At 38.1% G+C, this 119,211-nt stretch overlaps 1 protein-coding gene across 1 annotated transcript; it reads right to left on the bottom strand.

Moving 5' to 3' along the window:
* Nucleotides 1-20,970: 20,970 nt before the first annotated feature.
* On the bottom strand, nt 20,971-55,310 carry LOC125099118 (guanylate-binding protein 6-like). The gene is given in 12 exon segments (XM_047728490.1): nt 20,971-21,220; nt 22,286-22,479; nt 22,787-22,889; nt 25,060-25,272; nt 25,962-26,242; nt 27,339-27,353; nt 27,356-27,583; nt 28,976-29,172; nt 29,374-29,483; nt 32,057-32,186; nt 40,091-40,305; nt 55,282-55,310. Coding segments are annotated over 11 exon segments (1,887 nt in total). The 5' UTR covers nt 40,279-40,305; nt 55,282-55,310; the 3' UTR covers nt 20,971-20,992.
* Between the last annotated feature and the right edge of the window lie 63,901 nt (nt 55,311-119,211).

Raw genomic sequence — 119,211 nt, 5'->3', positions numbered from 1 at the left:
TTTTGCATATAATTTTTCATCATATTCTGTCACAGTTGTTTGTGTTTCTGTAGTTTCAGTTGTTGTTTGTCCTCTTATTTCAGATTCTGTTTATCTGAGTCCTTTGTTTAATGAGTCTGGCTAAAGGTTTATTAATTTTGTTGATCTTTTCAAAGAACCAGCTCCTAGTTTCATTGATCTAGTCTGTTGATTTTTTTAGTCTTTATTTTGTTTATTTTTGCTCTAATCTTTGTTTCCTTCCTTCTACTTGTTTTGGGTTTGTCTGTTGCTTTTTTTTTTTTTTTTTAATCTCCTTTAGGTGTAAGATTAGGTGGTTTGAGATTTCTCTTGCTTCTTGAGAAAGGCCTGTATTACTATAAATGTGTCCCTTAAAGCCACTTTTATTGCATCCCAAAAATTTTGAAGCATTGTGTTTTCATTTTCATTTGTCTCCATGTGTTTTTTATTTCCCCTTTGATTTCTTGATTTAGTAGGATGTTATTTAACCTCTATATATTTGTATTCTCTCCAGATTTTTTCTTATGATTTAAATTTCTTAATTAATTTAATTAATTTAATTTCTTAGTGTTGTGTCAGAAAAGATGCATGGTCTGACTTCGATCTTTTTGAGTCTGTTGAGATTTATTTTATGGCCTATTATGTGATCTATTTTGGAGAATTTCTGTGTGCATTTGAAAAGAATGCATATTCTGCTATTTTAGGATGGAATATTCTAAATATACCTGTTAAATCCATCTGATCAAAAATGTCATTCAAACTTACTGTTTCCTTGTTGATTTTCTGTCTGGATGATCTGTCCATTGACATAAGTGTGGTGGTAAAGTCCCCTACTCATATTATATTCCTATTAATTAATTTCTTTGTTTCTTATTAACTGCTTTACATATTTAGATGCTCTCATGTTGGGTAGATAAATACTTAAAGTTGTTACATCACCTTGTTGGACTGTCCCTTTTATGATTGTATAGTGTCCTTCTTTGTCTCTTGTTATAGTCTTTGTTTTCAAGGCTATTTTTTTCTGATACAAGTATTGCTACCTCAGCTTTCTTTTCATTTCCATTTGCATAATAAGCATTTCCCCATCCCCTCACTTTCGATCTGTATAGGTCTTTAGGTCTGAAAAGTGTTTCTTGGTAGCTTTAGGTTGGTCTTGGGTTTTTTTGGTTTTGTATTGTTTTGTTTTTTATATACATCCCATCACCCTATGTCTTTTGACTGGAGACTTTAGTTGGTCTACATTCAAAGTAACTTTTAAAAAAGTTTCAGAATTCATTGTTTATGTACCATACCCAGTACTCCATGCAGTACATGCCCTCCATAATACCTACCACCAGGCTCACCCAACCTCCCACTCCCCGCCCCTCCAAAACCCTCAGATTGTTTTTCAGAGTCCGTAGTCTCTCATGGTTCATCTCCCCCTCCAATTTCCCCCAACTCCCCCTTTTCCTCTCCACCTCCCCAAGTCCTCTGTGTTATTTCTTATGGTCCACAAATAAGTGAAACCATATGATAATTGACTCTCTCTGCATGACTTATTTCACTCAGCATAATCTCTTCCAGTCCCATCCATGTTGCTACAAAAGTTGAGTATTCATCTTTTCTGATGGAGGCATAATACTTCTTAGTGTATATGGACCACATCTTCCTTATCCATTCGTCCGTTGAAGGACATCTTGGTTTTTTACATAGTTTGGCAACTGTGGCCATTGTTGCTATGAATGTTGAGGGTACAGATGGCCCTTCTTTTCACTACATCTGCATCTTTGGGGTAAATACTCAGTAGTGCAATTGCAGGGTAATAGGGAAACTCTATTTTTAATTTCTTAAGGAATCTCCGCACGTTTTCCAAAGTGGCTGTATCAATTTGCATTACCACCAACAGTGTAAGAGGGTTCCCCTTTCTTCACATCCTCTCCAACACACATTGTTTACTGTCTTGTTAATTTTGGCCATTCTAACTGGTGTAAGGTGGGATCTCAACAAAGAGAAGTAAAAGGTATTCAAATTGGCAACGAAGAAGTCAAACTCCCCCTCTTTGAAGATGACATGATACTTTGTATGGAAAACCCAAAAGACTCCACCCCCAAACTACTAGAACTCATTCAGCAACTCAGTAAGGTGGCAGGATACAAAATCAATATACAGAAATCAGTTACTTTCTCAACACTATCAATGAAAATACAGAAAGGGAAATTAGAAAATTGATTAGATTTACTATAGCACCAAGAACCATAAGATACCTGGGAATAAACCTTACCAAAGAGGTAAAGGATTTGTACTCAAGGAACTACAGAACACCCATGAAAGAAATTGAAGGCACAAAAAGATGGAAGAGCATTCCATGCTCATGGATCAGAAGAATAAATATTGTTAAAATGTCTATACTGTCTAGAGCAATCTATACTTTCAATGACATTCCGATCAAAATTCTACCAGCATTTTTCAAAGTGCTGGAGCAAACAATCCTAAAATTTGTGTGGAATCAGAAGAGACCCCGAATTGCTAAGGAAATGTTGAAAAAGAAAAATTAAACTGAGGGCATCACGTTGCCTGATTTCAAGCTTTACTATAAAGATGTGATCACCCAGACAGCATGGTACTGGCATAAAAACAAACACATAGACCAGTGGAACCGATTAGAGACCCCAGATATGGACTCTCAACTCTATGGTCAAATAATCTTCGACAAAGCAGGAAAAAATATATAGTGGAAGAAAGACAGTCTCTTCAATAAGTGGTGCTAGGAAAATTGGACAGCTATGTGTAGAAGAATGAAACTTGACCATTCTGTTACACCATACACAAAGATAAACTTGAAATGGATAAAAGATCTCACCGTGAGGCAGGAATCCATCAGAATCCTAGAGGAGAACATAGACAGTAACCTCTTTGACATCGACCACAACAACTTCTTTCAAGATATGTCTCCAAAGGCAAAGGAAAGAAAAGCAAAAATGAATTTTTGGGACTTCATCAAGATCAAAAGCTTTTGCACAGCAAAGGAAACAGTCAACAAAACAAAGAGGCAACCCACAGAATGGGAGAAGATATTTGCAAGTGACATACAGACAAAGGGCTGATATCCAGGATCTATAAATAACTCCTCAAAGTCAACACACACAAAACAGATAATCATGTCAAAAAATGGTCAGAAGACATGAACAGACACTTCTCCAATCAAGACATACAAATGGCTAACAGACACATGAAAAAATGTTCATCATCACTAGCCATCAGGGGGATTCAAAGTAATTTTTGATAGGTATGAATTATTGCCATTTTGTTACTTGTCTTATGGTTATTTTTATAGTTCTTTATTCCTTTTATCCCTTGTTCTCTTCTTTCATGATAAGGTGACTTTCTTTAATGAGATACTTGGATTCCTTTCTCTTTATTTTTTGCATATCTTTTTTATTTTTTATTTTATTTTTTTTAAAAGATTTTATTTATTTATTTGACAGAGAGAAATCACAAGTAGGCAGAGAGGCAGGCAGAGAGAGAGGAGGAAGCAGGCTCCCTGCTGAGCAGAAAGCCCGATGTGGGGATCGAACCCAGGACCTGGGATCATGACCTGAGCCGAAGGCAGCGGCTTAACCCACTGAGCCACCCAGGCGCCCCTGCATATCTTTTTTAATCTGGTTTTTCATTTTGGTTATTATTAGGTTTATATATAACATCTTCTGCATATAGAAGTCTATGTTAATTTGATGGTTGCTTAAGTTTGAACTGATTCGTTACTCCTCACCCTTCCCCACTTATGTTTTAGGTTTATGGTGTCATAATTTATATTCTTTTATTTTATAAGTCATTTGACTGATTTTTACAGATATACTTTTTTTTTTTAAATGAACAGGTGAACTTTTTTTTTTTTTTAGATTTTATTTATTTATTTGACAGAGAGAGATCACAAGTCAGCAGAGAGGCAGGCAGAGAGAGAGGAGGAAGCAGGCTCCCTGCTGAGCAGAGAGCCCAATGTGGGGCTTGATCCCAGGACCCTGGGATCATGACCTGAGCCGAAGGCAGAGGCTTTAACCCACTGAGCCACCCAGGTGCCCCCAGATATACTTATTTTTATTGCTTTTGTGCTTCCTACTTCCTACTTTTCTAATTCTTACTTATGATCTTTCCTTCCTCAAAGAGTCCCCTTTAATATCTTGTAGGGCTGATTAGTGGTCATGAATTCCTTTAACTTTTGTCTGGGAAACTATTTCTTCTTCTATTCTGAATGATACCCTGCTAGGTAGAGTATTCTTGCCTTTTCAGAACTTTGAATGTCTCATGCCACCCACTTTTGACATCACAGCTTCTATTGAAAAATCTACTGATAGCCTTATGGGATCCCTTTATGTAACAATTTCCTTTTCTCTTGCCACTTTCAAAATTCTTTCTTTATTACTACTTTTGCCATTTTAATTACTATGTATCTTGGTGTGGACTTCATTGGGCTGATTTTGTTTGGGGTATCTATATACCTCTTGGATCTGTTTTCTGTTTCCTTTCTCAGATTTGGGAATTTTTCAGATTTTTTTTCTTTAATAAAGAGTCTGTCCCTTTTTCTGTGTCTTCTGCTTCTGGGATCCCTATAATATGAATGTTACTACATTTGATGGAGTCACTGAGTTCCCTAAGTCTATTCTTATTTTGCATAATTTTTTTCTCCTACCTACTCAGCTTGATTACTTTCCATTACTCTATCTTCCCGTTGATTGGTTCTTCTGCTTTCTCTAGTCTACTATTTATTCCATCTAGTGTATTTTTAATTTCATTTATCATCTTCATCCCTGATTTGTTCCTTTTTATCTATTGCTAACAGTCTCACTGATGTCCTCTGTTCTTTTATCAAGTCTAGTGAGTATTTTTATGATCATTACTTTAAATTCTCTATCATGAATATTGCTTATCTCTGTTTTGCTTAGCTCTCTTGCTGTCATTCTATCCTGTTCTTTCATTTGGGACATATTCCTCTGTCTCCTCATTTTGTTTAACTCTCTGTGTCTGTTTCCTTGTGTTAGGAAATTCAGCTACATCTCCCTATTCTGAAAAGTAGTGACCTTATGAAAAAAATTCCTATAGTGCCCTGCAGTGCAATGTTCCCTGTTATCAGAACTTGACACTTCATGGGTGCCTCATTCTGCCATTGTGGCTGAGTCATCTTCATTATATCTCTTTGCCTGTAATGGGCAGTGTTTGGTCCCTGTGGTGTTAGTAGGACAGTCTAAGGATGCCAGGGGCTTGAGGCAAGTCAGACCAGGCATTTGCCAGAGATGCAATTGCACCAAAATGCAAGGCACTTTCCCTATGTCATACCCTGAGAAATTTTCACTCGTGAGCTGTTCCTGCAATCAGACCAGCTGTCTCCCGCAGCCCACTGTCAGGGCCTCAGTAGGACTGGTATGTGTGGCTATCTTTCCCTCTCCCCAGGGCAGGAGTCACTTTGGAGTTGTGGTGGCTCCTGTTGGGGCAGCTTGCACAGTGAGAGGTTTATGGCCCTGGTTTGGATGGGCTTTGGCCAAGGGCATGCTAGAGGAGGTAGATCCACAAAGCACTCAGGGGCAGGGCATGCAGTTTTAACAAGATTTGGGTAGGTAGATGCAGTGTTGTCAAGATTTGCACCAGTATTATGGGGAGAGGACCTGCAGCACTGAGACTGAGGTAGAGCTATCTCTGGAAGGAGCAGATTCACCCAAACTCGGGGCAGCAGGCAGAGGGGTGGAGACCTAGGTGTATGGTTATCAGGTAGGAGTATGGGCACTGCTTTGATTCCCATAGGTGGCCATGTGTTTATGCTGGGGTTAGGGGAGGAAGATGGTTCCTACCTACTCCTTAGTTCCTAGAGGAGTCTCTTAGGGATGTCCCTCCAGGATGTGCTCTGAGATTAGTAAACATCCCACCCTCCTGTATGATACAGGTGTTTTTCAAACTGGTATTTCTATGCTGTGCCTTAGAAGGGTTGTTTGTTCTGCTGTCTCTTTAAAGGCAAGGACTCAGTTTCCTCTAGCCCTCCTGGGTCTCCCAGAGCTGAGCCTGCTGATTTTTAAAAGTCTCATTGGTTGTAAGAACTCAGGAAATTCAGCTCCTCTGGGGCGCCTGGTGGCTCAGCGGGTTAAGCTGCTGCCTTCGGCTCAAGTCATGATCTCAGGGTCCTGGGATCGAGCCCCGCATCGGGCTCTCTGCTCAGCGGAGAACCTGCTTCCTCCTCTCTCTCTGCCTGCCTCTCTGCCTGCTTGTGATCTCTCTCTCTGTCAAATAAATAAATAAAAAATCTTTGGAAAAAAAAAAAGAAATTCAGCTCCTCTGGTTTTCAAAGCCAAGTGTTATGGGGATTTATCTTCCCCACATGGGCTCCCTAATATGATAGTCTTGTTTCTATCCACTTCCATGGATAGACCTGGGGTCCTTAAGCTCCTGACGGTTTTTCCATCTTCCCTACCCTCTTTGATGTGGCCTCTTTTGTACATTTAGTTGTGGAGTTTGTTCTGCCAGTCTTCAGTTGGTTTTCAGGGTTATTTACACTAATGTGGCTGTTATCTAGTTGTATCCATGGGCCAAGGTGAGCTTGGAGTCCTTCTCTGCTATCTTCCCAGCAATCTCTAGAATTTATTTTGAAAAGGAGGAAAGGGTACCTGGGTGGCTCAGTCAGTTAAGTGTCTGCCTTCAGCTCAGGTCATGGTCCCAGGGTCCTGAGATCAAACACCGTTTTGGGCTTCCTGCTCAGCAGGAAGTCTGATTCTTCCTCTCATTCTGCCCTGCCCCCAGCCCTACATCCTCTCTGTGTGTGTGTGTGTGTGTCTCTCTCTCTGTCTCTCAACTAAATAAATTAAAAATCTTAAAAAAAAAGTTTCATTCCAGCCCAGTTAGGACAGCTGCCTGGGATACACAATCTTCATAAATAACAGTGTGCTGGCAAAGGAACATTAAGTGCAGGGTTGTCTACAGTTTTTACATAAAAGTTCCAAATTATTAGACAAAAAATAATTCAGAAAGTTGTAGACCTTAAGTTTCTAGTATATGCTTGGCTGTATGACTTAAATCTAATGAGAACTAGGAAAGTTTTTTTTTTTCTTCTTTGTTCAGAAAGTTCCTTTTTGATTATTTTCTGTAATGAAGCACATGTACAATGTGTGCTTGGGGCAGAAATAGAGCCCATGCTTTGAGGTTTTGACAAGTCATTTTGACCTTGGCAAGTGTTAAGTACAGTTTCCCTGGGAGCCAAGACACAGGGCTTACAAATATTAAAGCTGAAAATTACTTTATCAATAGATAAGGAAAGAAATGGAACAAGTGTTTAACAGGAAATGAGAGGCAGTGGGGAAATTCCTGTGAAAGTCAGGCTGTGTGAGTTCAGGGGAGCTCTTAGCCTTCCTCCTCCATTTGCCTCCTCGTCTATGGAGACTTTCTCATAAGGAGTCAGCTGGTAAATATTTTAGAATTTGCCAGCCATTGGGTTTTCATCACAACTATTCAGTGAGAGCACCCATAGAGAGTAGGTAAACAATGGGTGTGGCTATATCCCACAAAGACATTTTTTACCTATGGCCCATGGTGTGCTCACCCTTGGTTTAGGTAAATGTGGTGTTTTTGAGCACCACATGGGGTTATCATGGAGTGGTCACCCCATGTACCATTGTCTTATAAACAAGCTGCAGTTCCAGAATCCCAATTTGAGTGTCTCCTTCTATGGACATTTGGGTCAAATGGTATATAAAAACTTTTATTGTTTTGGAGGACAGATACAGAAAAGGAGCATATTTACTCCATTTGTCTCAGCATCATCCAAGTGAGCTTGGCTGGGTGCCTAGGCCATGCATCCACATGTCTGCACAACTAGTTATCTAACTCCCAAAAATAGCACTGTCAGTAGTTCCTAGATAGGTCAAACAGGAAAAAAAAAGAAGTGGTGATGGAATATATCACTGGTAATAAAGAAGAGGCTGATTTTGTTGGGTAGGTGGGGGAGATGAGTCCAGCTCTACAGGCCCCTGTGAATGAGTGAGGTAGCCTAACATTTGGATATGTAGCAAGGCTATTTCAGCTAGCCCAAGGGAGCTGGGCATTGGTGAAGATTATAAAGACATTTCAGGGGTTTTCTGCCCACATTTGCTAGGTATAGCATGCTCATCCCCGGCATGGATTAAGAAATACAGTTCCTTTGGATGCAGCACAAGGTCATTCCTAAGATAAAAAACTTGCAGACACTGCCATCACGTGGTTACTCAAAATCAGAGATTATCCAGAGATGCCTCTCTTTGGTACAAGAAAGCTAAATGAAAGATCTTGAAAGACCTTAGAGATTTCAAACTACTGAGAGAGTAAAAAATTTAAGGAAAAACTACTTGAAGCCATTCTGAGTTTTATGCTATTAAAAATGATTTGTCATGTATTCAAAATTGTAAACAATAAAGGATGAAATTGTGGCAAATTATCATCACCCATTAGAAACTACTTTGAAAAAGCACTCAGGACTTGAACTTAATTATCAAACAACCTTGACTCTACCACAGGCTCTCAGAATGATCTAAGACTTGTGCTTCATAACATTACAAAAAAAAAAAAAAAAAAAAAGAAATTCTCCTGATAAAATAGTGAGATATCTGAAGTTCAGACATTAGTCCAGCACTGTAAGAATATTATTTTCAGAAAGTAGAAAATATGCACTCCAAACTCATGGCTTTACAGTTAGAACAATTAGAAGAACTTAAAGACAGGACCCAAAAATATAGGCCTCTGTTGACCAGAATGTTTGCTGGTATTATAAAGAAAAAGGCCATTGTGTTCAGTAATAAGGAAGAGATGACTTGGTTGGGCAGGTGGGGTGATCTGCCTGGATCTACAGGCCTCTGTGAGTGAATGAGGAAGCCTATAACATTTGGGTATCTATCAAGGTGATTTCAGCTAGCCCAAGGGAGCTGGGCATTGGTGAAGGCTACCCTTAAAAGGAGGGAAAAGACCCACATTCCTTCTTCACAGGAGGAATACTATCTTAGCTCTGAGGAAGCAGACCTTCCATGTCCTTAACTGTCACTGAATTTACAAGTTATATTACCCTCATGAGTTTAAGGGCATCTACCACACTTCTCATTAATATTGGGGTGACATGTCAGACCCTTAGTACTGCCTCATTTCCTTCCCTCTTCCTCAAAGTCTCCAAATACTGCCAGCTTTAACAGTTTGCCTCCCAGTCCCTCAGCATCTCTATAGGATCTCTTAAAGCTCAACACAATTTCCTTCTTAGCCTCACTATCCCAATAGCTTTTTGAAATGGAGCATTGGATTCATTGTGACCTTGAAGGGTTCCCTTTAAAAGTTCCCCTATTCATCTCCCTTATGCCTGTGTCCCCTAATGGCTTTGTCTGATTCCTCTAGTAACCCATCTTATTGAGGATTTAAACCAATTAGTGGATAGGATTTCTCCATTTTGTCGGTAAGTAATTCTACTGATATCAGGCATCCACGGGGTATGGAACCCCTTGATAGAACACTGTCATAAGTAGAGGTAGAGCCATTCATGCTGCTTCCCAAGATTGCTCAATATAATTTATAACAGAGGGGCTTAAGGGACTAAGCCAATAATTAAGGGATTGCTAAATAAGGGACCTCTGGTTTCTACTTTTAGACCAGTCTGCTTTGACTGTTAGAAGACCTGAAATCTATTACTATGCCACCCTTCAAAATTCCTACCTACTCCATCCTTCAATCCACCCTTGTTAAACTTTCCCTTCCCATTCCAGCCCCTCAACACTCTATAGTCACTTAACCTTTAGGCCCCTTCCCTCCACTGGGGGCTCTTGAGGGACCCCCAAAAGCAACTATTTGAGGCTGAGAAGACTAATTACGAACAGTGGATATTTTACCCAATTAGATGAATTTTAGAAACACCCAGTTGCTTAGTGTCTCCTTAGTTCCAGTCCCAAAATTTAGTTCACAGTCTTTGTAAGATCGTATATCAAGGAAAATCTTACAAGTCTCCTTCAACAACTTGCACTGCACAGGATTTCACAAATTTTGATTAGTCCTATTTTTATTTTCATTTTTTAAAGTATTTATTTTAATCATCCAGTGATCATCACAAGTGCACTCCTTAATCCCCATCACCTATTTAACCCAACTCCACCACAGACATCTCCCCTCTGAAAACCCTCAATTTGTTCTCTATAGTCAAGAGTCTGTTTCTTGGTTTCTCTCTCTTCACATTTGCTCATTTTTTTGTTTCATGAATTCTGCAGATGACTAGAATAATGGAATGTATATATGCCACTTCTTTATTCATTCTTCAATTGATGGACACATGAGCTGCTCCCTTATCTTGGCTATTGTGAATAATGCTCCTATGGTACAATTTACATAGGGGATCATTTATTCTTTTGAATTAGTGTTTTTGTATTCTTTGGGTAAATAGCCAGTAGAGTGAATGCTGGATCATAGGCTAGTTCCTTTTTTGCCTTTTTTTAGAAACCTCCATACTGTTTTCCACAGTGGCTACACCAGTTTGCATTCCCACCAACAGAGAACGAGGGTTCCTTCTCCTCCACATCCTCACCAACACCTGTTGTTCCTTGTGTGGTTGATTTTTAGCCATTCTGACAGGAGTAAAGTTATATCTCCTTGTAGTTTTGATTTGCATTTCCTTGATGACAAATGATAATGAGCACTTTTCATATGTCTGTTGGCCATCTGTATGTCTTCTTTGGAGAAATATTTGCACATATCTTCTGCCCATTTTTGTAGCTGGATTGTTTTTTGGGTGTTGAGTTTGATAAGTTCTTTATATATTTTAGATACTAACCCTTTATCAAATATGTCATTTGCAGATATCTACTCCCATTCCATAAGCTGCCTTTCAGTTTTGTTGATTGTTTCCTTTGCTGTACAAAACCTTGTTATTTTGATGTAGTCAAAATAGTTCATTGTTGCTTTTGTTTCCCTTTTTGCTATGGCCCATGTCAGAGACAATACTGAACTATGCTCTTTTCTAGGATTTGTTATGGTTTTATGTCTCACATTTAGGTCTTTAATCCACTTTGAATTTATTTTTGTGTATGCTGTAAGAAAGTGGCCCAGTTCCTTTCTTTTTAAAGATTTTATTTATTTATTTGATAGAGATCACAAGTAGGCAGAGAGGCAGGCAGAGAGAGAGGGGGAAGCAGGCTCCCCACTGAGCAGAGAGCCCAATGTGGGGCTCGATCCCAGGACCCTGGGATCATGACCCGAGCCAAAGACAGAGGCTTTAACCCACTGAGCCACCTAGGCGCCCCCCCCCAGTTCCTTTCTTTTGCATGTTGCTGTCCAGTTTTCCCAGTACCATTTGTTGAAGAGCCTGTCTTTATCCCATTGGATATTCTTTCCTGCTTTGTCAAAGGTTAGTTGACCATAGAGTTGTAGGTTTATTTCTGGGTTTTCTATTCTGTTCTATTGATATATGTGTCTGTTTTGTGCCAGTATCATACAACTTTGATTACTGTAGCTTTTGTAATATAACTTGAAGTCCAGAATTTTAATGCTTCCACCTGTGCTTTTCTTTTTCAAGATTGATTTGGCTATTCAGGGTCTTTTGTGGTTCCATACAAATTTTAGGATTGTTTGTTCTAGTTTTGTGAAAAATACCATTGGTATTTTGATAGGGATTGCATTAAATGTGTAGATTGCTTTGAGTGGTATAGACATTTTAACAATATTTGTTCTTCCAATCCATGAGCATGGAATGTCTTTCCATTTCTTTGCATCATCTTGAGTTTCTTTCATCAGTGTTTTATAGTTTCCAGAGTGTAGATCTTTCACCTCTTTGGTTAATTCCTAGGTATCATATTATTTTTGATGCAATTATAAATGGCATTATTTCTTAATATCCTTTTCTGCTGCTGCATTATTGGTATACAGATATACAACCGATTTCTGTAGATTTATTTTGTATCCTGCAACATTACTGAATTCATTGATCAGTTCTAACAGTTTTTTTGGTGGAGTCTTTCAGGTTTTCAATGTATAGTATCATGTCATTGGTAAAAAATGGAAGTTTTACTTCTTCCTTACCAATCTGGATGCCTTTTATGTGCTTTTTTGTCTGAGAGCTATGGCTAGGATTTCTACTACTATGTTGAATGAAAGTGGTGAAATTAGTCCACATCCTTGTCTTGTTCCTGATCTTAGGGAGAAGGCTCTCAGTTTTGCACCATTGAGTATGTTAGCTGTGGGTTTTTCATACAGGTGTGTTCCCTCTAAACCTACTTTGTTGAGGGTTTTTGTCATGTTGTAGTTTGTTAAATGCTTTTTCTCTGCATCTATTGAAATTATCATATGGTTCTTATCCTTTCTCTTATGGATTTGATGTGTCACATTGATTGATTTGTGAATATTGAACCTCCCTTGCAACCAAGAAATAAATCCTACCTTATCGTGAATGTTTTAAAGGTATAGTTGGATTTGGTTTGGTAGTATTTTTTGAGGATTTTTGTATCTATGTTCATCAGAGATATTGACCTGTAGTTCTCTTTTTTTGTTGTGTCTTTCTCTGGTTTTGAGATCAGGGTAATGCTGGCCTCATAAAATGAATTTGGAAGTTTTCCTTCTTTTCTAGTTTTTAGAATAGTTTGAGAAGAATAGGCATTAACTCATTTTTAAATGTTCGTTAGAATTTGCCCATGATGCCATCTGGTCCTGGACTTGTGTTTGTTGGGAGTTTTTTGATTAATGATTCTATTTAATTGCTGGTAATTCATCTTTTTAAATTTTTTATTTCTTCCTGCTTCAGTTTTAATAGTTTATATGTTTCTAGGAATTTATCCATTTCTTCTAGGTTGTCCAATTTGTTGACATACAGTTTTTCATAATATTCTTTTATAATTGTTTGTATTTCTGTGGTGTTGGCTATTAGTTCTCCTGTCTCATTTCTGAATTTATTTCTTTGGGTCCTTTCTGTTTTATCCTAAGTCTGGCTAGAGATTTATCAATTTTATTGATTTTTTTTAAACTAGCTCCTGTTTTCCTTGATCTGTCCTATTGTTTTTTTAGTTTCTATTTCACTTATTTCTGCTCTAATCTTTATGCATTTCTTCCTTCTGCTGGTCTTAGGTTTTCTTTGTCATTCTGTTTCTGCCTCCTTTAGGCATAGGTTAGGTTGTTTATTTGAGATGTATCTTGCTTCTTGAGTTAGGCCTGTATTGCTTTAAATTTACCTCTCAGAACCACTTTTACTGTATCCTAAAGGTTTTGAACCTCAGTGTTTTCGTTTTCATTTCTGTCCATGTACATTTTTATTTCTTCTTTTATTTCATGGTTGATCCATTCACTGTTTGGTAGCATGCTATTTAACTTCCATGTACTTGTGCTCTTTCCAGATTTTTTCTTGAGGTTGACTCCTAGTTTCATAGTGTTGTGGTCAAAAAAGATGCACGGCATGGGGGCACCTGGGTGGCTCAGTCGGTTAAGCTTCTGCCTTTGGGTCAGTTCATGATCCCAGGGTCCTTGGATAGAGCTCCACCTCAGGCTCTCTGCTCAGTGGGGAGTCTGCTTCTGTTTCTCCCTCTCCCTTTGCCTGCCACTCCCCCTGCTTGTGCTCTCCCTTTTTGTCAAATAAATAAATAAAATCTTAAAAAAAAAAAGATACACAGCATGACTTTGATCTTCTTGAATTTTTTGATACTTGTTTTGTGGCTCAATATGTGATCCTAGAGAGTATTATGCTACACAAAATAAATCAGTCTGATCCTTTCTTGTCTTTATCTCTTTCATGGTTTGCTGATTTTCTTTAGTGATATATTTGGATTTCTTTCTCTTTTCTCTTTGCATATTTGTTAGTAGTTTCTGATTTTACCATTGTTAGTAGTTTTTTATTTTACCATTAGGTTTGTATTTAAGACCTTCTGAATATAGAAGTCTGTATTAGTTAATGGTTGTTAGAGTTTCAACCCATTCTTTACTCTTCTCCTCCACATATTAGATATATGAATATGTCATATTTTACACTTTACATTCTATTATTTTGTGACTTTCTTGACTGATTTTTTTTACAGAAGTATTCATTTTTACTGTTTTTGGTTTGCTACTTTCACACTGTCACTTTTGGTCTTTCCTTTCCACCCAAACAGTCCCTTTTAATAGTTCTGGTTTAGTGGTCATGAACTCATTTAGTTTTTGTTTTTCTGAGAAACTGATTCTCTCTCTTTCTATTCTGAATAATAGCCTTGCAGGATAGAGTATTCTTGGGAGCATTCAGCACTTTGAATATTTCATGCCATTCCTTTCTGACTCAGAATGTTTCTGCTGAAAAATCCACTGAAAAAACACCTGTGAGGGATTCCTTTGTATGTAACTGTCTTCTTTTGTCTTGCTGTTTTTAATATATTTTCTTAACCCTATATTTGCCATTTTAATTATAATATCTTTTTGTATGATTTTGTTGATTTTATTGGGGGTTATCTTTGTCTCTGGGATCTGGATATGTTTCCTTCTCCAGATTAGGGAAGTTTTCAGTTATTATTTCTTCAAATACATTTTCTGCCCCCTTTTCTCCCTCTTCTGGGACTCCTGTAATACAATTGTTATTACATTTGATGGAGTCAGAGTTCCCTAACCCTATTCCTATTTTGCATAAGTCTCTATTCTCTCTTTTGCTGAGCTTGATTACTTTTCATTATACTGTCTTCTAGGTCATTAATTTCTTCCTTCACTTCTTGCAGCCTGCTCTTCATTCTATGAAGTTTATTTCTCATTTTGCTTATTGAGCCCTTTCTCTCTGCTATGTTATTCCTTATCTCTTTTTTAATGGTCTCACTGATGTCCTCCACTCTTTTCTCAAATCCAGTGAGTATCCTTATGATCATTGCTTTAAATTCTCCATCAGGCATGTTACTTATATCTGTTGTGCCTCGATCTCTGGTTGTGGCCTTGTTCTGTCCTTTCATTTGGGATAAATCCCTCTGCCTATGTCTCTGTGCTCATTTCTTCGTACTAGTAAAGTCAACTATGTCTCCTATTCTCGAAGGTAATGGCTTTATGAAGAAGAGGTCCTGTAGCGCCCTGCAGTGTCATGTCTCTGGTTCCCTAGGGACTGGCAGTTCTGGGAGTGTCTCCACTATGTTCTACAAGCACTCTGCTGTTGTATTATGACTGCTTTATCCTTCAGACCAGTCATCTGCAGAGGCTCTCTTTGCCTGTTGTGGGCAGTGTTTGGTCCCTGGACTGACTGAATGTGGCACATTTTAACTAGGTGTGCTCTGGTCTGCTTGTGAAATCAGACTTGGTGCCACCACTGAAACTGAGTGGTGTTGGCAGGAGTTTGGGCCAGTCTTCTGAGGGAGGGAGCTTGCCACACTGGGACTCAAGCAAGCATGACTGGGAAGGGAAGTTCTTCTGGAGCATGAGGGGTCAGGACTTGGTGTAAGCAAGTTAAGTAAGAGCATTGGCACTGTGGTGGTTCGTGCAGGTAGCTCTGTGTTTATGCTGAGGGCAGGGGAAGGAAATGGTACTTGACAGTTCTTTTGTTCCTGGAGGGGTCTCTCAGTGAATGATGTTTCTCTGGGACACCCCCTGAGATGAGCAAATAACTTCCCCACTGTGTGCTTCAGCCATCTTCAGATCACTGTTTTCACACTATATATTTGTGGACTGTTTACCCTGCTTTTTCTCTAAGAATAGCCCCAGCACTCTCCAAGGTTTCCCAGAATCAAATCCTGACCTTTAAAACTCCAGACTTTAGGCCTGACTCATTACAACAATTTATGAAATTTGGGCCCTCTTATTTTCCAAGCCAATTGCTGTGCAGATTCATTTTCTCATGTACTTTTTCTCTGTCTCTTGACCTTCTCCAAGACAGTCACTCCCTGCCCACTGTGGTCAGGATCTAATTCTCTCCCAGGCTGCATCTCTGCACTTACTACCTTCTTCAGTGTGGCCTCTTCTCTACCTTTACTTTTGGAGTTTGTTCTGCCAGTCTTGAATTGATTTCAGGTTATTTAGGATGATGTGATGGTTATCTAGTTCTATTCATGGGACAAGGTAAGCCCTGGGTCCTCCCACTCTACCACCTTCTTTCCCTCACTCTCTTTATTATTATTTTGTTTAAAAGATTTTTAAATTCCTGCTGAGACTTGTTTGACCTATGTATGATATAGATATGTGTTGTTCAATATCCAGGTATTTTAGGATTTTTCAGCAGTCTTTATGTTACTGATTTCCAGTCTAATTCCACTGTGGTCTGAGACATACATAGTAATGTTTCTAGTCTTTTAAATGTGTTAGTGTGTTTTATGGCCATTTATGTGGTCTTCCTTGATGAACATTGCATGCAACCTTGAGAAAAATGTATGCTCTGCTGTTTTGGGTGAAAAATTCTGTAAATGTAGATTATATCCTATTGGTTCAAAATTTTTAAAAATCAACATAATATATGCCTTTAGCAGAATGAAGGAAAAAAATGCTTGTCCAATTGATGCACCAAAAGCCTTTGGCAATATTTAATACCCTATCTAAAAGGCCCACTTAAATTAGGAATAAAAGAAAAATTCCTCAACATAATAAAAACCATGTGTGAAAAACCCACAGCTACATCAGAGTTAATGGTGAAGTTAATGGTGAAGCTTTTCCCCTAAAATTAGGAACAAGAAACAAACTGAGGGTTTTGGAGGGGAGAGGGGGGTTGGGTGAGCCTGGTGGTGGGTATTAAGGTGGGCACATATTGCATGGAGCATTGGGTGTGTTGCATAAACAATGAATCTTAGAACACTGAAAAAATAAAATAAATTTTTAAAAAAGGAAGGAATTCTTTTTTCTCTTTCTTTCTTTCTTTTTTTGGTGAGCGAGAGAGGAAGTGCACACACATGCATGCTTGGATGGGACAGGAAGGGTCGGGGGGGAGGAAAAGAGAGAGAGAATCTTAAGCAGTCTCCATGCCCAGCACGGAGTCCAGTGTGGAACTCAGTCTCATAACCTGAGATCATGACCTGAGCTGAAATCAAGAATCAGATGCTCAAACAACTGAACCACGCACACCCCAAAAGGAAGGAATTTCTGGCACATGCTACAAACACAGATAAACCTGAGGACATTGCTAAATGAAATAAGCCATTCACAAAAGGACAAATACTATATGATACCAAATATAAGAGGTATTTAGAGTAGTTAAATTCAAAGAAACAGAAAGTTAACCAGTGATTACCAGAAGACTGTGGAGAGGGAAATGTGGACTTATTGTTTAATGGATACAGTTTCAGAGTTTCAGTTTGGGATGATAAAAATTGCTAGAGATGAATTGTGGTGATGGTTGTACAACAGGGTGGATATGCTGAATTCTACTGGTTTGCACACTTAAAAATTAATATTTTATGTTACATATATTTCACCACAATAAAAACTTTAAGTATTCAGATGGAAGGAAAAATAGAAACTGATAGTTTCTGCATTTCATGTATTTAATGGATAGTCAATATGGACAAAGAGGTATTGGGGCCTCTCTTAGACTATTTCAAGGAATGGTTTATTCATTCATGCTTGATCAGGGACTTCCCCTGACTGATCAGCTGGGTTAAGAGTGGGCATATATTCTGTCCATCATGGGACAGGTGGACACAAAAAATATCAGGGAATAAAATCATATTGTCTAAAGTGAGAAAGATTCCACTCAAATAACAATGTTGGGTAGGGAAGACACACTTCCAAGAAAATACTAGGAAGAACATTCCAAAGCTGATATATCAGTTATGAAATAGTCATGAAAACAGAAACTACTTTAGTTTTTTGTTTGTTTGTTTGTTTGTTTGGTTTTGTTTTTTTAAGCATAATCCATTTGTTGAGTTGATAGAGGAACTGAGACTAAAAGTAGTGGCTCATGAAGCAGCTGAGAGCTGAGTTACTGTATGTAGAAGCAACAATTTAAGGCTGAAGAGACAAGTGACAAGATGGTGTTGGGAGCCCAGAGGCCTGGGCCTCATTGCAGAAGATAATACCACACAGGGCCTGTCATGCAAGAGTTGGAACAATGGAGGGGATGAGCAAGCTTCCAGATACCACTTGAAGCATACAAGAAGTGGGGAAACCCCACATTGTCCTTTCTTCCCCACTCACAATTTTCATCTAGTGCTTCCTACACCCACTGAACCCAGCGGGAAGCCAGCAGAAAGTAGAAATGGGATATGATGGACAGGTGCCATTTCCACTGCAGTAGAGGGCAGCAGGAAAGGGACAGGACAAATCTCAGAGCAAACAGGAGAAGACCAGCTTTGATGTACACCCCAGATATTAGTATTAGAGAGAAAAAAAGTATCTATAAGAAAAAGGGCTGAAAAAAAACTCAAGAGCTCATTTTTAACAAATATATTTTACTTCTGATAATCACTTAGATCTAAGATGGAAAGCCACTTTGAGTATTTACTGAAGGTTAGAAACCTTTGGTCCTAGCTTACTCTGGGATTCTGCCTTTCGAGCTAGCTATACAGCTGAAGGCCTGCTCTTTGAGAGAGCTTTTTTCTTTCTTTTTCTTTCTTTCTTCTTTTTTTTAAATTTTATATGTTTATTTGACAGACAGAGATCACAAGTAGGCAGAGAGGCAGGAGGCAGGCGGAGAGAGAGAGAGAGAGGTGGAAGCAGGTTCCCTGCTGAGCAGAGAGCCAGATCCCAGGACCCTGAGACCATGACCTGAGCCAAAGGCAGAGGCTTAACCCACTGAGCCACCCAGGTGCCCCTGTGAAAGAGCTTTTATATTTGCCTCCCACCATCCAGTTATCAAGAGCCTTGCATCAGGGACACCTGGGTATCTCAGTTAATTAAGCGTCTGCCTTTGGCTCCAGTCATGATGCCAGGGTCCTGGGATCAAGTTCCACATCAGGTTCCTTGCTCAGCAGGGAGCCTGCTTCTCCCTCTCTTTCTGCCTCTTCCCTCTGCTTATTCTCTCTCTCTCTCAAATAAATAAATAAATAAATAAAATCTTTACAAAAAGAGAGAGAGAGCTTTGCTTCAGGCTATTAATGTAATTCTGATATTTGGGAACCTGTCTGTGGTTTGGTTCCATCAGATCCAAGAACACAACATTTTCAAAGTAAAGTGTTTACATTTTTCATTAAGAGCAATAGGAGAGATATTTATTACCTTTTGAAATGATAAACAAGTGGTACCCTTATTCATTCATACAGCCATTCATCTATTTATTCATTCTTTCAATCAACATGCACCCTGAGTTTTACTATGCTTTAATGTGATGGCAAATAGTCCTTAGGACTCAAAGATATTTCCTGAAGGAACAAGCAATTATATTTTCAGGGAATATGAATTAGATTGAAGCTAAACTTACAGGCAGAATATTGGTTTGTACTCTGAGTCTTAATCACTGTCCAGAAAAAAACATAAATATGTATATATATTCACAGCCTCTATTACCAACTAAATAACATTGTTTAAGGTCCCTCTAGAGTGTAAGCTGCATGAGGACAAAACATTTACTTTCCTATCTTCACAGAATCCAAAACAATGGCCAGGAGTGAATAGGTGTTTAGTAAACAGTCAAAATTATTAAAACTGAGAGTTCTTTAATAAGTATTAGAATAAATGTGTGAATAAATTGTTAACTACTTTTGAAAACATTTTTCTTTATTTTTAGGTGATCAACACATGGTAAATGTTTATTGAAAAGACATGAAAACAATATTTTGAAGAGATGAATGCATTCCCATATTAATCACAACCTTCACAATAGCCAAGATATGGAAACAACCTAAATGAACTTCAGTGGATAAATAGGTAAAAAAGATTTGGTACGTATACACAATGGAATATTATTCAGTCCTGATAAAAGAGGGTATCCTGCTGAATGGATGAACCTTGAACACATTATGTTAGTGAGAAAAGTCAGACAGAGAAAGACAAAGAGTGTATGATCTAACTTACATGGCGAATCTAAAAAAGCAAGTTTTTTTTTCTTTTTGTCCTTCAGTTTAGGGTGTCTCTACACCCAGGTTGTCAAACATCTATTTGATTCAAGCTCTCAATGAGAACAGACATTTCTATAGAAAAGCTTGCTTTTTCAGTAAATCACACCATTTATTGGCCACATATTCATCATTACATGTTTCTTTCATAAAAATGCAAAGCCCTTTTTCCTTCTCAATGTTTGAATCCACAGCAGATGGGTCAGTTTAAAATCTGCAGTGGAGATGTGTTGACATCATTGCAGAGACACAGGGGTTGTATACAAAAGGTCACAGAGTAGGAGATGTCACCAGAAAAGTGTGTCTTGTTTTCCTAGCCTTTAAATCATCTTGGAGACCTTCATCTGGTGTCTAAAATCCAAACTATCTATTAACTCAGACCTTTGGAGTGTTTGTAGAATTCTGGCAATTGAAAAACAATCATGGAGGTATCAACATTTTGTTTTTCCAGGAAATGCATATATACTACATTCTGGGCCTAAACATACTTTGAAGAGATGTACAGAAAAACAGGTAATGGTTCTTGTTCTCAGATGAACTTTACTCTTATTTGAAAACCAATACTAGACCCCATTTAGTTGCTCCTAGTCCAGGACTGCATTTTTTTTACTGGATCCTATGTGCCCTGTTTTAATAAGAAGACTGTGCATCTTTCTGGTATCTGGGTGTCACTGCTGACTTGGATCCTGATTGCAAGAGTCCACAAATGTCTGGGCATTCCCATTTCCCCAGGACGCTGGCTACATAGTACTCCCATGCATGCACATGTTCAATTTATACTACCAATTTATGTAGATAGATACTTAAATAATTGAATTAAGCAATCTTTTGTCATTTAAAGTGATGCCTCAGTGGATTTTATATATATTTACAATTTTGCACATGTATACTTCCTAAAAGTTAACACGCTATATCGAAGTATACATGCATTTATTCTATCTGATGTGAGTCAGTCACTGATATTCTCTTATAGGCAATTTTTATATTTAAAACTTTGCTGAATAAAAGTGAAAACCATGAGCACCAAAAATAGGCCAGAGGATATAGCCACAGGAGTATATAGCTCTCCGTTAAAAGGAGTGCTAATTCCCTTTAAATAGTGAGAACACACCTGTCACCATGCGATCAACAAATCTAACAGGGGCAGTAACTATTTTAAGAACGTCAAGGCCTAATCCCGTCACAGCTTGTGTGAACCAGGAAGTAGTGTCACTTTCAGTAGCATCAAGCCCAGATTTCAACTTCTTTATCTCTGCATCCATCCTCTCAGATTTCTCTCTAAATCCTTCATTGAATAGATCTTGTTGGACCTAAACAAAAAGTAAGAAAATAAAATTGTTAAAATTATCATTCTTTTCAAAAATTGCACTTCATATCCAGGAACATGGTCAAACTATCTATGCTTTTCTCCTAAAATTGCTCTTTTTTACTCAATCCTGAAAGGAGAATTTGGCATTGAGGATTATCTCCAGTCTTGCATCTAAACATTGAGAGGAAGCATAATTTAAAGCCTTCCTAATATTCACACAACATTAAGATTTTGCTAGGATGCTCAGCTTGATATGAGGACAAATGTTACACATTTCAGTCAAAAAACGCCAGTTAAAGGTAGCCTTGGTCTGATTGCACTAACTCTTAATCCCACTTGGGTTGGTATGGTCACCCAAATAATAGAAATGATGGGAACTTATAAACTCTTCTAGAAATCTATTATAAACATGTCCTGATGGACAATGAGAGAATTCCTCTCAATGCCATCTGATAACTTGGGTAAACTACCCACACCTGGAGACAATATAGCAAGTTTAGAAGCTATCATTTCCCTGTGTTTTTAAGTCTGTACATTTCTGATAGTTTTATGTCAACATAGATCTATCTCAAGGACTTCGGGCAGCAGTAGAGTTTCTGATAATTGTCAGTGATCTTGGTAAAGCAAACCAGTTGCTGCTCATATTAAATATGTATGGTTCGAATATCTATCTAATCAAGCCTCATGAGATCATTTTAAAATCCCCCAAATAGCAACTCAAATGCTATTTGTATTCTCCAAGGGCTTGGAGGGACCATACTCTTCTTGAACCCTCCAGAGTCAATGTACAGAGTGGAATCCAAAGGCTTCTTTAGAAAAGAAGGAGGAAGAAGAGGGGAAGGAAGAAGAAGAGAAGGAGGAAGAGGGGCTACAGGAGGGAAAAGAGAAAGGAAAGGAGAAGCAGAGGAAGAGGGAGAAGAGAAGAATTAAAAGAATTCAGGGTTTTAATAACTCACAAACGGTTAGTGACAACGGTGCTTCCTGCCATGAGCTCACTGTAGCCTTCTTTTCCCGGGGTACCAGAAGAAGGACCACCAAGCATTACCAAGACCATGGCTAGACTTACCTTCAAGTTATGCTCCAATATTGTCTTCTGTTCTTTTATTAGGTTTTCTCTCTCGTTCTCCAGTTTCTCTTTCAGTTGGTCTATGTTTTCCCAGAGAGTCTTTTCTTGAGCCTCCATATGCTGTTGCTGCTCCAGTAGTTTCTGTTTTAGCATCTTCTGTTCCCTCTCAGCTGCCTCCTTGCTGAGCCGCTCCTCTGCCCCAAGGAAAGTTTAGAGAGGGAAGAAAATTAAGCAAGGATTGATATCTATCTTTCTAAGTTCAGAGACAAAACCAAATTGGAAGAGAAGGTGGAAAATCTCTGAATTCTTCATGTCCTCACCATCGGAACCACATTTCAGAATATTTCGGGAAAGTCCCTGTCTGGCTGACATACCACCACAACTTTCCTTGTTTTTAGACTTAGCAGAGTTGTTCCAAGAAGAGGGAGCTCCTTGTTTTGCCCTCACAGACCTGCCTGAGGGCTGTACCCAACCTATTGTGAGCCAAGCCCTGCCCCATACCTGCTATGGCCTTCTCCCCATCAGTGAGGGCTTTATCTGCCTGCCAGATGGATTCCTCTATTGAAGCCTGTGACTGCAGAAAGCTCTGGAGGACCTCATTCGCCTGAGGAACCAAGAAGAAGCAAAGACCTTAGAGTTCCACTATGGAGATTAGTGCTGCAAAAACAAGTATGTCCATATAGTTTTTGCTTCATGCTTAAAATTCTACAGTTGCTCCCTACAAGGTGTCCAAGCTCCTTAGTGTGACCAGAGACTCTCCATAGCTCCTGCTTCCTGTCTCCCTCCAGGCTCTCCCCCAGTGCTACCTACTTTCTTCTATCCAGGAAGTTACTACTAATAACCTTTTTTTTTTTCTCTTCAGCATAACAGAATTCATTGTTTATGCACCCCACCCAGTGCTCCATGCAATACGTGCCCTCCATAATACCCACCACCTGGCTCCCCCAACCTCCTACCCCCTACTCCTTCAAAACCCTCAGATTGTTTTTCAGAGTCCATAGTCTCTCATGGTTCACCTCCCCTTCCAATTTCCCTCAACTCCCTTCTCCTCTCCATCTCCCTATGTCCTCCATGTTATTGTTATGCTCCACAAATAAGTGACAGAAATGCTCCACAAATAAGTGAAACCATGTTATTTATTATGCTCCACAAATAAGTGACAGATATGCTCCACAAATAAGTGAAACCATATGATAATTGACTGTCTCTGCTTGACTTATTTCACTCAGCATAATCTCTTCCAGTCCTGTCCATGTTGCTACAAAAGTTGGGTATTCATCCTTTCTGATTGAGGCATAATACTCCATAGTGTATATGAACCACATCTTCCTTATCCATTCGTCCATTGAAGGGCATCTTGGTTCTTTCCACAGTTTGGTAACCGTGGCCATTGCTGCTATAAACATTGGGGTACAGATGGCCCTTCTTTTCACTACATCTGTATCTTTGTGGTAAATACCCAACTACTAATAACTTCTAGTAACTAGTAACTTCTAATAACCTACTTCAGGGTTCCAGCCAGTCAGAACTGTGTTCAGTTCTATAAATCTGCAATCTCTAGTACTTTGATATATTTGCTTCTCACTGGGAAACATTGCCTCTAATTTGTGCCATTGCTCTCCTCTGTTATTTGCTGGCTTTAACTTTAAGCAAGTTATTTTAACCTGCCTGTGCCTCTCAGTTCAGATCTATAAAATGTTGACAATAAATGTAGACGTTTCTTAATGTTGTTTGAAGGATTAAGCTAAAAAATCCAGTGAAACAGCTTTATGTTATGCCTATAGGAAATGAGTCCAATATATATTAGTTGCATTTATTATTATCATTATTTTAAAATTATTATTATGTTTGTTACCACAAACTATGCAGCCCATTCTCTTTATTTAGTTATATTACTTTTTAAATCCAAGTATAGTTGACACACAATATTACATTAGTTTCAGATGTACAACAGAGTGTTTTGACAAGTTTATCTATTATCCTATGTTCACCACAAGTACAGCCAGCATCTGTCTCATTACATTGCTATTAGAATATCATTGACTGTATTCCTTATGCTGTGTCTTTTATTCTCATGACTTATTCAGCTTCATAACTGGAAGCCTGTATCTCTCACCACCCTTCACCCATTTTGTCCATTCTACCAACCCCTTCCCCTTGGCAACCACCTGTTTGTTCTCTGTGTTTATTGGTCTGATTCTTTTTGTTTGCTTATTCATTTGTGTGTGTATGTTTTAATATTCCACTTATGAGTGAAATCATATGGTATTTCTCTTTCTCAGTCTGACTTATTTCACTTAGCATAATATCCTTTAGGTCCATCTATGTTGTCTCAGATGGCACGATCACATCCTTTCTATGGCTGCATAACAGTGCACCATATGGAGACCATCATCACAGGTTGATATGTGTTATAATTTTGTATGCAGTTGTTTGTGTATTTGACTTCCTCTCTTACTTTTGATCATACTTAAGTACAATGACTCTAACTTGTAAATTGTCAGCACTTGGCATAGTCAATGCTGTGTTGTTGGATGAAGAAATGAGTAATTTCTGTTCCGTCTCTTGTGGATTTCAGAAATCCATGCTCTTTTTGGGGGGAATAGGCATTTCCACTCTTCTCAGGAGTAAATAGCAAATAGTGGACCTCAGAAGCTAAAACTGTCATGATATCCCCATGCTGTTGTCACCCACAACAGGGGCTGTGCTCTCAGATTATTTGGAGACCCCTTAGACTCTATTATGTAGGCTCCCCATGCTCCCCTATTCCTCACCTTCACTCCTTTCCTGGGCACTTGTGAATATTTCCGTTCAATACTTTCTTTTGCTTCCCTGTAGAGCTTGTATCCCCCAGGAACAGAGAAAGTTCCTGCTGAAATACTTTCCATTAGGACCTGTGACATCTCATCAAGCTTGGACTGGCAGTATTTAAGGGATGCCTCTTCATTCTGCTGCAAGAAATGCTCTTTCTTATCCTTTATGAGTTCCTACAAGGGGAAAGTAGAGAGATGTCACCTGAAGAAAGGAACAGAAACAATACCATTCCAAAGAATCTGGTAGAAGGATTGGTCTAACTGTGGTCCTCATGAGAAAAGTGTTCTTCTGGAGAAGGACATGGAATAAAACAGGAATCACAAGACTTGATTTACTCACAACCTTGAATGCTCTCTGCAAGACTCTGGGCAAGTTTCTTAAACTTCCTGGTTCTTCTGAAATGTTGGAGTTGTATTGCCTAATCTCTGGGGCTCCTTGCCACTGGAGCATTCAGTGATTTCATCGTCAATGATACAGTGATATAACAAGGAGCAATCTAAGTTGAAAATGACCTGGAATGAGCATCTGATAAGAGAAAATTTGCTTCGTGACAATGGGAGTACATCCCAGAAAGCAACCATGCTTAGGAGTGACTTTTGGGTGTTGTGGGCAGGCTTGGAATCCACAGAAGTATTCAGATCAGGAAGGTATCTATTGATTTTACTTCAGAGGTAAGAGAGACAAAGTGCTCCAGTTTTAGGAGGAAAGGAAAAAGAAAGAAATGTAGTCCTTTGAAACTCTCATGAGAATCTAGATTTCTTTATCTTTGAGTAAGACATGAGCCACCAGGTCAATAAAGGTAATTCTAGTGTTCATTCTTTAAAGGGAAGGGTCCTGAAGAATAATTACTAAGACACATTACCACAAGAGACTTCTGGAACTCCCGCTTGTCATCCTTGAAGGAATGCTTCATGAACACTGCAATGGCTTCCTTCTCACAGTCTTCATGCACATCCAGCAGCTCCTGAAGAGTGTCTGTGGGGAGTGTCACTCTCTGGGACATCTGCTCACTGTAGAGGTTGGCTGCCTTCTGCACGGCCTCAGAGTTCTCAAGCTGGGCTAGTGTTGTCATTGCGTTCTCCAGACAAGGCACTGCTCCAGTATTGATGGCATCCACATAGGTCACCACCAGAGTCTTCAGCCCTGAATGAGCCAGGATATTGAAAGGATAAATATAGAGTACTAGACTGAAGTCACAGGTGTGCACACATGCTCACACCCCACTCCCACCATAAGCACACAGCCCTGTGTCCTATCTTCACCTTTGTTTTCCTATTGACTCTTAATTTTTATGGTTCTCCAAGGCACATGGCTAAAATAATTTTTTTTTAAAGATTTTATTTATTTATTTTGACAGAGAGAGATCACAAGCAGGCAGAGAGGCAGGCAGAGAGAGAGGAGGAAGCAGGCTCCCTGCTGAGCAGAGAGTCCGATTCGGGGCTCAATCCCAGGACCCTGAGATCATGACCTGAGCCGAAGGCAGCGGCTTAACCCACTGAGCCACCCAGGCGCCCCTAAAATAATTTTTTGAAACTCTTTCCTCAACATACTAAGTGGTATCTGGAGAACATAATTTCCCATTAAAAAAATAAAAAACAAAATAGATTATACAGGTAGACAGAAGAGACAGGATAAATCGGATTATATTTATTCCTAATTCTGAAGCTTCCAATGGATTTTTACTGATTCCTGAGCTAATATTTATTTTTAGACTGCTCTAAATTCCTCAAATATTTTTTATATTCTTTTTGCAAATAACACTTATCAGGTAGGACTTCCCCGTGGAGGGGGGAATACAAATATTCCATTCTTATACCCAGTTAGTGATTTATTTTTGTCAGTGGAGGATTTTTTAAAAAAAGATTTTATTTATTTATTTGAAAAAGAGAGCAGGAGAGGGGGTAGGGTCAGAGGGAGAAGCAGACTCCCCGCTGAGCAGGGAGTCTGATGCAGGACTCAATCCTGGAACTCCAAGATCATGACCTGAGCCAAAGGGAGTCATTTAACCAGCTGAGTCACCCAGGCACCCAGTGGAGGATTTTTTTAGATAAGTAGATGCCATAGGTATCAGTGACAAAGTGTGTCATTTGGGAGAGGGATTTGTAAACCCCTAAAAGTGAGATAATTATAAAATATACACATCTCTTCATGGAGTAAGAATGTGTGTATACCTAGAATTCCATATAGAATCAAACAAAAATGCTATTAGGCCCCACAGAAATGGGAAAAGGAAACTCACGATTTCCAGTGACTGGACTCCCTCTCTGAGAGTCTTGGCCCTTGCCTGGGTGAGGATGTAAGAACAAAAATTGTTTGCTTGTGTCAGGAATTTAGGATCCAGTTGATGTTCAGGTATATTCTCAGTATCAGCTAGGAGTTTTGTGTCATTTACTGGCCGATCAAAGACAAAACACTTCCGTTTTGGAAAGAAATGCCTGATGCACTCTCTGAGTAGATTGGATGCTTGGATTTTGGAGTTGTTGCCTGAGGGATAGGAACAACAGATTACCTTGGGAACAGTCTTCAGGCAAGGGGGCTAATAGTTTGTATGACTAGGATTTTTATTCTTTGCGGTCTCCTTTGCTTGAAACACTTTTAACACAGACATTCAATACTTCCTTGAACAGCAAACTCATACCAATGGTAGCATTTTGGAAAGAAATTAGGGGAGACATATGATCCAGGTAAACGAAAGCTGTGGCTCATAACTCCAGACCTAAAAATGGTGGTAGAGTTGTCCATTAGATGTTTACTGAACGAATGGCAAAAAAAAAAAAAAAAAAAAGAAAGAAAGAAAGAAAAAAAAAAGTCAAGAGTCAAATGGAACTTTTTGGTCTAATGTAGAAACTGAGCTTGGGACCAAGAGCCACAGTAAAGGGATAACGGAGCAGTGTTAGGAACAATAGTATTATATATATTCGAACACTCTGATTATTGAAGGAAAATTTCTTTGATGCTAGAAATAATTTGCATAATGTTAGCTATTTTATTTCACAAAAACCGCAGAAGGGTAAATGTAACTAAAATGTAATTCTAGGATGTCACCGCTACTCTACAAACTCCTTGAGATAAAGAACTAGATATGACTTAACAGCGTTGCTTTTCTGCCTATCCAGTTTCTCATTAAATGTTTTCAGAAACTTTTAGTAGAAAACTAAAAGCAAGAATGAGTAAATCAGAATTGATCTTTCTCTCAAGGTTTAATGAGATCTATACCACTGTAAATGTAACCCATTAAAATAATTTATTATTTCAAAATTATAACATGATAAAAACATGGGAATTAAGAGAAAACTATGATATATACAATAAAATGCATATTCTGATAGTTATCAGAAATATTGAAAAGGTATAGATTGAAAAGGCATACTTCTTCAGGTTTATTTAAAACACATAGTCATTTTTGTATGTGATATATCTATATAGGCATTAGAAAATTATATCCTTCTTTAAAAAGATTAATATCTAACTAATATATTTTTATTGAAATATATTGTATATATAGTAAATGTTGATTTTCCTTATAATTTCATGCCTAATATGTTTTGGTTAGTTTCCTTCAATACGCAAGGACAGAAGCCAAAGTAAGGAACGGGTATCTGGTCTTGGGAAAGTTAAAGCACCCTTTGAAATCTGGTAGCTACATTAGCCATTGTTTAAAGAACAGATCAGTTTTGAATAATTTCATTCTAGCCTAGGCTCTGCTTTTCTTGAGTGAACTGATACTCCAGTTCTTAGAGCTTTTCAGCCCAACCTCAAGTAACCATTTCTACAAACTTCAATCTAGTCTTGAATATAAATACAAATGCCATCCCGAAGATAACTGACTGTGTTCAGCAGCTCCCACCACCCACTGCCCAGGCCATGTTCTAATACCTGGAATCAGCTTCAAGGCATTCTCCAGGTAATCATCTTCTGTGATAGGATGATCATTTAACTTCAGCTCCAGGGTAAAATCCCGTACAGCCCAGATAAAGTCTGGAAAGAAACTCACAAACACAGTGGAATCTTGTATTCCATCCTTTTCTGGGGAGGACTTTGCCCTGATTAGTTCTGTGAGCTCTGTCACATAACTAGGACTCAAGTTAAGGAAAAGCAAGTTCCCACTCATCATTCCCACTTTTCTCTAACAAAAAATTATTATAAACTCTCTCCTTGGCCCTGGGTCCCCTCTGCTCCACCAAAGGCAGCTAAGTGACAGGGAAGGAGAAACTAACTAGAACTCTATTCCCATCAACATAATGAGATGAGTGGTTTGGTCCCTGGAAGGATACTGCAGCTGCTCCAGGGCCTGGTGGTTGATGGTGCCCAGGCTGTTGTAGACAAAGGTGCTGCACAGAAGCACAGCCAGTGCAAAGATCCACGAGTCATTCTTAGGGTCACCCTAGAAAGCACATTGAGCAAGAGTTTTAGGAGTTTAGTCTTTAGAAATTCATTCAGACACTTCTTCTATCAGTCTTTTATTACTTTAGCTAACATACTTGCCATGCAAAGAAATAAGTTTGAAGACAGACATATATACAGATATCAACTTTGACAATTAGAAAGACATTTTTTTGTGATTGTGAGTCTTCCATATATAAAGAGATTTCAATATTGCAGAGGTTTCTTTTTCCTCAATTGGATGAAATAAAGTAACATATATAGAAAAACTAGTACAGTACCTGTGGTGCAATGGTGAGTGTTAGCATTTATTCATTCTATGTAGAGCTATATAAAATATACCAAAGTTGCTATAACTGGGGATTCAAATTATATTCAACTAAATTCAATATTTACAAATATTTACAAATATTTATAGGAAGCTACTGAATGTATCCCACTGCTTTTTTATTTAAGAAGCAAACTTGAAAATGGCAATAGTTACTTTCAGGGTGACTGTTTTAAAGTGGTGGTGACAAATATCCATAACAATGACTGTAATAAAGATGACAATACCTATAAAGATATTAGTAATCTTATATTTTAGTAATGTCCATAAGCAGTGGAACCTATAGCTGTAATAGAAATGATGATTTAGAATTTTATCAAGGAAGGCCGGAACTGTGGAACTTGGAGAAAGAGTATATATTTTGAAGGCTTACAGGAAGTCTTGAGCTGAGTGTTCAACTGGTCAAATACAGACATGAAGAAACACAGACTTCATTCTCAGCATGTCTCATGTGCATGTTGTTTCTTAATACATTTGTGTGTGTGTGTTTGTGGGTCTTAGATTCCACATATGAGTGAAGTCATGAGGTATTTGTCTTTCTCAGTCTTTCTCAGCTATTTGTCTTTCTCAGAAATAAGTCTTTTGACTTATTTCACTTAGCATAATACTCTCTAGGGCCATCCATGTTGTTGGAAATGGCATGATCTCATCCTTTTTTATATCATTGTAATATTATGTTGTGTATTTATACCACATCTTCCTTATCCATTTGTCTATTAATGGACTCTGAGGTTGCTTCCTTATCTTGGCTATTGTAAATAATGCTGCAGTAAACATAGATATGCATATATCTTTTTGGATTAGTCTTTTTATCTTCTTTGGGTAAACACCCACTAGTGGAATTACTGGAACATATGCTATTTCTATTTTTAACTTTTTTTAAAAATTTCTTTTCCGGGTTCCAGAATTCATTTTTTTCTATTTTTAACTTCTTGAAAAATTGCCATACTGATTTCTACAAATAAAAAAATTAATAAAAATATAAATAAGCACAGAATTTCTAACTTCTCTTTGGGCTGAAATAGAGAGCTACAGAAATTTAAATACCATTTCCAAGTAAGTCTAAAAGTAAGGCACAAAAGAAGAAATCATTCATGTCACCTATTAGTAGAAAATTAAAATACCAAAAATCCATCTGAAAATATTTTCTATAGAGCAAACATATGCTTTTGTAGAACCAGCACATTCAGAGGTATCTCAAACCCTTCCAGAATGCCCTTTGGATAGCTGGTGAACTTTACCAAAGGAAATGTAAACCCGAATATTAGCTCCAAACCTCAAATACACATGGCCATCTGGAAGATACATCAGACATACTTCTTCTTCTAGGAAAGAGTTGATATTTCTCCTCTTTCCCACCAAGGCACCCTTATGCTTCACATATGTGGTGCCACTGTGGTGTGCTGCCCAGATCAGCTTATAAAATTAAAGGACTGATTCCCCCAGCTAGTGGGAGTGCTGATGGAAGACAGCTCAAATGTGCCATTCCCTTTAATTAGAAAGGCTTCCAGAGCAGCCTTTCCATGATTTATCAACACTCTTGTCCCAACTCAGGATAACTCAAAAGAGCTCCCAGCCACAGAACACCCATGGAATTGACAGAATTCAGCAGTTGCCTTACAGTGCAACTTCTTCCCCTGTCCCAACTTTCTTCTTTCCAATCATATTTTATTAAATCTGACTGCATATATGTGGTCTTCTCAACTGGACTAGTTGCTTTGAGGGCAGGAGTTTTACTGCAGTGACTTGCATCCAGAGTACTAAGCCAGAAGACTACAACTCAGCTATTCATTAATTATTTCTCAAATTTATTTTTAAAAAGATTTTATTTACTTATTTGACAGAGAGAGAGAAAGAGATCACAAGTAGGCAGAGCAGCAGGCAGAGATAGAGGGGGAAGCAGGCTCCCTGCTGAGCAGAGACCCTGATGTAGGGCTCGATCCCAGGACCCTGAGACCATGACCTGAACTGAAGGCAGAGGTTTAACCCACTGAGCCACCCAGGCACCCCAATTATTTCTTAAATTTATTCAAATAACTCACCCAGTGCCAAGAAATAAAATTTTATCTAATGTACCATGATATCTTACCTAGAAGTGAGATTCAAACAAACCAGCATGCCTTATTTACTATAGTTGGAGTTCAGATTTTGTAAATAGATCACAGCAGTTAAATCACAAAATAATCATGAAGAGGTAAGGAGCAAATCCAGAATAAAAAGGATTTATCTGTAACTGTCTGCCTTACCTTTTCCACATCACCCAGGCCTTCAGTATCCAGAAGGACCAGAGTGTGGTTTAGCTTGCAGGGGTGAGGCACACACCACATCCAGATGCCCTTGGTTTTAGACTGCACTGTAGAGCCCAGAGGGAAACCTGCAAACAGACAGGAGAAGGCAACATTCAGTGACAGGAGATTCACCCAAGCAGCCAAAAGGTACGAAGTCACACTTTGGGAAATGTAAGTACCCCAGTATATAAAATGGTTCTTTCTTGATTTCATCAAGAGTGTCCTACTTTGTGTCATCTCTTTCAAGGAGGAGGAGATGTTAAACATGAGAATGATGCCAGGCAATGGCTCAAGATGGAGACAAAGGCATTCATGAATCAGGAAAAATAACCATCCATGAGCATTTTGAAAGAATAGTGAGGCACAAAGTCAAAGAGCAGTGTATTAAAGATAGACATGGGAAAAGGAATAGTGGGAAAAGGAAATTGACATCATATGTTTTGCCAAAGTGATAAAAAAAAAAAAAAAAAGAGGGGAAGAGGGTTGGTAGCTACAATGATATGTGAAATCCAGGAAAAACTTTTTTTTTTTTAATTTTTTTATTTTTTTCAGCATAACAGTATTCATTATTTTTGCACCACACCCAGTGCTCCATGCAATCCGTGCCCTCTACAATACCCACCACCTGGTGCCCCCAACCTCCCACCCCCCACCCCTTCAAAATTCTCAGATCGATTTTCAGAGTCCATAGTCTCTCATGGTTCACCTCCCCTTCCAATTTCCCTCAACTCCCTTCTCCTCTCCATCTCCCCTTGTCCTCCATGCTATTTGTTATGCTCCACAAATAAGTGAAACCATATGATAATTGACTCTCTCTGCTTGACTTATTTCACTCAGCATAATCTCTTCCAGTCCTGTCCATGTTGCTACAAAACTTGGGGATTCATCCTTTCTTTCTTTCTTTTTTTTTTTTTTTTTACAGCTTTATAAACATATATTTTTATCCCCAGGGGTACAGGTCTGCGAATCGCCAGGTTTACACACTTCACAACACTCACCATAGCACATACCCTCCCCGATATCCATAACCCCACCCCCTCTCCCAACCCCCTCCCCCCATCAACCCTCAGTTTGTTTTGTGAGATTAAGAGTCACTTATGGTTTGTCTCCCTCCCAATCCCATCTTGTTTCATTTACTCTTCTCCTACCCCCTCGACCCCCCATGTTGCATCTCCTCTCCCTCATATCAGGGAGATCATATGATAGTTGTCTTTCTCCGATTGACTTATTTCGCTAAGCATGATACCCTCTAGTTCCATCCACGTCGTCGCAAATGGCAAGATTTCATTTCTTTTGATGGCTGCATAGTATTCCATTGTGTATATATACCACATCTTCTTTATCCATTCGTCTGTAGATGGACATCTAGGTTCTTTCCATAGTTTGGCTATTGTAGACATTGCTGCTATAAACATTCGGGTGCACGTGCCCCTTCGGATCACTATGTTTGTATCTTTAGGGTAAATACCCAGCAGTGCAATTGCTGGGTCATAGGGTAGTTCTATTTTCAACATTTTGAGGAACCTCCATGCTGTTTTCCAGAGTGGTTGCACCAGCTTGCATTCCCACCAACAGTGTAGGAGGGTTCCCCTTTCTCCGCATCCTGGCCAGCATCTGTCATTTCCTGACTTGTGAATTTTAGCCATTCTGACTGGTGTGAGGTGATATCTCATGGTGGTTTTGATTTGTATTTCCCTGATGCCGAGTGATATGGAGCACTTTTTCATGTGTCTGTTGGCCATCTGGATGTCTTCTTTGCAGAAATGTCTGTTCATGTCCTCTGCCCATTTCTTGATTGGATTATTTGTTCTTTGGGTGTTGAGTTTGCTAAGTTCTTTATAGATTTTGGACACTAGCCCTTTATCTGATATGTCATTTGCAAATATCTTCTCCCATTCTGTCAGTTGTCTTTTGGTTTTGTTAACTGTTTCCTTTGCTGTGCAAAAGCTTTTGATCTTGATAAAATCCCAAAAGTTCATTTTTGCCCTTGCTTCCCTTGCCTTTGGTGATGTTCCTAGGAAGATGTTGCTGCGGCTGACGTCGAAGAGGTTGCTGCCTGTGTTTTCCTCGAGGATTTTGATGGATTCCTTTCTCACATTGAGATCCTTCATCCATTTTGAGTCTATTTTCATGTGTGGTGTAAGGAAATGATCCAATTTCATTTTTCTTCATGTGGCTGTCCAATTTTCCCAACACCATTTATTGAAGAGGCTGTCTTTGTTCCATTGGACATTCTTTCCTGCTTTGTCGAAGATGAGTTGACCATAGAGTTGAGGGTCCATTTCTGGGCTCTCTATTCTGTTCCATTGATCTATGTGTCTGTTTTTGTGCCAGTACCATGCTGTCTTGATGATGACAGCTTTGTAATAGAGCTTGAAGTCCGGAATTGTGATGCCACCAACTTTGGCTTTCTTTTTCAATATTCCTTTGGCTATTCGAGGTCTTTTCTGGTTCCATATAAATTTGAGGATTATTTGTTCCATTTCTTTGAAAAAAATGGATGGTATTTTGATAGGAATTGCATTAAATGTGTAGATTGCTTTAGGTAGCATAGACATTTTCACAATATTTATTCTTCCAATCCAGGAGCATGGAACATTTTTCCATTTCTTTGTGTCTTCCTCAATTTCTTTCATGAGTACTTTATAGTTTTCTGAGTATAGATTCTTAGTCTCTTTGGTTAGGTTTATTCCTAGGTATCTTATAGTTTTGGGTGCAATTGTAAATGGGATGGACTCCTTAATTTCTCTTTCTTCTGTCTTGTTGTTGGTGTAGAGAAATGCAACTGATTTCTGTGCATTGATTTTATATCCTGACACTTTACTGAATTCCTGTACAAGTTCTAGCAGTTTTGGAGTGGAGTCTTTTGGGTTTTCCACATAGAGTATCATATCATCTGCGAAGAGTGATAGTTTGACTTCTTCTTTGCCGATTTGGATGCCTTTAATTTCCTATTGTTGTCTGATTGCTGAGGCTAGGACTTCTAGTACTATGTTGAATAGCAGTGGTGATAACGGACATCCCTGCCGTGTTCCTGACCTTAGCGGAAAAGCTTTCAGTTTTTCTCCATTGAGAATGATATTTGCAGTGGGTTTTTCATAGATGGCTTTGATAATATTGAGGTATGTGCCGTCTATCCCTACACTTTGAAAAGTTTTGATCAGGAAGGGATGCTGTACTTTGTCAAATGCTTTTTCAGCATCTATGGAGAGTATCATATGGTTCTTGTTCTTTCTTTTATTAATGTGTTGTATCACATTGATTGATTTGCGGATGTTGAACCAGCCTTGCAGCCCTGGAATAAATCCCACTTGGTCGTGGTGAATAATCCTTTTAACGTACTGTTGAATCCTATTGGCTAGTATTTTGGCGAGAATTTTTGCATCTGTGTTCATCAAGGATATTGGTCTGTAGTTCTCTTTTTTGTTGGGATCCTTGTCTGGTTTTGGGATCAAGGTGATGCTGGCCTCATAAAATGAGTTTGGAAGTTTTCCTTCTATTGCTATTTTTTGGAACAGTTTCAGGAGAATAGGAATTAGTTCTTCTTTAAATGTTTGGTAGAATTCCCCCGGGAAGCCGTCTGGCCCTGGGCTTTTGTTTGTTTGGAGATTTTTGATGACTGTTTCAATCTCCTTACTGGTTATGGGTCTGTTCAGGCTTTCTATTTCTTCCTGGTTCAGTTGTGGTAGTTTATATGTCTCTAGGAATGCATCCATTTCTTCCAGATTGTCAAATTTGTTGGCGTAGAGTTGCTCATAGTATGTTCTTATAATTGTCTGTATTTCTTTGGTGTTCGTTGTGATCTCTCCTCTTTCATTCATGATTTTATTTATTTGGGTCCTCTCTCTTTTCTTTTTGATAAGTCTGGCCAGGGGTTTATCAATCTTATTAATTCTTTCAAAGAACCAGCTCCTAGTTTCGTTGATTTGTTCTATTGTTTTTTTGGTTTCTATTTCATTGATTTCTGCTCTGATCTTTATGATTTCTCTTCTCCTGCTGGGTTTAGGGTTTCTTTCTTGTTCTTTCTCCAGCTCCTTTAGGTGTAGGGTTAGGTTGTGTACCTGAGACCTTTCTTGTTTCTTGAGAAAGGCTTGTACCGCTATATATTTTCCTCTCAGGACTGCCTTTGTTGTGTCCCACAGATTCTGAACTGTTGTGTTTTCATTTTCATTTGTTTCCATAATTTTTTTCAATTCTTCTTTGATTTCCTGGTTGACCCATTCATTCTTTAGAAGGATGCTGTTTAGTCTCCATGTATTTGGGTTCTTTCCAAATTTCCTCTTGTTATTGAGTTCTAGCTTTAGAGCATTGTGGTCTGAAAATATGCAGGGAATGATCCCAATCTTTTGATACCGGTTGAGACTTGATTTAGGACCAAGAATGTGATCTATTCTGGAGAACGTTCCATGTGCACTAGAGAAGAATGTGTATTCTGTTGCTTTGGGATGAAATGTTCTGAATATATCTGTGATGTCCATCTGGTCCAGTGTGTCATTTAAGGCCTTGATTTCCTTGTTGATCTTTTGCTTGGATGATCTGTCCATTTCAGTGGAGTGTTAAAATCCCCTACTATGATTGTATTCTTGTTGATGTGTTTCTTTGATTTTGTTATTAATTGGTTTATATAGTTGGCTGCTCCCACGTTAGGGGCATAGATATTTAAAATTGTTAGATCTTCTTGTTGGACAGTTCCTTTGAGTATGATATAGTGTCCTTCCTCATCTCTTATTATAATCTTTGGCTTAAAATCTAATTGATCTGATATAAGGATTGCCACTCCTGCTTTCTTCTGATGTCCATTAGCATGGTAAATTCTTTTCCACCCCCTCACTTTAAACCTGGAGGTGTCTTCGGGTGTAAGATGAGTTTCTTGTAGGCAACATATAGATGGTTTTTGTTTTTTTATCCATTCTGATACCCTGTGTCTTTTGATTGGGGCATTTAGCCCATTAACATTCAGGGTAAGTATTGAGAGATATGAATTTAGTGCTATTGTATTGCCTGTAAGGTGACTGTTATTGTATATTGTCTCTGTTTCTTTCTGATCTACTACTTTGAGGGTCTCTCTTTGCTTAGAGGACCCCTTTCAATATTTCCTGTAGAGCTGGTTTGGTATTTGCAAATTCTTTCAGTTTTTGTTTGTCCTGGAAGCTTTTAATCTCTCCGTCTATTTTCAATGATAGCCTAGCTGGATATAGTATTCTTGGCTGCATGTTTTTCTCATTTAGTACTCTGAATATATCATGCCAGCTCTTTCTGGCCTGCCAGGTCTCTGTGGATAAGTCTGCTGCCAATCTAATATTTTTACCATTGTATATTACAGACTTCTTTTCCCGGGCTGCTTTCAGGATCTTTTCTTTGTCACTAAGACTTGTCAATTTTACTATTAGGTGACAGGGTGTAGACCTATTCTTATTGATTTTGAGGGGGGTTCTCTGAACCTCCTGGATTTTGATGCTTGTTCCCTTTGCCATATTGGGGAAATTCTCTCCAATAATTCTCTCCAATATACCTTCTGCTCCCCTCTCTGTTTCCTCTTCTTTTGGAATCCCAATTATTCTAATGTTGTTTCGTCTTATGGTGTCACTTATCTCTCGAATTCTCCCCTCATGGTCCAGTAGCTGTTTGTCCCTCTTTTGCTCAGCTTCTTTATTCTCTGTCATTTGGTCTTCTATATCGCTAATTCTTTCTTCTGCCTCATTTATCCTAGCAGTGAGAGCCTCCATTTTTGATTGCACCTCATTAATAGCTTTTTTGATTTCAACTTGGTTAGATTTTAGTTCTTTTATTTCTCCAGAAAGGGCTTTTATATCTCCCGAGAGGGTTGCTTTAATATCTTCCATGCCTTTTTCAAGTCCGGCTAGAACCTTAATATCATCATTCTGAACTCTATATCTGACATATTACCAATGTCTGTATTGATTAGGTCCCTAGCCTTTGGTATTGCCTCTTGTTCTTTTTTTTGTTGTGAATTTTTCCGCCTTGTCATTTTGTCCAGATAAGAGTTTATGAAGGAGCAAGTAAAATACTAAAAGGGTGGCAACAACCCCAGGAAAATATGCTTTAGCCAAATCAGAAGAGATCCTGAATTGTGAGGGGGGAGAAAGGGGATAAAAAGGGGTTCAGAAAGAAAGAAAAAAAAAAACTATTAAAAAAAAGAAAGCCGATAAAGAAAAAAATATAAAAAGAGGAAAAAATATATATATATTAGATAAACTATTTAAAAAACGTTAAAAAAAAGAAAATGGTAAAAGTTAAAAAAAATTTAGCAGAAGAAGAGAAAAAGAAAAAAAAAATTGAAAAAGAAAAAAAAATTAAATTAACTGCAAGGCTAAAAATATCATGGGGAGAAAGCCATGAGTTCCATGCTTTGCTTTCTTCTCCTCTGGAATTCCGCCGTTCTCCTTGGTAGGTGAACTTGGTCCTGGCTGGGTTTCCCGTAGATCTTCTGGGGGAGGGGCCCGTTGTAGTGATTCTCAAGCGTCTTTGCCCCAGGCGGAGTTGCACCGCCCTTACCCGGGGCCGCGCTGAGTCATCCGCTCGGGTTCGCTTTCGGGAGCTTTTGTTCCCTGAGCGCTTTCCGTAGAGTCCGGAGGACGGGAATAAAGATGGCGGCCTCCCGGTCTCCGGCCCGGAGGAGCCGAGAGCCCGGGGCCCCACTCCTCAGTGCGCCCTCAGAGAACAGTGCCAAATGACTCTCGTCACCCTGGCCTCCGGCCGCGCTCCGAGCCGACCGAGCCTGCGACCGGTTCAAGGCAACCCTGAGCTGAGAGTCACTCCTCGGCTCTGTCTCTGCAGCCGGCTTCCCCGTTCTAATACCGGTAAGCTCTGCGACACTGAGACACCCCCGATCCTTCTGCGACCCTGCGGGACCTGAGGCCGCGCTTACCCCGCCTGGGCTTCACCCCAGTTAAGCCTCTGGAGCGATGTCCCTCAGCAGAACAGACTTTTAAAAGTCCTGATTTTGCTCCGTTGCTCCGCCGCTCGCCGGGAGCCGGCCCCTCCCCCCGCGGTCTATCTTCCCGTCGCTTTGGATTCACTTCTCCGCCAGTCCTACCTTGCAGAAAGTGGTTGATTTTCTGTTTCTGGAATTGCTGTTCTTCTTCTCTTCAATCTCCCGTTGGATTTGTAGGTGTTTGCAATCTTTAGATAAGCTATTTAGCTGATCTCCCGCTACCCGAAGTAGTCTCAGCCTGCTACTTCTCCGCCATCTTGACTCCTCCCCCAGGAAAAACTTTTAAGATGATATTTGTTGTGGGATAATTGAGCACAAAGATCAAGAAAGAATTTTTGAGATGTTTCAAGGTGTGCAACTTAGTAAGTTTATTCAGGTAGCATGGGGACAGGACCTGTGGGCAGAAAGAGCTGTAGTTTTGCTGTATGAAACTGGTGGTTATATGCTTATGACTCAAGAGGAAGGGGATGTGCAGGGAATATTAGATCATAAATATTTCTTTGAATTTCTACTTGTAAAACTATTCTCACAAGGATTCTCTGATGCTTATCATTCAGTTCAATATCAACTATTGGTGAGAGGCACAGGAAGCCAGGAGACCCATTCAGCACATATTTGATTTTTAACGGAACTATGCAAGCTATAGGTCAGCCTTCTGGGCTTAAGGTGAACATTTTTCTGCTTCTATCCCTCCTCAATAGATATTCAAACATCTTTATATGTTGATGGGAATATCCCATAAAAAAGCAAATGTATTTCAAGAGAGAGGAGATACAATTATAAGAGCCCAGTACTCGATCAGGTTAAGAAGGCAGGATCCTGAGCATTAGTAGGGGAGATTTTCCTTAACAGTAGTAAAACAGCATGGTAACAGATTACAATAAGAGTAATTTAATGGTGAGAATTAGAATCAGAAGGTTGGTTGATAGTGAGGAGTTTGGTTCTCCTTTCTTGTGACCAGGGAAAAAAAAACTAAAGGCATAAGAGATACAGCTAGAGGTAACCAGTTGGCCCCAGGCTGAGTACAATACTCATCTTGGTTCTGTCCCGCAAGACGGTTCATCAAGTAGGACTTGCCAGTACGATACAGTCCTACAATGGCCACCACCACTACTGGTTGAGAAATACCTTCAAGAATCTGTATAGCTGTCTGGTTCACTGACAGCTGCATATTGTTGTTTTTCACCAGACAAATGGGGGCCGTCATATGGGGTCCAGATGCCATGGCAACCTGCCAACCTAAAAAAGCCTCCTAGTAGAAATAAGATTACAAAGTCATTCTCTGACTTGGAGTTATCCAAAGCACTCATCAGTTTAGGACTAGGTGAAACTTCTGTACTTTCTATGAGACAAAATATAACCTAGAGTTACCAGACTGCAGAGAGCTTCCTCTATTACTCGCCCAAATCCTTGATATTAGTGAAGAAACATGGAGTATTGTTATTCTCCAAAGTTTTGCTTCAATAGTAATAATAAAATTCATGCAATTGTTACTGTCACTGAGGGCCTCCAATATACTAGGCCCTGTGATACATACCTTAATACCCAGCCTCACTGATACTTACAAGAACCTACAAGTTAGAAATTATTATACCCACTTTGCAAGAAAATTAAATGAGTCTAACAAAAGCTGAGTAAGACATGGAGCCAGGATTAAAACTATACAACTGAGCAAAATGGCAAGCTAGGAAACTCTAAGCTCCAAGAAGATACCAAAAATAACCAAAACATTGGCTAGAATAATCTTATAGTGATTCTGTAAAGAGTGTCAAATATCTAAAGCAACCAAGGAAGCATCCAATTAAGAAACACACACACACACACATTAGAATGGTAGGAAATTCTGTGGTGTTTTTGCTTGTCTTTGGCCCACACACTCCCTGGTGTGATATTAGTCTTGGTCTGGAGTAGGTGGCAACCCAGTTCTCACTTTTCTCCTTTGACCCAGAGGTAACAGAGCAGACCTTGTTCACAGTGTTCTGATCTGTCTGGGGTTTACCTCCTCAAGTCTCTATTTCATGTCACATAGATCTCAGCGAGAAGCAGGGGCCAGGAATGTGGTAGTATAACTTGGATTTCATGTGGAAAGAAGCAATGGCTTTGGTTTCAGGGGATTGCTCATGAAAACTGAAGAGAAATGGATCTACAGATTCCTGACACAAGAGATTACCAGAGAAGACAAAACAGACCATCTTGGGCTGTAGTTCAGTTCCCACTTTCCTCCTTTAGACTGGATGGAGCAGAGCAGACTATGTTTATAATGTTCTAATCTCTTCTGAGCTGCCTGAAGGACTAGTCTTTGTTTCACCTAAATCAAATCTCAGACAGGAAGAAGCAATGGGCATTGTTTGGAAAGCTGAAAGGAGACTGACCTGGCAAGATATTATGAGTGTGTGATATTGTGATTTATAATAAGAAGTATATATTTGGTTTTTGTCCCTGCTCCTGACACACAGCTTCCAAAACACATTTAATTTCACAAGCAATGAAAGTAATGGAAGTAACTTTTGTTATAATATTTGGTCTTTTGTCCCTGGTTCCTAAGATAGGTCCAGAGCGAAGAAGGTGAAAGAAGTGTCTTCTGTTAATACATAGTAAGAACCTTTCAACTATACCCATGTTTACATCAATAGGATGATTTTGAAGAGCCCCTGGATGACCACCAAATGAAGGCTAGTTGCTAGGGGAACTGACCATGTGATTAGAGAGTTGGAACTTTCAGCCTCATTTCCCAGCCTCTGGGGAAGGGAGAAGGGCTGAAGGTTGAGTTAATCACTAGTGGCCAATGATTTACTCCACAATGCCTATTTAAGGAAGACTCCATTAAAAAACAAACAAACAGGGGCGCCTGGGTGGCTCAGTGGGTTAAAGCCTCTGCCTTCGGCTCAGGTCATGATCCCAGGGTCCTGGGATCGAGCCCCGCATTGGGCTCTCTGCTCGGCAGGGAGCCTGCTTCCTCCTCTCTCTCTGCCTGCCTCTCTGCCTACTTGTGATCTCTGTCTGTCAAATAAATAAATAAAATATTAAAACAAACAAACAAAAAAACCCTAACTGAAGGGGTTTAAAGAACTTTCAGGTTGGTGAATATGTGCAGGTACTCAGAGGGTAGTGTGCCCAGAAAGAGCATGGAAGCTCCTCACACTTTTCTTGGTACCTTGCCCTATGCATTTCTTTCACTTTACTCTTCTGGGGTTGGTTTCTTTCTTTCTTTCTTTCTTTCTTTCTTTCTTTCTTTCTTTCTTTCTTATAAATCAGCAATCTAGTGAGTAAACTGTTTTTCATGAGTTCTGGAAGCTGTTCTAGCAAAGTACTGAATGTGGAGTACAGATGGAGAACATAGCCAGTCAGAAGCACAGGTGAAAGCTGGAATTGAGATTGGCACCTGAAGTGGGGCAGTCTTGTGGGACTGTGCCCTTACCTTGTAGGGCATGCACTAACTTCAGACTGTTTGTGTCAGAATTACTTACTGCGGAAAATTGCCCATATATGTGGTGACCAGAAGTGAGGTATGGAGAACAGTGTTGCGAGAAATAGAATTTTTTCCCTTTTCAGGGTAGAGACAAACAATAGACCATCAAAGGCCCCAAGGAGATTTTCAGAGGGTAATTAAGACATTTAAAAGCAGCAAGTATATGGGGAGATTGAAAAAGCCACACATAAGCTCAGGTAGGATGCATGCTCAGAAAAGCCCTAAAAAGACTTTTAAGGTTTCTCCTTAGGTTAAGCCTAAGGCTCAAGACCAAGACCCAGCTAATGAGCAAAGACTTCCTTAGTACAAAAGCTGTATACAAAGAATGGAAAAGGTTGCTGTTTCTATAAATGACCAGTTTTCAACAGAAACAGCAAAAATCACAAGGCATGCAGAGAAATAAGAAAATGCAGCCCATTCAAAGGAAGTAAACAAATGTGGCAGGAAACATCCCTGAAGAAACACAAGCATCGCATGTTCTAGGCAAAGACTAAAGTAATTTTCTTAACTATGCTCAAAAAGCTAAAGGGAAACACAACTAAAGTAAATCGGGAAAATGATATGTAAACAAAATTAGTCCAGTCATAGTGTGGTACTGGCATAAAGATAGGCATATTGACTAATGGAATAGAACAGAGAGACCGGAAATAAACCCTCCCATATATGGCCAAATGATTTTTGACAAGCCGCTGAGATCATTCAGTGGGGAAAGCACAGTGTTTTCAAGAAGCGGTACTGGGGAAATTTGATATTCACATGCAACAGGATGAAGTTGGACCACTATTTTAACACCATATATAAAAATTATCTCAAAACATATCAAAGATTTAAGCAGAAGAGATGAAACTACAAAAACTCATAGAAGCAATCACAGGAGAAAACCTTCGTGGTACTGGATTTGACAATGATATTTTTGGATAGGACACCAAAGTCGTGATCAAAATATGAATAATTGGTAAATAGGACTTCATCAACATTAATAATTTTTGTGCATCAAAGAGCACCCTCAACAGAGTAACAAGGAAACCCACAGAATAAAAGAAGAAACCTGCATATCATGAATTTGGCAAGGGATTAATACCCAGAATCTATAAGAACTCTTCCAACTCAGTAATAACAACAAAAACAATGCAATTCAAAAATGGGCAAAGGACTCAGACAAGAAGATATACATTTATGCAATAGATACATGAAAAGATGTTCAACATCACTAATCATTATGAGAATACAAATCAAAACCACAGTGAGGTACAACTTCACACCCATTAGGATGGCTATTATTAAACAAGTGAAAACAAAGCAAACAAACAGCAAACAACTAGCACTGACCATGTTGTAGAGAAATTGGAACCCTTGTTCATTGCTGGAAGGCATATAAAATGTTACAACCACTGTGGAAAAAACTATGCTGGTTACCCCCAATACTGATCATAGAAATACCATTTGATCTAGCAATTCCACATCAGGGCACATGTACAAAAACATTAAAAGCAGGGACTCCAAACTCAACACCCAAAAAACAGATAATCCTGTCAAAAGATCCACAGATGACATGAACAGACACTTCTCCAAAGAAGACACACAAATGGCTAGCAGATACATGAAAAAAATGTTCATCATCATTAGCCATCAGGGAAATTCAAATCAAAACCATATTGAGATACCACCTTGTACCAGTTAGAATGGCAAAGATTAACAAGACAGGAAACAACAAATGTTGGAGAGGATGTGGAGAAAGGGGAACACTCTTACACTGTTGGTGTAACCCTCTTACACTGTTGGAATGCAAGTTGTGCAGCTACTTTGGAAAACCATGTGGGGATTCCTCAAAAAATTAAAAATAGAGCTACCCTATGACTCTGCCATTGCAGTACTAAGTATTTACTCCAAAGATACAGATGTAGTGAAAAGAAGGGCCATATGTACCCCAATGTTCACAGCAGCAATGTTCACAATCACCAAACTTTGGAAAGAGCCAAGATGCCCTTCATCAGATGAATGGATAAAGATGTGGTCCATATATACAATGGATTATTAGGATTATTGCTCAGTCATCAGAAAGGATGAATATCCAACTTTTGTATCAACATGGACAAGACTGGAGGAGATTATGCTGAGTGAAATAAAATAAGTAAAGAAAGTCGATTATCGTATGTTTTCATTTACTTGTGGAACATAAGGAATAATGTGGAGGACATAGAAGGAAAGGGAAAGTGGATGGGGGGAATTGGGAGGGGGAAATGAACCATGAGAGACTATGGACTCTGAGAAACAAACAGAGGGTTTTAGAGGAGAGGGATGGGGGGATGGGTGGGTCTGGTGGTGGATATTAAGGACGCATGATTTGCACAGAGCACTGGGTGTAGTACATAAACAATGAATCTTGGAACACTGAAAAAATAAAATTAAATTAAAAAAAAATTAAAAATAAAAGGAGGGACTCAAACAGATTTTGTACACCAGTGTTCATAGCAGCAGTATTCACAGTAGCCAAGAGGTGAAAACATCCATCAGGGGATGGTTGATCAACCAAATGTGTCATAGTCATACAATGGAATATTTTTCAGCTGTAAAAAAAAATGAAATTCTGATACATGCTACAGCATTGATGAACCTTGAAGATATTATTCTAAAGTGAAATAAGCCAGACACGGAGGACAAATATTGCATGATTCCACTTATAAGAAGTACCTAAAATAGTCAAATGCATAGAGACAAGAAGTAGAGTAGTGTTTACCATGGGCAGAAGGCAGGGGAATAGGGAGTTATTGTTCAAAGGGTACTGAGTTTCCCTTTGAGATGAAAAAAATCTCTGGAGACAAATAGTGTTAATAGTTGCATAACAATGAGAATGTATTAGTGTCACTGAACTGTACTCTTAAAATGGTTAAAATCGTACATTTTATTATATATATATATATACATATATATATATATATATATATATAAAATCTTAATTTTTAAAATGTTTTTTAAAAACACAACTGGATAATCCATTTCTCTGTCACATGTTACTACAGCCACTTACTGGGCAGAATAGTCTTCCTCAAAGACATTGATCATCCTGTCAGTTCCTTTATCAGTAGATTAACCTATATAGCTTTCTTGTCATGATCACATATCACAATGTGCTCTCTAATGCTTTCGTGTGAACTCTGTGCTCATCTTCATCTGCAGGTTGACAAGTGCCGGGAATGGGAGTGGTAAGTGGAATGATCAGTCTAAAGAATGTAGCATCCCTTTCAACCAGGGAAGGCAGGATAATATCCTGAATCTTAAGAGATACAGGCTGAAGTTCTTAGCAGAGGGTCAGGTTCTTTACAAATTACTCCTATAAATGAGAACAAAAATAAAAATTCAGATACCATTTTACATTCTATGGGGACATAGGTACATATATGTATATGAAAGATAAAGCAAATGTAGCAAAATGTCACCAGTGGATAAATCTAGGTAAAAGGGGGATGCCTGGGTGGCTCAGTGGATTAAGCCTCTGCCTTCAGCTCAGGTCATGATCTCAGGGTCCTGGGATCGAGTCCCGCATCGGGCTCTCTGCTTGGCAGGGAGCCTGCTTCCTCCTCTCTGTCTCTCTGCCTGCCTCTCTGCCTGCTTGTGATCTCTGTCTGTCAAATAAATAAATAAAATCTTAAAAAAAAAATCTAGGTAAAAGGTATATGGGATTCTCTTGTAATTGTTTTTCAAGGTAAAGTTTAATATAAAAAATTAAATATCAAAAGGACAATTTTGCAGGGGAGGAGTTAAGATGGTGGAGGAGGAGGGGACTCTAAGTTTCTCTAGTTCTTGAATACAGCTAGATAGTTATCAAAGCATACTGAACAGCTGTGAAATCAGTCAGAACAATGAGAAAAGAAATGCCGCAGTTCTATAAATCGAAAAGGTATCACTTTTTGGAAGGTAGGAGGTGCAAAGACTTGAATACAGGGTGATATGTGGGAGGATATCACAGAAGGGAGGGAACCTGCTTAAAGAGGCTGACAAAGTATAAGCAGTGGAGTGCAAAATTGGAACTTTAGAAGTCTGCTGCATGCAGTGGGGTATATCCCTGGCTTAAAGGTGCTCAGGTGGTGAAGTGGGTCTGAATCTCAGGTAGTCAGTGTGGTCTCAGGATCCCCAGGATCACAAGAAGGGCAGGAGTTCCTGAGTGCAGCAAACCGCCCAGGCATAGGAGCAGGTTAATCAGCTAAGAACAGCAAGTCTAGGTGTCTTTCTGCTTGGTGTTGCCATAGACTGTGAACCACTGCAGTGTTGTCCAAATGCCTTCCTGGCAGGCACCCAGCATAAGACACAAGCCCAGAGAGACCCCCTCTCTCCCCTGGGGAGGAACAGTGCAGGTCCTCAGGAGTCCATAAAATTTTGAGTTTTGAAACTCTAACACTGAGATAAAAATGCTTAGTCACAGGCAAGGTGAACACAGAGTTTGGACAGAAACTGGGGAGATAAGAGTGATTGGATGCTTTTCTGTGAGGGCAGACTGAAGAGTGGGGGATAGAAACTTTCAGCTCAGGGCCTAGAAGTCCCAGACCACCATTTTCATCATCAGTCTCAGTGGGGAAAGCCTTCACAAACAGCACCACCTAGTGCAAGCCAGAGCCACTTACACTGAGCGAGGCCCCCTGGCAAGGGAGGTGCATTTATACAAGGGCAAGCACACCTGAGAATTAGGGCAACTGACCCCTCCTCCAGAAGACTGGCAGAAACAACTGGCCCACACCAATTATACTGATCATAGAGAGTTGCAAAGCTTCAACCCTTGAGGGAAACAGCATGTTGAATCCATGGGATATATTTTTTTTATTCTTAAGACTTTCAGTATTATTTTTTCAGCCATTTTCTTATTTTTTCTATTCTTTTTTATCCTTTTTTAATTTTTACTTATATATATATATATTAGATTTTTTAATTTTTTGTTTCTTTTCACTGTATTTAAAAGAAAATTTGTATACATATAACCTTTTTTTCTTATTTTGGGATCTGGTTTCTTTTAACAAGCTGCCCAAACCACACCCAGGATCTAGTTTTTTTGTTTTGTTCTGCTTTGTTTCTTTTCTGTTTTTTTCTTGTTTTGTATTGCCTTTTTTTTTCTGGTTTGTTTTGTTCTTATTTGTTGTCATTTTGGTTATTGCCATATTTTCTCTTTCTCTCTTATTCTTTTCTGGACAAAGTGATGAGATGGAGAAATTCACCCCAAAAGAAAGAACAGGAGGTAGTACCTACTGCCAGAGATTTAATCAATACAGATATAAGTAAGATGTCTGAACTAGAATTTTTTAAAACTATTATAAAAATAATACCTGGACTTGAAAACAAACAAACAAACAAACAGAGAATCCCTTACTGAAGAAATAAAAGAACTAAAAATCTAGTTGGGCTAAGATTAAAAATGCTATTACCAAGATGCTGTCCCAAATGGAGCCTCTACAAGCAGAAGAGCAAATCAGTGATATAGAAGATAAAAGGATAGAAAATAAGAAAGGTGAAAATAAGAGAGAAAGGTTAAAGTAAAACAATTATATCATAAAGGGAGACTTATAAAACTCTGTGATTCCATAAAGCAAAATAATATCCAGATAATAGGTGTTCCAGAAGATGAAGGCAGGGAGAAAGGGAGAGAAGGTTTATTTGAACAAATTATAATTGAGAACTTCCCTAATCTGGGCATTCAAGTCCAGGAGGCTGCCATGGTCAAAATCAATAAAAATAGGTTAACACCTCTACATATAATAGTGAAGCTTGAAAATTTCAAAGGTAAAGAGAAAATCCTGAAAGCCGCTTGGGGCAGGAGGTCCATAACCTACTAGGGTAGAAACATAAGGCTAGAGTAGAACCATCCACAGAAATCTGCCATGCCAGAAAGTACTAGGATGATATACTCACCATGCTAAATGGGAAAAATATGCAGCCAAGAACACTTTATTCAGCAAGGCTCTCATTCAGACTAGAAAGGAAGATAAAGACTTCAGGACAAACAAAAACTAAAGGAATTTCTGAACACTACACCAGCTCTTCAAGAAATATTAAAGGGGACCTTTGGGGCAGAGAGAGGGCCCAACAAAGACCAGAGAGAAAAAGAGACAATTTACAAGAACAGTGACTTACAGGTAATACAATGGCACCAAATTCATATCTTTCAATAGTTACTCTGAATGTAAATGGATTAAATGCTCCAAACAAAAGACAGAAGGTATCAGAATGGATTAAAAAACAAAACAAACCAACAAAAACCACAATCCATTGATATGCTGTTTATAAGAGACCATTTTAGACCTGAAGACACTTCCAGATTGAAAATGAGTGTGAGGAGAACCATTTATCATGCCAATGGACATTAGACGAAAGCTAGAGTAGCAAACCTTATATCAGACAAGCTAAATTTTCAACCAAAGTCTGTAATAAGAGATGAAGAAGGACACTATATCATAATAAAATGGTCTATCGTCAAAAAGATCTAACAGTTATAAATATTTATGCCCCCATATTGGGAGCACCCATATATATATAAACCAATTAATAACAGAACTAAACAAATTCATTGATAATAATACAATAGCAGTAGGGGACTTTAACACCCTGCTCACAGCAATGGACTCATCATCTAAGCATATCAGCAAGGAAACAAGGGCTTTGCATGACACACTGGACCAGATGGACTTAACCAATATTCAGAGCAATTCATACTAAAGTAGCAGAATACTCACTCTTCTCAAGTACACGTGGAACATTCTCCAGCATAGATCACATACTGGGTCACAAATCATGTCTCAACTGGTACAAAAAGATTGAGATTATATACATATTTTTTACTACAATGCTATGACACTTGAAGTCAACTACAAGAAAAAATTTGGAATGACCAAAAATAAATGGAGGTTAAAGGACATTCTACTAAAGAATGAATGGGTCAATCGGGAAATTGAAGAATTAAGAAAATACATGGAAACAAAAGAAAATGAAAACACAAAGGTTCAGAACCTTTGGGATGAAACAAAGGCAGTCTTTAGAGGGTAGTATATTGTAGTTCAGGTCGACCTCAAGAAGCAAGAAAAGTCTCAAATACACTACCTAACCTTACACCTAAAAGAGCTGAAAAAGAACAACTAACAAAGTTTAAACCCAGCAGGAGAAGAGAAATAATAAAGATCAGAGCAGAAATGAATCATATAGAAATCAAAAAGCTAATAGAACTGATCAATGAAACTAGGACTGAGTCTTAGAAAGAATGAATAAGATTGCTAAGCCCTAGTCAAACTTACCAAAAAGACAGAGAATCCAAATAAATAAAACCATTAATGAAAGTGGAGCAATCACAACTAACACCAAAGAAATACAATTAAAAGATAATATTATGAGCAATTATATGCCAATATATTAGGCAAGTTGGAAGAAATGTATGCATTTCTAAAAACATATAAACTACCAAAACTGAAATAAGAAGAAATAGAAAACCTGAACAGACCCCTAACCAGCAAAGAAATTGAATCACTAATATATGATCTCCCACAAAGGAGAGTCCGGGATGAGACAACCTCCCAGGAGAATTCTACCAAACATTTAAAGAATTATATTACCTCTTCTTCTGAAACTGTTTCAAAAAATTGAAATGGAAGGAAGACTTCCAAACTCCTTCTATGAGGCTAGTATTACCCTGACCCCAAAACTAGACAAGACCACACCAAAATGGATAGTTACAGACCAATATCCCTGATAAATATGGATGCTGAAATTCTCACCAAGATACTAATTAGTAGGATCCAACAGTACATTAAAAGGATTTTTTGCATCAACCAAGTCGGGTTTATTCCTCATCTGTAAGGATGGTTTGACATCGGCAAATCAATCAATGTGATATATTACATTAATAGAAGAAAGAAAAAGAACGTAGGATCCTCTCAATAGATACAGAAAAAGCATTTGACAAAATAGAGCATCCTTTCTTGATAAAAACCCTCTGCTGTTTTTTAGATAGAGGGAACATACCTCAATATCATAAAAGCCATTTATGAACAACCCACAGCAAATATCATGCTCAGAGGGTAAAAACTCTGTTTTTGCCCCAAGGTCAGGAATATGGCAGTAATGTCCACTTTTACCATTGTTGTTTAACATAGTACGGGAAGTCCTAGCCCCAGCAATCAGACAACAAAGAGAAATAAAAGGCATCCAAACTGGCAAAGAAGAAGTCAAACTTTCAGTCTTTGCAGATGACATGATACTCTCTATTTAAAACCCGAAAGACTCCACAGAAAATTGATCAAACTGATACAGCAATTCACCAAAGTCACCGGATATCAAATCAATGCACAGAAGTCAGTTGCATTTCTATACACTAACAATGAAACAGAAGAAAGAGAAATCAAGGAATTGATTCCATTTCCAATAGCAACAAAAACCATAAGATACCTAGTAATAAACCTAACCAAAGACTAAAGGATCTGTACTCTAGAAACTACAGAACATTTATGAAAGAAATGGAGGAAGACACAAAGAGATGGAAAAATATTTCACACTCATGGATTGGAAGAAAACTATTGTTAAAATGTCTATGCTACCTAAAGCAATCTACACATTCAGTGCAATCCCTATCAAAACATCATCAACATTTTTCACAGAGCTGGGACAAATAATCCTAAAATTTCTATGGAACCAAAAATGACCCTGAATAGCCAAAGGAATATTGAAAAAGAAAACCAAAGCTGGAGGCATCACAGTTCTGGACTTCAAACTGTATTACAAAGCTGTAATCATAAAGACAGTATGGTACTGACATAAAAACAAACACATAGGGGCACCTGGGTGGCTCAGTGGTTAAAGCCTCTGCCTTCGGCTCAGGTCATGATCTCAGGGTCCTGGGATCGAGCCCCACATCGGGCTCTCTGCTCACAGCGGGGGGCCTGCCTCCTCCTCCTCTCTCTCTCTGCCTGCCTCTCTGCCTACTCATGATCTGTCGGTCAAATTAAAAAAAAAAAAAAAAAAACATAGATCAATGGAACAGAAAGAGAACCCAGAAAGGGACCCTCAGTGCTATGGCCAACTAACCTTTGACAAAGCAAGAAAGAATACCCAATGGAAAAAAGGCAGTATCTTCAACAAATAGTGTTGGGGAAATTGGACCACCACAAGTGGAAGAATGAAACTGGACCACTTTCTCTCACTATACACAAAAATTAACTCAAAGTGGATGAAAGACCTAAATGTGAGACAGGAATCCATCAAAATCCTACAGAAGAACACAGGCAACAACCTCTGTGATCTTGGCCTCAGAACCTTCTTGCCAGATTCATCTCTAAAGGCAAAAGAGACAAAAGCAAAAATGAACTATTGGGACTTCATCAGGAGAAAAAGATCTTGCATAGCAAAGGAAACAGTCAACAAAACTAAAAGTCAACTTATGCAATGGGAAAAGTTATTTACAGATGTCTTGTCAGATAAAGGGTTAGTATCCAAAATCTATGAAGAACTTATCAAACTCAACAACCCCCCCCCAAAAAAAAACTAATCCAGAAAGTGGGCAGAAGATGAACAGACATTTCTCCAAAAAAGTCATACAGATGGCCAGCAGACACATGAAAAAATGCTCCACATCACTAGCCATCAGGGAAATACAAATCAAAACCACAATGAGATACCACCTCACACTGTTCAGAATGGCTAAAATTAATAAGTCAGGAAATGACAGATGTTGGTGAGGATACAGAGAAAGGGGAACCCTCCTGCACTGTTGGTGGGAATGCAAGCTGGTGCAGCCACTCTGGAAAACCGTCTGGAGGTTCCTCAAAAAGTTAAAAAGAGAGCTACCCTGCAGCCCAGCAATTGCACTATTAGGTGTTTATCCAAAGGATACAAATGTATTGATCCGAAGGGGCACCTGCACCCCAGTGTTTGTGCAGCAATGTCCACAATAGCCAAACTAGGGAAAGAGCTTGGATGTGCATTAGCAGTTGAATGGATAAAGAAGATGTGGTGTATATATAAAATGGAATATTATTCAACCCTCAAAATAATGAAATTTTGCCATTTGCAATGATGTGGAATGAGAGGGTATTATGCTAAGCAAAATAAGTTAGTGAGAGAAAGACAAATACCATGTGATCTCACTCATATATGGAATTTAAGAAACAAACATGAACATAGGGAAGGAAAGGGAAAATAAAATTAGATGAAAATAGAGGAGGCAAACCATAAGAGATGCTGAATTCTAGGAAACAGACAGGATTGTTAGAGGGGAGTTAGGTGAGAGGAAGGGGTAACTGAATGATGGGCATTAAGGAGGGCACATGACATATGAGCACCGGATGTTATATGCAACTGATGAATCACTAAATTCTACTCCTGAAACTAATAATACAATATGTATTAACTAAATTGATTTTAAAAAGAATTGTTTTAAAAGTACAGTTTTGGTATCTTGGCATATTTTTTATTATATTGTATTCAGATAGTTTTCTATAATATTGAGGAGTTATATAAAATTTTTGGATATAAAAGACTCCATTTTGAAGCTCCATTTTCTTCTCCAAATAGTGAACTTCTTAAGTGGTTTAGACTGCCAACAGTTTTCAAGAAATTGAAAAATTTCTCATAAAATTTCAGCAGAGCAACTGACGTTGGATCATAAGAGGACAGTAAAGTTAATGTATACTAGGGACAGCTTCATTCAAAAGCACCAGTAACATCATCAATTAAGATGGTAATCAGAAGCAGCTCAACAAAGGAGCGCCAAATTAGTGTTTTTCCTCTTCTCTTATCTAAATCATCTAATTGTCCCTTCCTTCTTTCTCATAAAATCCCAGTGCTTTTCCTACATAAGCAGGACACTTTCTCATCACTTTAGAATCTGGCTCCCCAAATTACAATTCTGAGACCCCAGTAAAGGCCTTTGTTCTTTTTCTGTTTTAACTCCTTTTCTCGGTTGACAATATGTATTTTTCATAATCAGAATATGTAAACATGCTATTATATTCAAATGTCTCCAGTATTCCGTTTTATATTTATATGTCACATATTCAAAAGGCATCTAACACCAGCTCTATCTTTGCTGCTTATGGCCTCTTAAACAAGGAACCTTACCTAGCTAAACCTAAGATTTTAAAGATAATTATAGGGGTAATGTGGATAAAATTATAGGTCCAACCTGGAGGATATTTTGATAACTATATTAGATACCATAAGCTTTTATCTTAGCATAGCATGCAGCACAAAATAGGATTTCAGTGTATGTTTGTTGAATAAATGGAGATTTATCTACCAACAATTGCATTGAGCAATTTGGTCCATTGGGCTCTGCATTTCAACCCACTCCACAAACTATAGATTTCTAAGAAACAAGGTCTACAAATAAATTCTTTGTCAGATCAGAACAGTGAGCAAGTTCCGACACACTGCTCCTGTCCCACCTCCTTCTGTCTGATTCTTCAGTGTGGAGAGCAATGAACGTGCAGGTAAAACAGAAGCCTTGAACAGCTACGTTGTAATGCCTGAAAGTGCACAGTCCCCTCCTTACAGAGAAGATTAGAGGAAGCTGAGGGAGATGTGGCAGGAACAACTGAACAACTTTATGAAAACAGGTCTGCAGTTTCCTAGCTGTGAATGAGCCACAGAGCTTTTTACTTCAAATGAGCAAAGTGCAACCGTTCGATCCTGTTCAGGACTGGCTTTCAACATTTGAACTGCCTAAGAATCATCCAAAGAAATTGTTAAACCCAGATTCTATACATTTAACAATTGGTACAAGTGCCTCTGATGTTCTTATGAAAAACAAACCAACAAACACCAGAGGGGGATAAGGAGACAGAGACAGACAGACTGACAAAATAGTTATTTTTAACTGATAAAGATCAGCAATGTGGGAACTAAATTTATTTCTACATGGAGATTTACAGAGCTCTCAATCTGAAGCTTTCTTAAGTTTGACTAATAGAAAGATCAGAAAGAAACTATCTCTTTAGATTATCATTGCCTGTAAGCTCCTTGATGGACACTGTCTTGTTCTATGAATTCTAATGCCTGCTACAGAGCCTGGTAAGAGTAAATTAGGGAGGCTCCCATGGGGACTCCTTCTACTCTACTTTCTGCTTTCCTGAGCTGACATTGTTCCTGAAGCAGCATATCCAGGGAGACATGATGCGCTTGGCTGTCCCTCTTGTAGCTGCTACTGTTTCAAATGGCAGAGCTGAGCTTCCCTAAAACTAAAGCCAGCCAAGACTCTCATGGGCCAGACAAAAGGCAACCTGCATTTCCTGCCCATTCCCTAATTGCTGCTTTGAGTCAGAGGTCAAGTATTGAGGGGTGCTTGGGTGGCTCAGTTGGTTAAGTTTTTGACCTCAGCTCAGGTCATGATCTTGGAGGTCCTGGGATCAAAACCTCCATCCAGCTCCACATTCAGTGGGAAGTCAGCTTGTCCCCTGTCTCTCCCCCAACTTGTGCTCTCTCTCTCTCTGAAACAGATATATAAAATCAGAAGGAAGGAAGGAAATAAAGAGAAGGGAAGGAAAGAAAGAGAAGGAATGGAAAGAAGGAGGGAGGGAGGGAAGGAAGGAAAGAAGAAAGGAAGAAAGGAAGGAAGGAAGGAAGGAAGGAAGGAAGGAAGGAAAAGAAAGAGAAAAAGAGAGAGAGGAAGAAAGGAAGGAAGAAAAGAAAGAGAAAGAAAAAAGAAAAGGAAAGGAAAGAAAAAAGAAAAAAGGAAATCAAGATATCAAGTCTTGAATTCAAGACAATGTTGCTGGTAAAAGGAGATGTATGTACCTTCCCTAGAGCACCAAGGGTCCAAGAATGGTTCTCAGCCTCTCACTGCTTGCTCACTTGCTTCGTCCACTCTTCTGCCCCTCCTTTATAAAATCCTTAAAAAACTGAGTAAGTTAGAAATTTCTACCATCTAAATCTTAAAACTGAAATTATGTGGGCACTTGGGTGGCCCTGTTGTTGAACAGCCAACTCTGATCTCAGCTCAGGTATGGATATCAGGGTTGTGAGTCCAGACCTTGTGTTGGACTCCACTCTGGGCATGGAGCCTATTTAAAAAAGAAAGCAAACAAATTTTAAAAAAACACCCTGAAATTGAAAGTAAAAATAGGTCAGGCACCCTGAATCACCAGACTAAAGCATGAATATGGATATTTAGTATAAGATAAGATGAGGTTAGAGAAACCCCACAGTTACTCAACAGACTTTAGTAAACACACTCCATCAGCTTTCTTTTGTCTTCCCCACCTTGGAGGGCTTTCCTGGCTTCCTTTCTTCATGAGTCTTTCTCAGTTGGCTGGAGTTTCCTTAGCGCACAAGAAAAATAGAAAATTCTCGGTGCAAAAGTAAGTAAAGCTGTATAAAGCAAGAATATTTAAACTATTTTTCTCTTAGTAGAAATTCCTGGATACTTTTCTTAGTGGAAAGCTTTTAACATTTTTTTAAAGACTTTATTTTATGTATTTATTTAGAGAGTGTACACGTGCAAGTAGGGGAAGGGGTAGAGGGAGAGGGAGAAAGAGAATCTCAAGCGGACTCAACACTGAGCACAGAGCTTGATTGAGCCAGGGTCTGCTCTCATAACCCTGAAATCATGGGCCAAAATCAAGAGTTGGACCCTGGGGCACCTGGGTGGCTCACTCGATTTAGCATCCACCTTCAGCTCAGGTCATGATCCCAGGGGTCCTGGGATCCAGCCCTGAGTCAGACCCCCTGCTCTGCAGGGAGTCTGCTTCTCCTCCTTCTGCCCCTTCCCCCACTCATACTCTCTGGCTTGCTCTCTCTCTTTCTCAAATAAATAAATAAAATCTTTAAAAGAAAAAAAAAAAAGGAGGGACACCTGGCTGGCTTAGATGGTTACACATCTGCCTTCACCTCAGGTCATGGTCTCCAGGTCCTAGGATCAAGCCCCACATTGGGCTCTCTGTGCAGCTGGGAATCTGCTTCTCCCTCTCCCTCTTTCTCTGCTTGTCCCCCTGCTCATGCTCTTTCTCCCTCTCTGTATCTGTCTTAATAAATAAAATATTTTTTAAAAAGGGAGAAAAAGAGAGGCTTAACCAATTAAGCAACATAGTTGCCCCAAATTTTTAAAAAGATTTAATTTATTTTATTTCTTTAGAGAGTGTGTGTGTGTGTGAGCTGGGGAAAGGGCAGAGGGAGAAGGAGAGAGAATCTTAGACTCCCAGCTGAGTACAGAGCCTGAGGCGGGCCTCAGTCCCACAACCATAGATCACGACCTGAGCTGGAATCAATAGTCAGTCGCTTAACTGACTGAACCACCCAGCAGGTGCCCAACTTTTAACATTTTAAACATGTTCACTAATATATAGTGTTGATGCAAAATGAACAAACTTTTTAGCATTTCTTTTTTTTTTACTTATATTTTTAATTTTAATTCCAGTGTAGTAAACATACAGTGTTGTGTTAGTGTCAGGTGTACAATACAGTGATTCAACAATTCCATATATTACTTAGTGCTCATCAAGATAAGGGTACTCTTAACCTCCTTCACCTATTTCACCCAATCCCTATCCACCACCCCTCTGCTAACCATTAGTTTGTTCTGTATAATTAATCATCTGATTTTTGGTTTATCTCTTTTTTTTTCTTTGCTCATTTGTTTTGTTTCTTAAATTCCATATATGAGTGAAATTATATGGTATTTGTCATTCTCTGGCTTATTTCACTTAGTATTATACTCTCTAGATGCATACATATTGTTGCAAATACCAAGATTTCATTCTTTTTATGACTGAATAATATTCCATCATATATATATATATATATATATATATATATATATTCCATCTATATGTAAAATAGTCCATCATATTCTTTGTCCATTCATCTATTGATGGACACTTGGTCTGCTTCCATAATTTGGCTATGTAAATAATGCTGCAGTAAACAAGGGGTGCATATATCCCATCAAATTAGTGTTTTTGTGTTCTTCGGGTAAATACCCAGTAGTGTAATTACTGGATCCATAATTCTATTTTTAACTTTTCAAGGAACATCCATACTGTCTTACACAGTAAGCTGCACCAGTCTGCATTCCCACCAACAATGCACAAGGGTTGCTATTTCTTCGCCAACATTAAGAAACATTTATGTTTTTTATTTTAACCATTCTGACAGACGGGAGGTAAAATTTCCTTGTAGTTTTGATTTGCATTCCCCTGATGATGAGTGATGATGAGCATCTTTTCATATGTCTGTTGGACATCTTTATCTCTTCTTTGGAGAAATGTCTATTCATGTATTCTGCCCATTTTTTAATTGGATTGTTTGTTTTTGGGGGTGTTGAGTTATATCTGTTCTTTACATATTTTGGATGCCAACCCTTTATTGGATATGTCATTTGCAAATATTTTCTCCCTTGCAGTAGGTTGCCTGTTAGTTCTGTTGGTTGTTTCCTTTGCTGTGCCGAAGCTTTTTATTTTGATGTAGTCTTTTTGCTTTGTTTCTCTTGCATTAGGAGAGACATTTAGAAAGATGCTATAACCAATGTCAGAGAAATTACTGTCTGTGGTCTCTCCTAGGATTTTTATGGTTTAAGGTCTCACATTTGGGTCCTTAATCCATTTTTGTGTAAGGTGTAGGAAAGTGGTCCAGTTGTTGTTTTTTTTTTTAATTTTGTATGTTGCTGTTCAGATTTCCCAGCACCATTTGTTGAAGAGACTGTCTTTTTCCCATTATATTTTCTTACTTCTTCTGTTGAAGATTGATTGACCATATAATATTGCATTTATTTCTGGGCTCTCTATTCTGTTCTATTGATGTAAGTGTCAGTTTTTGTGCCAGTACCATACTGTTTTGATTACTCCAGCTTTGTAATATAATTTGAAATCCAGGATTGTGAGGTCTCCAGCTTTGTTCTTCTTTTTCAAGATTACTTTGGCTTTTTAGGGTCTTTTGTGGTTCCATACAAATTTTAGGATTGTTTCTTCTAGTTCTGCAAAAAAATGCTATTGCATTAAATATATAGATTGCTTTGGGTTGAATGGAAATTTAAAAAAAAATTTTTTATTAATTTATTTGGCTGAGAGAGAGAGATCACAAGTAGGCAGAGAGGCAAGCAGATAACAAGGGGAAGCAGGCTCCTTGCTGAGCGGAGAGCCTGACGCAGGGTTCGATCCCAGGACCCTGAAATCATGACCCAAGCTGGAGGTAGAGGCTTAACTCACTAAGCCACCCAGGTGCCCCTTGAATGGACATTTAACAATATTTCTTATTCCAATCCATGATCATGAAATGTCTTTCCATTTCTTTGTATTATCTGTAATTTCTTTCATCAGTGCTTTATAGTTTTCAGATTACAGGTCTTTTACCACTTCAGTTAAATTTATTCCTAGGGGGGCGCCTGGGTGGCTCAGTGGATTGAGCTGCTGCCTTCGGCTCAGGTCATGATCTCAGGGTCCTGGGATCAAGTCCCGCATCAGGCTCTCTGCTCAGCAGGGTGCCTGCTTCCCTCTCTCTCTCTCTCTCTCTCTCTCTCTCTGCCTGCCTCTCCGTCTGCTTGTGATCTCTCTCTGTCAGATAAATAAATAAAATCTTAAAAAAATAATAAAAAAAATTATTCCTAGGTATTGTATTCTTTTTAGTGCAATTATAAATGGGATTGTTTATTTCTCTTTTTGCTGCTTCATTATAAGTGTATAGAAATGCAACAGAGTTCTGTAGATTGATTTTGTATCCTAAACATTACTGAATTCATTTATCAGTTCTAGTAGTTTTTTAGTGGAGTCTTTCAGGTTTTCTATCGATAGTATCATGTCATCAGTAAAAAGCAGAAGTTTTACTTCTTCCTTACAAATTTGGGTGGCTTTTATTCCTTCCTCTTGCCCGATTACTGTGGCTGAGACTTTCAGTACTGTGTTGAATAGAAGCAGCAAGAGTGGACATCCTGACCTTAGGGGGAAAGCCCCCCCCAGTTTGTCACGGTTGAGGATGATGTTAGCTGTGAGTTTTTCACACAAGACCTTTATTATGTTGAGTTGTGTTCCCTCTAAACCTACTTTATTGAGGGTTTTATCATGAATGGATGCTGTACTTTGTCAGATGCTTTTACTGCTTCTATTGAAATGATCTTAAGGTTCTTACTTTTTCTCTTGTTATTGTGATGTATCATCCTGCTTGATTTGTGAATGTTGAAGCACACTTGCAACCCAGGAATAAATCCCATTTGATCATGGTGAATGGTTTTTTTAAGATATTACATTCAGTTTGCTAGTATTATGTTGAGGATTTTTGCATCTGTGTGCATCATGGATATTGTCATGTAACTCTCTTTTTGTGTGTTGTCTTTATATAGATTTGGTATCTGGGTAATGCTGGCCTCATAAAATGAATTTAGAAGTTTTCCTTCCTCTTCTATTTTTTGGGATAGTTTGGGAAGAATTGTTATTAACTATTCCTTACACATTTGGTAGAATTCACCTGTGAAGTCATCTGGTCCTGGACTTTTGTTTGTTGGGAGTTTTTAAATTACTGATTCAAGGGTGCCTGGGTGGCTCAGTGGGTTAAGCTGCTGCCTTCGGCTCAGGTCATGATCTCAGGGTCCTGGGATCGAGCCCCGCATCGGGCTCTCTGCTCAGCAGGGAGCCTGCTTCCTCCTCTCTCTCTGCCTGCCTCTCTGCCTGCTTGTGATCTCTCTCTGTCAAATAAATAAATAAAATCTTTAAAAAAAAATTACTGATTCAATCTCATTGCTGGTAATTCATCTGTTTAAATTTTCTATTTCTTCCTGCTTCAGTTGTAGGAGGATATACATTTCTAGTAATTTAACCATTTCTTCAAGATTGTCCAAGTTTTTAGCATATAATGTTTCATAATATTCTGATATAATTCTTTGTATTTCTGTGGTCTTGGTTGTTGTTTGTCCTCTTATTTCAGATTCTATTCACTTGAGTCCTTTTTTCCCCACCTTTGGATGAGTCTAGCTAGAGGTTTATCAGTTTTGTTGATCTTTTCAAAGAACCAGATCCCAGTTTCATTGATCTATTCTACTGTTTTTTAAGTCTCTATTTTGTTTATTGCTGCTCTACTCTTTGTTATTTCCTTCCTTCCACTGGTTTGGGGTTTTGTTTGTTGTTCTTTTTCTATCTCCTTTAGGGATAAGGTTTGGTTTTTTGTTTGCTATTTTTCTTGCTTCTTGAGGTAGGCATGCATTGTTATGAATTTCCCTCTTAGAACCACTTTTGCTGTATCCCAAAGATTTTGGTCTATTATGTTTTCATTTTTATTTATCTCTATGTGTTTTTTTATTTCCTCTTTGATTTCTTGGTTTAGTAGCATGTTATTTAATCTCTATGAATTTGTACTCTCTTTGGGTCGTGTGTGTGTGTGTGTGTGTGTGTGTGTGTGTGGTTGATTTCTAATTTCATAGTGTTGTGGTCAGAAAAGGTGCATGGTCTGACTTTGACTTTTTTTTTTTTTTTTTTTTAGTTTGTTGAGATTTGTTTTGTGGCCTATTAAGTGATCTATTCTGGAGAATGTTCTGTGTGCATTTGAAAAGAATGCGTATTCTGGTGTTTTAGGATGGAATGTTCTGAATATATTTGTTAAATCCTTCTGGTCCAAGTTGTTATTCAAAGTAACTATTTCTTTGTTGATTTTCCATTTGGATGACCTGTCCATTGATGTAAGTGGAATGTTGAAGTGCCCTACTATTATTTATTAGTTACTTGATGTTTGTTATTAAATGCTTCATGTATTTGGGTGCTCTCATGTTGGGTGCATAAATACTTATCATTGTTATATCTAATTGTTGGATTGTCCCTTTTATGATTATATAGTGTCCTTCTTTCTCTCTTGTTACAATCTCTGTTTTAAAGTCTGTTTTGTCCAATATAGGTATTGCTTTCTCAGCTTTCTTTTCATATCCATTTTCATGATAAGTGTTTCCCCACACCCTCACTTTTGATCTGTTATGTGTCTTTAGATCTGAAAAGAGCCTTGTTGGCAGCCTTTAGATGAGTCTTGTTTTTTTATACATTCTGTCTTTTGATTGGAGAGTTTAGTCCATTTACATTCAAAGTAATTTTTGATAGGTATTTTGTTACTTATCTTATGGTTGTTTTTGTAGGTCTTCTATGTTCTTACCTTCTTGCTCTCTTTTCTCATGATACATTGGCTTTCTTTATTGAGATACTTAGAGTCCTTTCTCCTTATTTTTTGCATATCTTTTACTCACTTTTCATTTTTGGTTACCAATAGGTTTGTGTATAACATCTTCTGCACATAGACTCTACATTAAGTTGATGATTGCTTAAGTTTGAACCCATTCTCTACTCCTCTGCCCTCCCCACCCATGCCTTAGGTTTATGGTGTCATACTTTATATCCTTTTGTTTTACGAGTCCCTTGACTGATTTTTACAGATATTCTTATTTTTATTGCTTTTGTGTTTCCTACTTCTTTTACTCTTACTTATGATCTTTCCTTTCTACTCAGAGTTCCCTTTAACATCTAGTAGGGCTGATTTAGTGGTCATGAAGTCCCTTAACTTTTGCCTGGGAAATTCCTTATTTCTCCTATTCTCCATGATATCCTGCTAGATAAAGTTTTGGTTGTAGATTTTTCCTTTCAGCCCTTTATATATATCCAACCATCCCCTTCTGATCTTCAAAATTTCTACTGAAAAATCTGCTGATAGCCTTATGGGATCCCTTGGTTGTAATTGTTTTGTTTTTTTCTTGCTGCTTTGAACATTCTTCCTATAGTACTACTTAGTGCCATTTTTATTACAACATGTCTTGGTATAGAATTCCTTGAGTTTATTTTGTTGGGGGATCTCTGTGCCTCCTGGATCTGGATTTCTGTTTTCTTCCCAGATTCAGGAAGTTTTAGGTATTATTTCTTTAAATAAAGTTTCTGCTCCCTTTTCTGTCTCTTCTGTTTCTGGGATCCCTATAATGCAAATGTTATTATACTTCATGGAGTCACTGAGTTCCCTAACTCTGTTCTTATTTTGCATATTTTTTTCTCATCTGCTCAGCTTGATTACTTTCTATTACTCTGTTTCTATTACTCTATTACTCTGGTGGATGACTGGTTCTCCTGCTTCCTCCCATCTACTATATATTCCATCTAGCATACTTTTAATTTCATTTATTGTGTTCTTCATCTGATTTTTTTCTCTCTTTGTTAAAGGTCTTACTAATTTCTCCTATGCATTTCTCAAGTCAATATCTTTATGATCATTCCTTTAAATTTTCTATCAGGAATATTATTTATCTCTGTTTTGCTTAGATCTCTTGCTGTGATTCTGTCCTATTCTTTCATTTGGGACATGTAGCTCTGTCTCCTCATTTAGTGTAACTCTCTGCATCTGTTTCTCTGTGTTGGGAAAGTCAGCTACATCTCCTATATTTGAAAGTAGTGGCCTTATGAAGAAAAGGTCCTGTAGTGCCTTGCAATGCAATATCTCTGTTCATCGGAACCTGGCACTTCAGGGGTGTCTCTTGTGTGTATTGTGTGCCCTGCTATTGTGATTGAGTCACTTTTTTTTTTCAATCCAGTCATCTGCATTGGCTCTCTTTGCCTATTGTGGGCAGTGCTTGGTCCCTGTTGTCTTAGTGGGCTAATCTGGGGACACCTTGGGCTTGAGTTGAGTTATACCAGGTATTTGCCAGAAATGCAGTGGCACCAAACTCTAAGGTGCTTTCCCTGTGTTATACCCTGAGAAATTGTCGCTAGTGGGTGGAACCTGCAGTGAGACTACCTGTCTGCCTCCACCCCACTGCTGGGTCCTCAGTCTGACTGGTGTTGTGGTTATCCTTCCCTCTCCCCAGGGCAAGAGTCACCTTGGAGTGGTGCTGGCCCTTGTTGGGGCTGCTTGCACACTGCCAGCCTCATGGACCTGGTTTGGGTGGGCTTCGGTCAAGAGTACATTAGAAGGGGGCAAATCTACAAAGTGCGCAAGGGCAAGGCATGCACACTTATCTTCCATAAGCGGGTACCAGTCACCACTAGGACCAACGCCTAGGGTAGATAGGTGTTGTCAAGATTGACAGTCTTTTTTGGGAGGGGACTTACAGCAACGGGACTGAGGCAGGCCTGCTTGCAAGGGGCAGATATGCCAACACAGGGTGGGGCGGGAGGGTGAAGACCTGGGTATACGCTTATCAAGTTAGGCAGGCATATAGGACTGTGCTGGTTCACACAGATGGCCCTCTATTTATGCAGGGTGTTTATGTTGGGTACTGGGGGAGTGAAATGGTGTCTCCCTGCTCCTTTGTTCCTGAAGGAGTTTGCAGTGAACCCAGGAATCTCCCAGGCTCTGAGATTAGTAAACACCCCTCCTCCTGTATGCCCCAGGCATTTTTCAAACAGCTGTTTGTGTGCTGTACCTCAGCTAAGTTGTTTGTTGTGCTGAATCTTTAAGGGTTGGGACTTAGTTTCCTCTGGCCCTCCTGGCTCTCCCAGAGCTGAGCCTACTGACTTTTAAATCCTGCTGGTTGTAATAACTTAAGAAATTCAGCCCCTCTGGTTTTCAAAACCAAATGCTTTGGGGATTTGTGTTCCTTGTGTAGGCTTCCCGGTGTAATAGTTCGTTTCTCTACCCTCCCTGTGCCTGCCATGTCCCTCTCTCCCACAGATAGACCCATCCACCCACTGCAGTCACTTATCTCCTGACTGTGTTCATCTTTCCTACCCTCTTCTGTGTGGTCTTTTCTCTATATTTAGTTGTGGAGTTTGTTCTGCCAGTCTTCAGGTGGTTTTCAGGGTTGTTTACACTGATGTGGCTAGTATCTAGTTGATCCATGGTACAAGATGAGCTTAAAGTCCTTCTCCTCTGCTATTTTCCCAGCAATTTCTTTTCTTTCTTTCTTTCCTTCTTTCTTTCTTTCTTTCTTTCTTTCTTTCTTTCTTTCTTTCTTTCTTTTTGACAGAGAGAGAGATCACAAGTAGGCAGAGAGGCAGGCAAAGAGAGAGGCAGGCAGGGCTCGATCCCAGGACACTGAGATCACGACCCGAGTGAAAGGCAGAGGCTTTAACCCACTGAGCCACCCAGATGCCCTCCCCCCCAAAATTTCTTTTAAAAAGGAGGGAAGTTTAATTCGAACCCAATTAGGACAGCTGCCTGGGATACACAATCTTCATTAAGAACAGTGTGCTGGCAAAGGAACATTCAATGCAAGGTTATATACATTTTTTACATAAAAAATTACAAATTATTAGACAAAAGACATTTCAGGAAGTTGCAGACCTTATCTTAGGTTTCTAGTATACGCAGGGGTGTATGACTCAAGTCTAGTGGGAACTGGGGAATTTTTTTACTTTTTCTTACCTTTTGGGCTTAGAATGCTCCTTCTTGGTTATTCTCTTTAATGAAGCAGATGTACAATGTGTGCTTGGTGCAGAAATAGAGCCCATGCTTGGAGGTTTTGCCCAGTCATTTTGACCTTGGTTAAATGTTAAGTACAGCTTCCCTGGAGCCATGGCATAGGACCCACAAATACTAAAGTTGAAAATTACTTTATCAATAGATAAAGAAAGAAATGGAACAAGTATGTAACAGGAAAATGACAGCCATTGGGGAAATTCCTGTGAAAGCCAGGCTGTGTGAGTTCAGGAGAGCTCTTAGCCTTCCTCCTCCATTTGCCTCACCATCCTCCTTGTCTATGGAAACTTTCTCATAAGGGGCCAGCTGGTAAATATTTTAGAATTTGCCAGCCATTGGGTCTTTGTCACAACTGTTCAGTGAGAGCACCCATAGACAGTAGATAACCAAATGGGTGTGGCTATATTCTGTTGAGATGTTAGGGGCACACGGGATGCCTGGCTCAGTCAGTTAAATGTCTGCCTTTGGCTCAGGTCAAGATCTTGGGGTCCTGGAATCAAGCCCTGATCTGGCTCTCCACTCAGTGGGGAGTCTGCTTCTTCCTCTCATTCTCTCTCTCTACTCTCTCTCCCTCTCTCAAATAAATACAATCATGAAACAAACAAACAAACAAACAACTTTTGCAGCGGCAACTGCATGGCTCAGTCTGTTGAGGGACTGACTTGATTTCAGCGTGGGTCATGATCTTGGGGTCATGGAATTGAGCCCTGTGTCAGGTTCAGTGGGAAGTCAACTTGGACTCTCTCTTTGCCCCTCCCCCTGCTTGCTTGATCTCTCTCTCTCTCTCTCTCAAATGAATGGATCTTAAAAAATAAAAAAGACTATTTACAAAAGTAGGCAATGGTGCATGTTTGGCCTATGGACATGGCTTGCTCATCCTTGGTTTAGATAAATGTGGTGCTTCTACACACTGGGGGTTTTCATGGAATTATCACCCCATAGATCCTTGTCTTATAAAGAAGTTCTAGTTCCAGAATCTCAATCTGAGTATCTCCTTCTATGGACCTTTGGGCCAAATGGTATATAAGAATTTTATTGTTTTGGAACAGAGATACAGAAAAAGAGTGTGTTTACTCCATCTGTCTGAGCATTTCCAAGGGAGTGCCTGCCTGGGTACATAGGCCATGCATCCACATGTCTGCATACCTAATTGTCTTATTCCAAAAAACAGCATTTCAGTAGCTCCTAGGTACGCCAAAGAGAAAGAAGTGATGATGTAATATAGTCACCGGTAATAAGGAAGAGGCTGGTTTGGTAGAGGAAGTAGGGAGATCTTCCTAGGTCTACAGTCCTCTGTGAGTGAGTGAAGAGCCTAACATTTGTGTATATATCAAGGTGACTTCAACTAGCCCAAGAGGGTTGGGCATCGGTAAAGTTTATACAGACATTTCAGGAGGTTTTCTGCCCACATTTGCCAGACATGGTCTTGCTCATTCCAAGCACAGATTAAGCATCAGAGTTCCGTGGGTGCAGTGCAAGGTCATACCTAAGATACAAAGGCTTGTGGGTAGTGCCATCATGTGGTTACTCATAATCATAATTTATCCAGTAATATATAAGTGAGTGAATTTTCCTGTGAAGATTGCTTTATTGATATCAATAATAGAATTTACACAAATTTTATTATAATAAAGTAGAAATCCACATGTACAGATATGTCATATGTATGCAATGATAATACTGCCTCTGTATGTCTCCTAATATAAACATTGGCTATAATGTAGGTTCTTAAAAGGTTAATTGAAATGGGCCAAGTGCCAAGGTCCTAAGTGTCTGTGGAAAGAATGTTTCTCTTGGGTTCTCCCTCCTGGAAAAGACTTGGATGCATGAAGTGTATTTGGGAAGTGATGTCAAGAAGCCAGAGGATGGGAGAAGGAGAAAAAGGAGAGTAAGATGGGAAATTGGGAAAGTCAAAATGTGAATTATCTAGCTGATTCCCAGTGTAGGAGACTAGAGATCAGTCCCTATGTGAATATTCTGAAGAACCACATAGAATGCATTTCAGAATTGTCCCTTTGAAGGGCGCTGTGGTGATTTATCCAACAACCCATGTTTCCCATTGACTGGGCCCTGCCTTAGGGGTCTTAACCCCTCCTAAACTTATAGACCCTGCTTGCACAAATCAGGCTGCCGTTCATAGCTTGAAGAAAAGCCTGAGAGAGAAGAGAAGAAAGATGCTTAAGGTAGGACATAGCAGAATGCTGACAGGTACCGTGACTGCACTGTTACCTTGAGTGTGAGAATAGAGCCAGGAGCCAAAATGAACAGACAATAAATATTGGAAATAACTGAAGCCCAGGAATTGGGAAATTAGTGACATAACTTGAATAATCTTTTCAGACAAAGTCTTATGCTAAAAGCAATTTAAAATTCTAGACTAAGAAAAAGTTTTATCTTTTTAAAAGCAATACAAAATTTAGCAAACTGGTAGCAAATGACGTTACAAAGCCAAATTCCCACGGAAAGTGGGAACTTAAAGAGTTGGCTGGAGCTTTGAAGTTGCTTTTTCTTGGTGTCCCTTGCCAAGTGAGGAAATGTACTATCATTTTGAAGGTTAGGAGATGTGGGGCCAGCATTCAAAAACCAGCCCTTGCTTAAAGCAGAGTCTATGGGGACATAATGTAAGCATGATGACTATAGTCAACAGTACTGTTTGGTGTATTTGAAATTGCTAGGCTAATAGATCTTAAAGGTTCTCATCACAAGAAAAAACAACTATGTGTGGTAATAGATGTTAACTAGACTTATTGTGATGATAATTTTGCAGTGTATATTTCTATCAAATATGATATACATAGGGTATACATATGATATATGTATATCAAATTGTTATAATGTACACCCAAAATGAATATAATATTATACCATTTGTGAAAAAAACCTATATACATATAATTATATCTCAATTTTAAAAAGTAGCTTAAAAAGCCATTTAACAAATTAACAAAATATTATGATTCAGGATCAAAACTTGCTAGTCTGTTGTTATCAATAAGAAAAGTAAAAGGTAAAGAACTTGGTTTTAATAAAATAGTACTAAACCAATTATGAGAAGTAAAGGCAATATAAAATGGAATGGATAATTCTATATTCTTGTCTCTCAAGAGCATTGAGGATTAATGGAATGACAACACAGTTCCACTTGATACAAAAGGAAGGCAATGAAGCTCCAATAGAAAACTGTCTTTATTATGAGGAAGTATTTTTTTTGGAAAATTACAAATTCTAAGTTTGGAATTTCCCATACTAGAGCCCTAGTAAAGTAGTCTTGTTGTTATTTTAGGAACTTAGAGTTCAGCTTCAGAAAATAATGACAGGGGCGCCTGGATGGCTCCGTGGGTTAAGCCTCTGCCTTCAGCTCAGGTCGTGATCTCAGGGTCCTGGGATCAAGGCCTGCACTGGGCTCTCTGCTAGGCGGGGAGTCTGCTTCTCCTTCTTTCTCTGCCTGGCCTTCTGCCTACTTGTACTGTCTGTCTGTCATATAACTAAATAAAATCTTTAAAAAAAAATAATGACAGGTCAGGATGCTCTCTATCCTATGAGGTAGATAAGTTATTGTCTTGTTTTTTTTTTTTTTTAGATTTACAGAGAATAGTTACTGTCTCATCCTTCTGAGCATTATCCATTGTTTCACATCTGTTAGAGTCATCAATTAGAACTGCAGCCTCATTTAAAAATAAAATTAGAATGGGATATGTGGAAAATATAAAAATAGAATAGTATATTTATTAATATATATTGATAATCTTCCATGCTCCAGGCACTGTGCTAAACATGTCCAATGTTAATATATTAAGCATATTCACTACCATACTTCATGAGATTGCCAATGTGATTGTGCTATTTATTAATTCATTGACTCCAACTCCAAATCTATCTTCTATTCCCTGTTCTGACAAAATAGAGCTGAACCCTTTTAAAATTGTCCCTTTGCAAAATGGCACAAGGTTAAGCTTTGTCAGTTGAGCATGTTGGGAAAACAAAAACAAACAAACAAACAAAAAGTCTAGTAGGAGACCTCCTTTAGATGTTAGAAGACTAACTCAGTAATTCTTAACATTTGCTACATGTGAATATCATCTGGAATGCTATATATTAAAAGATACATCAACTGGAATGCTATAATATTAAAAGATACTGATTTTTAAGTCTGGACTTGGAGCAGATAATGAGTGGTTGTTTGTTTTTTTGTGTTTTTGGTTTTTGTTTGTTAAGATTTATTTATTTTATTTGAGGGACGCCTGGGTGGCTCAGTTGGTTAGATGACTGCCTTCGGCTCAGGTCATGATCCCAGGGTTCTGGAATCGAGTCCCACATCGGGCTCCTAGATCCACGGGGAGTCTGCTTCTCCCTCTGACCTTCTCCTCGCTCATGCTCTCTTTCATTGTCTCTCTCTCAAATAAATAAATAAAATATTTTTTAAAAAAGATCTATTTATTTTATTTGAAAGAGAGCATGCACATGAGAGAAAGCAAGCAGTGGGGGAAAGGACAGAGGGAGATAAACTCAAGCTGACTCCTGCTGAGCACAGAGCCCCACCTGGGGCCCCAATCTCACCACCCTGAGATCATGACCTGAGCCAAAATCAAGAGTTGGATGCTCAACCAACTGAGCCACCCAGGTGCCTCAGCATGAATGTTTTTTAAAGATGCCTCCCCATATGATTCTAATGCAGTCAAGAATGAAAGCAACTGGAGTAGAATTTCGAAGAAAGTGTGAACTAGAAGTAGATCTGCTATCCGTCATTCCTAATGGATTATGCACAAGTTTGATTTGGTACAATATGAAAAAGAGAAAAATAAAAGGGTTAGATCCCTGGGGAACTATAATGACAAGCAAGCTATCACATGTATTTGCAGCTTGGGGTTTGTTTTAAATATAGGTTGATTATTATTATCATTATTAAAGTATGATGAAGCAAAATAATTGCCATTGAAAAGATAGTTGTTACTCACAGCTCCCAAGCAGATAAGTCGATGCCACACATGCAAAGCCACACAGGGAAACAAAAGGTCAATCAGGAGGCAGAAGAAGCAAGGTAAAACATGCGGGAGAACCTTTATTGTGATTTTTTGCAAGAAGGAACAGGTGAGGCATGGTAAGCAGTCTTAAGATGGGCTAACTTGAATAATTTCAGTGGGCTGTGGTGTATATGAGATGTCTACAGTTGTCTGATATCTGACCCTCAGGTGAATAGGGCATGTAGATAGTGGCCCAGAGTGTAAGAGCTGATAGAGGAGATGGTTGGGTATGGACTATAGGTTGGTTGGTTTGTATTTGAAAGACACACTTACAGGGGAGTCCCTGCCTATCTCTAAGAATTGGCTAGCCCTGGGATGGTCAGTCTCTCTAGTGTCAGAAAAGCCCCACAATGCCAAAGCATTAAGCACATAAGTTAGGAAATGCAGTTATTACAGGAGTATATCTCTTGGATGGTCTAGCAACTCAAGCCAAGATCTTGGTTAAAGATTTTTCTGGACTGATATCCAGGCACCTGCAAGAATTAAATGTAAATTCTCCACAATGGGAGATAGGGAAATTTTTAAAGAAATTTAATAAAAATAAAGAGAAAAGTAAGCAAGCTTAAAGGAAGTAATAAGCAAACACACACACATGCACACACACACACACACACACACGGAGACTAACAAAGTTGAAATATGGGAAATTATAATACAGATTACAGTGGCTACCATGGGCTTTCCCTGCTTAAACAAATGAAAACAAACTTTAAAATACTTGTAATAACAAACTATATAAAGTCACATAGCATTCCAAAAGGAATGGAAATTTCTTTAAATGGAAATGGAATAACCAAAATATATTATTAAAAGCAGATTAGAGACATCTGAGAAAAAATTGATGTACTGGGAGATAGTTCAGAATAAAATATCTTGAGTGTAGCAGAAACAGCAGGAGAAGAAGGCAGAGTGGTCAGGGGAGGGGGATGTGAGGGGGAGGAGGAAGAAGAGAAAAAAAAGAAGGAAGAAGGAAGAGAAGTGAGGAGTCAGGGAGGATAAGGCAAGAAGACATGAACTATGTTGAAGGAGGTTTCCAGAACAAAAGAGAGACTAATGAAATCTGAAATAAATATTGGCTGATATTTTCTAAAAGTGTTGAAAGCTTCAAGGCCAATTAATCAAACAATATTTTCCAAAAATCCCCACATAGACACACCACAGTGGAGCTGCAGAACCACAAGGACAAAGGGAAATCTCAAAATTAGTTGGCAAGATAGAACAATTAACATAAATCAACAAGGATATAGAGGATTTGACATCACTATCAATCCACTAGACCTAACAGACATCTGGAGATCACTCTTCCCAACAGCAATGGAGTGAATATACTCTCTTCTGAAGTGCACATATAACATTCTCCAAGGTAGACTATATGCTGGGTCATAAAACAGTCCTCAGTAAAAAGGACTTAAATCATGTGATTTATATTCCCCAACCACAGTGGAATTAAACTCAAAATCAGCACTAGAAGAAAATTTAGAGATCTACAAATATGTAGAAATTAAACAACATGCTCCTAAGTAATGAATGTCAAGGAAGAAGTCATAAGAGAAAATAGAACATACTCTGAGATGAATAAAAGCAAAAAGACATGACATACCAAATACCAATATGGATGGATGTAGCAAAAGCAGAGTTTAGAGGGAAATTTAAATCACATATTAGGCCATAAAACAATTCTTAACAAACTGAGGAAGATTGAAATCATACCAAGTATCTTCTTCAACCACAATGGTACAAAAACACCTAAAATCAGAAATGAAACAAGGATGCCCACTCTTACTGCTTCTATTTAACATAGTACTGGAAGTCCTAGCCAGAGCAATAAGGGCAGAAAAAAAAAAGAAATAAAAGACTTCCAAATAAGAAAGGAAGATGTGAAATTATCTCAATTTGTAGAAAACTTATATTATTTGTAAAAAAAAAAAAAAAGAACTAAATATTCCACAAAAATTATTAGAACAAATTCATAAATTCACTAAAGTTGTATACAACATATGAAAATCAACATACAAAAATCAGTCACATTTCTGTACATTAACAATGAGCTATACGGAAAGGAAATTAAGAAAATAGTCCTATTTACAATAGCATCAAAAAGGGTAAAATACTTAGGATTATACTTTACCAAGGAGGTGAAAGACTATACACTGAAACATACAAAGTATTGATGAAAGAAATTTTAAAAGACACAAATAAATGGAAAGGCATTCTGTGTCCATGGAGTGAAAGACATATCATTTGTAACATGTCCATACTACCCAAATCAATCTACAGATTGAATGCTATCCTCATCAAAATCCCCAATGCATTATTTACAGAAACAGAAAAAATAATCCTAAAATTCACATACGACCACAAAAACCCAGAATAGCCAAAGCAATCTTGAGAAGACAGAACAAAGCTGGATGTATCACACCTCCTAATTTCAGAATATATTACAAAACCACAGTAATTAAAACAGTATGTACTGGCATAAAGACAGACATATAAACCAATGAAACAGAACAGTTCAGAAATCAAGCTACAAAAAAAAATAAATAAAAAAAATTAAAAAAGAAATCAAGCTCCACACACATTGTCTAATGATCTTCAGCAAGAAGAATACACAATGGAAAAGATGATCTTTTCAACAAATGGTGTTGGGAAAACTGGATATTCACATGCAAAAGAATGAAACTTGATCTCTGTCTGACACCTTATAAAAAATCAATTCAAAATGGAATAAAGATTTAAATGTAGAACCAAGTAAAACTCCTTGAAGGAAACACAGGGGATATCTTCTTGACATTGGTTTTAGCAATGATTTCATTTCTCAAATAGGACACAAAAAGCACAGGCAACAAAAGCAAAAATAAACATGAAACTACATCAAACTAGAAATCTTGTACATGGAAAAAAACCCCACAGGATGAAAAGGCAACCTACAGAATGGGAGAAAATATTTGTAAACCACATATCTGATAAGGAGTTAATCTCCAAAATATATAAGGAAATCCTACAACTCAATAGTAAAAATACTAATAACCCAGTTTTTTAAAATGGGCTTAAGACTCAAATGAACATTTCTCCAATGAAAACATACAATTGGCAACAAGTCTATGGAAAAAATGTTTAACATCACTAATCAGAGAAACACAAATCAGAATCACACTGAGATATCACCTCACACCTATCAGATGGCTATTACCAAAAAAAGGATAAGTCTTGGCAAGGATATGGAAAAATTAGGATTTTAGAATTTGCTGATAGTGGGAATGCAAAATAGAGTGACTGCTCTGAAAAGCAGTGGGGAATTTTCTCAAAAAATTAAAAATAGATTATTAATTAAAAATTAATTAAAATAATTATAAATTAATTGTAAATTTATAAATTTTTATAAATATTTGTATATATAATTATATATAATATATTTATATTATAAACTTATATAAATATAAAAAATCAATTAAAAATACCTTATGATCCACCAATCCCATGTCTTGTTCTTATACCCAAAATAACTGAAATCAAGATTTCAAAGAGTTATCTGCACTCCCATGTTATCTCAATAGCCAAGCTATGGAATAATAGCTTTATTGGAATAATAGCATTATTTCCAATAGCCAAGCTATGGAAGCAACCCACATGGCCATCGACAGATAAATAAAGAAAATGTGATGTATCCACACAATGGAATATCATTCAGCCTTTTAAAAAAAAATGGAAGATATCCTGCAATTTGCATCAACATGGATAAATCTGGAAGGTGTTATGTAAATGAAATAAGGCAATTTACAAAACAACAAATACTTCATGGTTCCACTTGTATGAGGTATCCAAAATTGTCAGACTCATAGCAGTGAATAAAACAGTGGTTGCCAGGGGCTAGGAAGAGGGGGGAAATGAAGAGTTGCATTCAGTGGCTTTAAAGATTCGGATATGAAAGAGGAGTAAGTTCTAGAAAACAGCTGTACAACATATATCCTATAGTTAACAGTAGTAGTGTATTATGCACTTACAATTTTGTTAAAAGAAGTGGATCTCTTTTAAATGTTCCTGAAGAAGAAAACCTCAAAATGAAAAGAATTTTAAAGCACAAGGAAACTTTCACAGGTGATGGTTGTTTATAACCTTGATTGTGGTGACAGTTTCAGGGTTGTATGCATATGTCCAGACTCATCAATTGTATACATTAAATAGATACGGTTTTTGGTATATCAATTATACCTCAGTAAAGCTATTTTTATTTTTTATTTTTTATACTTTTTTAAAGTAGGCTCCACATGGAGCTCAATGGGGACTTGAACCCACAACCCTGAGATCAAGACCTGAGCTGATATCAAGAGTTGGTCACCTAACCAAGTGATCCATCCAGTTGCCCCTCAATAAAGCTGTTAAAAAAAACCATAATAATCCTGATGACAGCTATGTCAAGAGGGGAGAATTGATCATTGAAGCAATTGATCACTGAAACAGAAACTACAACTTACATAACTGTACTATGATTTACCAAATAGATAAATTATCTAAGCAAGACAAATTATCTAAGCTCAAACTCTTTTCACACTGGCTCATTTCAGGCCATAATTTTTAGAAGAGACCATAATCCTTCTGTCTAACAACTTATCAGGAGCCCGTGTGTTCTGAAGATAAAACTACAACTATATCAGCAACTCACTTACTTCATGGATACTAAGTAATCCCTGCTGATTTTATCTTGTGTTTACTTCCAAACGCCTCCCACCCTCCCTAATGCCCCACTTTGGAGATGCCCCCATATGTTCTATGGTGTGCACTTTCCTTTGCTACAATAAGCTAGATAAATCTAACCTTTCCCTTGGTGTATTTTGGTTGGTGAGTGCTTAAAATAAAAATATAAAATTAGTTAAGAAAAAATTTTGTAATATAAATTGGAATTGAAAAAAATTATTTATTTTAAAGAGAGAGGCAGATGGAGAGGCAGAGGGAGAATCCCAAGCAGGCTCCATGCCGCCAGCAAGGAGCACAACGTGCGGCTCAATCCCACAACCCCAAAATTATGGCAGAGTCAGACACTTAATGACTGAGCCTCCCAGGTGCCCCTGGAATTGAAAAAAATTTAAATATATTTATATAAAATAATTTAGCCCACTAAGATCTCCTTGTTCCAACAGCATTCATAATAATGAACAAATCCAGCTCCCAAATTTTTGTTTTCAAATAATGTTTTTCACTTAAAAAAAAAAAAACAAGACAAAACAACAATAACAATGAAACAAGCAAACAGTACTCCTTTGGTGAAATCACATATTCTAGGTGTAGGGGAAAAATACAAGTTGTGGCTAGGACATATTTCTGTGCCAGAGAGCAAAAGCACACTTAAAGATTAACTGGATCATATCAAAAAGGATAGAGAAGCTAGTGTAATGAGCATCCTATTGACAAATTTGGGACAATTATAACATCAAAAAGAAATGTGACTATCAGTGATTATAATCATATTGTCTAAGCAAGTATCTAGATCTAACTTCTGGTGAAAGGAATGACAGGGAAAGAAAAACAAGGTAAATGACACCATGAGGGAATGAGCAGCCAGATTCTATGGGATATTCTACAAGAAAACTTAACCTAGTTTCCTCGAAAAGTCAATGGTGTTTAAAAAAGGAATAATAAAAACATAGAATGACTCTTCTAGATAAACCATAAACATATATAAATATAAAGTTGGTTTGATCCTGCTTTAAAAATATAAATAAATAAAAGAGCTATAAATGTGTTTTGAAAAGCAGTTGGGGAAATTTGAACATAGGTTATCAGGTTATATTGGAGAACTACTAATTATTTTTAATTTTACAAAGTGTGCTAATAGTGATGGATTTATTTAGGAGAATGTACTTATTCTCAGGAGATACATGTTGAAATGTTCAGGGGTAAAGTACATTGATGTATATGCAACTTAGTTTTACATGGTTCATCCAAAAAGAAGTGCAAAGAGAGCAAGTGGAAAAATATTAACAAAAATGTAATCTTGGTGAAAAGTATATGGGTGTTCATTACACTATTCTTTCTGCTTTTCTATATGTTAAAAATGTTTTGATTTAATGTCAGAAGGGAGAAAAGAACTGTCCAAATGAACAATGATGTTCTTATAATGCTGTTAAAAATATTTAAACACTGGGTAGTCTAAATGTTCTGCAATAAGAAATTGCTTAAGTGCATTTGGTACCTAGAGTCTGTCCAGACATAGAATGAGCTCAGTCAGTCAATAAATATTATCTCGGCAAATTCTTTGCATCCTCTACTACTAAGCCCCGAGGACAGAGTGATAAAGTAGAAAGAGAAGGTCTCAGCTCCCAGTGAGCCTACATTCTACTAGGGGAACCACTGAAAAAACTAACAAGTGAGCAAGATCATTTCAGATAGGAAGGAAGCATGACATGAAGGAAATGCCAGATGTCAAAGGAGGCTCCCCAGATTGAGGGGTTCAGGAAGGCTCCATGGCTGTGGCCCTATTGGAGCTGAGGCTTGAATGACAACCAGGAACCAACTAGGGGGACACCTTCTTCATCCTCTCCTGTCCTCACAAAGGAAAGCCAAGTGCAAAGACACTAATGTGAGCACAACAGTCTCCACAACTTGGAAAGGATGGTGGAAATTATATATCATAGCATCGAAAGGGGTTTGCAAAATGTTGTGTGAATAGAGTAATATAAAACCACTTCTATAGTAGGATACATTTGGGGGGAGATATGTATGCATATAGGATAATGCAGCTGCCAACAACAGACCAGTCTGTTGACATTCAGAGGTGATTTGTATTGTCTTTCTTTCACTGTCTGCTTTTTCTAAAGCATATACAAATAAGCGTGTTATTTTATGATAATTCAAAGGAGGATGTATGCCCCACCCTAGGGGTATAGACAAAAAGCAGCAGCGGAAGTAGCCCACAGGAGCTCCGGGGTGCTCAGAACAAAGGTCAGTCTGGACACCAGGGAATGACCATTCTGACCCACCTGGTGACCGTCCACCAAGGGGCAGCCTGCCCTGTTGGAAAGGGAGGCAGCTACTGTCCACCAGTGACTTCAGACATTTTTAATGAAGAAAATGGAAACTACTAATATGCTACCTGCAACAGGAAACTGGCATTTTGCAAACCAGTTTCATTGGTTTTGAGGAGCATGCCTGCTTATCAGCAGACATCCACATGAAGGCAGCAGAGGGTGATTTGGTTTGTGTTGTTTTGGTTTGGTTTGGTTTGGTTTGGTTTTTGGTTTTGGTTTTGTTTTGTTTTTTTAAGAGCTGGAGTCCTCTATAGAGCTTAAAAGAGGAAAACAGAGAGCAGAGGGAGATATTTTTAAATAAATTTTAGAAACAAGCAAGTGTGTAAGAGATTTATAAACTTCATAAGGTTTGTAAAAGTTTGTAAGAAGAGGTCCAGGGCAAACAAGCCAAAGATGGTAAAAGGGGTAAGGAAATCTGATTCACCAGAGCCTGCTATTAGCAAAACATAAAAAGGATAGAAGGAAATCAAGAATAAAGAAAGATCAACTTGTCAGAGATGGCAGGGAATATTCATCTGCAAAACCAAATATTTCGGGTTATTGTACACAGAGCTAGTTTTATATTCACACATAGTAGCATCTGAGTGGTCCTAGAAGTCCTATCTATAAATACCTACTTTATGCCTTTATGTTTTTATGGTTATTTGGGATTAGAGCACCTACAAATACATACATACTTGAAAAAATATATATTTTAAGCCTTTAATTTATGAAGGGTTTTTTTTTCCTCCCTGTATGTTTTCCTTTCCTCTCTTTCAGACAAGCAGCTGGCTCTGTTTCATTGTTCTCAGAGAAGTCTGTAGCAGAGCCCAAAGCAACAATCTCCAGGTTCTATTTCACAAAACCGAAACCCATGGGAAAATTTAGACATGTGGAGGAGAAAATAGGAAAGAGAATTTACAGACAGAGTATCTTGGATGAAGTAAGCAGGATAGAGGGGGCTTTTCCCAGCCCAGAAAAGGATTTTCCTGGGAGCAGCAGAGGAAGCACAAGAAAAAATACAGGGCCCTGGGGGCCAGGGGAAAGCCAAGACCTTAGAAAGCAAAGACGGTGCCATTTTATTTATTTTCTTTAAAGAATTTATTTATTTTCTTTAAAGAATTTATTTATTTATTTGAGAGAGTGCACAAGAGCACGACTGAGGGAGAGGGGCAGAGGGAGAAGTAGGCTCTCACTGGGCAGGGATCCCAGGAGCCTGAGATCATGACCTGAGCTGAAGGCAGATGCTTAACCCACTGAGCCACCCAGGCACCCCTGACTGTGCCATTTTAGACAAAGAAGATCAAGCACGGAGTTGCAAAGTTTCTTGTGGTAGGTAGAGCCTGGGAAGATCCACGTAGGTTCGTGAGAGGCCCAGACCTACATTCCTGGTGAAGATGTGCAAGGCCAAGTTGAGTCCTTATGATGCTGAGGGGGTGTGAGGGCTAATCCACAACACAATTCCCCCAACTGGTCATGACCAGCCCTTGTCACATAACCACAGGGTGTGGTCTTACAGACCCTCACCAACTGGAGATGGGAAGAACAAATGGGGAAGGGGATAGAGAATCCCATCTTTCCCCAATCATGTGTGATTTCTGATTTTTTTTCCCCCAGAGGTTTATTATTTAGGTATAAGCCTCCTAGACCCTTGGATTTCCACTTAAAACCCCTTTCATCCATTTCCCTGGTCACAGAAACAGAGGTGGTAGAAAAGTAGGGCAGGAACACTCAAGACGAGAACTTCCTTATGAACATCTAGTGAAAAAAAGGGTGAAATATTATGATGCTGAAAGTAAATTTGATGTGTTTTCTGTGGGTTTCATTTTTTTTCTTTCCATACCACTCTTCTTGCTTAATGCCAATAAAGTACTGAAAATCTGTCTGGTTTGTATTAAATGTTTGAATACAAACAAGACCATTTGCTTACTACTTTCTGGACTGTTGTAAGTCTTCAAAACCTGTTCTCATAGTCTAGCAGGTCCAGAAGTCTGAATATCCACTGCGGTAGAACCATCTCTTCAAACCTCTTACACGTTCTAATCCCTTTTTCCCTTGAAGTGTTGTCTTCTCTTTTCTCTGCCTTTAGGACCCAGACACTTTCCCTTGGCTGATCTCTTCTCTCCATGCTGTCCTAAATAATGGCATTCCTTTGGATCCAATGCTAGGTGATAGCTATCTTGTCTGATAAACTTATATGTGGCCCTGTGTGGGTTGCATTCTGGCTTCTAAGCACAGATGGGATTGACTCTAAGTTCTCACCATTTTTCTTCCAGTGGACTTTCATCTGCATATCTTCTATATTGAGGAGCCTCCTAGCATAGCCAGATTATGAACTAGATCCCCTGCATTGGTCTGTTGATACTATCCCATCATCTGACAACTATTAATTAAGCTTTTACTATATACTGGGTATTGTGTGCATATTGTGCTGCATTAGGCAATGCAAACAAATAAAATATTGTCTTTATCTTTAAGGGTTTGTAGGTAACTAGGAAGGGACAGAGTTGAGTTATTCAGCTCCACAGTTAATTTTCTTGGACTTTCACCAAAAGCAAGCAGGGCGTGTCCAAAATCTGCTACGAAGTGTGGTCATTTTCCTCTGGATCCATGGTTGAGAAATGCATTCTTGTCGGTCAGGGCATTTTTGAAATGGTTGACTGTGTCTCCAATGCACACATACACCAACACTTTTGTTAATCAATTTGCCCTGCTTAATCTGTGGGCAGCATGGAATGGCAGAGTTTTGGAAAGCATGCCCCAAATCCTGAGCTGAACTCAGAGTGACCCCTTGCTTCCTTTCTCCCATTGGCTCTTTCCAACCCCAGCTTGGCTTTGAAAAGTTCAGTCCATACTTGGCAGAAACCAAGGTGCTGACTAATTGTTGACCTAAGCTTCTTCTCAAGGCTTAAGTTGAGTCATGTTGAGTGAAATTCAACCAAAACAGTCATCATATTCCTTACAGTTGAACTGCTATAGTAGTAAAGTGATATTTCTTCCAAATTAACTAATTTCACTGGAAGGAGACTCTCCTGTGATTGGTTCCTTTTTAGAAAGGCTGACTAAAACCAAATTTTCCTTTGGGAATGCCAGATACCTTCCAGATGAAGTATTTTTATAGATAGTTGTAATTACCTAGGACAGATCCAATGGTGCCTGGAGTTCCCATGTGTTAAATGGTCTCTGAGCCAGGAAGGCCAGGATGTGCTCGGGTGGGTCACACAGCCTTCCTTGAACTCTGTGCTCAGACCAGTCCTCACTCTCCTACAGGAGGCGCCAGAAAAGGGAGAAGGGGAGAGGAGTGACAGCTTCCACACCATTCACTGACAGACTCATAATCTCATCACAAAGCTCGCCTGTTGGGGCTGGCAGAAAGGCAGAGCGATTACACTGAGTTTATAGTCACTATGGGCAACCTGGTAACAGTACGCTATTTAAATTAATGGCAAATCTAGCCAGCTGAGCGTTTGTTTTTGCTGGCATCCTTTCCTTAATTCTGAAACTGAGACTGCATAGACGGAATGTGAATTACAATTTTAGGGCTTTCAGAAGAGATCACCGCCTGCCCACCTTGCAGAGCCATCTTTAGCCAGAGACTGGGATTTCTGTTTCATCGTAAATATTGCTGGGAGAGGCAGCCATTACACCTTATGGATCCTTTACACCTTGATCTGGATGAATTTCGGATTACTTCCTGAGACACAAATGACCAGGGCAAGGGAGATCAAGAACGTGAGGGGTGTGAGAGTGAGCACCTGAACAGGAAATGGACACAGAGCTATACAGAAGTCCTCAGGGCATATGTGGTTGCTACAAAACTTTCTGCCAGGCCAACTCGAGTCAGAGCAAAGTATCTCCTGGCTGATACCTCTCCATGGGCACGTTTTTCAGAATATTTATTCCTAGAGATAGAAATCTGCCTTTGTGAGACAGAGAGCTTGTAGACCTGGTCATCTTTAACTGTGCCTCCAGAGTAAAATAAATGTTTAGATAACTGTAGAAAAACAACCCAAAAAAGTGTATATTTGATCTCTTGCTTCAGAATTAAGGCTTTGGACATACCAGAAAGAACTTGATAGCCCATAGGGCTCCTAGTATGTAGAAATGATCGGTGGCCACAGAGTCTCCAAAATTGGGAGATCCTGTTTGTAATCATGTCTGTATGTGAAAGGATTTCATAAAGTATTCTGATGCTTTAATTTTATGACGATAGAAACATTCTCATAACAATACACCTTTGCTATAATTGTAGGCCAGGCAAAATCCTGTTTATATTCCAAAGATAATTCCCAGTCTCTATGCACAAAAGCACTATTTATCCCTCAATAATTTGTAGTAAATGCTAGAAAAAGTTCTCTAGCACCTACAAACATTAGTCTTCATGTCTTATCCAGTGCCAAAAATCAAAGATTTCACCTGTCATTTTCATTAAATTCCAATAAAAATTATAACAGAAAGTTTAGGGGACCTCAGCAAATTTAGCATATGGAAGAATAAAAGTTTGTGAGTGCCAAAAATTCTTTCTTTGTGTATAGAAGAGAGGACTCTGCCTGTTAGAAATTAAGATGCAGTATATATTTTTAAAACACATGGTACTCACATCAAAAACTAATGATGTACTGTATGGTGACTAACATAACATAATAATATATTTTTTTTAAATCACATGGTGGGCACCTGGGTGGCTCAGTGGGTTAAGCCTCTGCCTTTGGCTCGGGTCATGACCTCAGGGTCCTGGGATTGAGTCCCTCATTGGGCTCTCTGCTCAGCAGAGAGCCTGCTTCCCCCCTCTCTCTGTCTGCCTTTCTGCCAACTTGTGATTTCTCTCTGTGTGTGTCAAATAAATAAATAAAAATCTAAAAAAAAAAAAAAAAGCATGTGGTACTCCTATAGGGACAAACAGACCAATGGGCCTGAATATCAAGTTCAGAAATAGGTCCCTATGCATATGGAAACTTGCCTTGTGATGGATATCGTCCCACAGATAAGTGGAGAAAGGATGTGTGGCTTGTGAGATGGTATTAAGAAAAGTAGTCATTGGATGGGAAATAACTAAGTTGGATCTCTACCTCATATCATACACAAAGGTGAGTTTGAAAGCTTTAAGGAACTAAGAGTAGAAAGGAATGTGTAAAGATAATAGAAGAAAACATAGGAGAGCATCTTTGTTAGCTTGGGGTGGGGAGGAAATTTTTAATAAGACCCCAAAGTCATATACCATAGGAGGAAAATTGTTGAGTTTCTTGTTATCAAAAGAACTTATTAAAATACAAGTGATTGGGCAAAGATAGTTATAGCATCAATAACTAACCTATCTATATCTGAGTATTTCTAGCATATAAGTCAAAGGTAAAGTTAAGAAACAGATGCAGATTTGGAGAAAAAATTTGAAATATCTAACCCCAACAAAGAAATAGCATTTAGAACATTCAGGGAACACCGGTATATTAACAAATAACAACAACAAAAAGCTAGTTAAGCCAAAAAAAGAAAAAGGAAAAAAGAAAGAAATGAGCAAAGAATTTATATCCATATGAATATGCGTGTATTATACAATTTATAATTATCATCTATCGACAGGAGAAACCTAAAAACCAGCAAGTGTATAAACTTGTGCTCAACTCCACTGGTGCTCAAAGAAATTCAGAAATAAATGGTAGTGGGACACCTGGATGATTCAGTCAGTTAAGTGTCTCCCTTTGGCTCAGGTTATGATCCCAGGGTCAAGGGAAACTATCAAGGAAATGGATTTTCCTGTGACCATCCAGAGGGTACCAACACCTGGATTTTAGCCCCAAAGGACCCATTTCAGACTTCTGACTTGCAGAATTATAAGAAAATAAATTCGTGTAAAATAAATTTAAAGCCACCAACTTCATTGTGATTTGTTATAGCAGCAATAGGAAACTAATTCAGTTAGAAATATTTCAGACTCACTTTAAGATCCATAGAGCTGTCAGACAAGTAGTAGATATGTTTCCAACAAGTTTAGCAACTAGTTAATACTGGATGTGGAACCAGTAGCTGGATCTCCTGGTGCTTCAGTGCTAGGCTATTTCCACAACATCTTTCAGTTGACATGCCTAAGTGTCTGGAGTAATAGCAGCATGGAACATGGAGTCAAATTAAATGCAGACCTTAAAAGTGTGTGACTTGTTTCTAAGAGAGCACAAGTTTAAACATTAGACTCAGAGACAAAATATTCCCCATGGTTATGTTACAGAGACTAGCCCAAGATACAAAAAGAAATGTTTCTGTGCTTAAAGTCCAAACTTGGTTATACATGAAGTCGTGCAGTTCAGGTTGGACTCAAGTGCTCCAGCAATGCCATCTGCGCATATATGTAGATTCTTAATAAAAATCACTTTCACAAGATGACAGGTACAAATAATGCTATTATGGAGATTACTGTAATATTGTAAAAAGAAAAGAAAAAGGTGGTTGGAGTTGAAATCAGAATTAGGTTCAACTCCCAGCTCTGCCATTAGCTCTGTGACTTGGGTAAATTGGTTCACCTCTCTGGGTCTCAGATTCCTTCTCCATGCAAGGACCCACACAGTCCATTACAGCTCTTCCAAGCTAGAATATTCAGTGCTTTCTCAGGAAACTGAGCCAGGCTGGGGCCAGAGAGAGGAACCCTCATGTTCAGCCAGTTCCTCCTAAGAGCCTGGTGCTGTGCTCTGCACTTCACCTTAGTCCTGTTGGTCCATATTCATAGCTCCACACTGTCATGGTATTATACACATTTCACCATAGAGGAAACAGAGACCCAGAGAGTTCAAGTAACATACTCAAATTCATGCAGCAATTTTAGAACCAATTGTGTCTGACCTGCAGTGTGGTGGTCCACCACACCATGCTATCTCCCATCTCCTCCCCAAAGGTATATAATGAAACTAACACACATTTTTCAGGATGCAGATAGACATTTCCACACCCATCTGTTCATTCGCTCCTAGCTACAATCCTCTGACAGAACCAGGGAAGGTGAGGAAACCAGCTCAGATGGTTTTAAGAAACTTGTCTGATGTCACAGAGCTAGGAAATGGCAGACATGGCAGGCCTTGGATTTGAGTTTCTCTTACATATTGCTCCTTTCATGATGCCCCACTAAAGGGACCTTGAGTAAGTCACTTAATCTCTCTGAACTTCAGTTCCTATTACTGTAAGATCTCAATTATGATACCTGTCCCCAAAGCCATCCTGAGGATTACAGAAGTCTGAGAAAGTATTTTACAAGCTCTTAAGAATATACAAACAACAGGAGTGTTTCAGCTTCCCCTGAGTAGTGTTCATTTCTGTCATCTGGTTTAGCCCTTCTTTCTTGAAAGTTCAGACAGAAAGATCATGACACATCAGGAAATAAATACCTCTATAAAATATAATTCTGTTATGCCTAGCACAAGCTGCAGACTCAGTAAACATGCATGGGATGGCAAAACCAAAACCAAGAGTATCAGAAAAATTATTTTGTAGGACAGATCACACAAAGTAGTTTTTCCTACCATCTTGGTAAATGAAGATACTGTGTGGTTAGCAGACACATCATTAACCACAAAGAGCCATGTTGTCATGGCAAACCAGTTCAATCTTTAAGTTCCTACAACATGATTGTACTCATCATATGGACTCACCTGAGACATAGCTGGATTTTTTAATGAGATTGACTTGGTTCTTGTTAACCATTACATTTTCTTTCAGAATAATTGTGTTAATGTTTTTGTAAGTAAAGAGGCACCTTCTTTTGCTTTGTCTTAAGCAATGGATATATAATCTATGAAAGGAGAAGAATGTGGGCCAGAGAAAGAAAGGATATAAAGAGGGTTCTTCACAATGATAAATGTTTATTTCATGTTATAATATTTCCATGATTTTATGAGTAATAGAGCCTCAAAATCAATCCTCAAACAAATGTCAAGTTGTTGAAATCACAGACTGTATATTTGGCTACAAGAAATTAAGCTAGTAATAAAAAAAAGGTAACTAGAAAAATATTCATGTATTTTAAATAACCTGTAGGTCAAAAGAAGTAACAGTGAGGATGAGAAATTGTTTTGGACACTTCTTTAAATGACAATGGTATACATCCTTAATTTGAGTGACAGTCTCTGGGGTTATTCTTTGCTATCTAAATAAAATGCAGGGCATATTTCTGTTCAGTTGGGAAAATACAGCATGGTACTTTCAGATCAAGTGTAATTCCCTGCCTTAGTGAAAACAATTCTGAGAATCAGGATTGAATCTTCATTTGCTTAATGTTAATAACATCCCATAATGTCTCAAGTTAGTTCTTGTTAGTTAGAAGCTAGGTGTTTAAATGTTAGGTGTGTGTGTATATATACACATACACATATGCTATACATATATACATACCTATTTTTTGAGGGGGGGAAGAGAGCACACATGTGGAGGAAGAGGAGCAGAGGGGCAAAGAATCTCAAGCAGGCTTCTTGCTGGGATATGGCGACAGGGGTACTTCAATCTCACAACCCTGAGATCATGACCTGAACCAAAGTCGAGTCAGTCACCTAACTGACTGAGCCACCCAAGCACCCCTAGGTTTATATTTTTAAATAATAATGGAAGAAAAAAATAGATAAAAATCACTTTATTCTAGTTTTTTTATCGTGTGTCAATCCCTGAAGTGGAGAAAGGTCTCTAATGTGATTTTCTGTATGCCTGATTACATGAGTTTATTCTCTTGGAAGGTAGCAGCCATATAAAAAAGTTCAACCACCATATTAGAGAGCCACTTGGATGGATAGGTGGGTGCATGGAAGAATGGGTAGATGAATGGGTAGATAGACAGAGAGATGATATGTAGACCAATAAACAGATAGATAGACCGATGTATATATAGAGAAACACTGGGTAACAGATTTTGAAAGAAAAATAGAAACCCAGCCAATCTCCAGCTGATCCAGCCTCCCCAGGTGAGGCACCAGACTTGCAGGTAAAGCTTGCAAATGTTCCATTTTCAATTGAACCACCCCAGCCAACCCCATATGAACAAAGAGAAGCCATCCCCACTGAACTGTGCCCCAAATGCAGAATCATGAGAAAATGAATAGTTGTTACTGCCTGTTGTTTTAGTTACTTCTTGCCGTGTAACAAACCACCCCAAATTATAAGCAATATGTAACTGAAATACCTAGAAAATTGATTCATATTATATTTTACATTGAGCAACAGAAACAAAAGTTATGAATGTAAATGGCTGGCTCCGTTTTTTAATCAAGCTGAAGCTAAATAACAAATTCTTATTACTTGCAGCTTAATGGAGACTGTGAATCTTTTGTTAATATAATGCCTGTAGTGATTTATTTTTGATGTTCAAATTTGGAAATAGCAGGGCTCCAGGCAAACATCCCATTTACCTCTTAAGGCAAATATAACAGATTTTGAAAGGTTAAGACAAAAATCCTGAGTCTTTTGAGAGATATGATTAAGAAACTGGGATGTCCAAACAAATTATAAATAGAAAGTATTCTTCCCAAAGTCTTTTTCAGTTTATTTAGTTTAAAACAGTGTAAATTAGGGGCGCCTGGGTGGCTCAGTGGGTTAAGCCGCTGCCTTCGGCTCAGGTCATGATCTCAGGGTCCTGGGATCGAGCCCCGCATCGGGCTCTCTGCTCAGCAGGGAGCCTGCTTCTCCCCCCCCCCCACCTCTGCCTGCCTCTCTGCCTGCTTGTGATCTCTCTCTCTCCATCAAATAAATAAATAAATCTTAAAAAAAAAAAAAAAACAGTGTAAATTAAATTTAATGAAGCTGCAGAGTTTGAAAAGGAGAATAAAAGAGTTTAAAAGATGTCAGAAATCATTTTACAATAGCTGGAGACAAAGTCGATTTTTTTTTAAATTCCTGCCAAGCTAGGAAAGATATTGATGAATGAGCTCCAGAGCTCATCCTCAAAGTAGGCACTAGTTTCAGTCCCTCCTCCACTGAAGTTCAACAAGAACTCTGTAACAAGAGCAGTATTTTCTCGGATGGGATTTCAGATCCCGGTCTGTCTTCACTGGTCATCTCATGACATTGGAGATGGCCAGAACCCAGACAAAACCAAAGGCTAGGCAAGGTTTCTGGGTATTAGGAAATACTGTGAATGACTGAAAAGTGGACTCAGAACAGCTCTCTGGAAATTCTGGAGGGAAAGGCCCTCTGTCTGGCACTTGTGTCATTGTGTTTATCACCAAATTTGATGGTTGATGAAGGGGACTGAGGGCCCCGTCCTCTCTCAGTAAGTCACATGCATCCCTATCAATGCTTCGAGGCCAGCCCAGATCGCTCACCAAGGTGAGTAGTTGCCCTTCCCTGCTAGATGCCCAAAAGAGATGTCTCCATTGGTAGAAAGGTATTCAGGAAATCTTTCTAAATTATATTAAGTGACAGGGAAGTTTACATGCCAGAAAATCTAGTTACAGAGTAATCTAACAAACTTAAACTATATCATGAATTTAAGAAATAATCAATAGATGCTCCAGGCTCTGAGCTAGAGTAAACATATTAAGAGTAAGAACTCTCTAATAAATAAGTAAATCAAAGTAACTAATTCACAAATTGTTTAAACTTCTAGCTATAAAACTAGTTTTTCGTTAAGACTCTCAATCACTGGGGCACCTGGGTGGCTCAGTGGGTTGAGCCTCTGCCTTCGGCTCAGGTCATGATCTCAGGGGCCTGGGATCGAGCCCCACATCAGGCTCTCTGCTCAGCAGGGAGCCTGCTTTCCCCTCTCTCTCTGCCTGCTTCTCTGCCTGCTTCTGATCTCTCTCTGTCAAATAAATAAGATCTTTAAAAACATTAAAAAAAAAAAAGACTCTCAATCACTGTAATCAGCTCAAGAAGTGTTGTTGCTGACCAACTACTCTGATGCAAAACAGAGTAATAGTACATTTAATTTTTCCTAAATCCTATTTATTTTATTTCTAATAGTGAAAATATCCATAAGATTCAAAATTCAAATGGGTGTAGTGTTCAAAGTCAAATTCCAATCCTGTCTCCCCACCACCTTGTTCCCTTGCCTTGAGTGTCTTGTATGGCTTCCAAAGACATTTGATGCCTTTAAAGGCATATGTTTTCCCCTTCCCACATGTTTTAAAACTATAAGTGGCCACTTTATATTTGGATATTGTTTTGCAGTACACATCAAGATAAATTATGTCTTTAAGCCTCAAAACTCCCTGAGGTAGGCATTCATTCTACACAAGTAAAGATCCTGAGAAAACATTTAAACACTTACCCAAGGCAGAGATGGCACATAAACATAGCTCTTCCTATTCCCATCAACTTTCCCTTCATGGCACTCCCGCATCCTTATTAATTCATTCATTGCTCCATTTATTTATTTATTTATTTAGTAGGCTCCCTGCCATTATTTATTTATTTATTTAATAGGCTCCCTGCCCAACATAGGGCTTGAACTCATGACCCTGAGATCAAAAGTCCCAAGCTCTACCAACGGAGCCAGTCCACAAATAATATATATTTGCCACTCAGCAAATATATATTAAGTTCCCATTATATGTAAAATATTATCTTAGATGTTTTGGAGTGTATATATATGTGGGTGAGATAATTTCTTCTTCCTAAGAGCTTAAATTGTATAGTGACAATAAAAGATAGAGTGTTATAGTGTAGTTTTACAATTATACAAATTAATATTAAAGTCCTAAAGAGGAAGCAACTACTTTGCCTTGAGATATCAAAAAAGGTTTCATGGTAGAAATGGCATTTGTGTCAAGCTTTGAAGAACAAGAAGAACAGAAATAACACAAACATACCCGTACAAATAAAATGCATGTATGAACAAAGTGTTCTAAACATGCCAGAGGCCTTTAGCTATATAAATAAAGAATTTTCCATAGAAGCAAAACGTGAAACCTTCCAAAATTCATTAATTTGTTCACATCATCTTCTTTTATTCAAAATTAGAATTGTATGTTTACTTATAAAGATGTCTTACTTTATGCAGAGTATAGCATATTGTGGACAATAAGTGAAAGAGTAAAGCACACTAGACTTATCTTCCACATCTAGCAATAACAAAGGAATCAAATCCATCCTTCCCCATAGAACAACTAAAAGAAGTAGGAAAAAAGTATCCAAACATGTGTCTCAGGGCATCAAAGCATAAAAAAGTAAAGAAAAATTAGGTGGCCAAATTCTGGAAGAAGAAACTGAGATGCTTGAACCAAGCAGTTGGGGCTGCTTTTCTCCTAGGGATACCTGCCAACTCCAGCCATGACAAGTGAAAGGCCGAGAAGCTGGGCCAGGATGTAAACAAATTCACATGGTTAGCAGGAATTAGGGTTCGGGACCTGCCAAGGATTGAAGATCCTGATAACCCACTAGCTTTTTACTGGAATCTCAAAAGACCCTGCAGTACAAATAAGGTATTATCTGGAAGGCACATGCCCTTCCAGGATGGATGTTCAACTCCAAATACATGAATTGTGATTACATATCTGGGTTTGCAAACATTAATCCTCTCTAGAAGACTATAATAACATCATCCTAAACATCTAACAATCTCTATAATCTTATAACACAATTTTCAATGACCAATACTCAATCAAAAGTTACAAGACATATGATGAGGCAAGTCAAAGAAACACCAAACAAGAAAAATAAGTCCACAGGTGATACAAATAACGAATGACCAGATATGTATTTTTTATAAGTTATGGTTAACATGGTTAAAGAAATTTCTTAAAAGTTTGAGTTTTCCAAGAACTAGAAACCTTTTTTGTTTTTTTAAGGATCTCAAAAGAAGGAGGAAATTCTGCCAGATGATACAACATGGATGAACCCTGAAGACATCATGCTGAATGAAATAAACCAGTCACAAAGGAACAAATATTCTGAGTTTCCACTTATACAAGCTAAATACAGTAGTCAAAACCAGAGACAGAAAATGGAATGGTGGTTTCCCAGGGCCAGGGGAAGACAGAATAAGGAGTCATTGTTTAATGGGTATGAGTTTCAGTTTGGGAACTTGTCAAAGTCCTAGAAGTGGATGGTGGTGATCACAGCACAACAGTGTGAATGTACTTCATGCCTATGAACTGTATGCATGAATAATGATTAAAATGGTAAATTGTATGTTGTGTATATTTTGTCACAATAAAAACTATTATAAGGAGAAAAAAGAATCACATGGAAATTATAGAATTAAAAAAATAAAATCACTGAAATTAAAAACTCAGTGGATGAATTGGGGAAAGATTAGAATGCCTTATATTACTGCTGAAGACAGATTTGTGGTAATGACAATAGATCATAAAAAAAAAAAAAAAGCCAGAATAGGAAGGAGGAAGCAAGATGGCAGAGGAGTAGCAGACTGAAACAGCATTAGGTCCCAGAAGTTCAGCTAAATAGTTATCAAATCATTCCAAACACCTATAATCTCAACAGGAGATAGAAGAGAAGAAGAGTAGCAATTTTAGGAACAGAAAATCGGCCACTTTCTGGAAGGTAGGACATGCAGAGAAGTGAATCCGAAATGATGGGAAGATAGACTGTGAAGGGAGGGGCCAGATCCTGGCAAGTGGTGGAGCAGTGGAGCACAAAATCAGAACTTTTAGAAGTCCACTTCACTGAGGGCATTTCTCCAGAGGCTAAGTGGGGGTGGAACCCTCACAGGGACAGTGTGATCCCAGGACCTGCAGTGTCACAGAAAGACCAAGCATGTCTTAGTGTGGCAGAGCACCCAGATATCAGAGTGGGGAAGGTGGCTACAGAGATGAAGCTGGAGCTGAGGAGGGGTTCTCAGCTTGGGGTTACCTTACCATGATCCAAGGCACAGTTGGGCTACTGTTCTTTCAGCAGGGACCCAACAAGTGGCAGATCCGGGGAGACCCCTTCCTTCCTCCTCTGGGAAGAGCAGCATGGGAGCAGGCAGCAGGAATCTACTGGGTATGGAGACTCCAAATGGCGCCATGTGCCAGAGATGGAAACATTCAGTCACAGGCCAGGTGAGCATGGAGCACAGCCAAAGACCAGGGAGACAGGAGAGATTGACTGCTTTTCTCTGAGGCGCACTGAGGAGTGGGGCCCCAAGCTCTTGGCTCCTCTGGGCTGGAGATCGGGAGGCCACCATTTCTATTCCCATCCTCCAAAGCTGTACAGAAAGTGTTCAGGGAACAAAAACTCCTAGGAGCGAACCTGAGGAGATTACTTAGCCTGGCTCCTGGCAAAGGTGGTGCAATTCTGCCTCAGGCAGACATTTGAGAATTACTGCAACATGCCCCTTCCCCAAAAGATCAGCAAGAACATCCAGCCAAGACCAAGTTCACTAATCAACAAGAAATGTGAACTCCAGAGCTAGGGGAAAACAATGCATAGAATTCATGGCATTTTTCCCATCATATTTTAATCTCGCAAAGTGAAATTTTTTTATTTTATTTTTTCCTATTCTATTTTTTTAACTTACCCTCTTTCCTCTTTTAATGTTTTTCTATTTTATCTTAACAATACTTTTTAAAAAATATATTTTTAAATTTTCATTGTTATAGTCATATTTTATCTGTTTATTGTATTTAACCTTATTTTTTGTATACATATAGGTATTTTTCTTTAAAATTTTGGGATACAGTTTCTTCTAATAGATCAAAATATAACCTAAATCTAGCACATGGCTTTGTTCTGCTCTCCAGTCTGATCACATTCTCTATTCTTTTGTTTTTTCTTCTTTTTTCAACCAACTTATCTTATCAATTCCTTTTTTAGAAACTTTTTAAAATTTTCATCTTTACAGTCATATTCCATCCCTTCATTGTATTTACTCGTATTTTTGTATATATATATAAGTTTTTCTTTCTTTAAAATTTTGGGAGGTAGATTTTTCTAAGAGACCAGAATACAGCCAAAATGAAGTGGGTGGCTCTGTTCTGTTCACCAGTCTAATATATATATATGTGTATATATATATATATATTTGTTGTTGTTGTTGTTAATTTTTTATTTTCCCCTCTTTCTTCTTGGTTTTGGGCCTCTTCTGATTTGGTTAACATATATTTTTCTGGGGTTTTTTCCACTCTTTTAGTATTTTATTCTCTCACTCATATATTCATATCTGGAAAAAATGACAAGGCGGAAAAACTCACCACAATGAAAAAAAAAAGGCAGTACCAACAGCTAGGGACCTAATCAATATGGACATTGGCAATATGTCAGAACTAGAGTTCAGGACAACAATTAACTGGGCTTAAAAAAGGCATGGAAGATTTTCTGAAGAAATAAAGATTTCTGAATAAATAAAAGGACTAAAGTCTAACCAAGTTGAAATAAAAAAGCTATTAATGAGGTGCAATAAAAAATGGAGTCTCTTAATGCTAGGATAAATGAGGCAGAAGAGAGAATTAGTGATATAGAAGACCAAATGACAGAGAATAAAGAAACTGAGCAAAAGAGAGACAACTACTGAACCATGAGGGGAGCATTCAAGAGATAAATACTATAAGATGAAGCAATATTAGAATAACTGGGATCCCAGAAGAAGAAGAAAGAGGGAGAGGGGCAGAAGCTATATTTAAGTAAATTATAGTAGACAATTTCCCTAATATGGCAAAGGGAACAAGCACTAAAATCCAGGAGATAGAGAGAACTCCCCTAAAAATCAATAAAAATAGGTCCACACTCCATCATCTAATAGTAAAACTTACAAGTCTTAGTGACAAAGAAAATCCTGAAAGAAGCTCAGGACAAGAAGTCTGTAATATATTATAGTAGGAATATTTGATTGGAGCAGACTTATCCACAGAGACCTGGCAGTCCAGAAAGAACTGGCAAGATATATTCAGAGCACTAAATGAGAAAAATACACAGCCAAGAATACTATATCCAGCTAGGCTATCATTGAAAATAGAAGGAGAGATAAAAAGCTTCCAAGACAAACAAAAATTTAAAAAATTTGCAAACACCAAACTAGCCCTTCAGGAAATAGTGAAAGAGGTCCTCTAAGCAAAGAGAGAGCCTAAAAGTAGTAGACCAGAAAGGAACAGAGAGAATATAGAGTAGCATTCACCTTACAGGCAATACAATGGTACTAAATTCATATCTTTCAGTAGTTACCCTGAATGCAAATGAGCTAAATGCCCCAATCAAGAGACACAGGGTATCAGCATGGATAGAAAAACAAGACCAATCGATATGCTGTCTACAAGAGACTCGTTTTAAACCCAAAGACACCTCCATATTTAAAGTGAGGAGCTGGAAAACAATTTACCATGCTAATGGACATCAAAAGAAAGCTGGGGTGGCAATCCTTACATCAGATAAATTAGATTTTAAGCCAAAGACTATAATGAGAGATGATGAGAGAGATGAGGAAGGACACTATATAATACTTAAAAGGTCTGTCCAACAAGAAGATCTAACAATTTTTAATATCTATGCCCCTAACATGGGAGCAGCCAAGTATATAAACCACTTAATAACAAAATCAAAGAAACACATCAACAATAATACAATAATAGTAGGGTCTTTAACAGCCCCACTCACCAAAATGGACAGATGATCCAGGCAAAAGATCAATAAGGAAATAAATGATACACTGGACCAGATGGACATCACAAACATATTCAGAACATTCCATCCCAAAGCAACAGAATACACATTCTTCTCTAGTGCACATGGAATGTTCTCCAGAATAGATCACATCCTGGGTCACAAATCAGGTCTCAACTGATACCAAAAGACTGGGATCATTCCCTGCATATTTTCAGACCAAAATGTTCTGAAGCTAGAACTCAATCAGAAGAGGAAAGCTGGAAAAAACTCAAATACATGGAGACTAAAGAGCATCCTACTAAAGAATGAATGGGTCAACCAGGAAATTAAATTTTAAAAATTAAAAAATTAAAAAAATAAAATTCATGGAAACAAATGAAAATGAAAACACAACTGTTCAAAATCTTCAGGACACAGAAAATGCAGTCCTGAGAGAAAGGCAATACAAGATGTTCTCAATAAACAAGAAAGGTCTCAAGTACACAACCTAACCCTATACCTAAAAATGCTAGAGAAAGAACAGCAAAGAAAGCCTAAACCCAGCATGGGAAGAGAAATAATAAAGTTCAGAGCAGAAATCGATGAAATAGAAACCGAAAGAACAGTAGAACCAATCAATGAAACTAGGCGTTCATTCTTTGAAAGAATTAATAAGATTGATAAACCCCTGGCCAGACTTATCAAAAAGAGAAAGGACCCAAATAAATAAAATCATTAATGACAGAGGAGAGATCACAACCAACACCAAAGAAATAACAAAAAAATGTAAGAATATATTATGAGAAACTATATGCCAGCAAATTTGACATTCTGGAAGAAATGGATGCATTTCTAGAGAAATATAAACTACCAAAACAGAACCAGGAAGAAAGAGAAAGCCTGAACAGACCCATAACCAGCAAGGACATTGAAACAGTCATCAAAAATCTCCCAACAAACAAGAGCCCAGGGCCAGACGGCTTCCCAGGGGAATTCTACCAAACATTAAAAGAAGAATTAATCCCTATTCTCTTGAAACTGTTCCAAAAAATAGAAATGGATGGGAAATCTTCCAACTCATTTTATAAGGCCAGAATTACCTTGATCCCCAAACCAGACAAAGACCCCACCAAAAAGGAGAATTACAAATACCCTTGATGAACACAGATACAAAAATTCTCACCAAAATACCAGCCAATATGATCCAACAGTACATTAAAAGGATTAATCACTGCGACCAAGTGGGATTTATTCCTGGGCTGCAATGTTGGTTCACCACCTGCTAATCAATGTTAGCATTGATAATGTTTGATTCAATACATTAATAGAAGAAAGAACAAGAACCATGTGATACTCTCAATAGATGCCAAAAAAGCATTTGGCAAAGTACAGCATCCTTTTTTGATCAAAACTCTTCAAAATGTAGGGATAGAGGGCATATAGCTCAATATCATCAAAGCCATCTATGAAAAACCCACAGCCAATTTCATTCTCAATGGGGGAAACTGAGAGTTTTTCACCTAAGGTCAAGAACACAACGGGGATATCCACTATCACCACTGCTATTCAACATAGTACTAGAAATCCTAGCCTTGGCAATCAGACAATAAAAAGAAATAAAATGCATCCGAATCAGCAAAGAAGAAGGCAAACTCTCACTCTTTGCAGAGGATATGATACTTTATGTGGAAAGCCCAAAAGACTCCACTCCAAATGTACTAGAACTCATACAGGAATTCAATAATAGGTCAGGATATAAAATCAATGCACAGAAATCAGTTGCATTTCTATACACCAACAGCAAGACAGAAGAAAGAAAAATTAAAGAGTCGATCCCATTTACAATTGCCCCCAAAACCATAAGACACCTAGGAATAAACTTAACCAAAGAGGCAAAGAATGTGTACTCAGAAAACTATAAAGTACTCATGAAAGAAATGGAGGAAGACACAAAGAAATGGAAAAACATTTCATGTTCATGGATTGGAAGAACAAATATTGTGAAAATGTCTATGCTACCTAAAGCAATCTACACATTTAATGCAATCCCTATCAAGATACCATCAGTGTTTTCATAGAAATGGAAAAAATAATCCTAAAATTATATGGAACCAGAAAAGACTCCGAATAGCCAAAGGAGTGTTGAAAAAGAAAACCAAAGTTGGTGACATCACAATTCCAGACTTCAAGCCCTATTACAAAGCTGTCATCATCAAGACAGTATGGTACTGGCACAAAAACAGACACATAGATCAGTGGAACAGAATAGAGAGCCCAGAAATGGACCCTCAACTGTATGGTCAACTAATCTTTGACAAAGCAGGAAAGAATCTCCAATGGAAAAAAGACAGCCTCTTCAACAAATGGTGTTGGGAAAACTGGACAGCCACATGCAGAAGAATGAAACTGGACCATTTCCTTATACCACACACAAAAATAGACTCAAAATTGATGAATGACCTCAATCAAAATCCTTGAGGAGAATACAGGCAGCAACATCTTCAACCTCAGTTGCAGCAACTTTTTCCTAGAATCATCGCCAAAGGCAAGTGTAGCAAGGACAAAAATGAACTATTGGGACCTCATCAGGATCCAAAGCTTCTGCACAGCTAAGGAAACAGTCAACAAAACCAAAAGACAACTGACAGAATGGGAGAAGATACTTGCAAATGACATATCAGATAAGGGGCTAGTATCCAAGATCTATAAAGAACTGCTTCAATTCAATACCCAAAGAACAAATAATCCAAACAAGAAATGGGCAGAAGACATAAACAAACATTTCTGCAAAGAAGATGTCCAAGTGGCGAACAGACACATGAAAAGGTGCTCAACATCACTCATCATCAGGGAAATGCAAATCAAAACCACAGTGAGATGCCACCTCAAACTAGTCAGAATGGCTAAAATTAACAAGTCAGGGAACAACAGATGTTAGCGAGGATGCAAACAAAGGGGAACCCTCCTACACTGTTGTTGGGAATGCCAGCTGTTGCAGCCACTCTCAAAATGCAGTATGGATGTTCCTCAAATGTTGACAATAGAGCTACCCTATGACCCAGCAATCATATTACTGTGTATTTACCCTAAAGATACAAATGTAGGGATCTGAAGGGGCACGTGCACCTGAATGTTATAGCAGCAATGTCCACAATAACCAAAATATGGAAAGAACCTAGATGTTCATCAACAGATGAAGGGATAAAGACAATGTGGTATATATACACAATGGAATATTGTGCAGCCACCAAAAATCCCCTGATATCTTGCCATTTGCAATGACATGGATGGAACTAGAGGGTATTATGCTAAGTGAAATAAGTCAATCAGAGAAAGACAATTATCATATGATCTCTGTGATACAAGGAATTTGATAGGCAGGGCAGGGGGTCATGGAGGGTAGGTAGGAAAAAGTGAAACAAGATGGGATCAGGAGGGAGAAAAACCATAAGACTCTTAATCTCACAAAACAAACTTCGGGTTGCTGGGGTGGGGGCTAGGGATAGGGTGGCTGGTTAGGGACACTGGGGAGGGCATGTGCTATAGTGAGCGCTGTGAAATGTGTAAACCTGATGATTCACAGTCAGATTTCCAAGGGTCAAATAATATATTATATGCTAAATTTTTAAAAAGCAATAAAAAAGTCTTGAAAATAAATAAACTTCTCTTACAATATGCACACACAAATCTTCAGGGATGTAGGCTGAAGCAAAATTGAGATTCTTCCTCATATCTAGTCACCAAAGCTTCATTCTTCATTGTATATGCTTAATTTACCATTAATTCTTCTGTTTATGAAAAAGTAAGAGAATATAATAAGAAAATACATTTGGGCTTCCTCCCCTCTGATTTTTATATACAGAACTAACTGTAGTATATCTCAACCAACAATAGTAATTTATATTTATTAATCATTTACTATGTGCTAAGCACAGTTTTAAATATCTTATATCCTAGTCAATCTTCACATATATATGAAAGATTTACTGAAATGTTTAGTCCCACTTAAAGATAAAGGGAATAAGTCATTGAGAGTTTCAGTGAATTTCCCAAGACATCACAAATAGTAAGTGGAAGAATTGAGATTTGAAACAATGCAGTCTGGGTACAGACTCTTTGCTGTTCAACTTCATTCTATTTTGTCTAAGACTCTACAGTAGGGATCATGAATGCAAAAAGAAGGCAAATTGGGACTGTTGAATCTAGAAATGGATATATTGGTAAACTGTCAACAATGTTTAATAATTGAAGTCATTATTGCCAGGATTGTCCTGGGTTATTCCCTCTCTTCTTTTATTACAATTAATAGTGCCTCTTTTATTCTCAAATTTTCCTTGTTTGGGAAATTAATTACAAATTCATCTTATAAATAATGCATTTGTGTATTAGAACACAAGCTAATATTTCAAAGTTATCAACAAAGAAGGCTTGACATGTTGGGGCACCTGGGTGGCTCAGTGGGTTAAGCCTCTGCTTTTGGCTCAGGTCATGGTGTCGGGGTCCTGGGATCAAGCCCTGCATCAGGCTCTCTGCTCAGCAGGGAGCCTGCTTCCCCTTCTCTTTCTGCCTGCTGTTCTGCCTACTTGTGATCTCTCTCTCTCTGTCAAATAAATAAATAAAATCTTAAAAAAAAAAACAGGGCTTGACATGTTGAAATTAAGGTTATCACAGACTCTCTTTTATCTTTGGGGGAGAGTTAGTCATTGTACATCAAATTAAATCAATGTACTATAATTTAAATACATAAAATATTTGGGGTAAACATACAGGTAGAGATTACTCAATGATATTATTGATGGAACTGATGTGTGCTAAGTATGTTTCTTCACATGTTTATACAACAGGGAAAGTAATCGTTAACTTACTTCCTGTTTTTTTTTTAGTGATATATTTCAGTTTATCCACTGTGGTTTTCAATCTTGCCTCCTACTGATAAGCTATGAAAGACACCTAAAGCTAAAAGAACAGATTGAACTTCAAGCTTGAGAAAAATATATTGTATTAATTTAAAATATTTTTAAATTCACCATCATTATTCTTCAAAATTCCAAACTATTGGGACCGTTATTGAAAATGTGATGTGGAAAACTTCAGAAGCTTTTTAGTAAGGAGAGATTATGACATTATTTAAGTGCATTATAGTTGCCATATATCTATTGTTATATCAACTGAACAACCTTATCAACCCCTCCCCTCTCCAAGAAAAAAGTTAGGAAAAAACCTTTGGGGAGTATCTTATGGGGCATGAATTAAATAAGAAATTAAATCTCTCATTCATAGAACATGATGATTAGAATAAATTATATTTTTTAATTTGACTCATCCATATATTCAAGTATTTATATATAGACCAAACATATTTAATGTAAAGTACTTAAACCTGATTATCTAAAACCAGTAGCATATAGAAGTAACACAAAGAAGTAAAAAAAAAAAATTATGAAATACAATTTTGACAAGATTGCCCTAAAAACTAAAACATGAATGTACGCAATTTGCATTGGGTAATTGGTACCATCACTCAGGGCTGGCTGACAATAAGTTTTTGCATGTATGTATTTTGTAAAACTCATGTTATTTTCCATTTTTCCAATCTTTGTGTTGTCTTGTGGATGATGGTCTTTGTTATATAAAGTTATAAGTGCTGTTAATGAGAGCACCTAACAGAAATAGAGAAAGTATCCACCTTGTCATTCCTAGGGCACAAGATTAAAGTTCCCTCTTCGCAAAACACAAAAGGGAAATCAGAAGAGGTGATTATTTTCAAGCAGGAAATTAGCTGCTTAAATGCGTTTTGCAATTTACTATTTCCAAGTGAGAAAGCAAATCATGAATGTTTCAATAGGGTCATAGTTCTCTTTTAACTTTCCAAAATTTATGTACATTTCTAATAATATTCCAAGTAAAGAGTGTTAGCAACTTAAATTCAAGGCAATACTGAAGAGAAAATATAAAGGTCAACATTCAGTAGTATTTTTGTTGAAATACTATCAATAGAAAAATCTCCATTTATTAGACTCCTCTAGTTCATAGCTATGTTACCTCTAAACATTTTATTTCTTCCTAAAGATGATATTTTATTTCACCTTCTATCTAAAAGAATAAGGATTTTCCTCCCAGATAAATGAATGTAATTAAGGTGAATATATTTAATTAAAAACTACATTAGCTTTCTAACTTTTCATTTGATGAAGCCTCCCTTTTAAAATAAAATAAATAGTAACTCTATCCATTTTAAGCAAGTTATCTCCTTATATGAATGCATGCATTATGTTTCTCTTTATAAGTCTGAAAATGTCTCAATGAGTCTTCCTTGGCAACTGGTTATTAAAAATAGAGCATGATTGGGGCACCTGGGTGGCTCAGTTGTTAAGCGTCTGCCTTCGGCTCAGGTCATGATCCCGGGGTTCTGGGATCGAGCCCCGCATCGGGCTCCCGGCTTGGTGGGAAGCCTGCTTCTCCCTCTCTCACTCCCCCTGCTTGTGTTCCCTCTCTCGCTGTGTCTCTCTGTCAAATAAATAAATATTAAAAAAAATAGAACATGATTTTCTTCCACCTCTTTGTTCTACTTTATAATGCTTTTAGAGTCAGACCAGATCAGAAGTAGAAAGAGTGTACAGATAAGAGAGAAACAAGGATTGCATAAATAAGAATAAACAAGTTTTGAAACTAATCAAGAACCTTAGTAGTTGGTCATGAGCATTCCAAAGGAGGTGCAGGAATGAGCTAATATGTACCAGCAGGACTATGATGGTGCTTGCTTAAAGGTGAGAGGTATAGAACTTGAGGCTGGTAAACAGGAATTCATAGACTTGGGATTTAATAACCAGTGAAGACCCAGAAAATAGGACAAGTTCACTGCTAGAATGGCCCTTAAAAGCCTGGAGAGAATGATTGTCCACACGGAACAAAGTGGGAATGCCTGAGTTTCCCTGGGATACATTTCTAGAAAGGGTCAAAATGGCTCAGAAAAGTGACTTTGCAGGAAGGAAAATATTATGTGAAACCAGACCACTCAATGGAGGATTATATGCTGTAAGAATGCCCAGAGGGTACATCCATTTACTAAAGTCATCAGGAACACCACTGGTGAAAGGAATACTGGTACCATTTTGTACTGAAGAGACTTTCTTCTGTAGGCCATGGCTGATGGTAAGAAAGAAAATCACAGAGCTTGGCTTTATAGCAATAGAAAAGATGGTACACCAAAGCAACAGTGGAGAGGTGGGAGTTTATCACTTCCAGAAGCCAAGGGACCACAATTACTATAGTGACCTGAATATCAGAAAGATAAGCAAGGGTCTCCACCCACAGGAAGTTAAAGAGATAGTTAATAAAACATAGTGTATTGGAAAGCAAAAGAGTTGGGCAGAAAAATGGATTTGGATGCAGATAGCCTTTTCTTTTCTTTTTATGTCACTTGTATTTGTGTATCTTCCTTTTCCTCTCCTTCGATGTATACTTATTCTCACACTATAAACCTCTCCAAGATTATATTTGACATATATGTGTATATATTATATACACAGCCCTATCAGTATTCTCCACCAAACTGAGAGAAGTCTAAGGTGTAAAACAAAGTCACCAGCGTCCATTTTTCTATTTATAAATTCTAGCCTTCATTGTTTGGTGATTATCTCCACCATTTCTTGGGCCTCAATAATCTTTTCTGCCTTTATTCATTCACTCAGCTGGTTTTCACTGAGGGCATATCACATGCTAGTTTTACTGGAGACACAAAAGTGAACAAAACAAAATTTGTGTCCATTTGGCACTTCCATTCTCAGAGAGAGAGAGAGAGAGAGACAGTAGAGAAACAATCATGTGAAGTACCAGGTGGCGATTGCTGCTCTAGAAAAATCCAAGTAAGGTCAGTAGGATGAGATGCCAGGAGCTGGCAAGGAGGTATTGTTTTATCGTATCCTCCTCTCCTCTGTTAAACCATGGTTTTAAAAGGAACAGTTTTCATCTCAGTCTGTGGAGGTTGAAAAAGATTACTGAGGGATAATGGTATTTGTGATATTGATTAATGGTGAAACATAAGATTCCATCATTTTTGGATACAGGAAGTATTTGAAGAGATCAGAAAAAGAATCTAATTTTTCTCTGTGGACCAGCACCAAGTCCTCTGCTTATATATTACCCCCAACCCTTGCATCAATATCTTGAACCTTTTTATATAAATTATAAAGATGATAAAAACAGAAATGATCTAACTTCTTTTTTTGGAATTTTTTTATTATTTTTTAATTTTTTATAAATATATAATGTATTTTTATCCCCAGGGGTACAGGTCTGTGAATCACCAGGTTTACACACTTCACAGCATTCACCATAGCACATACCCTCCCCAATGTCCATAAACCTACCTCCCTCTCCCAAACCCCCTCCCCCCAGCAACCCTCAGTTTGTTTTGTGAGATTAAGAGTCACTTATGGTTTGTCTTCCTCCCAATCCCATCTAGTTTCATTTATTTTTCTCCTACCCCCTTAACCCCCCCCAAGCTGCATCTCAACTTCCTCATATCAGGGAGATCATATGAAAGTTGTCTTTCTCCGATTGACTTATTTCGCTAAGCATGATACCCTCTAGTTCCATCCATGTCGTCACAAAGGGCAAGATTTCATTTCTTTTGATGGCTGCATAGTATTCCATTGTAGATACATATACCATCTCTTCTTTATCCTTTCATCTGTTGATGGACATCTAGGTTCTTTCCATAGTTTGGCTATTGTAGACATTGTTGCTATAAACATTCGGGTGCATGTGCCCCTTCGGATCAATACGTTTGATCTTTAGGGTAAATACCCAGTAGTGCAATTGCTGAGTCATAGGGTAGTTCTATTTTCAACATTTTGAGGAACCTCCATGCTGTATTCCAGACTGGCTGCATGAGCTTGCATTCCCACCAACAGTGTAGGAGGGTTCCCCTTTCTCCGCATCCTCGCCAGCATCTGTCATTTCCTGACTTGTTAATTTTAGCCATTCTGACTGGTGTGAGGTGATATCTCATTGTGGTTTTGATTTGTATTTCCCTGATGCCAAGTGATGTGGAGCACCTTTTCATGTGTCTGTTGGCCATCTGGATGTCTTCTTTGCAGAAATGTCTGTTCATGTCCTCTGCCCATTTCTTGATTGGATTATTTGTTCTTCGGGTGTTGAGTTTGCTAAATTCTTTATAGATTTTGGACACTAGCCCTTTATCTGATATGTCGTTTGCAAATATCTCCTCCCATTCTGTCAGTTGTCTTTTGGTTTTGTTAACTGTTTCCTTTGCTGTGCAAAAGCTTTTGATCTTGATGAAATCCCAATAGTTCATTTTTGCCCTTGCTTCCCTTGCCTTTGGCAGTGTTCCCAGGAAGAAGTTGCTGCGGCTGAGGTCGAAGAGGTTGCTGCCTGTGTTCTCCTCAAGGATTTTGATGGATTCCTTTCTCAAATTGAGGTCATTCATCCATTTTGAGTCTATTTTCATGTGTGGTGTAAGGAAATAGCCAATTTCATTTTTCTGCATGTGGCTGTCCAATTTTCCCAATACCATATATTGAAGAGGCTATCTTTTTTCCATTGGACATTCTTTCCTGCTTTGTCGAAGATTAGTGGCCCATAGAGTTGAGGGTCTATTTCTGGGCTCTCTATTCTGTTCCATTGATCTATGTGTCTGTTTTTGTGCCAGTCCCATGCTGTCTTGATGATGACAGCTTTGTAATAGAGCTTGAAGTCCAGAATTGTGATGCCACCAACTTTGGCTTTCTTTTTCAATATTCCTTTGGCTATTCGAGGTCTTTTCTGGTTTCATATAAATTTTAGGATAATTTCTTCCATTTCGTTGAAAAAAATGGGTGGGATTTTGATAGGGATTGTAATAAATATATAGATTGCTTTAGGTAGCATAGACATTTTCACAACATTTGTTCTTCCAATCCATGAGCACGGAACATTTTTCCATTTCTTTGTGTCTTCCTCAATTTCTTTCATGAGTACTCAACAGTTTTCTGAGTGCAGATTCTTTGCCTCCTTGGTTAGGTTTATTCCTAGGTATCTTATGGTTTGGGGTGCAATTGTAAATGGGACTGACTCCTTAATTTCTCTTTCTTCTTTCTTTTTCTTGGTGTAGAGAAATGCACCTAATTTCTGTGCATTGATTTTATATCCTGACACTTTACTGAATTCCTGTACAAGTTCTAGAAGATTTGAAGTGGAGTCTTGTGGGTTTTCCACATAAAGTATCATATCATCTGCAAAGAGTAATAGTTTGACTTCTTCTTTGCTGATTTGGATGCCTTTAATTTTCTTTTGTTGTCTGATTGCTGAGGCTAGGACTTCTAGTACTATGTTGAATAGCAGTGGTGATAATGGACATCCGTGCCATGTTCCTGAACTTAGCGGAAAAGCTTTCAGGTTTTCTCCATTGAGAATGATATTTGCGGTGGGTTTTTCATAGATGGCTTTGATAATATTGAGGTATGTGCCCTCTATCCCTACATTTTGAAGAGTTTTGATCAGGAAGGGATGCTGTACTTTGTCAAATGCTTTTTCAGCATCTATTGAGAGTATCCTATGGTTCTTGTTCTTTGTTTTATTAATGTATTGTATCACATTGATTGATTTGCAGATGTTGAACCAATCTTGCGGCCCTGGAATAAATCCCACTTGGTCGTGGTGAATAATCCTTTTAACGTACTGTTGAATCCTATTGGCTAGTATTTTGGTTAGAATTTTCACATTTCTGTTCATCAAGGATATTGGTCTGTAGTTCTCTTTTTTGATGGGATCCTTGTCTGGTTTTGGGATCAAGGTGATGCTGGCCTCATAAAATGAGTTTGGAAGTTATCCTTCCATCTCTATTTTTTGGAACAGTTTCAGGAGAATAGGAATTAGTTCTTCTTTAAATGTTTGGTAGAATTCCCCCGGGAAGCCGTCTGGCCCTGGGCTTTTGTTTGTTTGGAGATTTTTGATGACTGCTTCAATCTCCTTACTGGTTATGGGTCTGTTCAGGCTTTCTATTTCTTCCTGGTTCAGTTGTGGTAGTTTATATGTCTCTAGGAATGCATCCATTTCTTCCAGATTGTCAAATTTGTTGGCGTAGAGTTGCTCATAGTATGTTCTTGTAATTGTTTGTATTTCTTTGGTGTTAGTTGTGATCTCTCCTCTTTCATTCATGATTTTATTTATTTAGGTCCTTTCTCTTTTCTTTTTGATAAGTCTGGCCAGGGGTTTATCGATCTTATTAATTCTTTCAACGAACCAACTCCTAGTTTCGTTGATTTGTTCTATTGTTTTTTTTGGTTTCTATTTCATTGATTTCTGCTCTGATCTTTATGATTTCTCTTCTCCTGCTGGGTTTAGGGTTTCTTTCTTGTTCTTTCTCCAGCTTCTTTAGGTGTAGGGTTAGGTTGTGTACCTGAGACCTTTCTTGTTTCTTGAGAAAGGCTTGGACCGCTATATATTTTCCTCTCAGGACTGCCTTTGTTGTGTCCCACAGATTTTGAACTGTTGTGTTTTCATTATCATTTGTTTCCATGAATTTTTTCAATTCTCCTTTAATTTCCTGGTTGACCCATTCATTCTTCAGAAGGATGCTGTTTAGTCTCCATTTATTTGGGATCTTTCCCAATTTCCTCTTGTGATTGAGTTCTAGCTTCAGAGCATTGTGGTCTGAAAATATGCAGGGAATGATTCCAATCTTTTGATAATGGTTGAGACCTGATTTAGGACCAAGAATGTGATCTATTCTGGAGAATGTTCCATGTGCACCAGAGAAGAATGTGTATTCTGTTGCTTTGGGATGAAATGTTCTGAATATATCTGTGATGTCCACCTGGTCCAGTGTGTCATTTAAGGCCTTTATTTCCTTGTTGATCTTTTGCGTGGATGATCTGTCCATTTCAGTGAGGGGAGTATTAAAGTCCCCTACTATTATTGTAGCATTGCTGATGTGTTTCTTTGATTTTGTTATTAATTGGTTTATATAGTTGGCTGTTCTCATGTTAGGGGCATAGATGCTTAAAATTGTTAGATCTTCTTGTTGGACAGATCATTAGTATGATATAGTGTCCTTCCTCATTTCTTATTATAGTCTTTGGATTAAAATCTAACTGATCTGATATAAGGATTGCCACCCCCAGCTTTCTTCTAATGTCCATTAGCCTGGTAAATTGTTTTCCACCCCCTCACTTCAAATCTGGAGGTGTCTTCAGGTCTAAAATGAGTTTCTTGTAGGCAACATATAGATGGGTTTTGGTTTTTTATCCATTCTGATACCCTGTGTCTTTTGATTAGGCACTTAGCCCATTAACATTCAGGGTAACTATTGAGAGATATGAATTTAGTGACATTGTATTGCCTGTAAGGTGACTGTTACTATATATTGTCTCTGTTCCTTTCTGATCTACTACTTTTAGGGTCTCTCTTTGCTTCCAGAACCCCTTTCAATATTTCCTGTAGAGCTGGTTTGGTGTTTGCAAATTCTTTCAGTTTTTGTTTGTCTTGGAAGCTTTTTATCTCTCCTTCTATTTTCAATGATAGCCTAGCTGGATATAGTATTCTTGGCTGCATGTTTTTCTCATTTAGTACTCTGAATATATCATGCCAGCTCTTTCTGGCCTGCCAGGTGTCTGTGGATAAGTCTGCTGCCAATCTAATATTTTTACCATTGTATATTACAGACTTCTTTTCCCAGGCTGCTTTCAGGATTTTCTCTTTGTCAGTAAGACTTGTAAATTTTACTATTAGGTGATGGGGTGTGGACCTATTCTTTTGATTTTGAGGGGGGTTCTCTGCACCTCCTGAATTTTGATGCTTGTTCCCTTTGCCATTTTAGGGAAATTCTCTTCAATAATTCTCTCCAATATACCTTCTGCTCCCCTCTCTCTTTCTTCTTCTTCTGGAATCCCAATTATTCTAATGTTGTTTCGTCTTATGGTGTCATTTATCTCTCAAATTCTTCCCTCATGGTCCAGTAGCTGTTTGTCCCTCTTTTGCTCAACTTCTTTATTCTCTGTCATTTGGTCTTCTATATCACTAATTCTTTCTTCTGCCTCATTTATCCTAGCAGTGAGAGCCTCCATTTCTTATTACACCTCATTAATAGCTTTTTTGATTTCAACTTGGTTAGATTTTAGTTCTTTTATTTCTCCAGAAAGGGCTTTTATCTCTATGGAGAGGGTTTCTCTAATATCTTTCAGGCCTTTTTTCAGGCCGGCTATAACCTTGAGAATCATCAATCTGAACTCTAGATCTGACATATTACCAATGTCTGTATTGATTAGGTCCCTAGCCTTCAGTACTGCCTCTTGTTCTTTTATTTTTTGTGGTGAATTTTTCCGCCTTGCCATTTTGTCCAGATAAGAGTATATGAAGGAGCAAATAAAATACTAAAAGGGTGGCAAAGACCCCAGGAAAATACGCTTTAACCAAATCCAAAGAGACCCCAAATCATGGGAGGGAGAAAGGGGATAAAAAGAGGTTCAGAAAAAAAAAAAAAGAAACAATTAAAAAAAGAAAATGAATAAAGAAAATATATAAAAAAGAAAAAATATATATATATTAGATAAACTAGTTAAAAAACGTTAAAAAAGAAAAGGGTAAAAGTTAAAAAAAATTTAGCAGAAGAAGAAAAAAATTGAAAAAAAAATAACTGCAAGACTAAGGAATCATGGGGAGAAAGCCATGAGTTCCTTGCTTTGCTTTCTCCTCCTCTGGAATTCTGTTGCTCTCCTTGGTATTGAACCTGCACTCCTTGGTAGGTGAACTTGGTCCTGGCTGGATTTCTTGTTGATCTTCTGAGGGAGGGGTCTGTTGTAGTGACTCTCAAGTGTCTTTGCCCCAGGAGGAATTGCACCACCCTTACCGGGGGCCGGGCTGAGTAATCGCTCCGGTTTGCTTTCGGGAGTTTTGTTCCCTGAGCGCTTTCTGTAGAGTTCCGGAGGGCAGGAATGAAGATGGCGGCCTCCCGGTCTCCGGCCCGGAGGAGCCGAGAGCTTGGGGCCCCACTCCTCAGTGTGCTCTCAGAGAACAGCACCCAATCACTCCCATCTCCCTGACCTCTGGCCACGCTCCAAGTTCACCGAGCCTGCGACCCGTTCAAGGTAACCCCGAGCCAAGATCTCACTCCTCGGCTCTGTCTCTGTAGCCGGCTTCCCTGGTCTAATACCTGCAAGCTCTGCGACACTCAGACACTCCTTATCCTTCTGTGACCCTGCGGGACCTGGGGCCATGCTGACCCCGCGTGGGCTTCACCCCGGTTAAGCCTCTGGAGCGATGTCCCTCAGCGGAACAGACTTTTTAAAAGTCCCGATTTAGTGCTCTGTTGCTCCGCCACTTGCCGGGAGCCGGCCCCTCCCCCCCCCGAGGTCTATTTTCCTGTCGCTTTGGATTCACTTCTCCGCCAGTCCTACCTTTCAGAAAGTGGTTGATTTTCTGTTTCTAGAATTGCTGTTCTTTTTCTCTTCGATCTCCCGTTGGATTTGTAGGTGTTTACAATCTTTAGATAAGCTATCTAGCTGATCTCCTGCTACCTGATGTAGTCTCAGCCTGCTACTTCCCCGCCATCTTGACTCCTCCCCACAAGTTTGCACTTCTTAATCCCCAATCTAACTTCATTTTGATCCTTACATCTCAGCACCCACCACAAAATCAAAGTTTTCTCCGAACACATAGGTTTTACTATTTCTATGAGGTGATGTCTAGACAAGCATGCAGATAAGTCAAGCAGACCTTCAAGCTCCAGTCTCCTGTTTTGAATTCTGTGAAGCATTCAAACATTGCCAGGGTAAAGGGGCTGTCACTGCCAGTAAAGTCTGATGTTACAGGCTGTTTTGCTCAGATGGTAGCAGGTAGTATTTGCTGCCACTTTTATGATAATAGTTAAGAATCTCACATACTGTTAAATTCGGTCATCACACTAATAGCCTAGTTTAGGCAAAGGCATACCACACTGATCTTCTAGTTCAGAGAAGAGATACATTGTCTCCAAAATAATAGGTAGAATCCGTGGGCCTTCTTTCTTTCTCTCTTCAGCACCAGAGAGCACCCAGTCTGTTTTTCTCTTGCTGTTTGAACAACTGCGATTCTACCCTGAATAGATACCAAGTCCTCATTGACATTTGCTGCTGTTCTGAAGAACATATTGGGCAGCAATTTGAAAAACTACAGTGGGGTTATTTAGAAGACCTCATGTCCCATGGCATCTTTTGGTCATGCTGCCTTTTCCTGGTAGCTGTGTAGAAGCACTAATAGGACAGGATGCTACATAACGTCTGTGCCCTGAGGTCAATGAGCTTGCCCGGGCCTCATGCTATCATTTGTAAAATGAGGAACACAGAAAAATGGCAAAACCATACTAATCATATGAATTACAGAGCATTCTATTTTGGCAGAATTTCATCTTGAGAGATACATTTCAAACTAATTTATTTCATTTTTATTTGGAAAACAAGATTGTCATCTCAAAAAGATCGTAAACACGGATTGGAATTAAATGAGGGATTTTGTTAATATGTGAGACCAATAACATGTTGGAAAGCATTATTGTTAAATCACTGGGAGCACAAGAGGGCTGAGGAAGCCAAAGTTGCTTGAAAGGAGTATTTCAAATTGGGTGCATTTTGCATCCCATTGCTGCAACCATTTGCAGCCAAATCTATGCTAGGTGATGGGAAAGGGAAAGAACATAATGCTGGAGTCAAATCCTTCCCTTAAATACTAGATGCTGGTAGCTGTGGCCAGATTGCTTATTTTCTAACTTAAAATCAGTAAAACTCTCAGTCATTTATTTACTCCCATATAAGGTCTTAAATACAAAAGAGGCCAAATTTAAGTGTCTATAAATCAACTTTTGCAGGGCGCCTGGGTGGCTCGGTTGGTTAAACGGCTGCCTTTGGCTCAGGTCGTGATGCCAGGGTCCTGGGATTGAGCCCCACATGGGGCTTCCTACTCCATGGGGAGCCTGCTTCTCTCTCTCCTTCTACCTGCTGCTCTGCCTGCTTGTATTCTCTCTCTCTCTCTCTCTCTCTGTGTCAACTAAATAAACAAAATCTTTAAAAAAAAATAAAAAATAAATAGACCTGTTGTGTTGCAGTATGAGGTATGATGAGACAGGAAGCATTCTATAGTCCTATGATTAAGCCTCATGATATTTTAGTGAGTCCTTTAGTTAATGGATGTCTCTTCTAAACTATGAGATTCATAAGCATTTCTTAGTTTTGTTTTGTTTGCTTTTTTCCTTTCCTTTAGGTGGTACAGGATGGCTAGAATGGTCTATACTTGGCTATTTCCCTTCTTTTCCATAGAAAATTAGACTGGCTGGGCTTGGTTATTTTTCTTGCAGCAGGAGACCTGGATCTCCTAACACCCCAGCAGGTTAGACTCTGGTTAAATAGTTTTTCTTGAGGGCAGGCTTTGTTAAGGAGAAAGCAGTTTGCTCTGGTTAGTTCTTTTCAAAAAAAAAAATTTTGTTTTTAAGCTTTCTATCATTGTTTTTATTACTGTGGAAAATTTCAAACGTTCACTAAAGTAGAAGGAATAGTATAATTACATCCCAAATACCACACATTTCATCCTGAATAATTATCTACATTTAGCAACTTCAAATTTTCCCCTGCCCCTGCCCAAAACACAGGTGGGGGAGGTTTTCTCCATTACTCATTGAGGAAACCTGGTCAAGCTCATGGAGATATATCTGGTGGGGGCCATTTTATGACTCTTCTCCTCGGGAGTTTTTAACTCTCAGAGTTGTTTTTCAGCCTCTAGGGACTCAGCAACAGCATCTCAGGTTTTCCTACCCTAGTTCTCTTTCAGTGGTGATTTCTGCTAGAGTTTCTACTGCGGTAAGTCGTAAGTTGTAGCTCCTGTGTCTTCCTGTGTTTGTCTCTCCAGTGCTGGGGGCAGGTGATTTGTTTCCCTGTGTCTTGTCTTCTCTTAGAGAGCCATAAAGAGCTACTGATTTTTCAGTCTGGTTAGTGTTTTTATTTGTTATAACTAGCAAGAAATTCCAAGTTCTTTACATGTGGAGCTGGGACTGGAAATTAGGGTTTTTTAAGAATTAATAAATTATATTTTAGACTAATTTGGGGTTATAGGAAAACGAGAAACTGCGAATTTGGTATATATCCTCTTCCTCCACATATACTTTCCTTTAGTTTCCCATGTTAGTAATTTGCTGCATTAGTGTGATACCTTTGTTGAAATTGAATCATTACTGATAATGCTATCATTTCCTGAGGTACATAGTTTATGTTAGAGTTCACTTTTCTTCGTGTTGTATATTCTGGAAGTTTTGATAAATGTATAGTATCATGTATATATTTCATTACCACGTGCTACAAAATATTTTCACTGCCCTGTAATTTCCTGTGCTCTATCTACTTATCTTTCACTCCTACCCCTGATCCCCAGAAACCACTTCTCTTTTTACTATCTCCATATATTTGTCTTTTCAGAATGTCCTTTAGTTGGAGGGATACTATATGTAGTCTTTGTGGACAGGCTTCTCCATAATAAACATTGAAGGTTTCTCCCTGTTTTTTCAAAACTCGGTAGTTTGTTTCTTTTTATTGCCGAATAATTTTCTGTTGTTAGGATGTACCAATTTATGTGTTTACCTATTGTATGACATGTTAGTTGTTTCCCATATTTTACAATTATGAATGAAGTGATAGAACCTTTATATACAGCTTTTTAAGTGAACATGTTTTCAACTCATTTGAGTAAATATTTAGAAGAGTAACTGATGGATCATGTGATAAGATTGTGACGAACTTTGTAAAAAAACATCCAAACTGTATTCTACATGTATGTGGTTAGACCATTTTCTTTCATGCAAGCAATGAAAGAGAGTTTCTGTTGCTCCACATTCTCATCAGTATTTTGGTGTTGTCAGTGTTTTGGGTTTTAATCATTCTAGATGCACAGTGGCATCTTGTTGTTTTAATTTGTAGTTCCCTAATGCCCTAAGACACTGAGCAGCTTCTCATGTGCTTTATTTTGCCCTTTATTTTTTCTTCCCAACCTGTGTACCTTTTACATATTTTTTTTCTTACTATGTTAGCAAGGCCTTCCAATACAATGCTTAATAAGGGTAGTGAAAGGAGATAGCTTTGCCTTGCCAATGATCTTAGGGGGAAAGTATCTGGTTTCTCACCACTAAATAGGAAATTAGTTTCAATTTTTTTAAAAGATTTTATTTATTTGACATAGTGCGATCACAAGTAGGTAGAGAGGCAGGCAGAGAGAGGGAGAAGCAGGCTTCCTGCTGAGCAAAGAGCCCAATGCAGGGCTCGATCCCAGGACCCTGAGACCATGACCTGAGCTGAAGGCAGAGGCTTAACCCTCTGAGACACTCAGGCACCCCGATATTAGTTTTAATTTAAATAACTTAATTACTTTCCCCTCTATGTCTAGTTGGAAGTTTTCTGTTGTTTTAATCATTAATGGTATTGTATTTTTCAAATAATGTTTCTGTATCAATATAATTTTTCATGTCTAACATGTTGTGATGGATTATAATAATTAGTTTTAAAATGTTGATACAGCCTTATATACCTGGAATCCATTCCACTTGTTCATGGTATATAGTTGTTTTCATACAGGGTTGAGTTTTATTAACTGATGTCTTGTTGTAGGTTTTATATCTGTTTTTGTGAAACATCTTGGTTTATGTTTTTTTTTTTCATGTTGCCATCAAGTTTTGTTATTTGAATAATACTGACTTCACAGAATGACTTAGGAAGGGTTTGCTAGCTATTTTTTGAGTAGATTATAGACAACTGGTATCATTATTGCTGAAATGTTTGTCAGAATTCACAGTGAAACCACCTGCAACAGGTAATTTCATTTAGGAAGGTTGTTAATCACTGAACTGGTTGTTTTAATAGAGATCTAATCAGATTATACATCTTCTTGTGGGAGTTTCTTTAGATGATGACTTTGAGGGGATGTTCTGTTTCATCAAGTTATCAAATTGGTGGGCATAGAGTTGTTAATAATATTCATTTACTAATGTTGCAATGTTCATGGGATCAATAGTGATGGGCACTTTCCAACTTCTGATATTTGTAATTTGTGTCTTCTCTTGTAATTTTTTTTCTTTGGTAACCTGAATAGAGGCTTATAAATTTTACTGTTAAAGAAAACTGAAAAAGTAGTGGTCCATAGTGTGTTTTGGCAAAGTTCGTAGGGTTAGACTGGCTAAAGCAGGAGGTAGAAAATACACCTAGTGAAGTTGCTTTGGGAGAACATGTTTGAGACAGAATGTTAAAACTGCAAGTGATATGTTACTAATTTCACCTTATTAATGACTATAAGAAGTTGCATTCAAAAAGGAGTCTAACTGTTGGCAATCAGGGACTCACTGAAAGAAATAAAACACAGATTTTCTAGAACAATCAGCATGGAAATTTGGGACTGAAGTTTGGGAAGGGCAATGAACAACATTTTGCTACTTACAGTGCTGTCTTGGGCAAAAAGAACATAAAAGGAAGCATGTTTATAAAATTCATTCCTAACATACATGCATTAATTTAGTTCTTAGGGAATATATTCATATGGACATCCCATTTCATATTTCCTATAAACTGGTCAAACAGGGCCTAGAAAAATTGAACCAACTATCTGAGCTACAACCATACAGCCGACATAACGTGAGTTAAAAATAAATGTGATTTTTGTAATTCATGGCGAATTTGGTTGATTTCTCCAGCAGAAAAGAAGTTGTGTAGTACAGGATGAGGGACAAAGAACCATTAAAACTATTATTTCTCTACAGAAATTCTAACCTTCCCAATATTTGATGTATACTGTGCATTTTTTGTCATTAAAAAATGCTATCATACTGGGCACATCTGATTTTCATAATGTTGTGAGTTAGACCACATTTCTAGACTCAGAATTTTAGAGTCTAGAAAACTTATAGAGATAATTTTTTAGCTCCTAGGAAAGATAAGGAAAGACCTAGGTCTTTTGATAATACAGCTAGTATTTTTAATTACACTAACTTTTTTTGAAATGTGTTATGCATTAACTATGTAATCTTACCTGCTTTATACTTATCTTAGTCACTTAAATAGCAATACAAGAAATGAAAATGTTCTTCAAAGAAATACTGTTATTATTAACTTCTTTATTGGTTTGAGAAGACCATAAATCATTCAGAAGCCAGACAATGTGTGGTCATAAAAAGCACATAGATCACCTTGATTCTTAGAAAACATCACTGCATCTGGCTTCCTGATCTGTGTCATGAATGACAAGATACAAAGGAAATACTAGTGTTTCCTTCTGCTCTGCAGCACACATTCTGACACTTAATTTTGTTTTCATTCATTTTCACCTACAAGATTTACATATCCTCTGATGTCCTCATATAGATTAAAATCTTTTAGAGGACAAAACCTTTTTCTTCTTTTAACACATTCACCATGACTTTAAGAACAAATGGTAGTTGTGTAAAATTTTTAATTCATTAAGTGACCAAATAAATGTAACTTCCACTTTTCTTACCAAAATTTGTGCTTAATTTTGTTAAAATGGTACTAGTATATTCAGAGGCTAAACTTAAATTGTATTTATTTCTATGCATGAGAATCTTCTGATTAAGAAATACTAAATGAGTAGCCCTTCTTGGGTTCTATATTGACTTTTTTGGAGATTACCTATTACTATAATATGTATGTATCTATCAGACAAAAATAAAAACACAGTTCTGACCTCAGAGTTCTTACATTATAAAATGGTTTTAGTAAAAAGTGGGTACGTGGATAATTGGTATTATTAAAAAAACATAAAATTCATTAATTCTCCAAAGAGGAAATAATTTCAGTCTGCTTTATATTCATGAAATTTAATTTCATGGTTATCCAAAAAGTTCAAACCTGTCAGTGAAAAAATGTCTTCAGCATAATTAATGTCAAATTTTGGAAATGTACAGTCTATGCTTTGAATACTGATATTTCTGGTTAAGAATAACAAAAGTAAGACTTGGAGAATTTAAGAGGCAATGTATTACCTGTTAGTTTCAAAAAAATGTTGAACCATACTTGAAACTTTTATGTAAGTCTTCAGGGCTGTGCCATTGCTACTTAAATCCATGTACCTAAATCCATTTACATTCTAAGAGGAGGTAATTTATCCCTATTCACTATAATCCAAACTGTAATAGTTCATCTGAAGATTGTTGAGTAGCCCCTGAGGGTCTACTCCATGCAATCCCAAAATGATCTTGCTTTCAACAGCAGATGGAGATATCTATATAGATATTCAAGTCAATTTTTTTCCAATTTTTTCTTCAGAATGCATAATGGATTTATGTGTACATAAATAGTTGTCCTGTGAAAGGTTAACCTTATGTTTTAACAACTAAAATATTCCATTGTGCTGAACAAATTGTCTTTGTTTTGTTTTGTTTTGTTTTCTGTAATTGGCTACTATAATGTTTTTCAGAGTTGTTTTGTTTTTTTTTTTAAACACTATCATGTCCAAATCCTCCTGTGTCTTGGCTTTTCTAGTTGGCCCATGTTTTTACCTTTGATCCTAAGAGTCTTCCTCTTCTCTCTCTAGAATTTAGAGATGTCTGCTTTATCCTTAAAATCCAATTTAATTAAATTCAAAACTCCTATATTGAGTTAGGAACTGTGTTCAGCTCTGAGGCCAAGTAGGATAACAGTCCCCTATGAGTTTCCCTTGGAAGTGGACAAAAGAACATGAAAGGAGGCAAGGAAACAAATAATTAGGATAAGTTAGAGATGTAGCAGTTAGAAAAATATTTGCTTTGTGTGACTAAAGGATGACAGTGCTACTGCTCTACAAAAGCAAGGTTTCATGTTTATGTGCTACCAATAACCATCTGATTGTCTTATATAAAGCCATAACTATAAATCTATATAATATCCCCAAACTTAATTTCATTATGAGTTAAATTGTTTCCTTATTTTCTCCAAGTATTACAGCTTGAAATATATCATTTGATTTCTTAACTGATTCCTAAGAGTACAACATACTTTAATAAATGGCTCAAGAACTACTTTTATGGTCCTTTTTGAAGGCAAGACTATGAAATCACCTCTCTTCAGTGACTGAAAGTTCTGAGAAAGCATTGCAGATGAATTAGAAATCCCATACATGTATCATAGTTTCCATATATGTATCATAGTTTCCTAAGAGAGATCACACTGAAAATGGGGATCAGCTGGTACATTTAATTTTGGAAAACCTCAGATAATATTGATATTGACAAAAGTTGGAGATACCTGTGTGTGTGTGTGTGTGTGTGTGTATTTATATATATGGAAAACATAAGAGTGAGAGTCTTAAATTATTATTCCTTATGTGGTTTATTGTGGTGGCTGTTGTTTGGTCTTCACAGTATCTTATGTTCAAAATACCATTCTGGTTCTTATTTTCTTAGCTATTAAAATATTATTTTGAGGTATATGTGGCTTTAGGATGATTGACTCACTGAACTAGCTATATGGTCTTGGATATACTGTTTAATTTCCCTGGTAATACTGAAACATGTTGTCCTGTTCCTGATCATGGGCAAGGTGATCTATATTTCAGCCTTAATTATGTTATCAGCCATAGCTTTTGGTTTCAATTTTGTTTTTAAAATTTAATTTATGAGGTTGAAAAAATTTACTAGTATTCTTAATTTGCTGAGCAATTTTATCATGAATGTATGTTGCATTTTCTCAAGTGTGTTATCCACATCTTTTGCAGTTAGCGTGTAATATTTCTCCTTTAATTTTAATGGAATAGATTAAATATGAAGAAGGATTTTTTATGTTGACAACTTTAACTGACTTTAGGATTATTTTGTTCAACTAGCTTCTTTAAGATTTTTTGTTAAGTCGTCTCATTACCCAATATGGGGTTTGAACTCACATCAAGTCACAGGCTCCACCAACTGAACCAGCTTGGCTCCCTCCACTAATGTGGAAGTTTATATCCTAGATTGGACCCTATTTCCTTTTTCTTTATTGCGTATAATGCTATAAATCTAAGCACTGATTAGCTTATGAGACAACTTTTAGTAAGTTGTGTTTTCCTCAATTATTTTTGAGGATTTTTTATTTTCAGACCCATGATCCATTTGAAATTGTATAATCTTCAAGCATGTGGAGATTTTCTAGATTTATACTACTTAGTAACTTAGATACAGAACAAATTCTGTACAAATTCCCTTCTAACAAAATGTGACCTGATTTGTGGCTCAGCATATGGCTTTTATCTGAGTATTTCCAGTATGTTTGAGGTAAATGTGTATTTTACCAATATTCACTGTGATGTTATATAATATCAATTAAGTAAAAAATGGTACAGCTCTTCCAATCTGCTATATATTTACTGATTTCCTTTACCTAATTAAAGGCTGGAGGAAGGATATTAATGAGGCCAACTACTAATTTATGAAGAAGTTTTTTAGTTTTGTTTTTTTGAGATTGAGATTACCATATATTTATTCTTCCAGGCATTGCTATCTATTCAGAATTAGTTTTCTATATGGCATCTTTTCTCTTCAGTCTAAAGAAATTCTTTTAACAGACTTTATTTAGCAGGTCTGCTGGAGATAAATTCTTGCACATTTTGTCTGAAATGTATGTACTCCTTGATCTTTATCTACTATTTACAGTTCTCTTGAAAGCCCCCCAAAATAAATCTTAATGCCTAATATGATTTTTTTTATTGTAGCATTTCCATTTAGTGCTTTTGAAAACTTCCGTCTCTTTATTGAAAAGCATTATTTATACCCTCAGATTGCTTACTTCTCTAAATTATTTAACATGTTAATCATAATTACCTTAATCCATTACTGATAATTCTAACATCTGGACATTTCTGGGACTGATAGCATTATTATGATAGTAATATGTTTTCATATTTTTTAATATTTCATTAAATGTGAGGGACTTTGTATAAAAAAATTGATAAAAATTGTTTCCCATAAAAATGAGACTGTTTAATCTGCCAAGTTACTCATCGGGGATTGAAGGATAGAGTGCCTGATGCATTGTGTAAGGTTCAGCCACCTGTTAACTTTCTCCTGTGCCTCTACATACATCCTGACTCTACCAGGCCCCTTGCTTTCCCTTGACAACAAGTGACCCTTACTTCTCCTGCCTCAACTCCAGGACAGTCATTTTCCATGTTTAAATTTCAGCTCTTTTCCTCTTAACAGCATTTAGGGAGGTTTCTCCCTCCTCTCACTTCTCTGTTAAAGGTTAAATCCACCATGGATCTCATCTAGCAGGGGACTTGTTGCTTTTCTGTATTCATAGGGTTCATATTCCCATGTCTATTTTCTTTTCTTTTTTTTTTTTTAAAGATTTTATTTATTTGACAGAGATCACAAGTAGGCAGAGAGGCAGGCAGAGAGAGAGGGGGAAGCGGGCTCCCTGCTGAGCAGAGAGCCCGATGCGGGGCTGGATCCCAGAACCCTGGGATCATGACCTGAGCTGAAGGCAGAGGCTTTAACCCACTGAGCCACCCAGGTGCCCCCCCCATGTCTATTTTCTAATGATATAAAATAACTATGATTTTGAGGATTATTTGTCTTGAAATAATTACTGGGTCTCAAGTGACATTCTTTAGTGATTCTTTACTAGCCTGGTGATATTTTAAAATGGCACGTAGAGATCTGGTCTTAAATTAGTTGTGCTTGAAACTACTGTGAAAATCAGTATATCCGTACTTGTGCTAAAATACCCAGTGTGGGTATTTTAGTCACCCCTAACTATGTCCTCAAAATTATAGTTTCCTTGAGCAAACTGTTTGGAATGAAAGAAGAAAAAGGAAAATGCCATGTAACATGTATACTGAGAAATACAGGTTTATGTTTTCTAAGGAATCAGGCAGTAAGTCTTCCTAACTGAGTCTAATAGACACTGAAAAAAATACAGAGTTGATAAGTTTGGGGCCACTCCATATAAACATTCATTCCTCCTATTAGAGTAAAAATGAGAATGAGTCATCTTATAGGAGGTCATTGAGTGGGCAATTCTTTTATCTTGCCAAATACATATTAATCAAATTATTCTGAGTGTATACTATGCAAATCAAAAAAGGGACAATCATCAAAAAACAACAACAAGCATATAAAGAACATCATGGTGTATCTGCTTGACCAGTAAAAACACCTGTCAATCTGAAAAAAGGGAGCCAGGCCATACTTCAGAAAAGAGAGTTGATTAATAATCAGAAGACCACTTATTTTGGTGAAGTCCCATTGTTTTATTTTTACTCTTCTTTCCCTTGCCTCAGGAGACAAATCTAGAAAGAAGTTGCTATAGCCAATGTCAGAGTTTACTTCCTGAGTATTCCTATAGTACTTCCATAGTTCTCCTATGTTTGTATCTCCCATTTATGTTTTCAACCCATTTTGAATTTATTTTTATGTATGTTATAAGAAAATGGCCCACTTTCATTCCTTTGCATGTCATTATCAAGTACATTATTAAAATATAAGCTTCTGCACAGTGAAGGAAACAACAAACTAAAAGCAAATTACAGAATAGGATAAGATATTTGCAAGTGACATATTTGATGAAGGGTTAGTATCCAAAATATATAAAGAACTTAAACTCAAAACCCCCAAATGAATAATTTAATTAAAAAATGAGCAGGAGACGTGAACAGCTCTTTTTCCAAAGAAGACGTACAAATGGCCAACAGGCACATGAAAAGATACTCAACATCACTGATGATTAAGGATATATAAAACGATGATCAGTTATCAACTCAAAACTGTCAGAATGACCAACATCAAGAACAGATGAAATAACAGGTGTTGGCAAGTATATGGAGAAAGGGAAACCCTCTTGCATTGTTGGTGGGAATGTAAAATGGTGGGGCAACTCTGGAAAACAGTA

This window comes from Lutra lutra, chromosome 4 (assembly GCF_902655055.1).
Source record: "Lutra lutra chromosome 4, mLutLut1.2, whole genome shotgun sequence".
Lineage (NCBI taxonomy): Eukaryota > Metazoa > Chordata > Mammalia > Carnivora > Mustelidae > Lutra > Lutra lutra.
This window is presented reverse-complemented; position numbering and strand designations above follow the sequence as displayed.